General features: G+C 43.0%; 4 protein-coding genes across 19 annotated transcripts in view; 2 read left to right on the top strand and 2 right to left on the bottom strand.

The window, feature by feature from the left end:
- Positions 1-4037: 4037 nt before the first annotated feature.
- MINDY1 (MINDY lysine 48 deubiquitinase 1) lies at positions 4038-41621 on the bottom strand. Of its 7 annotated transcripts, XM_056545018.1 has the most exons (11): positions 35411-35719; positions 32762-32872; positions 31689-32359; positions 26862-26919; positions 21634-21698; positions 13802-13960; positions 12423-12525; positions 8722-8864; positions 7229-7414; positions 6644-6784; positions 4038-4623 (listed from the first exon to the last, which is right to left on the bottom strand). In XM_056545018.1, exons 3-11 carry the CDS (start codon positions 32334-32336, stop codon positions 4546-4548), a joined length of 1581 nt encoding a protein of 526 aa, XP_056400993.1. In that variant the 5' UTR covers positions 32337-32359; positions 32762-32872; positions 35411-35719; the 3' UTR covers positions 4038-4545. The 7 variants fall into 7 exon arrangements, with proteins under 7 accessions (XP_056400993.1, XP_056400996.1, XP_056400997.1 ...); XM_056545021.1 differs by lacking the exons at positions 32762-32872; positions 35411-35719 and adding an exon at positions 41539-41621; XM_056545022.1 differs by lacking the exons at positions 32762-32872; positions 35411-35719 and adding an exon at positions 41551-41608.
- PRUNE1 (prune exopolyphosphatase 1) lies at positions 41573-82667 on the top strand. 4 transcript variants are annotated; one of them, XM_056545026.1, is made up of 9 exons: positions 41573-41757; positions 58933-58998; positions 60168-60269; positions 62487-62692; positions 63913-64097; positions 64594-64752; positions 68102-68196; positions 68426-68584; positions 80886-82667. In XM_056545026.1, the coding sequence occupies exons 1-9, from the start codon at positions 41719-41721 to the stop codon at positions 81426-81428; spliced, it is 1554 nt and encodes a 517-aa protein (XP_056401001.1). In that variant the 5' UTR covers positions 41573-41718; the 3' UTR covers positions 81429-82667. The 4 variants fall into 4 exon arrangements, with proteins under 4 accessions (XP_056401001.1, XP_056401002.1, XP_056401003.1 ...); XM_056545028.1 differs by lacking the exon at positions 41573-41757 and adding an exon at positions 52388-52840 and having other exon boundaries at positions 80886-82666; XM_056545025.1 differs by lacking the exon at positions 41573-41757 and adding an exon at positions 58769-58801.
- A 16281-nt stretch (positions 82668-98948) lies between these two features.
- Positions 98949-119264, top strand: BNIPL (BCL2 interacting protein like). 4 transcript variants are annotated; one of them, XM_056545029.1, is made up of 10 exons: positions 98949-99603; positions 104804-104902; positions 105009-105070; positions 108599-108820; positions 109493-109660; positions 111518-111620; positions 112825-112956; positions 114397-114483; positions 115671-115769; positions 117070-119264. In XM_056545029.1, exons 2-10 carry the CDS (start codon positions 104862-104864, stop codon positions 117092-117094), a joined length of 939 nt encoding a protein of 312 aa, XP_056401004.1. In that variant the 5' UTR covers positions 98949-99603; positions 104804-104861; the 3' UTR covers positions 117095-119264. The 4 variants fall into 4 exon arrangements, with proteins under 4 accessions (XP_056401004.1, XP_056401005.1, XP_056401007.1 ...); XM_056545030.1 differs by having other exon boundaries at positions 104807-104902; XM_056545032.1 differs by lacking the exon at positions 115671-115769.
- Positions 119265-126412: 7148 nt separating this feature from the next.
- The window catches only part of CDC42SE1 (CDC42 small effector 1), a 99010-nt gene continuing 81243 nt past the window's right edge, over positions 126413-144179 (bottom strand). For 2 of the 4 annotated variants that reach the window (XM_056546884.1, XM_056546883.1), the window contains one exon: positions 138285-138535. In XM_056546884.1, coding sequence (XP_056402859.1) covers positions 138490-138535 — 46 coding nt within the window. In that variant the 3' untranslated portion in view covers positions 138285-138489. Of the gene's footprint in view, positions 127438-129816; positions 129916-130227; positions 130339-138284; positions 138536-144179 lie in introns of those variants that run through there. The other 2 variants (XM_056546890.1, XM_056546889.1) reach the window with 2 other exon arrangements.

Genomic DNA, 144179 nt, shown 5'->3' on the forward strand with positions numbered 1-144179 from the left:
GTACTGGAAGGATTAACATTTTTAAATAGCAGTAATTTACAAATCTGTTTACATTTCTGGCACCCGTTGATTTTTATAAAAAATAGTTTTCCACTGAAGTACTCCTTTAACTTAGTGCAAAAAAAAGAAACCAGCAGATTAGTAAAGGCAATTGTGAATGGTATTTCAAAATAAGTAAAGCTGGGCCTGCACTATACAGACAGTGAACCAGCAGGGGGAGCCACTAGGAGCAAACCAATAACGTTCTATCACTCTGGAGATAATCCAGTCGCATCTGGAGCTAAACTCATAATTCTGCTGTTGGTAGAACATTGCAAGGGCAGAGTACAGTCCCACTTCAGAGCAGTGTTTCCCAACAAGTGTGCCTCCAGCTGTTGCAAAACTAAAACTCCCAGCATGCCCGGACAGCCAAAGGCTGTCCGGGCATGCTGGGAGTTGTAGTTTAGCAGCAGCTGCGGGCTTAGCAGTTGGGAAACACTGCACCAGAGCATGCTTCATGTCGACAATGAACCACCAGGAGGCAGCAGTGAGACGAATGATCTCTCATTCTGGGGCTAGCCGAATTGTGAATGCAGCTCTGGAGATAGTTAGAGTAAAAGAAGACAATTGAACTTGTGAAATGACGTCCTATAGTGAAGCTGCACTTTAAGATTGTTACCGGGTCTCCAGAATCATGGTCTGTTCACAAGGACACTTGGGGTTAGAGGTTTATATAGCAATCAAGAATACAAAACATTGGTCCATAGCAGCAGCGGCGGCAGGATGGGGATGAATGCAGCGGTGGGGTTAGAAAGTGTAGTCAATGAGAGAGATGGCGAGCCTGACACCATAAAGAGGAAAGCCCTCATATTTACATCTGTGGAACATTAGCCATAATACATATAAAAGCAGCCCCGCCCACGAGGAGCTGAACCGCTGAGACAGCCGTAGTGTTTGGTCTTCGGATAAGCCCAATAAAGACTCCCACCTTCACAGCGACCAGAGGAAAGAGTCCAATATCCTACAACCTGGTAAATCTCTGCTCATCTGGCAGTACTGCTATTTTAGATGACATATCGGGGAGGCCAAGAAAAAAAAATTATAAAAATGGATACCGGATTAATGGGATTTTACTACGGGAACACTGACCCCGAGTCCTAAATATCTACACGGGAAATGGAGAGCTGCAAGGAACCTGACCTGAAAGTATATAAGGCAATCGAAGAGTTAAAGGGATGTGAAAAGGTAGAGCTTTGCCTAAATACAAGAGGAACCCCCGACGCTGCCAGTCATGTGCTGTTTAGGAGCCAATCACACAACTTCACGTACCATGTGATTAGCATAAGAGTGTGTGTAAATAATATATAAATATATATATATATATATATATATATATATATATATATATATATATATATTTACACATACATACATATACACACACATATATATATATATATATATATATATATACATACACACACACACATACATATATATACACACACATACATACATACACACACACATATATAAATAAATATGTGTATATATATATATATATATATAAAATATGTGTAATATATATATAAATATATATGTGTATTATATATATGTGTGTGATATATTACACACATACATACATATTTATACACACACATTTATATATTATACACATATTTTATATGTACATACACATATTTATATACATATGTGTGTATGTATATATACATACACACACGTATATAAATATGTGTATGTACATATATATATAAAACATGTGTATAACGTGTATGTGTATATATATATATATATATATATATATATATATATATTATACACACACACACATACATATACACACACACATATATACACACACACATACACACACACTTTTGACTGGCAGCAGAAAATATCTCGCTTAGGCCATATTCACACGGCGGAATTTCCAAGCGGAAATATTCCGGAAATTTTAGTGCACATTAAGTTCAATGGTGATTCCGCTGTTCCATTAACACATTCCGCAAAATTATAAGCCATCTTTTAAAATTGCGGAATTCTGTTTGGCGCCCCACTGAAGTTAACGGGACTCTTAAAGCACAGATTCCGCTAGCATTCAAAGCAAAAAAAAATAAAAATAAATAAATAAATTCTGCTTGAATTTTCCAAAAGTGTGAAAAATCTGCAGTCTGCTTTTCTGGGCGGAATAGAAGAAACTCCGCCACATAAGCATCGTCCTAAAGTGGGAATATAAAAAAAAAAAAAGGAGGCCGTCCAGTGTTGCCATGGTTACGCTATAGGAAGTAAGCGCTCCCCTTCAAGGCTATGTTCATTTTGCTAAATGTTTCCGGCGCGGACATTCGGCCGTATTCACGGTGAGGCAGAATCCCTTGGAAAACAATAGGACTCTGCTGTAACAGACCGATACCTACCAGATACCGCCGTGTGAACAAGGCCTAACATTCACATTCTGCCCCATTATCATCTATAAATGATACAGCTCCCACATCTCACTTTATTGTGTTCAAACTGGTGTTTGAGCTTTTTTTGTTTTTTTTCTACATTTTGAAGGTCAGGAAAAAAAAACCAAAAAAAAACCCGTCTATCTGCTGCGTTTTCCCCGTGAAAAACATCACTTTTAAAGCCGCAGCAATTTGCTGTAAAAATGCATACATTTCACCTTCAAAACATGAACACAATAAAAAAGAAAAAAACTGCACCGTGTGAACCCAGCCTTAACTACAGCCTCTGTGTATGTCTGTATGGAACTAATAAAATAATGGTCGAATGATCTCCCTCTGTTGGGAGAGGCATATACTGACACCAGCCCCTACAATTTAGACTTTGTAGTTGGGGGTAAATGGGTTAATGGACCCGTTTATGGAGGCGCAGCGCCACCTATAAACAATTAATGAAGGTCTATGAAATACATTGTAAAGACTTTGCTTTACTGGTCTTAGATAGATCGGGATTAGAGATGAGCGAACTTACAGTAAATTCGATTCGTCACAAACTTCTCGGCTCGGCAGTTGATGACTTTTCCTGCATAAATTAGTTCAGCTTTCCGGTGCTCCGGTGGGCTGGAAAAGGTGGATACATTCCTAGGAAAGAGTCTCCTAGGACTGTATCCACCTTTTCCAGCCCACGGGAGCACCGGAAAGCTGAACTAATTTATGCAGGAAAAGTCATCAACTGCCGAGCCGAGCAGTTCGTGACGAATCGAATTTACTGTAAGTTCGCTCATCTCTAATCGGGATACTAAACAATTTATTGTGTAACTAAAAAAGAAATATTTATAAACACACACACATATTATATGTGTGTGTGTTATAAATATTTTTTTTTAATTACACAAAATATATAATTTCTTTTTTTTACACACACATACACTATATATATATATATATATATATATATATGTGTGTGTATGTGTGTGTAAAAAAAAGAAATTATATATTTTGTGTAATTAAAAAAAGAAATATTTATAATATATATTATAAATATTTCTTTAATTACACAAAATATATATAATTTCTTTTTTTTACACACATACATATACACATATATATATATATATATATATATATATATATATGTATATGTATGTGTGTAAAAAAAAGAAATTATATATATTTTGTGTAATTAAAAAAGATTTATAATATATATATATATATATATATATATATATATTATGTGTGTGTTAAAAAAAGAATATATATTTATTCTTTTTTTTTTATTACACACAAAAAAAAAAACAACATTTATTTATTTTTAATTTAAATTCTATTTTTTTTGTACATGGTCACATCCAAAACTGCATTTAAATATCTCCTATAATACATTGCACAGTGCCAAATATAGACACTACATCCTCCGCGAGGATATACTCTATCCAGACAATGAGCCGGCAGGGGATACAGGGAGATGCAGTTTTGGAAGTGACTGGTGTAGAAGAGTGTTTTGCATCCAGAGTGCCTCCTGCTGTTGCAAAACTACAACTCCCAGCATGCCCGGACAGCCGAAGGCTGTCCGGGCATGCTGGGAGTTGTAGCTTTGCAACAGCTGGAGGCACCCTGGTTGGGAAACACTGGTGTAGAAGACCTGATGTAACTGGAAAACAGTGTAAGATGCAAGTGCCATCCAAAAGGTGAAACAGATTTTTTTTTAACCCCTTTTTCGGCTGCTACAGAAAGAGAAAATGGAAGATTTACCTTGTCGAGGACCCCCCCAAAAAAGGCCTCATTGGAGTACTGACAGTCATAATACAAAAACCAGGACTGAAGAGGAGATTGAGAAAGGCAGGAGATAGGTGGGGGGGATTGAGAATCGAGTTGGTGCGGGAAATCTCTCCTCGCTATTGGGTTTTATATTACAAGGAAAGAAATAAGTCAGTCACACGCCCTAAGTGCTTAGATAAGAAAAAAGGGGCCCGGAAAATGTATACAAACTCAGCAGAGAACTGAGCAGGGACTCCAAGCATCTGCTGTACAGTGAGGGAGGCCCGTGCAGCGCCCCCTGGTGGTTGAACCCTGGATTCCTTTTGCTTGTTACATAGCGGCGGGGCTATAGCAGGACACAGTCCGAATCCTTCTGTCTCTGCCGGCGCTCCGAGGGCTGACGTCCGGAAGTCTGAGGCCTTGGCTAGAAAAAAATAAAATATAATAAAAATAATAAGCAAAATTTAATAATAAATGACCTGTAATGGATTTTGCAGGGACGTGATCGTCGTACTCTTGGCCATGATTGGCGAGAAGCTGGATTATACACAGCAGGACGCTGACTCACCGCTCTCTCCATCTCTCCTGTGATTAGAGGAGATTTTGAGCATATTTCCAGGCACCTATGTAATGCCCTACATAACAGGACAGATTACTCTGTACTAAATAGCAGAGATGACGCTTCACCCACTCGTCCTTCCTACACAGTGAAGACCAAATCAATGATTGACAGCTTGTTATGGAGATGGAAGGCTGAGCCGTCCTCAGATTGTAGTAGTATGTCGCCACCAAGTGGACAAGATAAGGAACAGCGAGTTGGTTTGGATTAAAGAGGTATTATGGACAAAAACGTATCCCCTAGGGCAGTGGTCTTCAACCTGCGGACCTCCAGATGTTGCAAAACTACAACTCCCAGCATGCCCGGACAGCCGTTGGCTGTCTGGGCATGCTGGGAGTTGTAGTTTTGCAACATCTGGAGGTCCGCAGGTTGAAGACCACTGCCCTAGGGGGATACGTTTTGGATCACGGGGGTCCGAGCATTGGGGCCCCCCGCGATCTCCTGAATGGAGCCACGGCTCTCCTCCACAGTGGCGCGTCAAGACCCCCGCCCGAAGCGGAGGCTGCCACGCTCCCTCTACTTAGCTCTATGGGAGAGACGAGATTGCCCAACGGGTTTCCCATTGAGCTGTATGGAGGGGGCATGGCGGCCCCTGCTTCATGTGGGGGTCGTAATGGCACTGCTGTGGAAAAAGAGCCGGAGCTCCATACAGGATATTGCGAGGGGCCCCATCGCTCGGACCCCCCACGATCTAAAACTTGCGGATAGGAGATACGTTTTTTGTCCACGATACTTTTCCTTTAAAAGGGTATTCCGGTGGAAATGCATAATTCCGTAATTTTTAATTTTTTTAATCAACTGGTGCTAGAAAGTTAAACAGATTTGTAAATGACTTCTATTAAAACATCTTAATCATTCCAGTACTTATTAGCTGCTGAATACTACAGGGGACATTCTTTTCTTTTTGGAACACAGAGCTCTCTGCTGACATCACGAGCACAGTGCTCTCTGCTGACATCTCTGTCCATTTTAGGAACTGTCCAGAGTAAAAGGAAATCCCCATAGCAAACATATGCTGCTCTGGACAGTTCCAAAAATGGACAGAGATGTCAGCAGAGAGCACTGTGTTCCAAAAAGAAATTAATAATTTCCTCAGTAGTATTCAGCAGCTAATTGCTGTACTCTAAGTACTGGAAGGATTAAGATTTTTTTTTAAAGTCAGTTACAAATCTGTTTCACTTTCTGGCACCAGTTGATAAAAAAAAAAAAAAAAATATATAATAATAATAATAATAATAATAATAATAGTAATAATAATAAATAAATAAAAAAGAAGTACCCCCTTTAAGGCTGTGCTTACATGAAGGAATAGGGTTCCATTTAAAAAAGGAGAAAGGTCTCATGCCTGAAATTACAGAAAAACGTATCCCCTATCTGCAGGATAAGGGATACATTTCAGATAGCGAGGGTCCGACCACTGGGCCCCCCCCCCCCGGCTCTCCCCCAGAGCGGTGCGTCATGGTCCCTGCCTGAAGCACGGGCCGCCACCCCCCCTACATATATCTCTATGGGAGAGCCAAAAAATTAGGGGAGAACTGTACAGGAGATTGCGGGGTCCCTCATAGGTCAGACCCCCCCGGGATCTAAAACTTGTGGATAGGGGATACGTTTTTCTGTAATTTCAGGCAGGAGACTTTTCCTTTAAACATCTACATCGGTGTTTCCCAACCAAAGCGTCTCCAGCCGTAGGCTGTCCGGGCATGCTGGGAGTTGTAGTTTTTCAACAGCTGGAGGCACCCTGGTTGAGAAACACTTGCATTGCCTAAAGTGAAGACATCACAGTGGCTTAAGGAGGTGACATGATGCCAGTGTAGAGGTCACTTACCTGCTGGGGAGATTGTGGGGGCGCCTGGGGTGGAAGCTGCTGCTGATACTCCTCTTTCTGCAGCTGCTGGGCCAGCTCTAGGTCACTCATGGGCAGAGAACCTTGCTGCTGCTGCTGTAAAGACAATGCGATCATGTAATCCTGCAAGAGAATAGAGAAAAGGATCATCCTTTGGTCTACTGCAGTGTTTCCCAAACGGGGTGCCTCCAGCTGTTGCAAAACTACAACTTCCAGCATGCCCGGAGTTGTAGTTGTGCAACAGCTGGGGGCACCCTGGTTGGCAGACACTGGTATAAGCAATCCAGAGATTGCTTATTAAAGTCCCCTATGGCAGACTGTACTAGGAGAGCGTAGATCTGACTGATCAGTATATGCCAGTGTTTCCCCAACCAGGGTGCCTCCAGCTGTTGCAAAACTACAACTCCCAGCATGCCCGGACAGCCGTTGGCTGTCCGGGCATGCTGGGAGTTGTAGTTTTGCAACAGCTGGAGGCACACTGGTTGGAAAACAAAAGGTGTTATGGGTGCCTCTACACCCACAGACAAAGCAGCAGGTGTCAGACCCCTGTAAGACTCTGCGCACTACCTGGTCCACCTGCTGTTGCTGCAGTTGTTGCGGGGAGCTGAACGATGGGTCCTTCTCAATGTGCTGAGTGAGGTGGAAGTCGGAGTCGCAGAAGCAGCTGTCTCCTTCCACGTTGTGCAGGCTCTCCCAGATCACCTTCTCTTCCTGCAAGAAGCCCTGGTCTGTGACCAGCAGGTACAGGTGACCCTGGAAGGGGAGACACACATTACATGTCAATAAGTAGTAAATAAAAGGCCTCCTGATGACACTGCCATCTAGTTATGTAGTAGTGCTGTTCAGGGCTCTGGAAAAGCTTGGTGATTACCTTTGGTTCTGCTTCCCGCCAAGCCTTTTACAGCTATTACACATCGTAACGTGCGCTCCCTAATGGGTAGTATGACCAGTCAAAGCTCAGAAATGGAATAAGTTATCTATAAGTTATAGATTGCTGGGACCCCCTGCGATCCCCTGAACAGGGACTTGACAGTCTGCCAGAAGTGGCGGCTTGGACCTCCGCAGGAAGCCGCAACCGACATACTCCCTCCATGTATCTCTATGGGATACATGATGAGGGGAGGGGGTGTCGGCCGTCGCTCTGCGTGGGGGTCGGCGCGCCCCCTTCCAGCAGACAGCTGGGGCCCCGTTCAGGGGTCCCAGCGATCTATAACTTATCTATCCTTGAGATAAAGGTTAAGTAATTTTTTTTACCTTAGAACATACCATTCGCCAGTCCACGGATACCGCCATTCCAGGCCTTCTTCCGCCTTTTGGTGCCAGACACCTCGCACTGCGGCTCAGCCAATTAGCTGAACCGCAGTACGAGGTGTCGGTTACGGTTGAAGAGTGCGGGGAGCGGGATAGCAATATCAGCAGCAACGAATGGAGTGGCGGAAGTTAAATGTTTATTATTTTATTACGGCAGCCCGGGCATAATGGATATAAATATCAAAAATAATAAAAATTTTACAAATTATAAATAAATAAAATATCAATAAAATAAATAAAGTTTAATTAAACACACATTTAAATACATAAAAATTCAAAACAGAATTAAAAAATAAAATAAAATATAAAATAAAACTAAATAAACCCATTTAAATAAATAAAAACATAGAACTAAAAATAAAATAAACAAAATACATACAATTAAAAATAACAGAATAAAAAATAAAAATACATAAATAAAAATAAATAAATCCCTTTAGATAAAAATTAAATACAAATAAAATATAAATAAATAAATCCATTTAAATAAATTAAAATAAAAACATAGAATAATTTTTTTTTATAATAATATAAAATATATATATAAAAAAAAAAAAAATGCCTGACATATCTAGGACCTTTAGAAATCAATTGACTGGATAGACTAAACCGATTGGGGAGGGGGGGGGGGGTCCAGGTTTCCCATATGTTGAAGCAATCACTTCTGTTTTGTTTCCATTGAACCCTTTACAGTAATGCTGGGGGTGTAGTACTGTGTTGGGGAAGGATACGGAGTGACAGGACTGTACCTTGTGCTTTATTAGTGTGCTGAAATGATTGTTCCGGAAGAAGACGCTCAGCTCCCCCTCCTTCACCGCTGCCATCAGCTCACACAGCCCGTGGTAAGTCAGCTGCGTCGCCGAGGACTCCAGGAACTGTTCTGCGAGGAGTCCTGAGGAAACACATGACATACAGAATAAGAAGTCCTGTCCACATAACACAAGCCTGACCTGAAATCCGCACTGACGTGAGCTCATCTGGTCTCTCATGGAGCCGGCGTACTCGGCCATGTAAATATTATCCCCAGATGTCGGTAAATTTTAACTGTTCAGTACAACTATCTCCTGTGATCGTGGAAAAAAAAAAATATATATATATTGCTCAGGTTTTACAGCATTTTTTCCCCCTTGCCTGGCATTAAAATCAACAAATCCACAAAAGGTACAAGAAGTGTCCTGTACTGTCACGCCCCCTCCCATAGACTTGCATTGAGGGGGCGGGGCTAAGAAGTCACAAGCTCCCAGCGCCAGCTCTAACGTTCGGAACAGTTTGTACCAAACGCTGAGCAGCAGAGTACCCCTTTAAGTAGTGTACGCAGGTTTTTTTTTTTTTGCACTTTCGTTTTTTCCTCGCCTTACAACTTTATAACCATAAGGCTTTTAATTTCCACCTACAGACCCACATGAGGGGAAAAGAAAAAAAAAACATTGAAATGTTTGGGGGCTTTCGTTTCTATGCAGTGCACTTTTTAGTTAAAATAATAAAATAAAAAATTTAATAAATAAGTACCGTATTTTTCGCCGTATAAGACGCACTTTTTCTTCCCCAAAACTGGGGGGAGATACGGCGAATACACCCCTATCGCGGCGGTCCCTGCGGCCATCAACGGCCGGGACCCGCGGCTAATACAGGACATCACCGATCGCGGTGATGCCCTGTATTAACCCTTCAGACGCGGCGATCAAAGCTGACCGCCGCGTCTGAAGGGAAAGTGACACTTACCCGGCTGTTCAGTCGGGCTGTTGGGGACCGCCACGATTTCACCGCGGCGGTCCCGAACAGCCCGACTGAATAGCCGGGTTAGTGCTTACAGGACACCGGGAGGGACCTTACCTGCCTCCTCGGTGTCTTCTCCGTTCAGGGATCCCCTGAAGAGCGAGGATACCCGGCCGGCAGCAGAGACGTTCCGGAGCGACGGGGACACGGAGACAGCGATGGAGCGACATCCAGGGCAGCGGTGACTGGTCCGGAGCGGCGGGGACATGTGAGCATTACCTCCTATGCAGTGGTCTTCAATCTGCGGACCTCCAGATGTTGCAAAACTACAACTCCCAGCATGCCCGGACAGCCAACGGCTGTCCGGGCATGCTGGGAGTTGTAGTTTTGCAACATCTGGAGGTCCGCAGATTGAAGACCACTATTGGGTTCAAAATCTTAAATTTTTTAGATTTTGCACCTAAAAATAGGGTGCGTCTTATACGCCGGTGCGTCCTATAGGGCGAAAAATACGGTAATCTTTATTCTGTAGGTCGATACCCAATTTATATAGGTTTTATTTTAAATTATAACTTTTTGTAGGAAGATTGGTAGATTTTCAATAGTTCTCTTCTGACCTCTATAACACTTATTTTTCACGCCGTAATTTGATGTTTTTTATTGATACCATTTTTGTCTTGATGGGAATTTTTGATTACTTTTTTTTTTTTTTCTGGTATATGAAGTGACCCCAAAAATCAGCAATTGTGGACTTTGGCATTATTGTATTTTTACATTTACGCTATTGACCTGGGGTTTAATTGATGTTATATTCTAATAGTTCGGAAATTTACGCACACGGCGATACTGCAACAGTATTGTGTATTCAATACACAATACTGTTCCATAGCGCTGATCAGTGTTATTGGCGCTCCGTTACTACAGGCTGCCCGCCATGAAGGAGCGATGAACTGACAGGACGGAGGACGGTAAGAGAACTCCGCTCGTCCTATCAGCTGATCAGGATCTTGGCTCTCTGAGCTAACAGGCAATAGATTATCAGCTTTGATTGTGGTGTCTAAAGGGTTAATACCTATCCATTGTCAATTCAATCAGCCGTGGGTCCTGTCTGCTGATAGCAACCGGGACTTGATGGGTATTAAAGTGGTACTCTGCCCCTAGATATCTTATCCCCTATCCAAATATCCAAAAGGAAAGGGGATAAGAGGTCTGATCGCAGGGGTCCCACCACTGGCGACCCCCGCGATCTCCCTGCTGCACCCAGTGTTTTGTTTTTTTAGAGCATCGGGTGCAGCCCTGGAGGCTTGTGGCGTCACGGCCACACCCCCTCCCATAGACTTACATTGAGGGGGCATGGCCGTGACATCACAAGTGGGGCGGGGCATCATGACCCTCCGTCCCTGCATCGCCAGTCATTGGGTACGGAGCGAAGTTCGTTCTGTGCACCGGATGTCTGGGGTGCTGCAGCAGAGATCGCGGGGGTTCCAAGCAGCAGGACCCCCGCGATCAGACATTTTATAAGGATTGAGGATAAGATGTCTAGGGGCGGAGTTCCCCTTTAAGCACATTCAGCTCCTGAGCACGCTTCATAAAACGGTAGTGGACGCAGGGCAAACATGTACAGTAAAAGTTAAACTTTTTGTAAGAAAAAAAAAATATATACTTAAATTTTCCATATTCTGACCCCTACAACTTTCAAATTTTTCCATATATGGGCTGTATGAGGAATAATTTTTGCACTGTGATCTGCAGTTTTTATCGGTACCCCTTCTGCTTATATGTGACTGTTTAAAGGGGTCCTCTGATGGAAAAAAAATTTTTTAATAACTGGTGCCAGAAAGTTAAACAGATTTGTAAATTCCTTCTATTAAAAATTCTTAATCCTTCCAGTACTTATTAGTGGCTGTATGCTCCAGAGGAAATTCTTTTATTTTTGGGATTTCCTTTCTGTCTGACCACAGTGCTCTCTGCTGACACCTCTGTCCAGAGCAGGAGAGCTTTGCTATGGGGATTTTTCCACTGGGATTTTTCTGCTTATTCTTTGGATGTGACAAAAAAAAAAAAAAATGTTTTTGGTATTGTATTTTTCTATTAATATATCTATATAATACACAGGGATACGCTTTTAACTGCTATTACTGTTCAGTGCTATGCATTGGCATTGCACAGATCAGTAATATCAGTGATCTACTTGTATAGTCCTGCCAGACCATACAAGAAGAAGTGGCAGATGAGCAGGTGAGGAGAGCTCCAGCCGCCATCTTGACTGTTTAGGCCCCAGCAATCGCACTAAGAAGTGTCACAAGGACAGCAACTGCTTTAGGTGCTGTGATCAGTATTTATCATGGCATCTTAAAAGGGGTACATTTTGTTCCGAATACTGGGTGCAGGCTGCGGGGGTCGTAAAGTCACGTGACGCCATGCCATACCCCCTCAATGCAAGTTTATGGGAGGGGGCGTGGCGACTGCCACGCCCCCTCCCATAGACTTGCATTGAGGGAGTGTGATGACACATGGGGGCGTGGCTGTGACGTCACAACTCCGCAGCCTGCACTCAACATTCGGAACCAAATGTTCCGAACGCTGGCGCGGTGGAGTACCCCTTTAGGGTTGTTAGCAGAAATCAGAGAGATTGTTGATGTCCGCCATTAGCGCCGAGGTTCCGGCTGCCGGACCAGCTGAGCAGGACGTGAGCGCATGGGTAATGTGAACCGTACAGAATAAAAGCCTTCACCTTCGGTCACCAGGTTGGGGTCAGTCGAATGTTTGCAGGTGATGATTTTCTCGACCAGTTGGTTATAACTCAGTTTGCCCACAGCCTCGACGGATTCAGAGCTCTGCGAAAACAAGAAAAGAAAACACGTTAACATGTATTACACCAATATACTCCTCATTAAGATGCTTCTCCCACATGGTTATTTCCAGCTCCTCCCGTTTGCAGCAGCCGGAGGTGGTTGGCAATGAAGAAAACAGCAGAAGCAGGAAAGATTTGCGATTTACCTAGATTTTATTGACTTCAATGCGCAGTTGTGGCTACTAGAGATGAGCGAACTTACAGTAAATTCGATTCGTCACGAACTTCTCGGCTCGGCAGTTGATGCCTTTTCCTGCAAAAATTAGTTCAGCTTTCAGGTGCTCCGGTGGGCTGGAAAAGGTGGAAACAGTCCTAGGAGACTCTTTCCTAGGACTGTATCCACCTTTTCCAGGCCACCGGAGCACCTGAAGGCTGAACTAATTTACGCAGGAAAAGTCATCAACTGCCGAGCCGAGAAGTTTGTGATGAATCGAATTTACTGTAAGTTCGCTCATCTCTAGTGGCTACCTTGTTTGTGCAACCCCAAATAAAGTCAATGGGAATTACGAAAATTCATAACTTCCCTGATCCGGATATTCTTGGCTTTTCCGATCACCTCCAGCAAAACAGGCTGGAGGAGCCAGAAAAGCTGCAAGTAACCTAGAAGGACCAACCCTTTAAAAAGGAGTATTCCAGCCTTTATCAATATTATTATTATTATTATTATTATTAATTTAAAAAAAATACAATAATAAAATAGTAATGATGCAGCAGCTGGGGCAGAAATATATATACACTTACCTAGTCCTGATCCCCCACAGCTACCTTTCCCCTCCATTCGGTCATTGCTCTACAGAACTTGCCTTGCTTGGCCGAACTCGTCTCAGAAGCAGGAAGAAGAGAGAAGATCAAGGGAACGGATGGAGTTGAGTAGGAGCTGCAGGGGACTGGGGATAGGCGAGGTATTTTTTTTTTTTTATTATTATTTTTTTTTTTTTTTTTTTTTTTTTTATCTATCCCCTTCCCAGCAGCATATTGTTTAAAGAGGATACTTTAAGGGGGTTATCCAGAATTTGAAAAACAGAGCTGATTTCTTCCAGAAACAGTGCCACATCTGTCCACAGGTTGTGTGTGGTATTGCAGCTCAGTTCCATTGAGGTGAACGGAGCAAAGTGTTAATACCAAATACAACACCTGGGGACAGACGTGATGCTGTTTCTGGAAGAAATTAGCTCTGGTTTTCTATTCCTGGTTAACCCCTTTAAGCTTAGTTTTTTTAAATCTCCTAGACAATCCCAAAGTAAGAAGTAAGTAGGTACCTGAGGATCCACCAACCATCCATGGTACAATGGAATATTGAGAAGGTCAAACACAATGCACTCCGGGGTGTACTCAAAATCCGACACGCCTGTGAATCGTACGTTGACGTCCAGCCCTGTGGAAAGCTTCGGCAGCACGGTCATAGCATCGTTCACATTCTGCAACAAGAGAGAGAGTGCTCAGTCATCCTACATCACTACATATACGGGGGGAGTGTTTAAAGGAGTACTCCGTCCCTAGACATAGACATCTTATCCCCTATCCTTTGGATAAGATGTCTGATTGCGTGGGAATACCACGATCTCGGCTGCGGCACCCCAGACATCCGGCGCACAGAGCTAACTTCGCTACGTGTCGGATGACTGGCGATGCAGGGCGGAGGCTTACGATGTCACGGCCACACACCCTCAATGCAAGTCTATGGGAGGGGGCGTGACAGCCGTCACGCCCCCCTCCCATAGACTTGCATTTAGGGGTCGAGGTCGTGACGTCATGAGTCTCCGACGCTGAACCCGACGGTCTAAACGAACACCAGGTGTAGCAAGGAGATCGCGGGGGGCATCCTTTGGATAAGGAATAAGATGTCTAAGGGCAGAGTACCCCTTTAAGGCTATGGACACTTTTGCATTGATTCCATTTTTGATTGTTAGATTTGTTTCCCAAATAAAAAATAAAGCATCTTTCTATACTGTCTTCATTAGAAAATTCCCCCCATTGCGCTGCTACTTAGATACCAGAAAGTCTGTCAGGATTTCTTATTGTTCTCTAACAGCATTGATGGAAAGAGGGTTTAATTGACAGCTCAGTCTATGAACAGGGGTGAGAGGATCCTTGGGGGACGGCTCAGGCAGATAGGAGGCGGTCTGCAGGGGAGAATCATAAAGGATGTATAGAAAGAAAACAAAGCTCACACAGCAGGATACAGAGGCTTTAGGACTCACATTACCGTCTGTACCCATATTCTCATGTCTGTTATTAAATCCGATCTTGACATGTTCACACGGCTGTAAATGAATCCCATTGATGTCAGTGGGATTTTTTTTTGTTTTTTTTGTTTACAGTCCTTTGAAAGCCATTATTTTTGATGGCAAAAAGACTAAGCATGCAGTATTTTTTTTTTTATAGAAATGGATATTATAAATTTAAACATTGAAGTCTATAGGTAACGGATTGAAAACGGATTTAATGTCTCCGTTTGCTCCCGTTTTTTTTCCAATCAGTTTGTGATCCGTTATTACTTCTGAGCATGCTCAGAAGAGAAGTGGGGAACAAGAAAGTAGCTAGACAAAAATAAAAACATAAAATAAACTGATGCAACAGGATGCCACTTAATAGCATGCTTTTGCATCAGTTTGCATCCATTGGTTAGTATGGTACGTTTAGCAGCAATGACGGGAGAATAGCGGGACAGGAGACAACGGCCGTGTGAACCCAGCCTTAGGCTGGGTTCACACCACATTTTTGCTATACAGTTCCCGTATCAGGTTTTTGATGAAAAACGGATTCCCCAAAACCGGACTAAACTGTATCAAAACGTTTACAAATTTTAACCCGTATACGGTTAGAAAGAATTGTGTCCGGTTGAATCAGTTTTTAAGAAAAAAAAAACGTATGTTTTAAACTTTTCACTCCATTATGAATAAAGTTTCCCTTCCCTTGAAAGTCCAAGAAAAAAAAAAAAAACGCATTGTTGCAAATAGGATGGAACCGTACGCATATATGGTTCTATACGGTTCCCATTGACTCCCATGTTAAAAAATACATACATATTTCCATATGGTTTTTCACCCGGACCAAAACCATGGTAGGCTACGGGAAAAAAAAGACAGAAAAACGTACAAGATGCAAAACGGACACAACCTGATGCATCTTTTGGCATACGGTTTTCAATACGGTTCTGTATGGTTTTCAAATTGAAAACGTATACTGGAACTGTATTGCAAAAACGAAAAACGTGGTGTGAACCCAGCCTTAGAAGTATTCAACCTAGGGTGAAATTTCTTTTTTATAAAGAAAAAAAAAAGAAAAAAGAAAAACACCTGCTTTGTGTACCATGAGCCAGCCATACAGTCACAGAATACACCCTAAGCATAGGGGCACAAATAGCGCATCAGCAGCATATTTCACACTGGGGATGCGCTGACAGCGATTAGTAGAGTGAGCTCCCTGCACTGCGCATCTTCTACGAGCAGGCAATGTGTCCACGGTGGGAAATCCACCGCTACGAGCAGACACACAGAGCTACCCTGTCACAGCAAGGAGCTCCCCTTGACTGCAGTCAGTGTTAAATAGGCTGCAGAGGCGCAATGTGTGACCGTACGCTTAGGGTGTATTCACACGTACATTATCCTGCACATATTTGAAATCAGTGACTTCAAATCCTCAGCATCAATGTAAACTAAATTATTCAACACAACATCAAATCTGCAGCTTCAAATCCTGCGCATATTTGATACTGTACATGTGAATACACCCTTATCGAGTAGTTAAGAGAAAACATAGATATCAAGCTCTATCAAGTAATAAAAATAGCTTTATTCAGGAAGGCATCCAAAAAAGTGCACATTTAAAAGTCAGACGCGTTTTGGACGAGTGTCCTTGCTCACGGCTGTGAACAGTGATGCAGTGAACAAGGACACTAGTCCAAAACACTCATGTGATTTTTTTTATGTGCACTTAGCACTTTCCTCTATGCCTCGCCATAATGAATTATAAATAAAGCAATTTTATTATTTGGAGAGTGCGGGATTGCAATCTGTATCCTCAGGAGTTTCCTATTGGTCTGCTCAGCTGAATCTAGGACCCAACGTAAACAAGTGAGGAAAAAAGTGTGGGGGGGCAGTCACTGGTAATGTCACGTTTCTTTGTTTATAGAGTATTCTAGCTTTGATATACACTCTAGCCATCAATCTCCTACCTACCTCATCTCATATCCATCCATCTCATATCTATCCATCATCCATCCATCTCATATCCAGCCATACCATATGCATCCATCCATCCCATATCCATCGATCCATCCATCCCATGTCCATCGATCCATCCATCCCATATCCATCCCTCCCATATCATATCCATCCCTCCCATATCATGTCCATCCCTCCCATATCATGTCCATCCCTCCCATATCATGTCCATCCCTCCCATATCATGTCCATCCCTCCCATATCATGTCCATCCATCCCATATCATGTCCATCCATCCATGTGGCTGGTTATACCCTTAATATGATACTGGCTATAAGGCCAGGGCTTTATGTGCAAGACGGTCTGATCCTTTATTAATACCCTACAAGTAAATATTTGAGTTAAAAACGTACTCTGAAAAATAAAAATAAAAGTTTTTAAATGAACTGGTGCCAGAAAGTTAAACAGATTAGTAAATTCCTTATATATAAAAATCTTAATCCTTCCAGTACTTAGCTGCTGTATAGTACAGAGGAAGTTGTGTAGTTCTTTCTGGTCTGACCACAGTGCTTTCTGCTGAAACCTCTGTCCGTGTCAGGAACGGAGTAGATGCAAATCACCATAGAAAACCTCTTCTGCTCTGGAAAGGTTCTGACACGGACAGGAGGTGTCAGCAGAGAGCACTGTGGCCAGACTGGTAAGGACTACACAACTTCCTCTGGAGCAAACTGCAGCTGATAAGTACTGGAAGGGTTAATATTTTTAAATAGAAGTCATTTACAAATCTGTTTAGCTTTCTGGCACCAGTTCAATTAAAAAAAAAAAAAACGTAAAAAAATGTTTTCCACCGGAGTACCCCTTTAACCCCTTAAGGAACAGGCACATACTCATACGTCCGTTGGAATTTCGGTCCCCGCCGCGCAAATGTCCAGGGGGGTCATCAGACCCCCCCCCCCCCATGTCGGCGATCGCGGCAAATCGCAAGTGAATTCACACTTGTGATTTGTGCGATTCCGGGTCATTACAGGTCTATGGTGACCCGGAATATAAGGGGGATCACGGGTGTCTAAGACACCCACAATCCCCCTGAAGAGATAGGAGTGAGGGGGCAGGGGTGCCACCCCTCCTTATGCCTGCTATAGGTGGTCTAGACGCGACCATCAATAGCAGATCGGGGGCAGGGGGGGGGGGGGGGTTATCTTTCGTTTTCCCCATCCTGCCCTCCCACAATAGGCGGGGCAGAACGGGGAAACGACAGAGGACCGGTGCCGGAGTCCACTTACCGATCTGCGGAGGATGCGGGCAACGATCGGTGTCTGAGATCGGCGGGCGGCGATGTCCTGCAGCAGGCTCCCTGGATCCAACGGAAGCCGGTAAGTTGCCTAGCAACATCTGGAGGGCTGCAGTCCGAGACCACTATATAGTGGTCTCTATACTCTAGCACTCCAGATGTTTCAAAACTACAACTCCCAGCATGCCCAGACAGCTGTTTGGGCATGCTGGGAGTTGTAGTTTTGCAACAGCTGGAGGGCTACAGTTTGAGACCACTATATGGTAGTCTTTGAACTATAGCCCTCCAGATCTTGCAAAACTACAACTCCTAGCATGCCCACACAACTGTTTGCTGTCAGGGCATGCTGGGATTTGTAGTTTTGCAGCATCTGGAGGGCCACAGTTTGCAGTGGTCTCTATACTGTAGCTCTCCAGATGTTGCAAAACTGCAAATCCCAGCATGCATAGACAGCAAACAGATGTCTCAGCATGATGGGAGTTGTAGTTGCGATCCCTCCAGCTGTTGCATAACTACATCTCCCAGCATGCCATTCGGTGATCAGTACATGCTGGGAGTTGTAGTTTTGCAACAGCTGGAGGCGCACTGGTTGGAAAATATTGAGTTAGATAACAGAACCTAACTGAAGGTTTTCCAACCAGTGTGCCTCCAGCTGTTGCAAAAGTACAACTCCCAGCCTGCATGGTCTGTCAGTACATGCTGGGAGTTGTAGTTTTGAAACAGCTGGAGGTTTGCCCCCCCCCCCCCCCCCCCCATGTGAACGTACAGGGTACATTCACACGGGCAGGCTTACAGTAAGTTTTCTGCTTCAAGTATGAGCTGCGGCAAATTTTTCGCCGCAGCACAAACTCCTAGCAGGGAACTCACTGTAAACCTCCGCCAGTGTAAATGTACCCTAAAAACACTACACTACACTACCACAAAATAAAGGCTAAAACACTACATATACACCCCCTTACACTGTCCCCCCAATAAAAATTGAAAACGTATTGTACGGCAGTGTTTCCAAAATGGAGCCTCCAGCTGTTGCAAAACAACAACTCCCAGCATTTCTGGACAGCCACTGACTGTCCAGGCATGCTGGGAGTTTAGCAACAGCTGGAGGCACCCTGTTTGGGAATCGCTGGCGTAGACTACCCCTATGTCCACCCCTATGCAATCCCTAATTTAGTCCTCAAATGCGCATGGCGCTCTCTCACTTCGGAGCCCTGTCGTATTTCAAGGAAACAGTTTACCCACATATGGGGTATCTCCGTACTCGGGAGAAATTACACTACAAATTTTGGGGGGCTTTTTCTCCTTTTACCCCTTATGAAAAGGAAAAGTTGGGGGTCTACCCCAGCCTGTTAGTGTAAAAAAAAAAATTTTTTTTACACTAACATGCTGGTGTTGACCCATACTTTTTATTTTCACAAGAGGTAAAAGGAAAAAAAGACCCCCAAAATTTGTAACGCAATTTCTCCTGAGTACGGAAATACCCTAGATGTGGGCGCAAAATGCTCTGCGGGGGCACAACAAGGCTCAGGAGTGAGTGCGCACTATGTACATTTGAAGCCTAAATTGGTGATTTGCACAGGGGTGGCTAATTTTACAGCGGTTCTAACATAAACGCAAAAAAATAAATACCGACATGTGACCCCATTTTGGAAACTACACCCCTCACGGAATGTAACAAGGGGTATAGTGAGCCTTAACACCCCACAGGTGTTTGACAAATTTTCGTTAAAGTTGGATGGGAAAATGAAAAAAAAAAATTTTTCTCACTAAAATGCTCGTGTTACCCCAAATTTTTCATTTTCACAAGGGAAAATAGGAAAAAAAGCCTCCCAAAATTTGTAACCTCATTTCTTCTGAGTAAGAAAATACCCCAAATGTGGATGTAAAGTACTCGGCGGGTGAACTACAATGCTCAGAAGAGAGGGAGTGCCATTGGGATTTTGAAGAGAAAATGTGTCCAGAATTGAAGGCCACGTGTGTTTACAAAGCCCCCATAGTACCAGAACAATGGACCCCCAACATGTGACCCCATTTTGGAAACTACACCCCTCACATAATGTAATAAGGGGTACAGTGAGCATTTACACCCCACAGGTGTCTGACAGATTTTTGGAACAGTGGTCCGTGAAAATGAAAAATTTAATTTTTCATTTGCTCAGCCCACTGTTCCAAAGATCTGTCAAATGCCAGTGGGGTGTAAATACTCATTGCTCCCCTTATTAAATTCTGTGAGGGGTGTAGTTTCCAAAATGGTATGCCATGTGGTTTTTTTTTTGCTGTTCTGGCACCATAGGGGCTTCCTAAATGCGACATGCCCCCCGACCAAAATTTGCTCTCAAAAAGCCAAATATGACTCCTTCTCTTCTGAGCATTGTAGTTCGCCCGTAGTGTACTTCAGGTCAACTTATGGGGTACCTCCATACTCAGAAGAGATGGGGTTACAAATTTTGGGGGTATTTTCTGCTATTAACCCTTGCAAAAATGGGAAATTTGGGGGGAAACACATTTTATTATTTTAGTTTTTTTTTTACATATGCAAAAGTAGTGAAACACCTGTGGGGTATTAAGGCTCACTTACGTTCCTCAAGGGGTCTAGTTTCCAAAATGGTATGCCATGTGTTTTTTTTTGCTGTTCTGGCACCATAGGGGCTTCCTAAATGCAACATGCCCCCCCAAAAACCATTTCAGAAAAACACATACTCTCCAAAATCCCCTTGTCGCTCCTTCGCTTCTGAGCCCTCTACTGCGCCCGCCGAACACTTTACATAGACATATGAGGTATGTGCTTATTTCGAGAGAAATTGGGCTACAAATACAAGTATAAATTTTCTCCTTTTACCCCTTGTAAAAATTCAAAAATTGAGTCTACAAGAACATGCAAGTGTAAAAAATGAAGCTTGTGAATTTTCTCCTTCACTTTGCTGTTATTCCTGTGAAACACCTAAAGTGTTAAAACGCTGACTGAATGTCATTTTGAATATTTTGGGGGGTGCAGTTTTTATAATGGGGTCATTTATGGGGTATTTCTAATATGAAGACCCTTCAAATCCACTTCAAACCTGAACTGGTCCCTGAAAAATAGTGAGTTTGAAAATTTTGTGAAAAATTTGAAAATTGCTGCTGAACTTTGAAGCCCTCTGGTGTCTTCCAAAAGTAAAAACTCATCGATTTTATGATGCAAACATAAAGTAGACATATTTTATATGTGATCCAAAAAAAAAAAATGTAATTTTGAATATCCATTTTCCTTACAAGCAGAGAGCTTCAAAGTTAGAAAAATGCAAAATTTTCATTTTTTTCATCAAATTTTGGGATTTTTCACCAAGAAAGGATGCAAGTTACCATAACATTTTACCACTATGTTAAAGTAGAATATGTCACGAAAAAAACAATCTCGGAATCAGAATGATAACTAAAAGCATTCCAGAGTTATTAATGTTTAAAGTGACAGTGGTCAGATGTGCAAAAAACGCTCTGGTCCTAAGGTGTAAAATGGCCTGGTCCTTAAGGGGTTAACCAAGCTCCAGACCAACAAAAGGGACAAAAATCCTATCAGTGATGCATTGCGATCTCACAATGCGGCGTCAGTGCCCCATGGTCAATTTCATGTATTAGCACAGTACAGACGGAGACTGACCTGCTGGAAGTTTAGCTGTAGTGCTTCAGAATTTTCCTGCGGTTGTATCGACAGAATGCAGTCACCTATATAAAGAGAGAAAACACATGTGAGTAATTGTAATATGACCAGATTATAAAAGGAATAAAGATGGTATCCAGCACTCACCAATCTTGCAAAAGTGGAGATTTATTAAGCCATAATAGGGTACAAGGACGTGTTTCAGCATAGAAGCCTTCCTCAGCTGTCTGTATTAGCAGCTGTATGCTACAGAGGAAATTTTTTCTTTTTGAATTTCTTTTTTTTCTTGTCCACAGTGCTCTCTGCTGACACCTCTGTCCGTGTCAGGAACTGTCCAGAACAGCATAGGTTTGCTATGAGGATTTTCTCCTGCTCTGGACAGTTCCTGAGGTTCCTGAGGTGTCAGCAAAGAGCACTGTGGACAAGACAAAAGAAATTCAAAAAGAAAATAATTTCTTCTGTAGCATACAGCTGCTAAAAAGTACTGGAAGGGTAAAGATTTAATAGAAGTAATTTACAAGTCTGTTTAACTTTCTGGCACCAGTTGAACAAATTTTTGCTAATGTACTTTGTTTTAATGAAAATAATAATACATTTAAAAAAATAAAGTTTTCAAATGTGTTATTAGGGTTTAAAAAAAAAAAAAAAAAAAAAAAAAAGCTGCCACTAGGAGTCTCCCCATTTCTTACATAGACTTTGGACTCCTGCTGGCCTGACAGAAGTCCAAAATTAGGAAATGCAGTCTGGAGTGCTGAGGGGTGTGTGTGTGTAGCCTTAGCCAATCATAGCTCATCTCACACTGAACTGCTCTGGGCTGTGTGTAGCAGAGTGAGGGAGGAAGTTCTCCCCTGTATGGCTTCATATGATGTCACGCCTGCTGGGGAACGCCCCTTCCCAGTCTGTGAATCTGACTGAGGAGAAAATACAGAGCAATATATAGGTAGAAACCTAAAAAAATTATAAAAATATAGGCAGGGGGTGGTTTATCATGATGAGGGCAGTGACCTGGGAGGATTATAAAATTTTACAAGATCATGAGAGGTACTCTTTAATAAATCTTCACTTTTGTTAGATTGGTGAGTGCTGGGAACCATCTTTATTACTATTTACCTGAGTCTACCTCGTGCACCACCGCAGACTCCACATAAGTGCCGACATACGTCCTACACTAGATTATAAAGGAGACCAGAGTAATAGATGTGACTGACTATACCTGAACAGCACTAGGACCCCGCAGTAGAATATTTAGGTCATGAGGGGATATTTATAAAATCAATCACCACATGATCAGAGACAGTAAAGACCCCATGACCGTCGTGACTACACACAATAAGGGTCTCACAAGTCACCAAGAACACACAGGCTTCTGTGAGACAGAGGCTGTCGGGAGCACTGCAGAAGTGAAGGGGTTAACAGCTCATATAAAGAAGATGGATGATCTGGCAAACAACCCGATGGGCGCCGAGCACTGAGCACACAGCAGCCCTGGCACTCTTTTCTAGGATTTGTTCGGGGTGTTTGACTAAGAGCTGGTTTGGCAGTGAGCGGAGATCATGGTGTTTATTCCCACATGGTCCGAACATTCATCTCTTATCAGGATCTCAGGAAGCCGGACATCGCTGGAAGGTTTACATTGACCATGACGGCAAGAGCTGAAAACAATGGGGTCCGGGTGCCGCAGGAAAGCCAAAGATACTGGGGAGGGGGTCTTCTCTAAATAGTACAACCCCCACAATGGACAAAATGAGGGACCCTGAGCCCTGAAAAGAATGGTGGTCACTGACCATAGAAGTCAATAGGAAATCTGATATAATCATTTACAGTTCTGCAACCTGTGCTCAAATTCTTTACCTTAAAGGGGTACTCCGCCCCTAGGCATCTTATGCCCTATCCAAAGGATAGGGGATAAGATGTTAGATCGCCGAGGTCCCGCTGCTGGGGACCCCGGGGATCGCTGCTGCGGCACCCCGCCATCATTACTGCGCAGAGCGAGTTCGCTCTGTGCGTAATGACGGGTGATACAGGGGCCGGAGCAGCGTGACGTCATGGCTCCGCCCCTCATGACATCACGGCCCGTCCCCTCAATGCAAGTCTATGGCAGGGGGCGTGACAACCGCCACTCCCCCTGCCATAGACTTGAATTGACGGGGGCGGACCGTGACGTCACGAGGGGCGGAGCCATGATGTAACGATGCTCCGGCCCCTGTATTGCCCGTCATTACGTGCAGAGCGAACTCGCTCTGTGCAGTAATGATAGCGGGGTGCTGCAGCAGCGATCCCCGGGGTCCCCAGCAGTGGGACCCCGGCGATCTGACATCTTATCCTCTATCCTTCGGATAGGGGATAAGATGTCTAGGGGCAGAGTACCCCTTTAAAAAGGGGTACTCCGGTGGAAATCTTTATTTATTTTTTTCTTTTTTTAAATCAATTGGTGCCAGAAAGTTAAACAGATTTGTAAATTACTTTGATAAAAAAAATCTTTACCCTTCCAGTAATTTTTAGCAGCTGTATGCTACAGAGGAAATTGTTCTCTTTTTGAATTTCTTTCTTGTCTTGTCCACAGTGCTCTCTGCTGACACCTCTGTCCATGTCAGGAACTGTCCAGAGCAGGAGAGGTTTTCTATGGGGATTTGCTCTTACTCTGGACAATTACTGACATGGACAGAGGTGTCAGCAGAGAGCACTGTGGTCAGGCAGAAAGGAAATTCAAAAAAGAAAAAAAGAACTTCCTGTGGAGCATACAGCAGCTGATAAGTACTGGAAGGATTAAGATTTTTAAATAGAAGTGATTTAGAACTCTGTTTAACTTTCTGGCACCAGTTCATTTAAAAAAAATAAAATAAAAAATAAAAAAAAGTTTTCCACTGGAGTACCCCTTTAATCTGTGTAATCATAAATTATTTTCTGAAGTGACGTAATCTTGGTTGAACTCCTTGACCACAAGCATTGCCATGAGAAAACTAAGACAAAACTCCAGCAGAGAATTGCACAACTTCTCATTACACCAGTGTTTCCCCAACCAGGGTGCCTCCAGCTGTTGCAAAACTACAACTCCCAGCATGCCCGGACAGCCTTTGGCTGTCCGGGCATGCTAGGAGTTGTGGTTTTGCAACAGCTGGAGGCACCCTGGTTGGGAAACACTGCATTACACAATGATAATGTATGGTTACTTTATAGGAAACCAGTCATCATTGAGTGCGAGCCCCATCCCCCGCTACCGTACAGTAGCACGTGAAGTAAACATGATTCTATAGCTGCTCATACATAATGGGAATAATGATCGAGACCTCAGGAAAAAAAAAAACTACTGTGACAGCGTCACGCGCCGGGTGAAAATTGCCTGAGAAGAGTCATCTGGAGTATAGTTTTTCTCAGGTATAGATCATCTATAGAAACATGTACATTGTGTATTACAGTATGGTGGGGGGTGGATGGAGCTCAGCCCTAATGACAGGTTCCCTTTAAAAAAAAAGGGGTACTCCAGTGGAATTTTTTTTATTTTAATTTTTTTTATAAATCAACTGGTGCCAGAAAGTTATACAGATTTGTAAATTACTACGGTACTATTAAAAAAAATAAATAAATAAATAAATAAAAGCTTCATCCTTCCAGTACTTGTCAGCAGCTGTATGATCCTGAGGAAGTTGTGCAGTTCTTTCCAGTCTGACCACAGTGCTCTCTGTTAACACCTCTGGACATGTTAGGAACTGTCCAGAGCAGGAGAAAATCCCATAGCAAAACTATGCTGCTCTGGACAGTTCCTGACATGGACAGAGGTGTCAGCAGAGAGCACTGTGGTCAGACAAAAAGAAAATCCAAAAAGAAAAGAATTTCCTCTGTAGTATACAGCCGCTAATAAGTACTAAGGATTAAGATTTTTTTTTTAATAGAAGTAATTTACAAATCTGTTAAAAGGGGTACTCGGTGGAAAACTTTTTCTTTATATTTTAATTTTTTTTTTTTTTTTAAACAACTGGTGCCAGAAAGTTAAAACATATTTGTAAACTACTTCTATTAAAAAATCTTAATCCTTCCAGTACATATTAGCTGCTGAATACTACAGAGGAAATTTTCTTTTTGGAACACAGAGCTCTCTGCTGACATCACAAGCACAGTGCTCTCTGCTGACATCTCTGTCCATTTTAAGAACTGTCCAGAGTTGGAGAAAATCCCCATAGAAAACATATGCTGCTCTGGACAGCTCCTAGAATGGACAGAGATGTTAGCAGAGAGCACTGTGGTCATGATGTAATCAGAGAGCTCTGTGAATCCAAAAAGAAAATAATTTCCTCTGTCGTATACAGCTGCTAATAAGTACGGGAAGGATTAAGATTTTTTTTTAATAGAAGTAACTTACAAATCTGTTAACTTTCTGGCATCAGTTGATTAAAAACACAAATAAAAAAAGTTTCCACCGGAGCACCCCTTTAAAGTTGCAGTAAAGAGTATGATCGAACATGTTACCTGTAGGAAGGGATTTCCGCTCCCCTCCTGTAAGAGCCAGCATACGGACCCCTGGTCAGGTACAGGACATGGCATAAGAAGCAAAAGATACAGCGCTCAGTAAACCAAATCCATTTTATTTTACAGCTTTAAAACGATAGAACATACATTGGCGACCTCTAGACGCATTTTGAGAGACGAATGCTCTCGAAACACGTCCAGGGGCCGTGACTGTATGAGGCACCGATGTGTTGCACCATTTTAAAGGAGATCTGCAGTGTTAGACACTTATCCCCTATATCCCTTATAAGATATTAGATAGTGTCTGATCACGAGGGGTCCGACCGCTGGGACCCCCGGGATCTTCCGTACAGGGACCCGGCATAACCGTGGCTAATGCGCGTCTCGTTGACCTCACTTAGGTTGACGACACGACCCCTTAATACAGCTCTATGGAAGAGGGGGGGGGGGGAGCACGAACACTGAATCCCTGCCTCTTCCATAGAGATACACGGAGGGGGCTTGTCGGTCGTGGAGTCGTGCTGCGGCTGAGGAGGGCTGCGGCAGAGTCGGGGCACCAAACAGGAGAATGTGTGGAGGGAACATTCGGAGCCCCCCCCCCCCTTGCGATCAGACACTTACCCCCCCGATAGGGGATAAGGGTCTAGGGCTGCAGATCTCCTTTAAAGCTTGAAAATAAAGTTGGATTCGTTTTGGATCTTCTGCTTCTTCTCTTATTCCTATCTTCTATGGAAAAAAATAAATAGAAAATAAACTATTCTTACCAAGATGGGCCATGAGCTCCTCCGACGTGATCAGCTCCTTCTGGGGCGGAAGCTTCACCTGCAATAAGACAACATTGCTGATTAGAAGACATCACTATTGGACCTAATTCTGAATGGCAGCTAAGCAGTTAAAGGGGTTGTCCCAAAACAGGCTTGACTGTAGGATATGACTGATACATAGGTGGGTAGGGGTCACATGACACATGACATTTTTTGCAGTACAGTTCCCGTATACGTTTCAATTTGAAAACCTTACGGAACCGTACTGAAAACCGTATGCCAAAAGATGGATCAGTTTGTGTGCATTTTGCATCCTGTACGGTTTTGTCAGTTTTTTTTCCTCGTACCCAAAACGGTAGCCTACCACTGTTTTTGGTCGGAGTGAAACCGTATTGAAACGTATACTTTTTGTTTTGTTTTGTTTTTTTTAACATGGGAGTCAATGGGATGTACGTACGTACGTACGGTACCATCCGGGTTTCACCATATGATTTTTTTTTTTTTTTTTTTTTTACTTTGCACAGTTTTTTCTTCTTGGAATTTCAATCAAACAAGTGAAACTTTATTCATAAGGAATGAAAAGTTAAAAACTTATACTTAAGGAAAAAAAAAAAAAAAAAGGATGCAACCGGACATCATTTTTCAAACCGTATACGGATTAAAAATTGTACACACATTTTGATACAGTTTAGTCCGGTTTTGAGGATTTTTTTATTTAATCAAAAACCTGAAACGGGAACTGTATTGCAAAAACGTGGTGTGAATGCAGCCTTATGTGTTTCACTCCAGTTACAGCTAAAGCTGCATTCAGAGTCCTGCTGGCTATTGTTTAGCTGACACTCCCGGTAGCCTCTGTGCTGGTTTAATAGTTTCTAGATATGGAAAAATACCGGCAGGTTTACTTTTGGACGTGCGACACTGAATACAATGTAACTTCATCTCTGTATATTGTGGACACAACAACATGAACGTCTTATATTATGGACACAGTATGACGTAATCTCCGTACAGGGTGTACACTCTGCATACCATGACCTTGCCTGCGGAAGAAGTCTGTTGACACATAATACAAGATAATGGTCTTTTAAGTATCGCAGGCTGCGTTTTACCAGTGGGGTCCGGTCAGGACAACACATGACCCACTGCCCCACCTAAATAATGCAGAGGTAGACGGTATTGCATAACAAAGCAGACTAGTCAGTCAGGACTGATCATAATGCGGCTTCTTCAATGCCTGTTACTCAGATTTCCTATAAATTTACTGCATAATAAAAAGGTTACTGGTACAGATGCTGATGGACATAGAGAGTCTATGGCAGTGCTTTCCAACCAGGGCGTCTCCAGCTGTTGCAAAACTACAACTCCCAGCATGCCCGGCCAGCCAAAGGCTGTCCGGGCATGCTGGGAGTTGTAGTTTTGCAACAGCTGGAGGCGCCCTGGTTGGAAAGTACTGTCTATGGGGATAAATATGCCCAGTTTAAAGGGGTATTCCAGGAAAAAACTTTTTTATATATATATATATATCAACTGGCTCCAGAAAGTTAAACAGATTTGTAAATTACTTCTATTAAAAAATCTTAATCCTTTCAGTACTTACGAGCTTCTGAAGTTAAGGTTGTTCTTTTTTGTCTAAATCCTCTCTGATGACACCTGTCTCGGGAAACACCCAGTTTAGAAGAGGTTTGCTATGGGGATTTGCTTCTAAACTGGGCGTTTCCCGAGACACGTGTCATCAGAGAGCACTTAGACAGAAAAGAACAACCTTAACTTCAGAAGCTCATAAGTACTGAAAGGATTAAGATTTTTTAATAGAAGTAATTTACAAATCTGTTTAACTTTCTGGAGCCAGTTGATATATATATAAAAAAAATTCCTGGATAACCCCTTTAAGGTTGGGTTCACGCCACGTTTTCTCAATATACAGTATCAAAACCCATATCAGGTTTTGAAAAGAATAAATAAATAAATAAACGGATTCCTCAAAACCTGACTAAATTGTATCAAAACGTGTCTACAAATTTTAATCCGTATACGGTTTGAAAAATGATGTCCGATTGCATCCGTTTTTTAAGAAAGAAAAAAAAAAACATACGTTTTTGACTTTTCACTCCATTATGAATAAAGTTTCACTTGTTTGATTGAAATTCCAAGAAAAAAAAAAAAACCTGCAAAGTCAAACGGATGGAACCGTACGCATATAGGGTTCTGTACAGTTCCCATTGACTCCCACGTTCAATACAGCTCTGTACGTTTTTCAAATTGAAAACGTATACGGGAACTGGATTGCAAAAACGTGGTGTGAGCCCGGCCTTAATCATAAAACGTGCAGCAAAATTTTATTTGTTTACTGAAACGGTTCTGGAATATTGGATGCCGAATTAAAGGAATCAAAATGTTATATCTGGATATAAACTCTGATTTATATCTAGAGATGATACACAGGAAAACCATTCACATACGTTACTCATCTGACTTTACTTGAAATCCTGGGTTACAGTTAAGTAATGTAATGTATGTACACTGTGACCCCACCAGCAGAATAGTGAGTACAGCTCTGGAGTATAATACAGGATATAACTCAGGATCAGTACAGGATAAGTAATGTAATGTATGTACACAGTGACCTCACCAGCAGAATAGTGAGTACAGCTCTGGAGTATAATACAGGATATAACTCAGGATCAGTACAGGATAAGTAATGTAATGTATGTACACAGTGACCCCACCAGCAGAATAGTGAGTACAGCTCTGGAGTATAATACAGGATATAACTCAGGATCAGTACAGGATAAGTAATGTAATGTATGTACACAGTGACCCCACCAGCAGAATAGTGAGTACAGCTCTGGAGTATAATACAGAATATAACTCAGGATCAGTACAGGATAAGTAATGTAATGTATGTACACAGTGACCTCACCAGCAGAATAGTGAGTGCAGCTCTGGAGTATAATACAGAATATAACTCAGGATCAGTACAGGATAAGTAATGTAATGTATGTACACAGTGACCTCACCAGCAGAATAGTGAGTACAGCTCTGGAGTATAATACAGGATATAACTCAGGATCAGTACAGGATAAGTAATGTAATGTATGTTCACAGTGACCCCACCAGCAGAATAGTGAGTACAGCTCTGGAGTATAATACAGGATATAACTCAGGATCAGTACAGGATAAGTAATGTAATGTATGTACACAGTGACCCCACCAGCAGAATAGTGAGTACAGCTCTGGAGTATAATACAGGATATAACTCAGGATCAGTACAGGATAAGTAATGTAATGTATGTACACAGTGACCCCACCAGCAGAATAGTGAGTACAGCTCTGGAGTATAATACAGAATATAACTCAGGATCAGTACAGGATAAGTAATGTAATGTATGTACACAGTGACCTCACCAGCAGAATAGTGAGTACAGCTCTGGAGTATAATACAGAATATAACTCAGGATCAGTACAGGATAAGTAATGTAATGTATGTACACAGTGACCTCACCAGCAGAATAGTGAGTACAGCTCTGGAGTATAATACAGGATATAACTCAGGATCAGTACAGGATAAGTAATGTAATGTATGTACACAGTGACCTCACCAGCAGAATAGTGAGTACAGCTCTGGAGTATAATACAGGATATAACTCAGGATCAGTACAGGATAAGTAATGTAATGTATGTACACAGTGACCCCACCAGCAGAATAGTGAGTACAGCTCTGGAGTATAATACAGGATATAACTCAGGATCAGTACAGGATAAGTAATGTAATGTATGTACACAGTGACCCCACCAGCAGAATAGTGAGTACAGCTCTGGAGTATAATACAGAATATAACTCAGGATCAGTACAGGATAAGTAATGTAATGTATGTACACAGTGACCTCACCAGCAGAATAGTGAGTACAGCTCTGGAGTATAATACAGAATATAACTCAGGATCAGTACAGGATAAGTAATATAATGTATGTACACTGTGACCCCACCAGCAGAATAGTGAGTACAGCTCTGGAGTATAATACAGGATATAACTCAGGATCAGTACAGGATAAGTAATGTAATGTATGTACACAGTGACCTCACCAGCAGAATAGTGAGTACAGCTCTGGAGTATAATACAGGATATAACTCAGGATCAGTACAGGATAAGTAATGTAATGTATGTTCACAGTGACCCCACCAGCAGAATAGTGAGTACAGCTCTGGAGTATAATACAGGATATAACTCAGGATCAGTACAGGATAAGTAATGTAATGTATGTACACAGTGACCTCACCAGCAGAATAGTGAGTACAGCTCTGGAGTATAATACAGGATATAACTCAGGATCAGTACAGGATAAGTAATGTAATGTATGTACACAGTGATCTCACCAGCAGAATAGTGAGTACAGCTCTGGAGTATAATACAAGATATAACTCAGGATCAGTACAGGATATGTAATGTATATACACAGTGACCTCACCAGCAGAATACTGAGTACAGCTCTGGAGTATAATACAGGATATAACTCAGGATCAGTACAGGATAAGTAATGTATATACACAGTGACTCCATTTTCATGTAGCCGTATCTTATAACCACATATAAGATGCAAACTGGAGATGATAAGTGGCCATCCTCTTGTAGCCCACACTGATCATACAGTAAAGATGATGTAACAGACTGTAGGACAATAAGCAGAGTCTACAGTAATGAATAACTCATAGTGGTTAATATACAATTCCCTTCATACAGCACCAACGGGATCGGTTATTTGATGGATTTTAAGACTTTCTGACCTACTGGATGCCATATAAATCCCTTCCCCTTCATCCTCACGTACCTTCCAACGCAAAAACAAAATATTCATGATGGCGATCAAGGGGCAGGGTCCATTTTCGCTCTGGGTGAGCACCGGTGTCCGCTCTCCCTTCCAGTTTATCCACTTGACAAAGTAATAGTCCGTCCCTGTGGCCCCTTCGGTCCCTGCCGGCTTAGCTGCCCCGGACTCCGTGGCCTCCTCGCAGGGGCTGACACTTGCACTGGAGCACAGCAGATTCTGCAGCGACGGGTTCTCCATCTTCTCGGGATCATCGGACGTTTGGCAACTCGCCAGCTGCTCGGATTCTACTGAAGTGGATCCCCGGCTGGGTTTACCCGATTCTGGAATGGACTGAGAGTTCCCGTCCTCTACCCCTCCATCGGACTGGGTGTCACTGGGCCGGGTGTTGGTGCTGTAGCTGCTGCTATCACTGGACCCAGAGGCCTCACCCTCCTCCGATGTCTCCTGACTCTTCCCCGTCGCTGCCTCCGTAATCACAACGTACGTCTTCTCCCCAGTATCGGAATCCATTACCGCTGCTCGCAGTTCTGCTCCCTGTGATTTCTCATCGACAAGAGCCTCACAATTCTCCATCTGCTGAGGCGCGATGGGCGTGGCTTTTATTTCCTCTGCCTGATCCATGTTGAATTCCTTCCCTGACTGTTCCATAAGACGACTTTCTACCAAAATCACTAAATAGAAAAAAAATATATATATACAAAAATACAAAAATTTATGCCCCCCAAAAAATGCCCTGGGACTTATAAATTATTATTTAGGGATTCTTCAAAAATGCCCCATTGTCTATATTGCCTCGCTGTTTTGCACAATGGGAAGAAAAAGAAAAAAGTTGCGTCCTTAGTAATATTCGCACATTGCACACACTAAAATACTAAAAAAAAAAAAAATTAAAAAAAAAATTTTCTTATGGGAATTGCAAAAAAAAAAAAAAAAATTAAAGAAAAAAGGCGACAAGATGCTTTAAAAATAAATTAGATTCAGCCAATAGGAAATCATGGTAAGAGTCCAGAAAATACAAGAAAAAAATAAAAATAAAAAAGATACGATAAAAATAAAAAGTTGTTTAGAATAACCCGGGCGCTGTAGCTTCTTGACTGTAAGTGGCGCTGTGGAACATTCAGGCAGGTAGTCGGCTTCTGGGTCGGGACAAGAAGAGACGCTCGGGGCTGCGTGGAGCGGATTTGCTGAAAGAAGGGAAAAAAAAAAGAAAAAAAAAAAATATATATATATATATATTATTAATTGTTATTAATATAATTATTATAATTCAGTGAAGTCATCTACGTTCACCCTGCAGAATTTCCGCAATTCTGTATGCAAAAATTGCGGAGGAATTTCAGAGTTCTTAGGACACAGAATTTTGACGAAATCCAAGCCCCATTGACTTCAATGGGATTCCGCCACAGAATTCTGCAAAATTTAATAAAGATCTTATATTTTTGAGTTATGCGGAATTTCTGTGGCGATTAGAGATGAGCGAACTTACAGTAAATTCGATTCGTAACAAACTTCTCGGCTCGGCAGTTGATGACTTATCCTGTATAAATGAGTTCAGCCTTCAGGTGCTCCGGTGGGCTGGAAAAGGTGGATACAGTCCTAGGAAAGAGTCTCCTAGGACTGTATCCACCTTTTCCAGCCCACCGAAGCACCGGAAAGCTGAACTAATTTAGGCAGGATAAGACATCAACCGCCGAGCCGAGAAGTTCGTGACGAATCGAATTTACTGTAAGTTCGCTCATCTCTAGTGGCGATATGCTCGCTGCGGAAATTCTGCTGTGTGAAAATGGGACAGCGGAATCCGATTGAAATTAAGTACAGTAAATTTCAGCAGAATCCTTCTGCACGTCAATTCCGCTGTGTGAACATAGCCTGAAGGTCTATTCACACATACAGTATTTGAAGCTGCAGATTTGAAGCGGTGTTCAGTCATTTAGTTTACAGTGAAATCTGCAGCTTTAAAACCTGCGCATCAAATATGCACAGGATACTGAACTTGCGAATAGACCTCAAGACAGTGTTTCTCAACCAGGGTGCCGCTAGCTGCTGCAAAACTACAACTCCCAGCATGCCCGGACAGCCGTTGGCTGTCCGGGCATGCTGGGAGTTGTAGTTTTGCAACAGCTGGAGGAGCCTAGCCAGGAAATGCTGCCCTAAGGCCTATGTTCCCTTTGAGGAAATTGCTGCAAAAATAGGCGCTGCAATTCCAAGTTCTGCAAAACTATGGGAAATAGAGATGAGCGAACTTACAGTAAAATTAAATTCGTCACGAACTTCTCGGCTCGGCAGTTGATGTCTTTTCCTGCATAAATTAGTTCAGCTTTCCGGTGCTCCGGTGGGCTGGAAAAGGTGGATACAGTCCTAGGAAACTCTTTCGTAGGACTGTATCCATCTTTTCCAGCCCACCGGAGCACCGGAAAGCTGAACTAATTTATGCAGGAAAAGTCAGCAACTGCCGAGCCGAGAAGTTCGTGACGAATCGAATTTACTGTAAGTTCGCTCATCTCTAATGGGAAACAACTAGAATTTCAAGCGTTTTGTTGCTCGGATGTATCAAGCTACGAAATAAGAAAAAAATTATAATAATGAAACAATAAGATAATACAATGGAATAATGGACAAAAACCAAGAGCAGAATAATACGGACAGAAAATCAATTAGTTCTAATAATAATAATAATGCATTATTACTAGTAATATAATTTAAAAAATAAATAAAAATAAAAACAGAGGAAATAAAAACAGAGGAATAAAAAAAACAAAAAAATAATATACAATATAAAAAAATTTCAATAATGATGATGATAGATGATAATAATTAGAGATGAGCGAACTTACAGTAAATTCGATTCGTCACGAACTTCTCGGCTCGGCAGTTGATGACTTTTCCTGCATAAATTAGTTCAGCTTTCCGGTGCTCCGATGGGCTGGAAAAGGTGGATACAGTCCTAGGAGACTCTTTCCTAGGAATGTATCCACCTTTTCCAGCCCACCGGAGCACCGGAAAGCTGAACTAATTTTACGCAGGAAAAGACATCAACTGACGAGCCGAGAAGTTCGTGACGAATCGAATTTACTGTAAGTTCGCTCATCTCTAATAATAATGATAATGGTGATGATGATAATAGTGATAATAATGATGATGATGATGATAATAATGGTGATGATGATAATAATAATAATAATAATAATAATGGTGATAGATGATGATAATATCATTTTAGTAATTTTTTTAGATACTTTTTTTTTTTTAGTTATTTTCTTATTTCAGTTTTTTTTATTATATTACTACTCACAATGCTTTATTATTGTAGTAATAATAAGTAATAATAATGTATTATTACTAGTATTATAATAAAAAAAAACTAGAGGAATAAAATAAAATAAAAATGTATAAATTGAATATATTAAAAAAATATATAATAATAGCAATAATAATGTTAATAAAGTAACAATAAAATTTAAAGCAACAACAAATGATAGACTGTAAAAACAATGAACTGTACTAATTAATAATTATGTTAATAAAATAGAATAAAACAGCAGATAGATGATGCTGAGAATAAACACATATTGTTAGTAATAGAATGAGGAGGAGTTGGAGCCCTATCCTGGGCAGGTAGCGGTCAGGTATAGAGGGCCCCTCCTCCTATAGGCAGGTATACACTATATACAGATTATATACAGGCGATAAGGCCTCGTTCACACGGGCAGGGCCGGCGGTACCTGCTCTAGGCCCCGGGCTGGGCGGCTCCTGGTCTCTCGGGGCCCCGCGGTCTCCTCCGGCCTCTTGTTTATATTCCGGGACGGCTCCTCACACAGACGGACTAAAGACTCTAGCGTCGTAGAGAAGAGCAACAGCGCGCAACAGTGTCTACAGCGGCCCCTAGAGGACGGGAGGAGGTAGCGCAGCCGAGCAGTTCCAGTATACAGGACCAGTATCCAACAAAAAAGGCTTAGATACTCCAGCTTGGAGTATACATTAACAGACATTACACATGATAGCACAGCAGACTGTATCACACATGACAGGAATAGATACAGCAGCTGAGGAGCCTGTACCTAACATGATAGGCTTAGATACAGCATCCGAGCAGACTTCACCTAACATGAAAGGTTTAGATACAGGATCCGTGCAGACTGCACCTAACATGAAAGGTTTAGATACAGCAGCTGAGCAGACTGCACCTAACATGAAAGGTTTAGATACAGCAGCTGAGCAGACTGTAACTAACATGAAAGGTTTAGATACAGCATCAGAGCAGACTGCACCTAACATGGAAGGTTTAGATACAGCAGCTGAGGAGACTGCACCTAACATGAAAGGTTTAGATACAGCATCAGAGCAGACTGCACCTAACATGAAAGGTTTAGATACAGCAGCTGAGCAGACTGCACCTAACATGAAAGGTTTAGATACAGCAGCTGAGCAGACTGCACCTAACATGAAAGGTTTAGATACAGCAGCTGAGCAGACTGCACCTAACATGAAAGGTTTAGATACAACAGCTGAGCAGACTGCACCTAACATGAAAGGTTTAGATACAGCAGCTGAGCAGACTGCACCTAACATGAAAGGTTTAGATACAGCAGCTGAGGAGACTGTACCAAACATGAAAGGTTTAGATACAGCATCCGTGCAGACTGCACCTAACATGAAAGGTTTAGATACAGCAGCTGAGCAGACTGTAACTAACATGAAAGGTTTAGATACAGCAGCTGAACAGACTGCACCTAACATGAAAGGTTTAGATACAGCATCAGAGCAGACTGCACCTAACATGAAAGGTTTAGATACAGCAGCTGAACAGACTGCACCTAACATGTTTAGATACAGCATCCGAGCAGGCAAAATCACACACTGTAACATGAAATATGCTGTGTGCTGAATGGTGTATCTAATCCTACAGTGCATTAAACTGTGTTGTGACCTATGTATCTAAGCTTTACCATGGTCTGTGTATCTAATCCCACCATGTGTGATACTGTGTTCAGAGCTATGTATCTAATCCTAATGTGTGCTGAGCTGTGTATCTAATCCTACCATGTATGATACCATGTGCTTTTCTTATCCTACTGTGTGTGTGTGTGTGTGTGTGTGTGTGTGTGGTACTGGTGGCTGTGTATCTAGTCCTTCTGTGCTAAACTGTGTATCTAATCCTACTGAATCTAATACTGTGTATCTAATCCTAGCATGTGTGATACTGTCTGCCTAGCTGCTGTATCTAATCCTGTCAGGATTGATACTGTACTGCCGAGCTGCTTGGTGGGTGACAGAACAGCTCAGCAGTACAGTATCACTCCTGATAGGATTAGATACAGCAGCTAGGCAGACAGTATCACACATGCTAGGATTAGGTACATAGCGCTGCACACAGTATCACACACATTAGGACTACATACACTATCAATTCTGCAGAAAGTATCAGGTATGGTAAAATTAGATACATCAGCTCTTCAGACAGTATCGTACATGGTATGATTAGATACATGGCTCTGCACACAGTATCACACATTGTAGGATTAGATACATAGCGCTGCACACAGTATCACATATGGTAGGATTAGATACATAGCGCTGCACACAGTATCACACACAGTATATTAGATACATAGCTCAGAAGACAGTATCACACACAGTAGATTAGATACATAGCTCAGAAGACAGTATCACACACAGTAGATTAGATACATAGCTCTGCACAGTGTCACATGGTAGAATTAGAAACATATCACTGCATACAGTATCACACATAGGGTTAGATACATAGTGCTGCACACAGTATCACACATAGTAGGGTTAGATGCATAGCTCAGCACACAGAATCACACACAGTAAATTAGATACATAGCTCTGCACACAGTGTAACACATTGTAGGATTAGATACATAGTGCTGCACACAGTATCACATATGGTAGGATTAGATACATAGCGCTGCACACAGTATCACATATGGTAGGATTAGATACATAGCTCTGCACACAGTATCACACACAGTAGATTAGATACATAGCTCTGCAAACAGTATCACACACAGTAGATTAGATACATAGCTCTGCACAGTGTCACACATGGTAGAATTAGAAACATATCACTGCATACAGTATCACACATAGGATTAGATACATAGCGCTGCACACAGTATCACACATAGTAGGGTTAGATAAATAGCTCAGCACACAGAATCACACACAGTAAATTAGATACATAGCTCTGCACACAGTGTAACACATGGTAGGATTAGATACATAGCTCTCCACAGTATCACACATAGTAGGATTAGATCCATAGCTCTGCACACAGTATCAAACATTGTAGGATTAGATACATAGCTCTGCAAACAGTATCACACATGGTAGGATTAGATACATAGCGCTGCACACAGTATCACACATGGTATGATAAGATCCATAGCTCTGCACACAGTATCACACATGGTAGGATTAGATCCATAGCTCTGCACACAGTATCACACATGGTAGGATTAGATACATAGCTCTGCACACAGTATCACACATGGTAGGATTAGATACATAGCTCTGCACACAGTATCACACATGGTAGGATTAGATACATAGCTCTGCACACAGTGTAACACATGGTAGGATTAGATCCATAGCTCTGCACACAGTATCAAACATGGTAGGATTAGATACATAGCTCTGCACACAGTATGACACATGGTAGGATTAGATACATAGCTCTGCACACAGTATCACACATGGTAGGATTAGATACATAGCTCTGCACACAGTATCACACATGGTAGGATTAGATACATAGCTCTGCACACCGTATCACATATAGTAGGATTAGATACATAGCTCGGCACACAGTATGACACATGGTAGGATTAGATACATAGCTCTGCACACGGTATCACACATGGTAGGATTAGATACATAGCTTTGCAAACAGTATCACACATAGGAGGACTAGATACACAGCTCAACACACAGTATCACACATGGTAGGATTAGATACATAGCGCTGCACACAGTATCACACACAGTAGGATTACATACACTGCTCAGAAGACAGTATCACACACATTGGGATTAGATACACTGCTCTGCAGTCGGTATTACATACGTTAGAGCACACAGTATCACACACAGTAGGATTAGATACGTTAGAGCACACAGTATCACACACAGTAGGCTTAGATACACTGCTCTGCAGTCGGTATTACATACGTTAGAGCACACAGTATCACACACAGTAGGATTAGATACGTTAGAGCACACAGTATCACACACAGTAGGATTAGATACACTGCTCTGCAGTCGGTATTACATACGTTAGAGCACACAGTATCACACACAGTAGGATTAGATACACTGCTCTGCAGCCGGTATTACATACATTAGAGCACACAGTATCACACACAGTAGGCTTAGATACACTGCTCTGGAGTCGGTATTACATACATTAGAGCACACAGTATCACACACAGTAGGATTAGATACACTGCTCTGCAGTCGGTATTACATACATTAGAGCACACAGTATCACACACATTGGGATTAGATACATTGCTCTGCAGTCGGTATTACATACGTTAGAGCACACAGTATCACACACAGTAGGCTTAGATACACTGCTCTGCAGTCGGTATTACATACATTAGAGCACACAGTATCACACACATTGGGATTAGATACACTGCTCTGCAGTCGGTATTACATACGTAAGAGCTCACAGTATCACACACATTGGGATTAGATACATTGCTCTGCAGTCGGTATTACATACATTAGAGCACACAGTATCACACACAGTAGGATTAGATACACTGCTCTGCAGCCGGTATTACATACATTAGAGCACACAGTATCACACACATTGGGATTAGATACACTGCTCTGCAGTCGGTATTACATACGTAAGAGCACACAGTATCACACACATTGGGATTAGATACATTGCTCTGCAGTCGGTATTACATACATTAGCGCACACAGTACCACACACAGTAGGATTAGATACACTGCTCTGCAGTCGGTATTACATACATTAGAGCACACAGTAGGATTAGATACACTGCTCTGCAGTCGGTATTACATACATTAGAGCACACAGTATCACACACATTGGGATTAGATACACTGCTCTGCAGTCGGTATTACATACATTAGAGCACACAGTATCACACACAGTAGGATTAGATACACTGCTCTGCAGTCGGTATTACATACATTAGAGCACACAGTATCACACACAGTAGGCTTAGATACACTGCTCTGCAGTCGGTATTACATACATTAGAGCACACAGTATCACACACAGTAGGATTAGATACACTGCTCTGCAGTCGGTATTACATACATTAGAGCACACAGTATCACACACAGTAGGATTAGATACACTGCTCTGCAGTCGGTATTACATACATTAGAGCACACAGTATCACACACAGTAGGATTAGATACACTGCTCTGCAGTCGGTATTACACACAGTATCACACACATTGGGATTAGATACACTGCTCTGCAGTCGGTATTACATACATTAGAGCACACAGTATCACACACAGTAGGATTAGATACACTGCTCTGCAGTCGGTATTACATACATTAGAGCACACAGTATCACACACATTGGGATTAGATACATTGCTCTGCAGTCGGTATTACATACGTTAGAGCACACAGTATCACACACAGTAGGCTTAGATACACTGCTCTGCAGTCGGTATTACATACATTAGAGCACACAGTATCACACACATTGGGATTAGATACACTGCTCTGCAGTCGGTATTACATACGTAAGAGCTCACAGTATCACACACATTGGGATTAGATACATTGCTCTGCAGTCGGTATTACATACATTAGAGCACACAGTATCACACACAGTAGGATTAGATACACTGCTCTGCAGCCGGTATTACATACATTAGAGCACACAGTATCACACACATTGGGATTAGATACACTGCTCTGCAGTCGGTATTACATACGTAAGAGCACACAGTATCACACACATTGGGATTAGATACATTGCTCTGCAGTCGGTATTACATACATTAGCGCACACAGTACCACACACAGTAGGATTAGATACACTGCTCTGCAGTCGGTATTACATACATTAGAGCACACAGTAGGATTAGATACACTGCTCTGCAGTCGGTATTACATACATTAGAGCACACAGTATCACACACATTGGGATTAGATACACTGCTCTGCAGTCGGTATTACATACATTAGAGCACACAGTATCACACACAGTAGGATTAGATACACTGCTCTGCAGTCGGTATTACATACATTAGAGCACACAGTATCACACACAGTAGGCTTAGATACACTGCTCTGCAGTCGGTATTACATACATTAGAGCACACAGTATCACACACATTGGGATTAGATACACTGCTCTGCAGTCGGTATTACATACATTAGAGCACACAGTATCACACACAGTAGGATTAGATACACTGCTCTGCAGTCGGTATTACATACATTAGAGCACACAGTATCACACACAGTAGGATTAGATACACTGCTCTGCAGTCGGTATTACATACATTAGAGCACACAGTATCACACACAGTAGGATTAGATACACTGCTCTGCAGTCGGTATTACACACAGTATCACACACATTGGGATTAGATACACTGCTCTGCAGTCGGTATTACATACATTAGAGCACACAGTATCACACACAGTAGGATTAGATACACTGCTCTGCAGTCGGTATTACATACATTAGAGCACACAGTACCACACACATTGGGATTAGATACACTGCTCTGCAGTCGGTATTACATTCAATATCACACACAGTATCACACACATTGGGATTAGATACACTGCTCTGCAGTCGGTATTCCATACAGTATCACACACATTGGGATTAGACACAGGTAGGTCCCCCTCCCGCTGATCACGTGGTGAGCGGTTGAGGCTCCGCCCCCGGCCCGCACACTGGAGGGGGGAGTGACACTACATCTCCCGGCATGCAGTGCGGTCGGGCTGGCAGCAGGGTGAGCGGTGGTCCGGGCACACAGGAGCACCATGGAGATCTTCTTGCAGGGCTGTAAGGCCGCTGTACAGGTAAGGAATCCCGCGCATGCGCCCTGCCCGCTGACCTGCAGAGCTCGCACTCTAATGTCTGTGTGCACTGTCACTTCTCTCCTGTTCAGTTCCTCTTGTCCATTCATTTCTTAGTGTAACCTCATCCTGGGAAAGCTGGGTGACCACCACCATGTCCTGTATTACAGCTCACACCAGTGTTTCCCATCTAGAGTGCCTCCAGCTGTTGCAGAACTACAACTCACACCATGCCCGGACAACACTTGCTCACACAAAGGCTGTCACCCAGCTCTCCCAGGCTTCTGTATTATCATAAAAGCAGAGGTGCCATGCAGGAGTCTGGGAGAGCTGGGTGATCACATTTTGCGCAGTCTCGGTTGGGGTATTTATCGCACTGGTTGTGGTGTTATCAGCCGTGGGGCCCCCGGGGGCCCCTCGTCTGCCTCTCATGGGTGTTATCTGGGACACTGGCCCTTTATGTGTCAGATAGGACTCCATGGAGAAGCGAAACGATGTGACGGTCACATGACCCAGGTCAAATTAACTTTGCTGCGCTGTGAAGGGGGAGTACTTGGAATACGGCAGTCCATAGTCTTTGACTACAACTCCCATCATTGCCGGACAAACCCTGTAGAGGTGGCGGAAAGATGACACAATGGCCGCCATTGTTTACACAAATGCTTATACAGGGTTTCCCAACAGGGTGCCTCCAGCTGTTGCAAAACTACAACTCCCAGCATGCAGAGCATGCTGGGAGTTGTAGTTTTGCAACAGCTTGAGGCACCCTGGTTGGGGAAAACTCATCTGGACCATAGACAGTATTGTCTGTATCTTGTAAGCAATTATTGCAATACCACAACTCCCAGCATGCTCTGACAACCCTATAACATGTGGCAGAACTACAACTCCCAGCATGCTCTGACAACCCTATAACATGTGGCAGAACTACAGCTCCCAGCAGGCTCTTACCACCCTATAACATGTGACAGAACTACAACTCTCAGCAGGCTCTGACAACTCTATAACATGGCAGAGCTACAACTCTCAGCATGCTCTGATAATCCTATAACATGTGGTAGAACTACAACTCCCAGCATGCTCTGACAACCCTATAACATGTGGCAGAACTACAACTCCCAGCATGCTCTGACAACCCTATAACATGTAGCAGAATTACAACTCCCAGCATGCTCTGACTACCCTATAATGTGGAAGAACTACAACTCCCAGCATGCTCTGACTACCCTATAACGTGGCAGAACTACAACTCCCAGCATGCTCTGACTACCCTATAACATGTGGCAGAACTACAACTCTCATCATTCTATGACAGCGCTATAGTGGTGCCAGAAGCATGTCTCCCACAATGACCTATGGCTCTCCAGTGCTGCACTACAACTCCCAGCATTCCTTCACCACCCAGCAGTGGCAGACAAACAATCTGGCAGAACTGCTCCCCCTGCATTCCCTGCATACTCTGACGGGGTTAACGTCCACACTCTGCTGAACTATAATCCCAAGCATGAACTAACACACCTCTAACCTAGTGAGACTACAACTCTCAGCATCAACTGTCAACTGTACAGCGTTGGCAGAACTATTACTGTTAGCATAGTCAGCCATGTCCTGCTGTTGTAGAACTATAACTCTCATCATACTTTGACAACCCTATAGCAAGAACTGCAACTTCCACATTTGTGGCTTTCCAATGGTTGGGGGGAACTACCACTCCCAATATGCCCTGACAGCCCAATGGTGGCAACAGGACTACTACTGTGAAAATGCCGGAACAGTCATGTAAGCTGTGGTTTTTCACCTGTTGCAGGACTACAACTCTCAGCATGCTCCTCCGATGGGGACTACAACTACCATCCCATGACAGCCCTGTAGTGGTGCAAGAACCATAACTCCCATAATCATCAGTGGCTGAGAAACTACAATTCCCAGCATTCCCTTACAGCACAACTGTGGCAGAACTACTACTCTCAGTATGTTCAGCCATATCCAACTGTTATAAGATTATAACTCAGCATACTCTAACAACCTATAGGGCAGTGTTTCCCAATGTGTATGCCTCCGACTGTGGCAAAACTACAACTCCCAGCAGGCCCGGACAGCCTTTGGCTGTCCGGGCATGCTGGGAGTTGTAGTTTTGCAACAGCTGGAGGCACCCTGGTTGAGAAACATGGCAACTTCTAGATTTTAGGGAAACTACAACTCCCAGCAAGCACTAAAAGCCTAGTGGTGACAAGAACTACTACTAATGCCAAACAGTCCTGTAACTGCTGTGGTAGGACTACAAATCCCAGCATGCTTGTAGTTGCATTTTTTTGTAGTTTTGCAACAGCTGGAGGCACCCTGGTTGAGAAACAAGGCAACTTCCAGATTTAAGAAAAACTACTCCCATTAAGCCCTAAAAGCCTAGTGTTGACAAGAACTTATATTAAAGGGTTTATCCAGGAAAAAACTTATATATCAACTGGCTCCAGAAAGTTAAACAGATTTGTAAATTACTTCTATTAAAAAAAAAATATATTAATCCTTTCAGTACTTATGAGCTGCTGAAGTTGAGTTGTTCTTTTCTGTCTAAGTGCTCTCTGATGACACCGGTCTCGGGAACTGTCCAGAGTAGAAGCAAATCCCCATAGCAAACCTCTTCTACTCTGTGCAGTTCCCGAAACAAGCAGAGATGTCAGCAGAGAGCACTGTTGCCAGACAGAAAAGAACAACTCAACTTCAGCAGCTGATAATTATTGGAAGGATTAAGATTTTTTTTAATAGAAGTAATTTACAAATCTGTTTAACTTTCTGGAGCCAGTTGATATATAAAAAAATTTAATTTCCCCTGGAATACCCCTTTAATGCCGAACAGTCCTGTAACTGCTGTGGTAGAACTACAAGTCCCAGCAAGCTTTGTAGTTGCATTTTTGCAGTACTCCCTAGAACAGTGGTTTTCAAACAGTAAACCTCGAGATGTTGCAAAACTCCAACTCCCAGCAACACAACTCCCATTACCATTGGCTGTCCTGGCATGCTGGGAGTTGTAGTATCGCAACATCTGTAGGTTCACAGACTGCTGAGCTTGCATTAAATTTAGCTGGAGGGACTACAACCACCAGAATTTTAAAGGGGGGGGGGGGGGATTTAACATTAGCGCAGATTTTATTTACTTTGCGCACGTCACTTCGTAAATTTGCGCAAATGACAGGGAGCCCCTGGTTAACGCAAAAAATAAAATAAAAAAAAGTGAAAAGCTAACACACTTAATGTAATTTGCGCAAAAGTAATTTTTTTACGTACGTGATACATTCGGCGCGTCTGCAAACCACACCCCTGGAAGTGCGCCAAAGATAGAAATTACGAAGCCGGCACAGATAGCATAAAACTAGCACAAAATGGGATGATAAATTTGGCGCTGCAAACACGAGGATGGGGAAACCCCCAGTGATCGCCCCAGTAACTGCGGTACGGTCGGACCTGACAAGATGGGCACAATAGACCCCTTGTGCCGTAATATAAACACAGCTATAACTTTATTCACCGGACGGAAAGAGATGACATAATGGCCGCCATTGTTTTCACAACCGCTATTACAGTTTTCCCCAACCAGTGTGCCTCCAGTTGTTGCAAAACTACAGAGCATGCTGGGAGTTGTAATTTTGCAACAGCTGGAGGCACCCTGGTTGGGGAAAACTGATCTGGACCATGCAGTATTGTCTGTATCTTGTGAGTGGTTATTGAAGACCTACAGCTCCCAGCATGCTCTAACAACCCTATAACATGGCAGAACTACAAGTCTCAGCAGGCTCACAACCCTATAACGCGGCAGAACTACAACTCTCAGCAGGCTCTGACAACCCTATAACGTGGCAGAACTACAACTCTCAGCAGGCTCTGACAACCCTATAACGTGGCAGAACTACAACTCTCAGCAGGCTCTGACAACCCTATAACATGTGGCAGAACTACAACTCTCAGCAAGCTCTGACAACCCTATAACATGTGGCAGAACTACAACTCTCAGCAGGCTCTGACAACCCTATAACATGTGGCAGAACTACAACTCTCAGCAGGCTCACAACCCTATAACATGTCGCAGAACTACAACTCTCAGCAGGCTCTGACAACCCTGTAACATGTGGCAGAACTACAACTCTCAGCAGGCTCTGACAACCCTATAACGTGGCAGAACTACAACTCTCAGCAGGATCTGACAACCCTATAACGTGGCAGAACTACAACTCTCAGCAGGCTCTGACATCCCTATAATGTGGCAGAACTACAACTCTTAGCAGGCTCTGACAACCCTATAACATGTGAGAGAACCACAACTCTGATCATTCCATGACAGCCCTATAGCGGTGCAAGAACCATATCTCCCACAGTGACCTGTTGCTCTTTAGTGCTAAACTACAACTCCCAGCATGCCTTCACTGCCCAGCAGTGGTGGACTTCAATAACAAACTGGCAGAACTACTACTCTTGCATTTTAAGCTGTGTTCAGCTGAAGAACTGTAAATCCCAGCATACCCTGATTGGGGGGGGACTAAAATTCCAAGCATTAACTAACACACCTCTAACCTAGTGAGACTACAACTCTCAGCATCACCTGACAACTGTACAGCATTGGCAGAACTATTACTGTTGGCATAGTCAGCCATGTCCTGCTGTTGTAGAACTATAACTCCCAGCATGCTTTGACAACCCTGAAGCAAGAACTGCAACTTCCAGACTTGTGGCTTTCCAATGGTTGGGGGAACTACCACTCCCAATATGCCCTGAAAGCCCATGGTGGCAGTAGGACTACTACTGTGGACAATCATGCTTATCACCTGTTGCAGAACTACAAATCTCAGCAAGCTCTGACAATCCTGCGATGTGTTGGAATTACAACTCCCATCATTCTTTGACAGCCCTGTAGTGGGGCTGCCAAAGGGCGACCATATACTCCTGTGGTAAAGAAGCTATGACATGGCATGTACCTGACGGGTCATGGGACCTGGCACCTCTATACAACTAGGGAGAATGGGTCACCCAGCTTTCCCAGACTTCTGAACGACATATCTCCACAACATATTTCCTCCTATTACATATCTCCTTAACTTTACAAGCCAATTTAGCCAATCGGGGATGCTGGAGAATGTGTCCCTGGGTGGCGGCCATATTGGTTATCACTCAGCTTTTCCACATGTACATAATAGAATCCATAACAACACGACACAAGTGAGAAATTGCTACCGCAACGCTACGAACTGACTGGAAAAAATAAAAAATAAAACACAAAAACCTGACCCCCCCCCTCTCTCATTGTTCTCCTCATGATGATTTTTTTTTTGATTTTTTTTGACGCTTTATTCCCTTGCGTTTTTTCTAATTAAAAAATTAAGTGATTCTTTTATCATGTGACCCAGGGATTTCTATTGAAGAAATGGGGATTGAGGGAAACGCCAGAAAAGCATCAATATCCATATACACATGACGTTGTTTCGTTTTCATTTTTCCCACCAATAGAAGTTTATGAGGGGAAAAAACGCTACAATTTATGTGAGAAAAAAGAAATTGTAGAGAAAAAACCCTCTTCCATAGCGCCATTTTGAAAAACTGCCACTGAGCCTAAAAAAATGCCACTAAAGGGTGAGAAAAACAAAAGAAAAAGACACCATGGAGGTCTGGCATTTTATATTCCCATATTGACTCCAAGTTAAAGGGGTACTCCGCCCCTAGACATCTTATCCCCTATCCAAAGGATAGGGAATAAGATGTCTGATCGCCGCGGTCCCCCGCGATCTCCCTGCTGCTGCGCTGGAGGCTTGTGACATCACGGCCACGCCCCCTTAATGTAAATCTGTGGGAGAGGGCGTGACGTCCGTCACGTCCCCCTCATAGACTTACATTGAGGGGGCGTGGCTGTGATGTCACGAGCGGACCGTGACGTTGCACGCCTCCGCATCGCCAGTCATCCGGCATTGTGCAAAGGCGCTCCGTGCACCAGATGTCTGGAATGCCGCAGCCGATATCGCGGGGGTCCCCAGCCGTGGGACCCCTGCCATCAGACATCTTATAAGATGTCTAGGGGTGGAGTACCCCTTTAATATCTGACCGCAGCGTTTTTTGGCTCGCCCAATAAAAAACACCACATGTGGATAGGATGGCCTTTTTTATTTTATTTTTATTTTTCTACCAAAACACTATCAGTTTTTAGCCTTATGGTCTCACCCAGCTTTACCAACCTTCTGACCAGCGAACCACCTACTAACGCAGCAATTCACCCCTCGCATTGTGACATCATGAGGTAAGTTGGCCATTGTAGGATGTGTAATGGCGGCCATATTGTGGTTGTCAGTCAGCTTCCCCAAATAAAGATATTATTGAAATTAACGTGACAAAGGAGCTCAGCCAGCTTTCCCATGCCTCTGCATGGCATATCTGTCTAGTTATATCAAGTTATGGGAGAAACTAACGTCTCTCTGAAGGCTGAAGAAAGCGTAACACTGGCAGCCATGTTGGCTGTTACCCAGCATTCCTGCATACAGGTCTGTTTCCTGAATGGAAATGGCATCCATTGCAGGTGTCAGATGCTCAAGATGGCGGCTGCTCTGCTATCCCCTGCACTAATAGGGCGCATAAGCAGCTTGAAGGTCGTGTCCCGCGTCACGAAGGATTTCCCATTTTGTAACCTGATCGCCCGGTTGTAGAATATCTCTCTCCGGAGACTTGCAGTCGGCCTCTGTTGTCGCTATTTTTAAACCGGCTCTTCCATCGATTGGGTTTCATGGCGCCGTCCGCTGTTTTTTTTTCAATCCCAGATCTGTTGTGGGGCCGAGGCCCGAGGTCCTCCTCAATAAGGTCATCATTTATGTCTGATTTGGGGAAAGATGAGTGATGTAGTGGTCACCCAGCTTTCCAGGCTCTTGAAAGGTAAAGATATTATTACAAGTCTACTACTTAGGTTGGTGTTTCCCAACCAGGGTGCCTCCAGCTGTTGCAAAACTACAACTCCCAGCATGCCCGGACAGCCGAAGGCTGTCCGGGCATGCTGGGATTTGTAGTTTTGCAACAGCTGGAGGCACCCTGGTTGGGAAACACTGACTAAGGCTGCATTCACATCTCGTTTTGCAATGCGGTTCCCGTATCCGGTTTCATTGAGAAAAACCGTACGGAACCGTATTGCAAACCGTATGTATAGACATTTCATAGAAAACCGTATGCCAAGCGTAGCATCCGGTTGTGTACGTTTTTCATCATTTACGGTTTTATCCGTTTTTTTTTTTTTTTACCTGTACACAAAACTGTAGTCTACTACGGTTTTATGTCCGGGTGAAAAACCGGATAAAACCCGTATACGGTTTTCTTAAAATGGTGGTCTATGGGAACCGTACTGAACCAAATTTGCGTACGGTTCCATCCGGTTTGCACAATACGGTTTTGCAGTTTGCACATGCGCTGTGCACGCCGAAAATTCTTCCCACAAATAGAACAAGAAGAACTTTATTTAATTAAGGACAAACATAAAACTGTATTGTTTTTTTTTTTTTTCTTAAAAAAAACGTATTTAACTGTATGCACCCGAACATCCGGTTTCAAACCGTATACGGTTTAAAACCGTACAGAGGTATATACGGTTGTATACGGTTCGGTGTCCGATTTTGAGACATACATTTTTGTTACAAAAAAAACTGATACAGGAACCGTATTGCAAAAACGAGATGTGAATGCAGCCTTAGGTAGAAAGCTGAGGGATAAAAACCCCCTAATGGCAGTCATAATAGTAATCACTCAGCTTTCCAGACTCCTGAGAGACACACCTGCCTAGTAAGGTCCTGATGTATTGACAGTCTACTTTTTGCTTTATAAACAAGCAGATTTGTTGCTGGGAGACAAAGGCGGCCATATTGGTTTTCACCTCATATGACGGGATATAATATACAATAACAAGGGTCCGTTACGTTTTTTTTTCTCAGAAAGCCGAGATATACAAAATGGTTGCCATTCCTGACCCCACAGGTGTGACTTGTCTTTTTCAGGCTCCTGAAAGTTAACTAGTGGGGACTAGTCAGCGGTCACCACTTTATGATAAACTAGATAACAGGGATCTGATTTGGGTTACGAACTTTTGTTGTTTCCTATTTTTGTTTGTTTTTTGTATTTTTATTTTTTTTTAGCCTAAAAAAACTGCCCCCTCTCATCTTTCTCCTCACATAATGTAGTTTTTGTGGCATTTTTTACTTTAAAAAAAATAAAAATAGTGTGTATCATTATAGGTGTTTATTTTCTTTGTCGTTTTATCCATTTTATCCACTGTGTTTTTCTCATTACAAGTCATGTTTTTTCTGGTGTTTTTTTGTTGTTTTTTTTGTATTTTTTTTGCCCACCTATAAAAGTCAATGTGGGGAAAATGGCACAAGTTAGGGTGCAGTGTTTTTTTGGCCCCCAAGGAAACACTATGCAGAGATATAGGCAGTTTTTTTTTTTAATTGCCATGAGGGAGATTTATCAAAACCTGTGCAGAGGAAAAGTTGCCCATAGCAACCAATCAGCTCGCTGCTTTCATTTTGCAGAGGCCTTTTCAAAAGTGAAAGAAGCGATCTGATTGGTTGCTATGGGCAACTCAGCAACTTTTCCTCTGGAACCGTGCACACGGCCACTCAGAAATGCGCAGTCATTCTAGATGGCAATCCATTTCCAACCGGATTCCGCTCAAAGAATTGATAAGTCAGTTTTTTTTCCGTGGAGGCCAGTGTCGGAATTTCGGCGGCAGATTTTTCCGCCAGGGAAATTCTGCCGTGTGCACAGTGCAGCAGAATCCCATTAAAAAACATTGGATCGGCAAAGAAATTTCCAAGCAAAATCTTTCTGTCGTGCGAACAAGGCCTAAGTGTAGGTTCACTGTTGACGCTGGGACTGTTCGGAAATGCGCAGTCTCTATAGATGGAAATACATTTCCGAGTCATTTGTCAATTCTTTCTGTTGAGTCCAGAAGCGTAATTTCCACAGCGGAAACCTTTCCGCATTGGTGCAGCAGAATCCCACTTTTTTTCTGCCGGATTCCACGCGGAAATTCTACTGCGTGAGCGAGGACATAATTTGAGGCAGGAAAATTTTGTGCCAGATTTTTATTTTATATGTGCATGTAATCGGTTAAAGGGGTACTCCGGTGGAAATCTATTTTTTTTTTTTTTTTTTTTTTAAATGAACTGGTGCCAGAAAGTTAAACAGATATGTAAATTACTTCTATTTACCCTTCCAGTACTTTTAAGCAGCTGTATGCTACAGAGGAATTTATTTTCTTTTCAAATAATTTTTTTTTTGTCTTGTCCACAGTGCTCTCTGCTGACACCTGATGCCCGTATCGGGAACTGTCCAGAGCAGCATACGTTTGCTATGGGGATTTTCTCCTGCTCTGGACAGTTCCCGATACGGGCATCAGGTGTCAGCAGAGAGCACTGTGGACAAGACAAAAAAAATAAAAATAATAATTTCCTCTGTAGCATACAGCTGCTAAAATGTACTGGAAGGGTAAAGATTTTTTTAATAGAAGTAATTTACAAATCTGTTTCTTTCTGGCACCAGTTGAGTTAAAAAAATAAATAAATAAAGTTTTCCACCCAAGTACCCCTTTAAGAGAAAAAAAAATCTGCCAAAAGGTAAATCTACCAAAAACTTGCATATTAACAGATTATGGCTGAAAAAGTGTGAATAAAATAAACTACAACATTTTTACTAAGTGTAAAGTCGGCCTTAAAGGGGTACTCTGCTGACCCAGCGGAGTTTGGAATATTTCGTTCCGAATGCTTGGAGCGGGGGCCGGGAAATCATGGCCACGCCCACTCAATGCATGTCTATGAAAGGGGGCGTGATGGCTGCCATACCCCCTCCCATAGACTTGCACTGAGGGGGGCATGGTGTGACGTCTCAAGGGGCGTAGCTGTGACGTCACGACCCACCGCCCGCACCCAGTGTTCTAAACGAACGCCGGGTGCTGCAGAGAGGTTTCAAGGGATAGGATAGGGGATAAGATGTCTAGGGGCGGACTAACCCCTTTAAAGTTTTTTTATATGCTACTAGATGTCCCACCAGATCACACCATATTAGGTGCACAATGTAGCCAGTCAGGTTTAGTAAAAGATTTTCCAACGTGTTTCTCTATAGGCCATAGGTTCATCAGGGAAAAAAAAAAAAAGTCCAATACAACTTGCCCCTGATTGGTGGGTGCAAATACGGATTATTTCAGGTGCACGTGCTGAAGAAGGTCCTCCTCAATAGTAGCATGCAATTGCTGAGGAAATTGGACCCTTATGCTCGTACCCCAGTAGTCAATGTTCCCAAACAGTGTGTCTCCAGCTGTTGCAAAATTACAACTCCAAGCATGCCCGGACAGCCAAAGGCTGTTGTAGTTTTACAACAGCTGAGGGCACTCTTGTTGGGGAAACACTGCCTTACCCCCCAACAGATTAGCCCAATAACAAGTTAGGGGTGCGGCACATGTCCAGCACAGGATCGCCCTTATTCGGTGGGTGTGAATAGGGGCAATACATAGCGAATCTCTCAAATACTTATGCCCCATTTAGAATTATTTTTTTTTTGGGTTACAATATACACTGCAGAGTGCGACAATACTGTAGCGAGCTCCGAAAGTAAAGTCGGCCATCTTGATTTCTGCCGAACTGAATTGACATTTGGCTGTCGGGGAGGCGGGGCGTGTTAAATTTCTTGGGTAAACACAGCGCAGTTTCCATTTCAGCTCCATTAATTATATTATTTATTTTAATTTTTTTCCATTTGGCTTTTTAGCAGTGAACTCCAAATATTGTTTTTTCCTGAATAAATGGGGCGTGCGGAGGGCGAGTGGTGGCATATGGCGCGGTGTGTGTGCTCTTTTCCTTACGGACATTAGGACTTCGGGTCGCGCTCTATAAATCAATTATCCAGCCGGCGATGTGTTGTTGACGCAGCAACCTCTCAGCCTCAGCAGCTGCGGCTCCGTGGTCTTCGCCGTAGCCAAGAAACGGCGATCTCCGGATCCCTGTCACCTGTCGAGATATTTCATTCTTCATGCAAGTGAGACGCTGGTGTGCCCATTACGGAGTCTGTTCTCCATAAATAGGTACAGTACTGTTCCTTTAAAATTAAAGGGACAGTGCTGAAAAAAACAAACCTTTTTTTTGTCTTCTCTTCCGGCAGCGCTTAGAACATGTGATCAATAGATTCAGCAAAGGGGCGGGACTTAGGCTTAGCTCATGTCTGTTACCTTCTTGCTTCCTTTACTGCAGTGGAGAGTGGAGACCAAGCAAATTTAAGGCCCACCCCCTTTAGGCCACACCCCTTCCAGAGTGCATTAAAGGGGTACACCGGTATCACATCAACTGGTGCCAGAAAGTTAAACAGATTTGTAAATTACTTCTATTAAAAAATCTTAATCCTTCCAGTACTTATTAGCTGCTGAATACTACAGAGGAAATTCTTTTCAGTGCTCTCTGCTGACATCACGACCACAGTGCTCTCTGCTGACATCTCTGTCCACTTTAGGAACTGTCCAGAGCAGCATATGTTTGCTATGGGGATTTTCTCCTACTCTGGACAGTTCTTAAAATGAACAGAGGTGTCAGCAGAGAGCACTGTGGTCATGATGTCAGCAGAGAGCTCTGTGTTCCAAAAAGAAAATAATTTCCTCTGTAGTATTCAGCAGCTAATAAGTAGTGGAAGGATTAAGATTTTTTTAATAGAAGTAATTTACAAATCTGTTTTAACTTTCTGGTAGCAGTTGATTTAAAAAAAAATTTTTTTTTAAAATTACAAAAAGTTCTCCACCGGAGTACCCTTTTAAACAATGAGGGGCCTACTTGGCTTCACATGAAAAATGAAACATCTTTTTTTTTTTTTTTTCTCTTCCCCCTATAAACAACCAATATGGCCGCCACAGCCGCTCCCACTTAGGTAGTTACCTAATTTTTTTTACACTCCTGAAGGGTGTCAGTACATAATAATACAGTATACAAAATGGCCGCCTACAGGTCACACAGTTCATAGGCCTAATGACACTTGACCTGCTAGTGCCAGGGCTGATGTCATGCTGGTTGTGGGCATTGTAATCTGCCGCTGCTGTTTTTATTACAGTAATGTATAGCTAAGTGCTTTATGTGTTTACTCTACTGCCTTTAGGAGAGATTATATGAGGCGGTATACTGCGACTATACTGATAATAGCGATAATCACCAATATACAGATTACTATATAACCCTAATTTTATATGTTGCACCCTTAAAGGCCCGGTGGGAAAGAAAATTTAAAAATAAGTATAAAAATGTAAATATTTATTTTTTCTTTTCTACTTTTTTTTTTCCGAACAACTGTTCAATCAAAAAATATATACAGTGATCCCTCAACTTACAATGGCCTCAACATACAATAGTTTAAACATACAATGGTCCAGAAAAGACAATTGTAAGTTGAAACCAGACTCAACATACAATGTACAGACGGTCCAGATCTGTGAAACGTGTCAATGGCTGGAAGATCCAACCAATCAGAATGGACATTCATTGGTAAAACCCCTGTATTACTGAAGTGTATGCACTGACTAGTGTCTGGTAGCGCCCCCTACAGTACAGGGAGGAATTACATGTTCTGTACTCTTTACCTGTATTAGTGAAGTGTATGCACTGACTGGTGTCTGGTAGCGCCCCCCTACAGTACAGGGGGGGGGGGTATTACATGTTCTGTACACTTTACCTGTATTACTGAAGTGTATGCACTGACTGTTGTCTGGTAGCGCCCCCTACAGTACAGGGAGGTATTACATATTCTGTACTCGTTACCTGTATTACTGAAGTGTATGCACTGACTGTTGTCTGGTAGTGCCCCCTACAGTACAGGGAGGTATTACATGTTCTGTACACTTTACCTGTATTACTGAAGTGTATGCACTGACTGGTGTCTGGTAGCGCCCCCTACAGTACAGGGAGGTATTACATATTCTGTACTCTTTACCTGTATTACTGAAGTGTATGCACTGACTGTTGTCTGGTAGTGCCCCCTACAGTACAGGGAGGTATTACATGTTCTGTACTCTTTACCTGTATTACTGAAGTGTATGCACTGACTGGTGTCTGGTAGCGCCTCCTACAGTACAGGGAGGTATTACATGTTCTGTACTCTTTACCTCTATTACTGAAGTGTATGCACTCACTGGTGTCTGGTAGCGCCCCCTACAGTACAGGGAGGTATTACATGTTCTGTACACTTTACCTGTATTACTGAAGCGTATGCACTGACTGGTGTCTGGTAGCGCCCCCTACAGTACAGGGAGGTATTACATGTTCTGTACACTTTACCTGTACCAGGGTTACCTGCTCCTTTGGACACCAGGTAAGGGCGGCTCCATGTTACTTTTTTAGGACACTGTGTACTGTACAGGACCCCGAAGAAGCTCCTGTCCTCTACATAGACCAGTGTTCCCCAGCTGTTGCAAAACTACAACTCCCAGCATGCCCGGACAGCCGAAGGCTGTCCGGGCATGCTGGGAGTTGTAGTTTTGCAACAGCTGGAGGCTCCCTGCTTGGGAAACACTGACATAGACAGTGATTACAGCTCCCAGCAGATCTTTCTTACTTTTATATGTAAGGATTTGCTTTATCTATATTAGTTATCTACTTATTTTTGTTTAATCCTCACTTTTTCCTATTTTTGGATGACATTTTAGAACCAATTACCAGGTTTCCATAGAGTTCTGGTCTCAACATACAATGGTCGTCCCGGAACCAATTAATGTTGTAACTTGGGGACCACTGTATATATAAATCTATCTATGTATAAATATTAGTACCATGTCCTCTTTTTTTTTTTTTCCCCACTAAATAAATACGGTAGCAATGAGTCAATATTACAATGATCAATCACTATTTTATAGGCAAAGTATTGAGACAATGAAACAAATTCTTTTTAGTTGTTTGTTTAGATTTGTTTTATTACGGTAGTTTTTTTTTGGGGAGGTTTTTTTCAGGAACCTTTCATGACCTCTTTTTTAGATCATTTTATTATCCACTGAATTTCCCCTATATTAGAGCCCCCATATCATTCGGCTTGGACGTTCTTTGGCCTTCAGAAGTTCTTTCTGCTGTAGATTCCTCTCGGGGATGAAATTGTTCTGCAGGAATATTGGCCCATGTGGACAGGATCTCTTCTCACAGTTGTCGCACATTAGGTGGGGGTCCTGACATTGCTCTGAACATCAAGTTCTACTCCATCCCAGAGATATCTATAGGATTAAAGGGGTTATCCAGGAAAAAACTTTTTTTTATGTATATCAACTGGCTCCAGAAAGTTAAACAGATTGGTAAATTACTTCTATTAAAAAATCTTAATCCTTTCAGTACTTATGAGCTTCTGAAGTTTAGGTTGTTCTTTTCTGTCTAAGTAATCTCTGATGACAGGTGTCTCGGGAACTGCCCAGTTTAGAAGAGGTTTGCTATGGGAATTTGCTTCTAAACTGGGCGTTTACCGAGACACGTGTCATCAGAGAGGACTTAGACAGAAAAGAACAACCTTAACTTCAGAAGCTCATAAGTACTGAAAGGATTAAGATTTTTTAATAGAAGTAATTTACCAATCTGTTTAACTTTCTGGAGCCAGTTGATATATAGATATAGATATATATATAGAGATATATATATATAAAAACGTTTTTTCCTGGAATACCCCTTTAAGATTTGAGGACTGTGAAGACTGGGGAAGCAAGGAAAACTCACTGCAATGTTCCTTGAACCAATCCATGACTGTATGACCCTTGTAGATGGTGCATAGTCCTGCTGACAGTCTCCTTCTGGCCTAGGGAAAACAGCAGCACAATGCCCAGATAAACCCTACTGTCCAAATGACCATCCACAGGTATCAGGAGCCAGGGAGTGACAAGAATACACCCTACCCCACCATGGGGTAGTCTGACTACCCCCCCCCCTTCAGCATGGCCTAAATCCATCTGACCAGGCCATGTTTCTCCACACAAATCTGGATCCATCTGGCCAGGCCATGTTTCTCTATAGAGACCTGGATCCATCTGACCAGGCCATGTTTCTCTATAGAGATCTGGATCCATCTGACCAGGCCATGTTTCTCTATAGAGATCTGGATCCATCTGACCAGGCCATGTTTCTATATAGGGATCTGGATCCACCTGACCAGGCCATGTTTCTCTATAGAGATCTGGATCCATCTGACCAGGCCATGCTTCTCCACAGAGATCTGGATCCATCTGACCAGGCCATGTTTCTCTATAGAGATCTGGATCCATCTGACAGGCCATGTTTCTCTATAGAGATCTGGATCCATCTGACAGGCCATGTTTCTCTATAGAGATCTGGATCCATCTGACAGGCCATGTTTCTCTATAGAGATCTGGATCCATCTGACCAGGACATGTTTCTCTGCAGAGATCTGGATCCATCTGACCAGGCCATGTTTCTCTATAGAGATCTGGATCCATCTGACCAGGACATGTTTCTCTATAGAGATCTGGATCCATCTGACCAGGCCATGTTTCTCTATAGAGATCTGGATCCATCTGACCAGGCCATGTTTCTCTATAGAGATCTGGATCCATCTGACCAGGCCATGTTTCTCTATAGAGATCTGGATCCATCTGACCAGGCCATGTTTCTCTATAGAGATCTGGATACATCTGAACAGGCCATGTTTCTCTATAGTGATCTGGATCCATCTGATCAGGCCATGTTTCTCTATAGAGATCTGGATCCATCTGACCAGGCCATGTTTCTCTATAGAGATCTGGATCCATCTGACCAGGCCATGTTTCTCTATAGAGATCTGGATCCATCTGACCAGGCCATGTTTCTCTATAGAGATCTGGATACATCTGAACAGGCCATGTTTCTCTATAGTGATCTGGATCCATCTGATCAGGCCATGCTTCTCTATAGAGATCTGGATCCATCTGACCAGGCCATGTTTCTCTATAGAGATCTGGATCCATCTGACCAGGACATGTTTCTCTGCAGAGATCTGGATCCATCGGATGATGTCAGTGGAGGGAAGGGCCACGCACTCTAATGTTCTGGGGGAGATCCGCTGACACCAGAGCAGACCGTGCCAAGCATTCATGTTGGGAGAGACAAACTAACGTCACATAAATTTTATGGCCACGTTTCGACAGCAATGGCCCTGGAGCTGTTATATCCATCTGTGCTGAGGAGCAATAAGTTGTGGCTTCAGACACATTATTTGGACACCAGGTTTTACAGTGTTTAAAAAAAAATAAAAATAAAATGGTGCTGATAGGGGAAAAATAGAAAAAATAATTATACTTTACTAGCCCCAGTTCCCCAATCTTCTTTATTCTTCCTGCTTCCAAGACGAGCGCTTGTTGCAGAACCGGACAGCTCCGCCAATCACTGGCCAAGATGAAACCTTTCTTTTTTTTATTTTTAAGAATACCATTGTTACCATTGTTTTATATTACCCCTGTGATACTATACTATGCTGTTTTTCACCTGTAGCTTCTTTTTGCTTATTTTTTTTATTGTATAATTATTTTTCATTTTTTTTTTAAGCCTGCCTGTCATATCACCGAAAACAAAACAGCTTTAGGTAACTCACTAGGCCATGCAGATGATTTACTTCTTTTTTAGGTTCTGTATTTGGCTCACAAATCCATCTGTTCTGCTGCTCACTCATTCTCACATCCACTGCTCAGGAAGGGGCATGTCCCAGGCAAGCACTGAGCCCGCCCTCACTCACCATGCATTCACTTCCTCCCTGAGTCTGCTGTGCTGTGCTGGGTCTCTTCATCCAATGACTGCAGGCTGCTCTGTAACCCCCTCCTCTCTGTTTTCATGCTGCAGTCTGATAGGACAGGAGTGAGCACAGAGGAGTGCTAGTCCCGCCCTCACTTCCTTCCTTTATCGCTGCTTGTGCTATAGCTGGGACAAAGATGATGCTGCAGCCGGACAGAATTATGTTCTGGATGGTATGAGGACCCCTAGTGGTCGTTTTTTGTTTTTTGATGATTTCTATAAAAAGGAGAGAACATTTTCTTATGCAGTATGTTAGAAAGGTTAATATTTTGCCAAGATGGACAACATATATAAAGTTTTTTATTCTGACAGTGCCTGTTTAAGGCATTTTTTATTATTAAAATTTAATTTAAATTAAATTTATTTAAAATTTTCCTATTTAATCATGCAGATTTTCAAAGGTTTCGCTTCCGGTCCAGCAAAAAGTAGACTTTCTAAGGCAACACAGACCTGCTTAGTAAGTACTGTATTCAGGCATCACAGCTCTAGAACAGACTGGACTTCATATGCCGTAGTCACTTCCTAGTGCGCAGTCATTTGGGAGGGACAATGTCTAAAAAAAAAAAAAAGTTTAAAGAGTACATCTCATGATCTTGTTACATTTTATAATCCTCCCAGGTCACTGCCCCCATCATGATAAACCACCCCCGGCCTTTATTTTTTATTATTTGTTAGTTTTCAACCTCGATGCTGCTCTGTATTTTCTGCTCAGTCAGATTCACAGACTGGGAAGGGGCGTTCCCCAGCAGGCATGACATCATCTGAAGCCATACAGGGGAGAACTTCCTCCCTCACTCTGCTACACACAGCCCAGAGCAGTTCAGTGTGAGATGAGCTATGATTGGATAAGGCTGAACAAACACCCTCAGCTCTCCAGACTGGATTTCCTGATTTTGGATTTCCGCCGGGCCAGCAGGAGTCCAAAGTCTGTGCAAGAGATGGGGGGGGGGAATGTGATCTGGACAAGTAGTGAGACACCTAGTGGCAGCTTTTTTTAAACACAAAACATAGAAAACTTTTTTTTTTAAACAAAGTACATTAGAAATATTTTTTTATTTACAATTAGGAGTACAATAGCAAAAATATGCTTTAATGATGGTGCCCATTTAAAACAAAATGGAAACCGCCAGCGCCTTGTGTCATCTGAGTTCTCTAAGGCATAATAGACAGTCCTGATTTTGGGGGGACTGTAAAGGGGTTCAGGCTGCAAAAGTGGTGGGGTTAATGCAAACCCAGCCCAAAAGTGTCAGTTTCAGGGGTGTTCCTAGGAGTGCGCCTAAAATGTCCAGATTTTTGTTTTAGTCAGTTAATTAATTAATTTTATTTTATTTAATGAAATTGTTAAATAATTAAATGTTTGTTTGTTTGTTAATTTGTTTAATTATTTAATTTTAATATTTTATTTAAATGGTGTTCTGTTATATCTGTTTTTGGGAAAGTTGGGTGAAAAACAATCTGGCATCCATTACTGCCCCTACAGGGGTTGTCCTCTAGATAGTGCAGGGATACGGCAGACTGGTTTGTGTTGCACTATAACTAAATATATGAAGTTTAGGATTATAGGAAAGTTGGGTGGTGACAACCTTCTTACTATCGAGATTTACATTATTATTTTTTTCCTTGCAGAATAAATATGAAGGAATTGACTTCCATGTGGTTCTTGGAAATGAAGCATGTGACTTGGATTCTATGGTGTCTGCCATAAGTCTGGCGTATTGCTTGGCCAAGGTGAGTGTTTATCTGATATTACTTGAATTACTGTAGATACTGTATTTTATCTAGAACTATTAAAGGGGTACTCCAGGGAATTGAACTAACACTTATCCCCTATCCACACGAACTCCTGCATGGGGCCCCGGCTACTTTCCCGTCTTTGGCACGAAGCCCTGCCGCATCTGGTGATTGGCTAAGTGGGCCATTTGCCTGTCAAGGGGCATGGCTAAGTCACAGTGGTGACCAAACTGTGGCCCTCCAGCTGTTGCTAAACTATGGCTGTCTGGGCATGCTGGGAGGTGTAGTTTTGCAACAGCTGGAGGGCCACAGTTTGGACACCACTGTCTTAGTGGAGAAGAAGGGGTCATCATGCTTCAAAAATTTTGCAGAAAGTAAGCCGATAAATAAAAACTTTAACTAGACAGTCTACACAGGCGCCAAATGTTTCAAACAGCGATAGACACTGCGATAGAGGGGGCGCATTTTTAGATTGTGTAGACAGTCTGATTAATATGCAGTGATGGGGCTCGTTCTGTCCGGTTTAGGGCCTGAACAGAAGAGCCAAACTGACCCTTTGCACGACGGACACCACCGGGTCCTGACCGATGCCATTGTCTTTAAAGGGATATTCCAGAATTTTTATATATATATATATATATATATATATATATATATATATATATATAATCAACTGGCTCCAGAAAGTTATACAGATTTGTAGTTTACTTCTATTAAAATATCTTAATCCTACCAGTACTTATCAGCTGCTGAAGTTGACTTGTTCTTTTCTGTCTGACCACAGTGCTCTCTGCTGACACCTCTGTCTGTCTCAGGAACTGTCCAGAGTAGAAGAGGTTTGCTACGGGGATTTGCTTCTACTCTGGACAGTTCCTGAGACAGGTGTCATCAGAGAGCACTTAGACAGAAATGAACAACTCAACTTCAGCAGCTCATAAGTACTGAAAGGATTAAGACTTTTTAAATCTGTTTAACTTTCTGGAACCAGAAAGTTTTTTTCCTGGATAACCCCCTTTAATGGAGTCCGTCAAGTGTCCAGTATTATAGAGTGGAGCGGAGAAAAAAATAGGAAATTTACTATATAAATTTTTTTCTTTGCTCAGCTGACGTCTTTTCGACAGATTTAGCGATGGAGCTCAGTGTCAGTGGGAATCTAGTCTTAGAGAATATACCCCTTTGTCTCTGATCATTTACGTACGGTTGGCCCCTCTTGGGATCTTTAGTTAGAATCTTAAAGGACCCGTCCATCCATCTCCAAACAAACAGCACTCCTGTATAAACCTAACATTAGGGGCGTTCAAAAACAAACCAGGATGCATTGTAGAAGGACATTAAAGGGGTACTCCCGTGGAAAATATTTTTAAGAACTACGCAACTTCCTGTGGAGCATACAGCAGCCGATGGAAGGATTAAGATTTTTATATAGAAGTAATTTACAAATCTGTATAACTTGCTAGCACCAGTTGTTTCCCCGGAGTATCCCTTTAAATTCAAAATTCAATCTAGACAAAGTGACAGCTGTTGCAAAACTACAACACCCAGTATGCCCGGACAGCTGGGTGTTGTAGTTTTGCAACAATTGGAGGAACGCTGGTTGGGAAACACCCTCCTAGTGGCAGGGCTGGTAAAAGGATTATTGCCACTCTAGGCAAAAGCTAATTTTGCCGCCCCGTGACTCTACCCATTCGCACGCCACACCTCACTACGGGGGTGACACACGGTAACAAATCCCCTCCTCATGTAATCTCCTTACTACTGGGGTGACACACGGTAACAAATCCCCTCCTCATGTAATCTCCTTACTACTGGGGTGACACACTGTAACAAACCTCCTCCTCATGTAATCTCCTTACTACTGGGGGGACACACTGTAACAAACCTCCTCATGTAACCTCCTTACTACTGGGGTGACACACTGTAACAAACCTCCTCCTCATGTAATCTCCTTACTACTGGGGTGTCACACATTGTAACAAACCTCCTCCACTCTCTTGAGGCAGGCAGAGTGGCGCCCCCATCAAGAGGGCGCTCCAGACGGCTGCCTATTTTGCCTATAGGCAGAGCCGGCCCCTGCCTAGTGGTTTAAATGTAATTTTTCATTCAAAAATGTCTGCCATAAGGGTGATTGTAATCCTGGTGTATTACAGTGAATGTCTCATGACGGACATGTCTGGATAACAACTACTGACAATGTCTCCTCCTAAATTCCTTTAGACGTCTTCCAGCAAGAACCTCGCATATGTCCCAGTACTGAACATCCCCCGCGAGGACTTTCCTCTCCGGACAGAGAGCACATTTTTCCTTAAGGAAAACCAGATACCTGAGGATCTGCTGGTCTTCCGCGATGAAATAGACCTTGGCGGACTGTATGAGGCGGGACGCCTGGGGTTGTCACTAGTGGATCACAATGTGCTGTCCAGGTAAGGTTATTGTCATATGTCATGTTGGAGTCTTCCAAAGTTTTTGTTACCAGTTCATTGTCATCTTTTTCCCCTTGCTGTACTGTCCGATCGTCGTTCCTGTACTGTAGCCAGCCATGGCAGGCAGTAGTAAAGGAGCGCCGATAACAATGATCAATGCCATGCTATGGCATTGCATTGTTCAGTGTGTAATATTCCCCTATAGGGACTAAAACATAGTGAAAAAAATGTATAAATAAATAATAATAAAAAAAGTTAATTAACCCCTTTAAATAACCCCCTTTTCAAAAAGTTTAAATTAATTTAAAAAAAATTGTATGATATAATATAAAAAAAATTAATAAAAATAAAAGCTTTAAAAAACCCTGTGATGTGACATTGAAAAAAAGCATCTGTGATTGGTATCCGCTGGGGCCAGAAAGTTAAACAGATTTGTAAATTACTTCTATTAAAAAATCTTAAACCTTTCAGTACTTTTTAGCAGCTGTATGCTACGGAGAAAATTCTGGGGGCTTTTTTTATTTCTTTGTTGTCTTGTCCACAGTGCTCTCTGCTGACACCTCAGTCCGTGTCAGGAACTGTCCAGAGCAGCATAGGTTTACTATGGGGATTTTCTCCTGCTCTGGGGTATCGGGTGTCAGCAGAGAGCACTGTGGACAAGACGAAATTTCCTCTGTAGCATACCGCTGCTAAAAAGTACTGGAAGGGTAAAGATTTTTTTAATAGAAGTAAATTACAAATCTGTTTAACTTTATGGCACCAGTTCATAAAAAAAAAAAAAATAATAATGTTTTTCACCGGAGTACCCCTTTAAAAATGTCTGCAAGCGGCTGCAACGCCCAACTGCACCTGGCTGGTTTGGACCACAAATTGGATCTTATGGAGGAGTGATCGAAATAAACAACTTTTCCTCTTCTATATTAATAATCCACTGCAAATTTAGTCATGTATGTAATGTAATTTGTATAATGTAATTTGCTTGTGATTAGAAAATACTAAAGAAATGAATGTTAAAAAAAATATAATAATTTTTATATATAATTTATTATTATTATTATTATTATTAATATATATATATATATATATATATATATAATATATAATATATAATATAATTATATATATATATATAATAAATTATATATTTATTTATTACAATATAGTGGGATGGGACCAAGTTTAGTTCTAGAATTTGTATGGGTATTTTCTTGTTTTTTTAGGACAGACTCTTTCATGGAAGACGTGGTAACAGAGGTCATAGACCACCGCATCCTGGAGAGGAGACTGACCCGTAATTGCCGGGTTACTGCAGAACTGGTGGGGTCCTGCGCTACACTGGTCACGGAGAAGATAATCCGGGAAGCCCCTCACATTCTGGATTCTCAGCTGGCATCTATGCTGCGCGGTAATTTCTCTATCAGTTGATTAAAAGGATTATCCGACCAAAGACATCTTATGCCCTATGCAAAGGATCGGGGATAAGACGTCTGATCATGGGGGTCCCGCTGCTGGGACCCCCCGCAATCTCCGTGCTGCACCTACATTCTATGCTCTAGTTTTGGAAAGCTCTTTGTTTCCAGGACTGGAAACGTGATGTCACGCCACACCCCCTCCATTCATGTCTATGGGAGGGGGCGTGACGCCTGTCACGCCCCCTCCCATAGACCTGAATGGAGGGGGCATGGCTTGACATCACGAGGAGGCGTGGCATCACATCTCCAGTCCCCTAAACAAAGAGCTTTCCGAGACTGGAGACGCAGCCCCGCGAAGCATGCGGGTGTTGGCCGGATAACCCCTTTTAAACAGTACCTAGTCATCACCCAGCTTTCCAAGAAACAGATACGACGTAGCATACAAAGCTTTTCTCTGTATGTATTATACTTTTCCTGTTTCTTCCACAGGTACCATTGTTCTGGATTGTGTGAATATGGCACCTGCGGCTGGGAAAGTCACCCCTAAAGACACGGAATACGTGACATTCATAGAGTCGAAGTTTCCAGACCTGCCACCAAGGGGCGCTGTGTTTAATTCTCTTCAGGATGCCAAATTTGATGTGTCAGGTCTGTACCTTTTTTTTATTATTATTATTATTTTTTTTTATGTATTTATTTAATTTTAATTAATTTAATTATTTTACTTAATATACTTGTTCTTTTTGGTTGTGTTAAAAAAAAAACTAACAAAAAAAAACTAACAAAAAAAAACTAAACAGGGTTGAAAACAACAATTAACAAAAATAACGCATTGAATTTAGATAATGGTTAAACAACTTGATAGGGGGACTGAGTGTGTTATGGGGGTGATTGGTACGGTCTGACCGCTTTGGATCCCCACAGATCATGACAACCGTGGTCTTGGTGACCAGGGCTGTATTTGCATTTGCCTAGGACAGCCCCCCTACAACACTACTGCCATAGGCAGGCCCACGGGGCCCTAAAAGCAAATACAGCCCTGGTCACCAAGACCACCGTTCTCATGATCTGGGGGGAAAAAAGCTGTTGAACGAGGCAGCGATCAGACCTACACGATGCCATACCATTCAAATCTATGGACTTGGCGAAGCGGGACGATTTTTGGGCAGATGAGTGTTCTTAGGAATGCTTTCCTGATAATCTGCCCGTGTAATAGGACCAGCGATCAGCTGATCATCAAGCAAATGATTGTTTATGGGCTCATTAGATCTTTTGTGCACCCATAGATGTTATCGGCCACTTATTGGCCTGTGGAAATAGGTGACTTGCGGCTGATGATGTCATAATGAATTGCCGTTTAAATGATCCATTGATCAGGCTGCACGAGGATCAGCAAACAAGCACTGATCAATGAGATCTTTGGGGGGGGATTTATCAAAACCTGTCCAGAGGAAAAATTGCTGAGTTGCCCATAGCAACCAATCAGATCGCTGCTTTCATTTTTGAAAAGGCCTCTCAGAAATAAAAGAAGCGATCTGATTGGTTGCTATGGGCAACTCAGCAACTTCTCCTCTGGACAGGTTTTTATAAATCTCCCCCTTTGTTCTTTGTCTGCCTCCCGTCGGCATGTCTAAAAGCGGCCCTTAGTCACATGATGTTGTACTCCAATCACATCCAATGCTCCATTCACAGTTCTGCAGTTTTCCAGTTAGCTCTTAGTATTTCTGGTTTAATTTTTTTTTTTTTTTTTTTTTATTAAGGTAGAATTTAATTAAAATATACATCAAACCAAATGACACATAAGATATATCACATATGTACTTGACAAAGGTGCTAAGCCATGTTATTTAATGTTATAATACATATCATTGACCCCTTGCCCCCCACTCTTTCATACCGTCCTGTGGTGTATTATTGGAGGTTTACCGTACAATACGGGTAAGGCCGGGTTCTCATCACGTTTTTGCAATACAGTTCCCGTATCAGGTTTTTGATTTAAAAAAAAAAACAACAAAAAAACGGATTCCTCAAAACATGACTAAACTGTATCAAAACGTGTGTACAAATTTTTACGCGCATATGGTTTGAAAAATATCCGGTTGCATCCGTTTTTTAAGAAAAAAGTGTACGTTTTTAACTTTTATTAACATTTGACCGCTAAGCGGTCACTAAGACCCTAAATTTCCCACCCAATATAAAACTTAACATTTAATGAGCCAAGATTAAAATAACCTCACACATATTGATCCATAGTGCATTGATTGGCATGACACTGCATGCTATAGAAGTGAATTGAAAAAATAGACTGTGGCTGCAGTCCACAGTCTATAGTGTGAGACAATTAAAAATCTAACACATTGCCCGCCCGCCCGACGTTTCGCCACAGGCTGTGGCTTTATCAAGGGCTAAGAGGCAAACGGCCATTTGCCTCTTAGCCCTTGATAAAGCCACAGCCTGTGGCGAAACGTCGGGCGGGCGGGCAATGTGTTAGATTTTTAATTGTCTCACACTATAGACTGTGGACTGCAGCCACAGTCTATTTTTTCAATTCACTTCTATAGCATGCAGTGTCATGCCAATCAATGCACTATGGATCAATATGTGTGAGGTTATTTTAATCTTGGCTCATTAAATGTTAAGTTTTATATTGGGTGGGAAATTTAGGGTCTTAGTGACCGCTTAGCGGTCAAATGTTAATAATATTGGATTTACCCTCCACTCATAGGTCCCTCTTGTCGCGTTTTTAACTTTTCACTCCATTATGAATAAAGTTTCACTTGTTTGATTGAAATTCCAAGAAAAAAAAACTGTGCTTAGTTAAAACCGTATAGTGAAAACCGGATGGAACCGTACGCACATACAGTTCTATACGGTTCCCATTGACTCCCATATTTAAAAAAAACTTATATGGTTTAATACAGTTTTTCACCCAGACCAAAAACCGTGGAAGGCTACAGTTTACTGTCTGAAAAAAAACAAAAAACCGTATGGTTTGAAAAACGGAGACAACCGTATACATTATGGTGCATACAGTTTTGAATGGGAAGTCTATGGGCACGGTTTTCTTTATGGTTGCATACGTTTTTTGTTTTTTTTTGTTTGTTTGTTTTTTATGAAACCATATAGCAAAATCGTGGTGTGAACCCACCCTCAGGTTGGTTGATGCCCCAGAAACATGTAGGCCGATTAGAAGGACCCCTTATTATTCTATCATGCTGTCTTTAACCATGGAGTAAGAAAGTACATTTATAGCTTCATTTGCGCACTGAATAGTTTGAATTGGGGATGTTTTTTTTTTTTCTTGTTTTTTTTTTAAAGGAGTAGTCTTGTGAAATATAAATTCTCCCCTAACCAAAGGATAGGGGATAAGTTATAGGTCGTGCTGGGACCCCCCGCAATCTCCTGCAAGGGATTCCGGCAATTTGCCGGAAGCGGCCATTCGACCACCGCAGGAAGCCGTGGCCGGCACACCTCCTCCATGTATCTTTATGGGGTACATGGAGGGAGCGTGTCGGCCAGCGCTCCCTTTCCAGCATTCTGCCGTGGCCCTGTTCAGTAGATCGCAGGGGTCTCGGCGCTCGGACCCCCTGCGATCTATAACTTATCCCCTATCCTTTTGGATAGGGGATAAGTTACATTTCACCAGACTACTCCTTTAAAGGAGTACGGTACTCCGCTGCTCAGCGTTCGCAACTAAATGTTCCAAACGCTTAAAGCCAGCGCAGGGGGCTTGTGACATCATGACCCCGTCCCCTTGTGATGTCAGCCATCACGCCCCGTCCCATAGACATCACGGGGCGGGGCCGTGGCGTCACGAGCCCCCCATTGCCACCTCTGAGCGTTTTGGAGTACTCCTTTAATGTTAACACAAAACACTGCGATGCTAAGTGGAATGCTGATGGACTCGGCTGAAGTGTGAACGCAGCTTTAGATGTGACTGAAGAGAGGAACAATGAGCCAAGAAAGCACTCTTTGTTTTTAACCCTTTCTTTTGCAGGTCTAACCACAGATCAGATGCTCCGTAAGGACCTTAAGGCCCTGGCCAGTCGGGACATTAGGTTGGCCATTAGTGCCATATACATGAACATAGAGGTGAGATCCATGGAGGGGATTATGGTTCAGATCCCTTCCATTATTTTTCATGTAACAATCCATGATCTGCCATCATCTTATAGATCCGAAGCTCTTGGGTTGTAATGTCAGTGATGGCGGCATGGGGAGAGATGGAGAAAAGATGGTGCCCATCTGAGGCCTGCCCATGGTTGTAATGGTGGTTTTCTGCCGGTTTACATCCTCTCACTTCTCTCTGCTTCACTTAAAGGAATTCCTGCAAAGAAAAGACCTGGAGACGGAGCTGCAGGATTTCTGTCAGAGACACCGATACAACGTCCTTATCGCCATGGCGATTGCCTTCACCAGTGCTAATGAACCAATGAGGCAAATAGCGGTGTACAGCCATGAGGGGGCGCTGAGAGCAATGGTAAGTCACCCAGAGATATGGGGATATGCAATAGCAGCAAGTGAATGGAGTATACATTGTATCACAGCTAGGGTACTGTGGAAGGAAGGAGAAGCCATTTTTAAGTCTCTCCAGAGATGCTCCATTAAAGGAGTACTCCGGTGGAAAAACAACTTGTGCCAGAAAGTTATACCGATTTGCCTGGAATTAAAGGAGAAGTACCACGTACAAAAAGTGATACATTTTAAATCGCAGGGGGGGGGGTCTGGCCGCTGGGGTCCGTTCCCCCGCAATCTCCTGTACGGGGCCCCGGCTCTCCCTGGGAACAGAGCATGTTGACCCCCACATGAATCGGCGGCCAACACGCACCCTCCATATATCTCTATGGGTAGAGCCGAAAATGGCTCTTCCGTAGAGAAATATCTCAAAATGAATCTCAAAGAATAAATGTCCTGTAATATTGTGGGTGCATAACATGGTCCATGAAGAATCTTAAAGGGGTCATCCAGGAATCAAGAACCAGAGCTAATTATTTAAAAAACTGCTCCCTGTCTGTCCCCAGGTTGGGTGTGGTTTTACAACTTTGTTCCATTCACTTCAATGGAACTGAGCTGCAGAACCGCACCCAACCTGGAGACAGACGGGGAGCAGTTTGTGAAAGAAAAAAACCCAGTTTTTCAATTCATGGAGAAGTCTCAATCATAGACTCTTTTCCTGCTGCCCCTTTTATTAGATTTACATCTATAGATTTATCTTTACAGTGTAGGCGAGATGTGCTTAGGGGGATACATGTCTGAATGTGGGGGGTCCGACCTCTGGAACCCATCGTAATCTCCAGTACATGGCCCCGAATATCCCCATGGAGATCTGGGTCAGCACACCCTCCATGCGTTCTCTATGTGAACGACGGAAATACAAGAGCGCTGTACATAGAGAATGCATAGAGCACATTTGGGGCCACGTACTGGAGATCACGAAGGGGGTTTGACCTCTGTGGCACTTATCCATTATCATGTGGATAGGGGATACATTTTAAACGCTGGAGTACCCCTTTATTGTAAACTGCCATACATTTACGGTGCCACATTAAGAAGTCACTGTGTCTAGTATACAAAATAGTGATCAACAACACTCGATCATTAACTCTTATCAACTAGTGCCATAAAGTTACAGATTTGTAAATTACTTCTATTTAAAAATCTTAATCCGTCCAGTACTTATCAGCTGCTGAATTCTACAGAGGAAATTCTTTTCTTTTTGAATTTCCTTTCTGTCCATGTCAGGAACTGTCCAGAGCAGGAGGGGTTTGCTATGGGGATTTGTTCCCACTCCGGACAGTTCCTGACATGGACAGAAGTGTCAGCAGAGAGCACTGTGGTCAGACTGGAAAGAACTACACAACTTCCTCTGGAGCATACAGCAACTAATAAGTACTGGAAGAATTAAGATTAAGTAGAAGTAATTTTCAAATCTGTTTAACTTTCTGGCACCAGTTGATAAAAAAAAAAAATTTAAAAAATGTCCTCCCTTTAAGGACAAGGGAGGTGACCAATTGTGGTGCACTACCCTGGTGATCTGCCGACTGACTGATCACACCCTTTGTATGAGGTAATGGCCAACTCCATACTCGTCGTACTGCCAGGACTACCACTGAAGGGATTGAAGTGCCCACTCTAAACTGGCCCAATAATGACCATTTATAGAACATTGGGCCCCTCTTAGAACACTCCAGTGGCATATAAAGATACACCCTAAAATCTACAAGGGGCTCCTTCATTTTTGGAGCCGTTTTGTGAATCATTTTGCACTCTACTGTCACCTATGGGATATTTCTGAAATCTGCAGAATTGGGGGAATAAATTTGGAGTTCCATTTCCTGTTTAGTTACACAAAAATTGTGTAAAAGGATTGAAATTAAATATCTGCAAAAAAAGAAATGTAAAAATATATATATTAAAACACCTAAAAAGTTAACAAGCTTCATGAAGGCTGTTTTAAATACTTTGAAGGGTGCAGGTTTTTTGTTTTTTATTATTTTTTTTTTATAAATAAGTTTTTTTTATTGGGGATTCAAATTAGGGAGGGGGCATAACAGCCGCAACGCACCCTCCCATAGACATGAATGGAGGGGGCGTGGCGTCACGTCCCTGTCTCAGAAGCCCAGAGGTTTCCGAAAATTCAGACGCAGCTACGTATAGAATGCGGGCTGCTGCAGGGAGTCCCAGCAGACGGCCCCCGGCGATCAGACATCTTATCCTTTCGATAGGGGATAAGATGTTTTTGCCCGGAATACCCCTTTAATGACCACGAAGGTATACATTTACTCCTGTAGCCGGCTCCCGTTATGTGAAGCGCACTCAGGAGCTGAGTGCACTTTATACCTGATGGGTCCCTGTTGCTATCAGGACCAGGATCGGGCTGAGGTCCGGTATTAACCCTTTAGATGCCACAATCAAAGTTGATCACGGCGTCTAAAATGGGAGAAAACACTTGCCGGTTTGCTCAGCAGGCTGTTCGGGACCGCTGCGGTGAAATTGTGGCATCCCCAACAGCTGAGAGGACGGCGGGAGGCTCCTTACCTTTCCCCTCGCCGTCTGATTGGCGTTCTATTGCTCAGAGCCTGCCATGCAGGCTGGAGCAGCAGAGTACCGATTACACTGATCAATGCTATGCTGTGGCGTAGCATTGATCAGTGTATGCAATCTAAGAATTGCATGTAATAGTCCCCTATGGGGACTAAAAAAAAGTGTAAAAAAACAAATAAACAAAAAAATAAATTGCACGCGTCAATGTCCAAACTATAAAAATGTTACTTTAATTATACCGCAGGGTCAATGGTGTACACATTAAAAATTTCCAAAGTCCCAAATTGTATATTTTTTGGTCATTTTGTATACTATAAAAAAAAGCGATCAAAAAGTCCCATCAAAACAAAAATGGTACCAATTAAAAACTACAGACCACAGCGCAAAAAATGAGCCCTCATATTGCCCCGTATGTGGAAAAATAAAAGTTATAGGGGTCGGAAGATGACAATTTTATACTTACTAATTTTGGTACATGTAGTTATAATTTTTTTGTAAGTAGTAAAATAAATAAAACCTGTATAAATTAGATATCTTTGTAACCGTATGGACCTACAGAATAAAGATAAGGTTTCATTTTTACCAAAAAGTGTACTGCGTAGAATCGGAAGCCCCCAAAAGTTACAAAATGGCGTTTATTTTTCAATTTTGCCCCACAAATATATATATTTTTTTCTGGTTTCGCCATGAATTTTGTGGTGAAATGATTGATGTCACAAAGTACAATTGGTGGCGCAAAAAAAAAAAAGCCCTCATATGGGACTGTAGGTGCAAAATTGAAAGTGTTGATTTTTAGAAGGGGAGGAGGAAAAATCGAAAGTGCAAAAATGAAACAACCTGTGGTCCTTAAGGGGTTAAAAAACTAAAATAAATAAAAATAAAGGAATACTGCCATAAGGAAGATATATGGTAACTTACTAATTTACTGAATTGTGAGACATCTTTAATAGCAGAGGATTTACATTTTAGAAAATTTCTATTCTCTTCTGAATTTTGTGATAGTATTGGATGGATATATATATATATATATATATATATATATCCATCCAATACTATCACAAAATTCAGAAGAGAATAGAAATTTATATATAAATTTATTGTTGAAGAGAATACACTTGCACTCACCGGTCCTGTGATTCGTGGTGTTCCGGATTATCCATTCATGCCGGGAGACGTTGCGATGAGGGCGCTCAGAGGCTAACAGCCGTTTTCGCCCACAGCCGTGTGCTTCTTCCGGCCTCGAGAGGCCGGAAGAAGCACACGGCTGTGCGCGAAAATGGCTGTTAGCCTCTGAGCTGATTTCTTTAAATAACTGCGCCACTCCTGTGCTCAGGTCGAGTGTGGTATTGCAGCTCAGTTGCATTAAAGTAAATGGAGTCAAGTTGTTATAACACACAACCTTAGAACAGGAGTGGCACTGTTTTTCTATTCCTGGATAACCAATTTTTTAATCTGAGTGTGGGGGAGCAGGGAGGTAAGTATGTGTTTTTTTTTTTTTAATTGTTTAATGCATAAAGATTGGCTGCCACTCAGCTTTGCTAGACTGCCTTTTTTTTTCCCCTGCAATTTGTTAAAGAGCAATAGATGCTTAAAGGGGTACTGCGCCCCTGGCATCTTATCCCCTATCCAAAGGATAGGGGATAAGATGTTAGATCGCCGCGGTCCCGCTGCTGGGGACCCCGGGGATCGCTGCTGCGGCACCCCGCCATCATTACTGCACAGAGAGAGTTCGCTCTGTTCGTAATGACGGGCGATACAGGGGCCAGAGCAGCGTGACGTCATGGCTCCGCCCCTCATGACATCACAGCCCGTCCCCTTAATGCAAGTCTATGGCAGGGGGCGTGTCGACCGCCACGCCCCCTCCCATAGATTTGTATTGACGGGGGCGGGCCGTGACATCACGAGGGTCGGAGCCATGATGTAACGATGCTCCGGCCCCTGTATTGCCCGTCATTACGTGCAGAGCGATCTCGCTCTGTGCAGTAATGATAGCGGGGTGCTGCAGCAGCGATCCATGGGGTCCCCAGCAGCAGGACCCCGGCGATCTGACATCTTATCCCCTATCCTTTCGATAGGGGATAAGATGTCTAAGGGCGGAGTACCCCTTTAACGTTGCAGATATGCCATTCAGGACCATGTAAGCATTGCATTGATAGTAACCCTGCTACACCAGAGGCCGATACAACTAAAGTACAAAAACAGAGTTGACTGTCAGATATCAGCGCCATTGTATATTCTAGAGCTGATGTGCTAGTAGCCCCCACCTTTTTTTTCTTTTGTCCTACTGACCCCCTCATTCGTATCTCTAAACCAATGACACGAAGTTGAAGTAAAAAGAATAAAGTGACAAAATGTGCAGATAAGCTGTGTATGTTTTATGAGGCTGCGAGGCGTGAGGCACAAGCAGGGCTGGTAGTGGTGTCAAGGGTCATATAGGTAGATATGTAAGGGACAGGGAGGGCACGGTGTACCTCTTTCTCTGAGGCAGTGTTTCCCAACCAGTGTGCCTCCAGCTGTTGCAAAACTACAATCCCCAGTGGGAGTTAGTTTTGCAACTACTGAAGGCAAACTTGTCACACAGGCTTAAAAGGACTGCATAGAATACAGTGATCGGTTTCAGCGTGAATTCACATGTCTGTAGAGAAAAATTACTTGGTCATATGGATCTAGATTTCTGTGGGGAAACATGGCCCAGTCAGATGGCTCCAGATCTCTATAGAGAAACATGGCCTGGTCAGATGGATACAGATCTCTATAGAGAAACATGTCCTGGTCAGATGGATCCAGATCTCTATAGAGAAACATGACCTGGTCAGACGGATCCAGATCTCTATAGAGAAACATGGCCTGGTCAGATGGATCCAGATCTCTATAGAGAAACATGGCCTGGTCAGATGGATCCAGATCTCTATAGAGAAACATGGCCTGGTCAGATGGATCCAGATCTCTATAGAGAAACATGGCCTGGTCAGATGGATCCAGATCTCTATAGAGAAACATGGCCTGGTCAGATGGATCCAGATCTATGTGAAGAAACATGGCCTGGTCAGATGGATCCAGATCTATGTGGAGAAACATGTCCTGGTCAGATGGATCCAGATCTCTATAGAGAAACATGGCCTGGTCAGATGGATCCAGATCTCTATAGAGAAACATGGCCTGGTCAGATGGATCCAGATCTCTATAGAGAAACATGGCCTGGTCAGATGGATCCAGATCTATGTGAAGAAACATGGCCTGGTCAGATGGATCCAGATCTATGTGGAGAAACATGTCCTGAACAGGTGGATCCAGATCTATGTGAAGAAACATGGCCTGGTCAGATGGATCCAGATCTATGTGGAGAAACATGGCCTGGTCAGATGGATCCAGATCTCTATAGAGAAACATGACCTGGTCAGATGGATCCAGATCTCTATAGAGAAACATGTCCTGGTCAGATGGATCCAGATCTCTATAGAGAAACATGGCCTGATCAGATGGATCCAGATCTCTATAGAGAAACATGGCCTGGTCAGATGGATCCAGATCTCTATAGAGAAACATGTCCTGGTCAGACGGATCCAGAACTCTATATAGAGAGACATGGCCTGGTCAGATGGATCCAGATCTCTATAGAGAAACATGTCCTGGTCAGATGGATCCAGATCTCTATAGAGAAACATGGCCTGATCAGATGGATCCAGATCTCTGTGGCCCCATACTGTTGGAAGGGTCAGAATTTGGAACAAGCCGGATGAATCCTTCCTTCAGGATGGTGGAGATGATGTCATGGAGGGGGAATGTTTTCCTGGCACACCCTGGATCCTCTATCGGTGGATCGACATTTGGTATGTAGGATTTATTTAAGAATTGTGGCCGACCAAGTTCATCCCTTCATGGCAGCTGGCAGAAGGAGACTGCCCCATGCCACAAGGGTCGTATAGTCATGGATTATATTTATTTATTTTTTCACCCCTTGCTTCCCTGGCCTTCACAATCCCTAGATCTTCTTCTTATAGACATCTCTAAAGTGAGAAAGAAAGGAAACAAAGTGGAGGACAGCGCCTTGTGTAATTCTGAGTGGAACAGAGACCCCAAATCTCCCTGTGGTGGTATTGTGCTCACCTTACGTGAACCCTGGGTTCATGCATATAACCCCTCCGTGTTGGGGTACAGACGTATGACCACAAGCTGCAGCCTGCAAATACAAGGCCGGTCTCCCCAGAGGGGGTCGGCGATTCATGAAGTATACAGAAGCAGAAAAAATAATGGGACAAAAAGGAACAGACTTACATCATGTCCAGTACCATCATCTAATGAAGCAATTGTGAGAAGCCATCCTGTCCTTATAGGCCTAAATTCCTGCAGAACGGAGTGGTATCTATGCCATGATGAATTACTGCGGTTATGGAAGCCCAACGCCCTACTTGATGGGTGGCCCCTCCTAATACAGAGGCCTTTCACTGTGTAGGAGTCTCCTTAATATTATGCTGATGATGTAACATTTCCAACAGCATTTTGAAAACTACATATGCCTGCAATGTTTCCCCATGACCATTAGAGGGAGCCCAAACACCCACCTGTAATTGAGGAAGTTCATGACCGATTTACAATGTTTTTTGTTAATAATTAAAGACCCTTTCCCTCAAACGCCTCACTTTGTGCAGTATTGTTAAGCATTATTCCCCCCCTCCCGACATGTGTAATATACATGGATTATGCAGTGTAAATCAGTTTAGGCTGCGTTCACACGGACATCTAGACCCGTCCCATTCTTCTCCCGTCAAAAATAACGACGGACTTTAAAAAAAACAAATCGGACAATAATGGATGGATCCGTTATTGTTCATTTAATAAACCAAAAAAAAAAAAGATAATAATAAATTATATATATAATTTTTTATTTTTTTTTTTTGTTCTGAGCATGCGCAGAAGTAAAAACGGCTAAAAAAACGGATTGAAATAACTGATGCAAACGGATGACCTTTAAAGGGGTTCTCTACTGCCCCAGTGTGTGAAACATTTTGTTCTGAACACTGGGTGCAGGCTACTGGGGTCGTGACGTCATGCAAAATGTTTCACACACTGGGGCAATGGAGTACCCCTTTAAAAGCTCATCCGTTTTCCATAGACTTCAATGTTAACTTTACTGTATCCGTTTTTTCTTCCGCTTTTTTGACGGGAGAAAAAATGCTGCATGCACCGTCTTTTCTCCCGTAAAAAAACAAACAAAAAAAATGGAATTATTTTACAACCGTTTAGGTTCCGTTGTTGCTGCTTGTAAACTGATTACAAATGGGGGGGGGGGAGAAACGGGGACAGACGGCTGTGTGAATGCACCCTTAGATTGTTATCGTAAAAAAAAAATATATATATAAATTTTTTTATATATATATTTATATATTTTTATATATATATATATATATATATATATATATATATATATATATATATATATATATATATATATAATATATATTTTTTTATATATATATATTTTTTATATAATATTATTATTATTTTTTTTTTTTTACCCCTCCATTTTCGCTCTCTCCATTCCTCCCTGTAACCAGATCTCTCCTGGTTGCTCTCAGATGGTCATTCATTAACTTGACCAAAGTTTAAACTTTCGGTATTGAAATGTGAGTCCGGGACATAAGTTTCTTGTTTTCACACCGGCCGTCCCAACTAGGAGCAGTCGCCGCGGTCGGCTATAGGTGAGCACCGTATATAAGGGGTGTAAGTCTTAAGTCTTTTTAGGTCTCTGCATTCTGTTGTATGGATTCCCGTATTCTTTTCTGCACCTTCTCGTGTATCACGCCATGCACGTACGATAGGTACACAGGTAGGTGTACATTAACCACATCCGTGGCGGCTCCGCAGCTGTCACCTGATACACTGTGAAGTTTGTTTTTTTGGATTTTGTTCTTATATACTTGTGAGTATTAAATGGGGAACTCTGCATGGTACAATGTAATATGACAGATGCATTCATCAGGGTTGTCTAGCGTATAAAAAGTATAAAAGTTTCATACACCAAATTTTTAGTTATTAGATCAGTGTTTCCCAACCAGGGTGCCTCCAGCTGTTGCAAAACTACAACTCCCAGCATGCCCGGACAGCTGTTGTACCGCATATAAGTAATATATCTTGGGGTGATTGTGTGTTTATTTTTTTTATTTATGTATTTTTTTTAAATAAAACTTTCTGATACCGGAATACCCCCTTAAAGGGGTATTCCAGGCAAAAACTTTTTTTTATATATCAACTGACTCCGGAAAGTTGAACAGATTTGTAAATTACTTCTATTAAAAAATCTTAATCCTTCCAATAGTTATTAGCTTCTGAAGTTGAGTTGTTGTTTTCTGTCTAACTGCTTTCTGATGACTCACGTCCCGGGAGCTGTGCAGTTCCTATGGGGGATATTCTCCCATCATGCACAGCTCCCGGGACGTGACATGAACTTCAGAAGCTAATAACTATTGGAAGAATTAAGATTTTTTAATAGAAGTAATTTACAAATCTGTTTAACTTTCCGGAGCCAGTTAATATATATAAAAGTTTTTGCCTGGAATACCCCTTTAAAGGTCTATTCACACATACAGTATCCTGTGCAGGATTTGAAGCTGTCAGTCATTCAGTTTACATTGGAATCTGCAGCAGAAAATCCTGCGCATGAAATCTGCGCCGAATACTGTACGTGGGAATAGACCATTAAGTTATAATGGGAGTTGTAGTTTTGCAACAGCTGGGTGCACCTTGGTTGAGAAACCTATATGATTTACAGTAGTGCTTTTCAATCGGTGTGCCTCCAGCTGTTGCAAAACTACAACTCCCAGCATGCCCGGACAGCTGTTGTATATATGTATCTTGGGCTGATTTATTATTATTTTTTAAATAAAACTTTCTGATACCGGAATACCCCTTTAGGGTCTATTCACACATACAGTATTCATGCGCAAATTTGATGCGCAGGATTTCCACCTGTGTTCACTCATTCAGTTTACACTAAAATCTGCAGCAGAAAATCCTGCGCATCAAATCTGCGCAGAATTCTGTACGTGTGAATAGAATAGGAAAGACATGTATCGCTCATGGTGGGACTGGTGCAACAAAGGATGAGGAAATCATCCAATGGGCCCCAGTTTGGACCTGGAAAAAAGGGGCCCACCCTCACAATTTTAGGCTGGGATTGCACGCCCGGACAGCCTTTGGGTGTTATGAAAAATTCCCCATATGCAAGTAGATTTTAAAGAAGAAAAAAAAAAGTCTTTACTTTTCAGCACTTTTTTTTATTTTTTTAAATAAGACTGAGACAACACCACACACTGACAATGAGAGGACTACACAACTTCCTGTATATTAAAAAAGGGATAAATCACACAAAAGCACGCTGAAGCCAGTGCAGTTGGTGATAACACTACATTAGTAAGAAATATATCTTGGGTGATTTTTATTTATTTATTTTTAAATAAAACTTTCTGATACCGGAATACCCTTTTAAGACCTATTCTGCCAGAAACTTCCCATAATGGTGGCCTTGATCAGTTTTGGATGGGCTCCTTTTGCATAGCCTAGATGTAAAAAATGTGCTTGATATTTGTTGATTACCATTTAGACGGCACTCGCGCAACATTCTTGCTGATGCAAAACTACAACTCCCAGCATGCCCGGTGGCCGAAGGCTGTCCGGGCATGCTGGGAGTTGTAGTTTCGCAACAGCTGGGTGCACCCTTGTTGAGAAACTATCATTTAGAGTAGTTTTCCAATCGGTGTGCCTCCAGCTGTTGCAAACCTACAACTCCCAGCATGCTGGAAGTTGTAGTTTTGCAACAGCTGGAGGCACACCTATTGGAAAACACTGTAGTAGAAGGGCTCTCTGTTCAAGGTCTTCATCTCTTAAGGTAGTGTGGTTGCAAAGAGTGTTTTTATTTATTTATTTTTTCTTTAGAGGTCCTGTCCTGTATTAACCAATTTTTTTAAATGGACGCTGTAATGCTTTATTTTCCCTGTGGGGGCACTGCAGGGAAATTAAACACTTACCACCAATTTTTTGCACAGATTACAGCTAAATGTCTCATTAGAGGGACACTTTGTGACCAGCTTATTTCCAATGGACACTTCTAACAAGTAGGGAGATCCGATAAGCTCCCTGAGCTAAGAGGCCTATTTAGTTTTAATACTTTAAACGCTGTGATCGCCATTGATCAGTGTTGTGAGGGTTAATGAGGGGCAGTGGCGGGATTGCTGCCGCCCCCTCATTAGGGATGAGTGTCCGGCTACTGATAGTAGCCAACACTTCATATGAAGAGAGCACAGCTCCTGTGCTTTCTTCATAGTCATTTAGGGGTTAATGGTACATACTCTGGGTTACTGTTACTAGTGGGGTACCACAGGGGTCAGTTTTGGGTCCTATTCTTTTTAATATATTAATGACCTTGTAGAAGGATTGAATAGTAAAGTACAGTGAGGACAGTACAGTGTGTAGTAGATAACAAAATAGAGGATAGTGCACTGTATATAGTAGATAACACAATAGAGGACAGTGCACTGTATATAGTAGATAACTCAACAGAGGACCCTGCACTGTGTATAGTAGATGACACAACAGAGGACGGTGCACTGTGTATAGCAGATAACACAATATAGGACCCTGCATTGTGTATAGTAGATAACAAATTAGATGACAGAACACTGTGTATAGTAGATAACACAATAGAGGACAGTGCACTGTATATAGAAAATAAAATCATAGAGAACCGTGCGGTGAGACTATTATTCTGTAGAGGAATAACCTGGTTATGTAATGTTGATCCAGGAATTTATTCTGATGCCATATTGGAGTCAGGAAGGAATATTGCCCCCCCCCCCCCAGGTATGGGGCAATTGACATCCTCCTCATAGGGTTTTTGCCTTCCTCTGGATCAACACAGTAGGGACACGATAGGGATATAGGTTGGGCTGGATGAACTCTGGTCTTTTTCAACCTTATTACTATGTAACTATGTGCTGCTGGTGCATTTACTTGATCGGATTTTCAAGAATGGACGTAATTTTATTATTTATAAAAACCTATTTTATGGCATTTTCGTTTATTATTTAAAAAAATGTAACCTAAATTAGTTATCAATTTAATCAGAAAATTTAAGATATGAAATAAATCATTCCAATGTTGAAGAATTCTGTACAAAAGTTGTATGATTTAGTAGTTTCCCAAAAATGTTATATTTTAATTTATCATTGCGTAAAAAAAATAAAAGAATAACTAAAATTATAAATTTTGTTCAATTTTTAAAGAGGTACTCTGCTTCTAGACATCTTATCCCTCCGTGCCGGATGACTGGCGATGTGAGGTCGGAGGCCCCCTCGTGACATCACGACCACGCCCCCTCGTAACATCACAGCCACACACCCTCATGACATCACGGCCACACCCCCTCAATGTAAGTCTATGGGAGGGGGCGTGACTCCCGTCACGCCCCCTCCCATAGACTTGCATTGAGGGGTCGTAGACGTGACGTCACGAGCCTCCGGCACTGCACCCAACGCTCTAAATGAACACCAGGTGCAGCAGGGAGATCGCGGGACCCCCGCGATCAGACATCTATGTCTATGGGCGGAGTACCCCTTTAATAAAAAAATTATATATATATATATATATATATATATATATATATATATAATTTTTTTTTTATTATTTTATTTTTTTTTTATTATGATTATTATTTATTATATTATTATGTTCCTAATGATTAGGTGAGTAAAGTTCTGGAGCAGGCCACAACACCATCGCTGGACCTGTCCCCAATAACCCGCCATCATTGTCACCACGTCACAGCCTACAGTCAGGGCAACGTCGTTGCGTCCCGTAAGAAAGTCCTGCCCATCCTGAAGGATTTCCTAAAGAAAAGGGACAGCGGGGAGAGTGGCAGTCAACTCATGCAGTCGTTCCGGGAGGCCGAAGACTATAATGGACGTTCTGAATTTGCAGAATGTAATGTAGAGGATAATTCGGAGGGCAGCGAGCAGCTTGGAGAATTCGGGGAGCAACCGGATAACCCAGACGTTTGTGGCGGAGACAGAACGAAGGGCAAAGCATACGGAATGGGATTCAGGAGGCAGATGGAGGACGGGTTGGACGAGGAGAACTCCTTCCCCCCCACCCCTATGAACAGTCTCGTGGAAGGTTGTCCCCTCGATCGGGGGCTCCCAAAACTGACTGCGGAAGCCATTTTAGAGAGGATCAACCGTATCACTGTGGTAGATTCTGAGGTAAATTCCTCGACTGAAAAACAGTGACCAGCACCAAAAAAGGAAGAAAAAAAAATCAAAAATAATATCTAAAGAAATCGAGGTACTTGCCAAACAGTGTGCAATTCCTATTTTTGATACTTTGTCAAATTCATTAATTTTTAATTTCACAGATGTGGTTTTTATTGTGTCAATTACCTCAGGGCGGGGGAGAGAAGAGGGTCTTTTTTTTTGTAAAATATTTCCTAACAGTATCTGTTTGCACGTGTGACAAGAGTGCATGCTGGGAAATCCTATGTTAACCAGTGCAACGTTTTTTGTTTTTTTTCAACCCCCTGACTAGAATATTTATTATCCTCTTAATATTTGTGACACTTAAAGGGGTTCTCCACCATAGGATGATTTTAGTACGTACCTGGCAGACAGTAATGGACATGCTTAGGAAGGATCTGCGCTTGTCTTGGGGCTAAATGGCTATGTTGTGAGATTACCATAACACTGTGGCTAGCTGTTTGTGAACTGGTATTTCCTGTTTTACTTTTCTTCTTAACCTACAAATCCCATAATTCCATTTTCCTCCCACACATCAGCCACTGCACCCATTGAAACATAAATGAGCTGCATCCATTCAAAAGACCTGTGGTTTTCAATCAGGGTGCCTACAGCTGTTGCATTAGTTGCAGATTGATCTCTCTCCCACCAAGCGATCCCTCCACCCATTGAAACAGACAGGCTCCCTGTCATCAGCTGACTAGTGATGTCAGGTCTCGGCCGCATTGCAAAATGGGAAAAATCTGAGACAGCAGTCATTTTGTATGCTGTTAAAAATAAATATTGGGGTGAAAATCACAGAAGAATTGTGAGAAAACCGACACACACAGGTACAGACACTATATATTATGAACTACACTAACTTTACAGCCCCTGTAGCATAGTCAAATAAAAAAAAAATCCTGGAATACCCCTTTAAAGGAGTACAGTACACTGAAGGAATAAAAAATGTGTTTAAATCAGCTGGTGCCAGAAAGTTATACAGATTTGTAAATTACTTCTATATAAAAATCTTAACTTTTCCAGTACTTATCAGCAGCTGTATGCTCCACAGGAAGTTGTGTAGTTCCTTCCAGTCTGACCACAGTGCTCTCTGCTGACACCTCTGTCTGTGCCTGAAATTGTCCAGAGCCAGGAGCAAATCCCCATAGTGAACCTTTCCTGCTCTGGACAGTTGCTTACACAGACAGAGGTGGCAGCAGAGAGCACTGTGGTCAGACGAAAAAGAACCATACAACTTCCTCTGGAGCATACAGCAGCTGATAAGTACTAGTAGGGTTAAAGGGGTACTCCGCTGCCCTGCTTCCGGAAGTTTATTGTTTCGAACGCTGTGTGCGGGCTTCCGTGTTCAGGGCCGCCCCCTCAGGACGTCACGCCCGTCCCCTCGTGAAGTGACGCCTGCCCCCCTCAACGAAAGTCTATGGGAAGGACGGCCATCGCGCCCTCTTCCCATAGACTTTCGTTGAGGGGTCGGGTGTGACGTCACGAGGGGGGCGCCCCTAAACACGGAAGCCCGCACACAGCGTTCGGAACAATAAACTTCTGGACGCTGGGGAGCGGAGCTCCGGAAGCAGGGCAGCAGAGTACCCCTTTAAGATTTTTAAAGAGAAATAAGTTAAAGATGTGTATAACTTTCTGGCACTAGTTGATTTGAAAAAAATAATAAAAAATCCGGAGGACCCCTTTTAAGCTTTTTGTCACAAGCTCTTACATGTGGAGGAAACTGTTTTGGAGGATGAACCTGATTCATGTTAATAGACAACATGAATAGTCATTATGTTTTTTGCTAAGATGGTACATGACCTAGTCAAAATGGCCGTCTACACGGGGGAGATTTAACAAAACCCGACCAGAGGAAAAGTTGCTGAGTTGCCCATAGCAACCAATCAGATCGCTTCTTTCATTTTCCAGAGGCCTTTTCAAAAATGAAAGAAGTGATCTGATTGGTTGCTATGGGCAACTCAGCATCTTTTCTTCTGGACAGGTTGATAAATCTCCCCCAGTGCGTGTGTGTGTGGGGGGGGGGGGGGAGGGGATGGGGAGAATGTAACCTTTTTTACATATATCCTAAAAGATGAAGGCTACAAATGAGCGCATGTTTTATTTATAAAGGTGAAAAATTATTAATATTTTAAATGATATTAACTATAACTTTTAAAGGGGTACACCGCCCCTGGTATCTTATCCCCTATCCAAAGGATAGGGGATAAGATGTCAGATCGCCGGGGTCCCGCTGCTGCAGCACCCCACCATCATTACTGCACAGATTGAGTTCACTCTGCACGTAATGACGGGTGATACAGGGGCCAGAGCAGCGTGATGTCATGGCTCCGCCCCTCATGACATCAAGGCCGTCCCCTTAATGCAAGTCTATGGCAGGGGGCGTGACTACCACCACGCCCCCTCCCATAGACTTGTATTGACGGGGGCGGGCTGTGACGTCAGGAGGGGCGGAGCCGTGATGTAACGATGCTCCGGCCCCTGTATTGCGCGTCATTACGTGCAGAGCGATCTCTCTCTGCGCAGTAATGATAGCAGGGTGCTGCAGCAGCGATCCCCGGGGTCCCCAGCAGCGGGACCCCGGCGATCTGACATCTTATCCCCTATCCTTTGGATAGGGGATAAGATGTCTAGGGGCGGAGTACCCCTTTAAATAATCTTGAGACATCAGTGTTATAGATCAGAACTAAATGTGAAATGAGGGGCTCTATGTAGTGCAAGTGACATGATAAAATTGTAGGACAGTGTTTACCATCCAGGGTGCCTCCAGCTGTTGCAAAACTACAACTTCCAGCATGCCTGGACAGCCGTTGACCTAACCATTTTGACTAGGTCATGTACCATCTTAGCAAAAAACATAATGACTATTCATGTCCGGGCATGCTGGGAGTTATAGTTTGGATACAGCTGGAGGCGCCCTGGTTGGCGATCACTAGTATAAACCCAAATCAGCCACACAGAAAAAAAAAAAAATAATAATGTGTGCGTGTGTGTGTGTATATATATGTATATATATGTATATGTGTATATATATGTATATATATATAATGTATATGTGTATATGTATATATATATATATATATATATATATATATATATATATATATATATACAAATATTTTTTGCTGCATGATATGAATTTTAACACATACTGCAAACCAGCGCTGCGCTGTCCCCACATCGGGGAACTAATTATATGTCACCCACGAGCGCTGTTCTGCCCCCCCCCCCCCCAATTAATTATCATCCCAGCGCTGTCCCCATCGGGGTAAATACTCACATATCACCCGCATGCACTGCCCTCCTCGTCCTCCTGTTTGTTGCTGCCGCTGGTGCTGACACTCTATACTGTGCGGTATCCCTATGCCCGGGCTGCAAAAAAATAAACAAAATAAACTCCCCTCCCGTTGGTCCGTTACCGGCCTCATCTGCTTCTTGGGGACAGGAACGTCTGACAGCCGTCAGCCTATCACCGGCCGCAGCGATGTTCCGCCTCTGCTCGTGATAGGCTGAGCGCATTGTCATGTAAGAAGCCGGCTTGTCCTAAAGACGTCCAGCGCTGGGCTGATAATTAATTTGGGGGGGGGGGGGGGGGGGAGGAGGAAATACTGTTACATACCGTGAAACCGCCAAAAGTTACAAAAATACCAGGATACACACATTTGGTCATACCGCCGTGCCCTAATATATATAGTAGATTTGAGTAGCCGTATTAGTCCAGTGATGCAGATGCAAATCAAAAAATGTTGCAGTATCTTGTGATACCTTTTTTATTGGATTTGCTTTGGACTTGATAAAGGGAGGAATCCCGAAATCTTGTCTCTACAAAATGCTGTTAGTCCAATAAAAAAGGTATTACAGGATACTGCAACATTTTATTTATATATACTAATTAAATAAAAAAATATATGTATATAATTCTTTTATTTTATTATATAATTTTATTCTATAATTTTTTTTTTTTTTTTTTTCATGGGTGCTACCAATTTGCAGATCCATGAATTCACATGTCCGTATGGAGAATCCTTATATTCTTATGTCTGGGGCTCCGGATTGATGTTTATTGTGATTAAAATCTCTCATTCTATTGTGGGCTGTGTCATTTTTACCTAAGCTACAATATACCACATGACCCGTCCCATCTTTAGGTCAACTGGGGTGAAGCATGCGCCATATTAAAGGGGAGGAAAAAGCAAAATAATAAATTATAAGAGAAAATGGAGGTTTTTGTACATCCTACGCAAGGGTGTATGTACCATCTTGGTGCTAGTGTTCCACAGTTGGGGGGGAGGGGGACCCTCCTGGTTGGTCCCATTCTGTTTTCTATTGGTAAGAAGCTCCAGGGAACAGCATTGTCAGCAAACTAATGGAGGGCGCTATTGACCAATGGGTCATGGAAAGCAAAGGGAAATAAAGACAAGGCATTGCTGTCCTGTGGGGCAAAATCAGATACATCAAAATCGGATAAATCCGGGCCATAGTGCATAGACGAGCATGTGACTATGCTTTCCTATCCCCCCGGCTCTTCTAGTCACTGGACGGAGTCTGAACACTCACTTAGACCCGACTGATAATACTTTTGACATGTCCCTAGGAAATGTCGGAAAAAAAAAATTCTATTTATTGACAGGTTAAAGGGGTATTCTAGGCAAAAACTTTTTTTTATATATATCAACTGGCTCCGGAAAGTTAAACGGATTTGTAAATTACTTCTATTAAAAAATCTTAATCCTTCCAATAGTTATTAGCTTCTGAAGTTTTCTGTCTAAGTGCTCATTGATGATGTCACGTCCCGGGAGCTGTGCATGATGGGAAAATATCCCCATAGGAACTGCACAGCTCCCGGGACGTGAGTCATCAGAGAGCAGTTAGACAGAAAACAACTCGGCTTCAGAAGCTAATAACTATTGGAAGGATTAAGATTTTTTAATCGAAGTAATTTACAAATCTGTTTAACTTTCCGGAGCCAGTTGATATATATAAAAAAAATTGGGCCTGGAATTCCCCTTTAACTTTAAAGTTAGGGTCACACGTAGTGTATATGCAGCGTAGAAATATGCAGCCGGGAAATACTGTATGCTGCATATTATTCAATGAACAGACACACAGGGGGATGGGGCTACCAATGGGAGATTAAAGGGGTACTCCGCTGCTCAGCGTTTGGAACAAACTGTTCCGAATGCTGTAGCCGGGAGCTCGTGACATCATAGCCCCGCCCCCACATGACGTCATTTTACACCCCTTCAATGCAAGTCTATGGGAGGGGGCGTGACGACTGTCACGCCCCCTCCCATAGACTTGCATTGAGGGGGCGTGACATCCAGCATTCAGAACAGTTTGTTCCAAACGCTGAGCAGCGGAGTACCCCTTTAACGGTCCGTTCACACTATGGAAATCCCGCTGAAGCAGCTTCTGTGGAAATTCTAATTCGGTACCACGTCAAAGGAATGAATTAGCATTAGCGTCATGGGAGACGGCGCATGTCTTATCCCCAAGTGATTCCGGCCGGGCCTGCGGCACACGGGATGTCTACCCAGAAGTTCTCCGTAGTGTGAATGGGCCCTAAAAAAAATAATAAAAAAAAACTCAGCCGATTTGACAGGGACAAAAAAAAAAAAAAAACTTGCAGCAGCTTTGAGAGGTGGAAGAACCGGTTTGTGAGAGGTGTGTATCCAATGCATAATAAGGCTGGGCCATGAGAAAACCTCACAACTATTACAAATCCTCCAAAAAACAAAAAAAGAGATGGACACCGGGGAGAAGGACGGGGAGCCAGGAGCTCTGCGCCAAAGGTAAGTGGTCTGGAGGATGAATACATGTAATATGGCTGCCGTCTATGGTGGGAACGAGAATGACCCATGTTAATTGCTATCCTGACATCCTCCATCATCCTGTCACATATATATATATATATATATATATATATATATATATATATATATATATATATATATATATATATATATATATATATATATAGGACGGGGAACCTCTCTACAAGGCCGCCCCCTTATCCGGACCAGGTTTCGTGTGACAGATCTTCACTCCACTATACCCTATGCCTAGTGAGGGACCGTTTTCTTTGAGAAGACCACGACACAGAAAACCACTTTTTGGATGGTCTCTCAAAAGAGGTTTCACTGTATATGATAATAAAATGACACCTTCCTTTTATCTGTGCCCGGGGTGGAAGTTTAAAACCCCATGGAGTTGTCTTATTGAGACTGACAGCCAATCAGCTTTTAAGGCTTCTTTCACACTGCTGTTGTGCTGTTGCGCCCCGCCGAAAACGTAGGTCAAACTTTTTTTTCGTTTGACGGCCGTCATTTTGACGGGGCGCAACGGGCAACAGCGGTTTCTGATGGACCCCATTATAGTCAATTGGGTCCGTCGGGTGCTGCTGTTTGTCAGCGGGAGAAAAAAAAAAACGGCGCAAGCAGTATTTTTTTTCTCCCGCTATTCTCCCTGGTAGTGTGAATGGGGCCTAAAGGAGTATGTGTATATAAATAAATAATGTGTATATGTGTGTGTGTGTGTGTGTATATATATATATATATATATATATGTGTGTGTGTGTGTGTGTATGTATGTGTATATAGATATATACACAGTTTTCACTGTATATATTGTGCAATCTTGTTTGCATAATTTTTGATGGAACTTTACAAGTGGAATTCTAAATCACAGTGTACGGTAGAGCTGATTATGTGGTGGACATTGATTTATCAACTCCATCTTTTCTTTTTTTCACGCACAAATGTTGCGCAAGTCATGATTTTACTGTGCAAATATACATCATCAAGGAGGACACTTTAAAGTGATATAAGAATAAGTCCAGCAATATGTAATACATATTTAGATTAGACTCTGATCTGTACAGACTGGAGATCTGTAAAAATAAAATTCCTGCTGTTCTTGATGAGATTGCCCCTGTGTAATGGAACCATGGTGACCGTCCAGCTAAGAATATACGTATGTATATATGAATATACGTATGTGTATATAATGTATGTGCAGGGAGCTGTTAGGTCTATGTATATGTGTGATCATGTGTATGCAGCAGAGCTGAGTGTGTGATTGTGTGTATTTGCAGCAGAGCTGAGTGTGTGATTGTGTGTATGCAGCAGAGCTGAGTGTGTGATTCTGTGTATTTGCAGCAGAGCTGAGTGTGTGCGTGGTCATGCATACACAATCACACATTTAGCTCTGCTTCATACACATGCCTCACACTAATTTCTGCTACATGTACATGATCACACACTCAGCTCTGGTACATGTACACAGTGTTTACCAATAGGGTGCCTCCAGCTGTTGCAAAACTGCAACTCCCAGCATGCCAAGTTTTGCAACACTTGGAGGCATTCTGGTTTGTAAAACTGATATAGGGGTAAGGGGACAGATTGTTTAGCAAAATTACATATTTTTTAAACCCAGATATTCTGTGTACTTTATAAAGACTTATGATTTTACTCTTTTGAGTTTTGTTCGGCGCACACTGCTGCTTCGGCACTTCTAGCTATGTGAGCAGTGTACTGCGGGAAAACGCCACAGCTCCGTGAAGCGTGAGGTAGAGAAGGAGTGCACGGTAGAGCGAGGGGGGGGGGGCGTTTCTATATTTGCACAAAATTTATCAAAGGACGTGCGCAACTTTTGTAAATTTTGAGCAAGAGTGTGAATTAGACAGGTAGTGTAAAGGGGTAGATCTGTGTCTACAATAGGCACCTAATGATACATGTCCCCCAATGTGTGTGTGTGTGTATGTATATATATATAGATATATATATGTGTGTGTGTATGTGACTGACTATATATATAATATATATATATTTATTTTTTCTCATTATTTTATATATCCTTTTATATGCGAAGTCTAACCTGGCAGATGCCTGAGGATAATCTCTTACAAGATACAGACAGTACTATCTATGGTCTAGATCAATTTTAACTAACCATTATGCCTCCAGCTGCTGCAAAACTACAACTCCCAGCATCCCTGCGCCACCTTTTGCTGGGAGTTTTGCAACAGCTGGAGGCATCCTGGTTGCGAAAATCTCATCAGGACCTAGGATAGTATTGTCTGTATCAAGATGTAAGCCATTTATGCAAAACTACAACTCCCAGCATGCCCGGACAGCCTTTGGCTGTCCGGGCATGCTGGGAGTTGTAGTTTTGCAACTGCTGGAGGCACCCCTGGTTAAGAATCACTGGTTTAGGTACTTTGGGAGAGATTTGTCAAAACGTGTGCCGAGGAACCAATCAGATCGCTTCTTTCATTTTTGAAAAGGTGTTTTGATTGATAGATCTCTCCGTATACCTGAATGAAAAGATGTATTAACCAAGCCCAGCGGGGCGTAGAGAAGACCCCAGAGACCATCACAGTGACTTGTGGTTCAGGCACCATGAAAGTGATGACTGGTTTCTTTACAGGGGTTTGCTGGCCTTTTCAGCTTGATAGTCATTAATGACTCCGAGGCACGGCCACTGTGACCCATACTAAGGCCTAAAGCTGGATCTGCCTCCTCCATGTGACCCATGCTAGGACAAAAGCTGGTTCTCTCACCCCCATGTGACCCATACTAAGACCAAAGCTGGATCTGCCACTTCCATGTGCCCCATACTAGGGACCAAAGCTGGTTCTGCCACCTCCATATGAGCTATACTAGGGACCAAAGCTGGTTCTGCCATCTCCATGTGACCCATACTAGGACCAAAGCCGGATCTGCCACCTTCATGTGACCCATACTTGGACTAAAGCTGGATCTGCCACCTCCATGTGACCCATACTAGGACCAGAGCTGGATCTGCCGCCTCCATGTGACCCAAACTAGGACCAAAACTGGTTCTGCCTCCTCCATGTAACCCATACTAGGACCAAAGCTGGTTCTGCCACCCCCATGTGACCCATACTAGGACCAAAGCTGGAGCTGCCGCCTCCATGTGACCCAAACTAGGACCAAAACTGGTTCTGCCTCCTCCATGTAACCCATACTAGGACAAAAGCTGGTTCTGCCACCCCCATGTGACCCATACTAAGACCAAAGCTGGTTCTGCCTCCTCCATGTGACCCATATAAGAGACCAAAGCTGGATCTTTCACCTCCATGTGACCCATACTATGACCAAAGCTGGATATGCCACTTTCATATGACCCATACTAGGGACCAAAGCTGGATCTGCCACCTCCATGTGACCCATACTAGGGACCAAAGCTGGATCTGCCACCTCCATGTGACCCATACTTGGACCAAAGCTGGATCTGCCGCCCCCATGTGACCAATACTAGGGACCAAAGCTGGTTCTGCCACCTCCATATGAGCTATACTAGGGACCAAAGCTGGTTCTGCCGTCTCCATGTGACCCATACTAGAGACCAAAGCTGGTTCTGCCACCTCCATGTGACCCATATATGAGACCAAAGCTGGATCTGCCACCTCCATGTGACCCATACTAGGGACCAAAGCTGGTTCTGCCACCTCCATATGAGCTATACTAGGGACCAAAGCTGGTTCTGCCGTCTCCATGTGACCCATACTAGAGACCAAAGCTGGTTCTACCACCTCCATGTGACACATACTAGAGACCAAAGCTGGTTCTGCCACCTCCATATGACCCATACTAGGGACCAAAGCTGGATCTGCCGCCTCCATATGACCCATACTAGAGACCAAAGCTGGTTCTGCCACCTACATGTGACCCATAATAGGACAAAAGCTGAATCTGCCGCCTCCATATGACCCATAATAAGGACCAAAGCTGGATCTGCCTTCTTCATGAAACCCATACTAGGAACCAAAGCTAGATCTTCCACCTTCATATGACCTATACTAGGACTATAGCTAGATCTGCCATCTCCATGTGACCCATATTAGGGACCAAAGCTGGATCTGCCACCTCCACATGATTCACACTAGGGACCAAAGCTGTAACTGCTCCCCCCATTGTAGGAATAGCATGTTTATGAACTGTCCAAATTTTTGTTGAATTTGACTATAAATGATTAATTGATAATGTCTGGAGATTATTAAGAGTCAGTCAGACTATAAAACAGGATCTTCACAAGGCCCTAAAATTGTTGCCTCAAAGCCATTTCTGGTTCCTATGAGCGAGACATCTCCTACTCACCGGCCCATTAACTACAGTACGTATAGTTCATTCCATTACTCAGTACTGAGTCCCTTGAAGGTGTGTTTGGCCCAAGGCAGCAGCCATTTTGGTACTAAAAGGATATGCCTAATTTTAAAGGGAATTTTTCACGTGCACTGCACCATTTCTCAATGTCGCTACGCATTCTAATCCAATAGAATCTTTGTCGTATCTTCAGGGAACCAGAATCTGTTGCAGTCACCAGAAACCGGATCCAAAGAATTTCGGCACACCAGCCCTTTGTGCACAAACAGTCGCTTCCTCTGTCGCCACAGAAGTTTCAGCTCATAATCACTCTGGGCCCGTCGTAGATGGGTTGGTACCTTTTTCGCCAGAAGGTAGTCAAACAGATTCCCCAGGACTCGACTTTTATCTTGAAGAGTCTTCCAGGTGTACAGGTCTTTAACCTTTTCGGACCTGGTTCACCATCCATCATGGCGGTCACAACATCCTGGTTCACGAACCGTTGATAAAATGGGGGCATCTCCACGTCCTCCCACACATCATCGACAGGTGGTTCTTTGCCGGGGGTCATCTGAGACAGTACATCAGCATCAACTTGGCAGTGTTCAGGTGGGTCAATGGGTTATTATCAGTGTAGGCAGTAAATCACGTGGCAGCCAAGTAGTCTTTGAACTTTTCGGTCACGGCCCACAACAGGGCGGGAAGTTCTAACTTGAATGAGCTACAGTTTGCATCTTCACTGCTCCTCGCAGGTTATGACTGACATAGGCAACTACTCGCTCTTGCCCTTCCTGGACTTGGGGCAGGACCTTCGAAACTGGCATTGGTATATAACCGAAACGACTGACTGTAGTCTGGGTACGCCAGGATGGGTGGTTCTGTCAGCAGACGATTAAGAGCTCGGAACGCTGTCTCTTGCAGTTTTAACAGGTAGTTTCCCATTGTAGTTCTCCTTCGCTTTACCCCGTAAGAGAGCTGTGAGGGCTTCTGCAATCTTGGCGAAGTGGGGAATGAAGCGGCGGTAGTAGCTGGCAAATCCCAGGAAGCCCCTGACATCTTTCACCGTGCGTGGGGTAGGCCAGTTCTTGACAACTTCCACCTTTTCAGGATTGGGCTGGACTATCTCGGCGCTGACAACATGACCCAGGTAGTGTACCTGAGGTTTGAGCAAGTGACACTTTGACGGCTTGATCTTCAGCCAATGCTTGATCAGGACTTGGAAGACGTTTGACAGATGACTAAGGTGTTCCTGGTAGGACTTGGAATACACAATGACATTGTCCAGGTAAAATAGGACTCTTTGAAAATTTAGATGGCCCAGGCACCTTTCCATTAAAACGCTGAAATGTAGCAGGGGCATTACATAGCCCAAACGGCATACTTTTAAACTCAAACAGTCCCATTGGTGTCAGGAAGGCAGTCTTCTCCCTGTCTTCCATGGCCATGGGCACTTGCCAATATCCGCTGGTTAAGTCCAGGGTAGAGAACTAAGCATCCAATCCGAGGGCTGTGAGTGACTCCTCGATCCTTGGCAGAGAATCACCTTATGTGTGACATTGTTCAGTTTCCTGTAGTCGACACAGAAGCAGATGGTTCCGTCTTTTTTCTTGACCAGGATAAGTGGCGCCGCCCAGGGACTCTGACTTTCTTGGATGACGTTTGCCTCTTTCATGTGGGCCAGCATCTTCTTGACAGTCTGATAAATGCCTGGCCCGACCAGACGGTGTCTTTTCTTGATAGGTGGGCTGTCGCCTGGGAGGATTTGGTGTTGGATCATGGACGTATGCCCGAAATCTGTGGGGTGTTAACTAAAAACTTCATGGTACCTTTTGGCGACATTGATGACTCCCTTGACTTGGTCCCTTGGGGTAGTGTTGTCGCCAACTTGGAGTTGTGGCCATCAGGGCTCGAGAGGTCACGTACTGGATCCTTCAGCCACTTGGGCTGCACGTTGTCGGGCCACCATACTTTCTGTTCAGATGTCCTATGACTCTATGAGATACAACTGGGCTACTGGGGTGTATTTGGGTAACACAGTAGCAGCATCAGACAGGTTGACTAACCGGACTGGAACTCTCCCGATGGTAACAGTGACAAGGCTTCTCGCAGCTCGGACAAGAGGGTTGGTCTTCTAGTTGCAGAGGCTCCAGCAGAGCTTCATAGTCCCTATTCTTGACTCCGGGACGTGCACGACACCAGATGATGGTCTCTGTGTTGGGTTGCAAGGTCACCGACCGGATGTCTTGTACTCGAACCCTGCAGATTTCACCTTGCTTTTTGGCAAACTTTCATTCTGCTTGTAGAACTTTCAAGTGGTGCTGCGCAGCCCGCTGGCCTGAAAGGGACAGATGTGGAAGAGAGGCATGCAAGGCATCTAACACTTCAGCAAAACAATTCTTCATAATGTTCATCCCCATTATAAACTGGGCAGACCCCTTATCTGTCACATTAGTTACAATCACTACCTGAACGCTAAGTACATGCTCCCCAACTAAATGGTTGGCTTCCAGTGTCCATGTCTGGGGACCGGTTGCCCATTACCCGCATCTACTCTGAAGTTAACATCCTCAGGCTCACACAATAAACTAGCATCCCAATGCTGATAGAAAACACTTTTAGGTATTGTAGACACTTGTGACCCTTTATCTATCAACGCCTCCAACGGTACACCTTCTACAATAACTTTTACATAGGGGCAGGAGGCGACATAAAGTGAGAGTCCTGACTGAAGTTGTTCGGGGGTTAGACCTGATGACTGTTTTCCTGAGGGCCGGTCCTCGACCTCGGGGGAAATCCGTTTAAATCCCAACACTGCATTTTCCAATGTCCTGGTTTATTACAATAGGTACCAAAGGGTCTTTAAGTCCCTGAGGGTCTATTAGGCGGAGGGTTGCGGAGGTTGAAATTGCATGGAGCAGAAGGAGGGGCAGGTTTTCTGGGTAGGGGCAGTTCACGGTCAGGTGGGGCGGACCGGGTGGCAAGCTCCTTCACAGCCTTAGTCAGTTGTTCAATGTCCTGCCTAACACTCTATAAATCTGAGGCTGCGGTGACTGGCAAAGCAGGTGACACTGTGGTGGGGGCTGGTGACGGAGGTGGAATAGGTCTGGCTACCGCCCCTAATGGCTCTTGGACAGGTGGACAAGCTTCCTCTAACTCAGTTCCGGACTCAATCACTTGGATAGCCCGTCTCTTGAAAGCGGGGAATGACAAGTTGGGGTTTTGGACCGCTAACATTCGCAGCTGGGTATTGTCCCACTTATTATGAGCCCCATCATAATCTGTCCATTAACACCTTGTTGCCCTGCTCAGGAGTTATACCATCTAATTTGTGAACAGTCTCTAAGGCATTCTGTAGGGCTACAGCATACGCTCTCAAGGTCTCACCTGGCTTTTGTCCCCTTTCATACAGCCGGAGACGTAGCCCTGATGGAGAATGGGACTCAAACACCTGGTACAGTCCTTCAAATATCTGCTCTACAGTCACCTTCTCAGAGGCTGGCCAGGTGCGTACGTCCTCTAACACTGGTCCCTGGAGTTGTCCTGTAAGCAATTGCACCTGTTCATTAGGAGGGAAAGAGTAAAAGACAAACAAACTCTGGATCCTTCCTTTGAAATACCTCAAGGTGTTCAGAGGGGTCTCCATTTTAGGTAGGGAGGACAGGGTTCCCAATGAATACTGGTGCAGACGCTGGAACACCAGGGTTGTTGATGTGGACTGTAGGCAGGACTGGCAACATTCTGTCCGCTGGGGCAAGTGATGGTCCCACTGCTGGAGATGGAGGGGCACTGTCGCCCGGTTGATCTGGAGAGCCGGGTTCTGAGATCTTGTTGAATTTTGAGTGCGCTGTCGCTTTAAGAAGAATAAGGTGCTTTCCCCTTTAAGATAATTGCTGAAGTGCTGCAGTGGCTCAGACTCGGCTAGTGGGAGTACTACAATGAATGCTCCCCCTCTATTTTGCAGGTACCCAGTAGTAATTTGTCTTGCGACCAGACTTGCAGACACTAGTGGGTTAATGCTGATAGTTCCCGGCATCGGAGACTTGATACTGGCTGGTGTTGGCGTTTGCAGAGTCTGCGCTGCAGCGGGTGCTTGATAGAAGACAGCGGAGCCGGACGCAGGGGCCGAAACCTCCAATATGGCTGCGCCCAGGGAACTTCCTGTTTTGGTCCGGTTGGCAAAGTCTTCCCCTGTGCAACACAGGGTGGCTCTTTTTGGTTCTTCCTCACTGTGCTGGAGAGGCATCAACACTGGGGACTGATGGGGACCCAATTAACCCTTTCCGGTACCGACTCTCTACAATCCACAGTAGCAAATAACTGTCTTTTCTTCACCTCCCCCTCTGTTTCACAAGCGCCACGAGTAAAACACTTTTCACTTGCAAAGTCTCGTACACTTTTTGGCGCAGACTTAAATCGCATCGGCATGCGGTTTTTACAGACAATATTGGACACAGTTCAGACTAGGGGGAGGACTTGGGGCATAAGGCGCACACCCGTATCCTGTCCGTGACGTTAACATTTGTGGTATGGTGGGGTATGTGGTGTGGGGCAGATGTTACCCTAGGGGCAGATGGCATTAACCCCTTGTATTTGCGACGCCAGGGCAGGATTTAACCTATAACCACCTGAAGGTGTACCGCTGTATCCTGGGCTGGGCACGGGGGCAATAATGACTCCAACGCCAAGTTACGGACAACGGTAGCTTTACTGAGGGTAGACAGATGGTAAAGTCTATACAGTTCAGCCAGGGCCAAGGAGGTGACCAGTGACGCAGAGACCTCAAGGGCTTGCTGGGACTTGTAGTAGGACTGGACAATTGAATGCAGACCACGCTGACTTGACAGATGACAGGGACTGACTTGACTCATAAAGCTGTGATTTTATCTTACTTGACTTGATGGTGGCTGCAGGACTGGACTTTGAGGTCTCCAATAGAGATGAGCGAACTTACAGTAAATTCGATTTGTCACGAACTTCTCGGCTCGGCAGTTGATGACTTTTCCTGCGTAAATTAGTTCAACCTTCAGGTGCTCCGGTGGACTGGAAAAGGTGGATACATTCCTAGGAAAGAGTCTCCTAGGACTGTATCCACCTTTTCCAGCCCACCGGAGCACCGGAAAGCTGAACTAATTTATGCAGGAAAAGTCATCAACTGCCGAGCCGAGAAGTTCGTGACGAATCGAATTTACTGTAAGTTCGCTCATCTCTAGTCTCCAACACTCTGGACACTCACATTAGGCGAGTGCACTGGACCTCAGCAGAAAAGAGAGAAGCTCCACCCAGGGCTTACATGGGGGAGACTAGCAGGGAGCCCATAGGGCACTCTTGGGGTCACCTGATCACTGGTGCCTCCTGGGTAACAATCACATGACATATCACATGGTATAACAATATTACATTTTATAACACTTTACATGGTAAAACATATTTACAATGGGGAAACAAGTGCAGGGGGCCCCGGGGGACACTGAAGGAGGCTGCCTGACAGGACAGCAGGAGCATGGGGCAACACCTCCCGTACTGGGCCACCACACTCCCGTCTGTATTCTTGGGGTACTGACACCCCTTCCCCCTAATGTGAAAAATCCTAATTATCCTTCTGCAACTTTTAAAGGGGATCTTTACACTGCGTTTTTTTTTTTTGTTTTTTTTTGGGGGGGGGGGGAAATGTTCGGCTGAAAATTTTCTGTCAGACAACAGGCGCAGGCCAAATATGCCAGCTCTAGGACCGCACTGGCTGCAGAGATGTCCCACCTCAGCCGCTGATTGGCTCTGCTCATCTCTAAACGTGGGGGCTGTGGTGTGCCGAGTACGGGCCCCGATAGTAGATAAGTTCAGTTCCCCTTTGAGGCCATCTTCACACGTCGAAATTTGGCTGCAGCAGAGTCCCATTGAATTCAACAGGATTCTGCTGTGCTGTGCACACTCCAGCTGTTGCAGAACTACAATTCCCAGCATACCCTAACAACTTTTTTTTTTTTTCGACAGCTGGAGACTTCCGTATGTATACAGAAGTTTTTCCAAACAGTGGGCCTCCAGCTGTTGCAAAACTACAACTCCCTGCATGCTCGGACAGCCGTTGGCTGTCCGAGCATGCAGGGAGTTGTAGTTTTGCAACAGCTGGAGGCCCACTGTTCGGGAAACACTGCCCTTTCCTGTGGTTATTGGTATACACTGGACTACACTTTGAACCGCCATATGACATATATAGTACTTATGCTCATAAATCTAGTATTTTTGGTGTTTTTTGTCCTTTAATTCCCTCTTTTGTAGCGTTTTTAGGCTCAGGGGAATTCTTCCAAAATTTCAGCATATTGAGACTATGATGTTTGTTTCAAAAAACCTTTTTTTTCCAGTTAAATCATCCCATCCTAACTCTATGTCCACCAAGTTTACCAAGCAGAAATTCCAAAGATTTCATGTTTCCGCCGCCGAAATTCCGCCATGTGCGCGATGCGGCTGAATCTCATTGAAAACAATGAGACTCTGATGCAACGGAATGTTTCCGCCGGATTCCGGTCAGAAATTCCGCCGTGTGAACATAGCCTGATTGTCTGTTGATTTTGGGGGAGATTTATCAAAACCAGTGCAAAGAAACGTTGCCCATAGCAACCAATCAGATCGCTCCTTTCATTTTGCAGAGGCCTTGTTAAAAATGAAAGAAGCGATCTGATTGGTTGCTATGGGCAACTGGGCAAATTTTCCTCCGGACAGGATTTTATAAATCTCCCCCTTTATGTTTGTGCCCCCATTAGTCGTATCCTATTTAGAGGAGCAGCAGACCCCCATTGATTTCTATGGCCAAACAGAATCACCTAGTGACTAGAGATGAGCGAACTTACAGTAAATTCGATTCGTCACGAACTTCTCGGCTCGGCAGTCGATGACTTATCCTGCGTAAATTAGTTCAGCTTTCAGGTGCTCCGATGGGCTGGAAAAGGTGGATACATTCCTAGGAAAGAGTCTCCTAGGACTGTATCCACCTTTTCCAGCCCACCGGAAAGCTGAACTAATTTATGCAGGAAAAGTCATCAAATGCCGAGCCGAGAAGTTCGTGACGAATCGAATTTACTGTAAGTTCGCTCATCTCTACTAGTGACCTATCCGCTATTTTAATCCGGGCTGCTGCACTTATGATTCCATTCGGCCATAGAAAACAATGGGGTCGCTACTCCCGTTAACACTATAACAACTGTTGAAAACGGGACGCCAACGGACTAATGGGGCCACAAACGTAGTGTGAACCGACGCTAAACTGGAAGTACGACCATAGGGGGAGATTTATCAAAACCTGTCCAGAGGAAAAGTTGCCCAGTTGCCCATAGCAACCAATCAGATCGCTGCTTTCATTTTCAGAGGCCTTGTTAAAACTGAAAGAAGCGATCTGATTGGTTGCTATGGGCAACTTTTCCTTTGCACAGGTTTTGATAAATTTCCCCCGATATCATGTGAATACAGGCCAAGGCTGTACGTCAGGTGTAGATAGCGGCAAAGTCTCATGAAAACCTGCATCCTTAATTACATTTACCACACACACCCTCTGTAGTCAGAGCTGCCCCTTTAATTAGACCCCTCCCTCTTTACCGGCTACACTTCAGATTTAAACACAAGCAGCGGGTTATGGGAAGCAGGAACAAGGGGGGTTTAAATTGTGGATTGAGGGGGTGTGGGTTTGTGTCGGCGATACGTGAGTACGTAGAAAATACGTGACGTAAGACAACCATATACTTTTGACTGCGCTAAATAATTGCGTCAAAATTAGACCAAAAAAAAATAAAATAATAATTTCCCGCCCTAATGAGTCTCTTGTAATAGACAGACAGCAAGTTAGTTTATTATAAGAATGCCTAAACTCTGTACACGTGTATCCCTGTATACATGAGGTGGCGGTGCCGCACCGGGCCGTGTGTACACAGTAATGTCCGCAGCAGGCTGATCGTCCTGTTACCAGGTAACATAAGCGTTTTTTGGGAGTTGCCCATTATCCTGTACCCTCCCTACCCCCCAGCTACATGATGTCAGCCGCCTACTCCGGGGTCACCTACCTGGCTCCCTGCACTCAGCCTGTGAGTATCTGTTCAGCATTATATGGCGCTTTTAACTACTCTATTGCACATATTTAGTAGAAACTGGCAATAAGGAACAATTCACAGTAAAAGCAAAAAAGGCAGTGCTAAATATACAGTGATCCCTCAACTTACAATGGCCTCAACATACAATAGTTTCAACATACGATGGTCTTTTCTGGTCCATTGTAAGTTGAAACCAGACTCAACATACAATGCTACGGACAGTCCAGATCTGTGAAACGTGTCAATGGCTGGAAAAACCGACCAATCAGAATGGGCATTCACTGGTAAAACCCCTGTATTACTGAAGTGTATGCACTGACTGGTGTCTGGTAGCGCCCCCTACAGTACAGGGAGGTATTACATGCTCTGTACTCTTTACCTGTATTACTGTAGTGTATACACTGACTGGTGTCTGGTAGGGCCCCCTACAGTACAGGGAGGTATTACATGTTCTGTACTCTTTACCTGTATTACTGAAGTGCATGCACTGACTGGTGTCTGGTAGTGCCCCCTACAGTACAGGGAGGTATTACATGTTCTGTACACTTTACCTGTATTACTGAAGTGTATGCACTGACTGGTGTCTGGTAGTGCCCCCTACAGTACAGGGAGGTATTACATGTTCTGTATACTCTTTACCTGTATTACTGAAGTGCATGCAGAGACTGGTGTCTGGTAGCGCCCCCTACAGTACAGGGAGGTATTACATGTTCTGTACTCTTTACCTGTATTACTGAAGTGTATGCACTGACTGGTGTCTGGTAGTGCCCCCTACAGTACAGGGAGGTATTACATGTTCTGTATACTCTTTACCTGTATTACTGAAGTGTATACACTGACTGGTGTCTGGTAGGGCCCCCTACAATACAGGGAGGTATTACATGTTCTGTACTCTCTACCTGTATTACTGAAGTGTATGCACTGACTGGTGTCTGGTAGTGCCCCCTACAGTACAGGGAGGTATTACATGTTCTGTACACTTTACCTGTATTACTGAAGTGTATGCACTGACTGGTGTCTGGTAGTGCCCCCTACAGTACAGGGAGGTATTACATGTTCTGTACACTTTACCTGTATTACTGAAGTGTATGCACTGACTGGTGTCTGGTAGTGCCCCCTACAGTACAGGGAGGTATTACATGTTCTGTACTCTTTACCTGTATTACTGAAGTGTATGCACTGACTGGTGTCTGATAGCGCCCCCTACAGTACAGGGAGGTATTACATGTTCTGTACTCTTTACCTGTACCAGGGTATCTGCTCCTTTGGACACCAGGTGAGGGCGACTCCATGTTACTTTTTTAGGACACTGTGTACTGTATAGGACCCTGAAGAAGCTCCTGTCCTCTACATAGACCAGTGTTTCCCAAGCAGTGTGGCCCCAGCTGTTGCAAAACTACAACTCCCAGCATGCTCGGACAGCCTTTGGCTGTCCGGGCATGCTGGGAGTTGTAGTTTTGCAACAGCTGGAGGCTCCCTGCTTGGGAAACACTGACATAGACAGTGATTTACAGCTCCCAGCAGATCTTTCTTACTTTTATATGTAAGGATTTGCTTTATCTATATTAGTTATCTACTTATTTTTCTTTAATCCTCACTTTTCCCTATTTTTGGATGACATTTTGGGGCTTCAGAACCAATTACCAGGTTTCCATAGACTTCTGGTCTCAACATACAATGATTGTCCTGGAACCGATTTAATATTGTAACTTGGGGGACCACTGTATGTGTGTGTGTGTATATATATATATATATATATATATATATATATATATATATATATATATAATCTCTTCTGTTTGCAAATAGAGATGAGCGAACTTACAGTAAATTCAATTTGTCACGAACTTCTCGGCTCGGCAGTTGATGTTTTCCCTGCATAAATTAGTTCAGCTTTCAGGTGCTCCGGTGGGCTGGAAAAGGTGGATACAGTCCTAGGAGACTCTTTCCTAGGACTGTATCCATTTTTTCCAGCCATTCGGAGCACCTGAAAGCTGAACTAATTTATGCAGGAAAAGTCATCAACTGCCGAGCCGAGAAGTTCGTGACAAATTGAATTTACTGTAAGTTCGCTCATCTCTATTTGCAAATCTGGAGGCTTACTACGCACAAAGGAGTGGTAAATTGGGTACCCTATATGCACGGGTAAGGAAGGGTTATTCCTACGCATATTCAATAAGGGGGTACTCTGCTCACATTTTAATGCACAGATGAGGATCATTTACATAACCCTTCTCTGTGCTGGGGTTTGCTCCACCACTTGCCGCAGCAGCAGCCGCCGCCGCACCCATAACAACATAATAAGGGTAATCACTTGTAAGGACCTGCAGCTCAGGCTCCCATCATCTGACTAATCCAGTGGGTGTTAACTACTCATGTGCCGGAAAGGTTTTCCTGACTAATGGAAGTCGCCCAGTTTATGGCGGCAGCTCCAGTCACGTAAAAAAAAAAAGCCGACTGTCTGGTCTCGCGTCTAGAACGGAGACATTGCCCATAAGCAACCAATTATAACTTGGTGGCAAAAAAAATTTTCGGAAGAAAAAAAAAGTGTGTGATTGGTTCCTTGTAGATTGGTGGCCTTCCAACTGCGGACCTTCTGTTGTAGCAAAACTACAACTCTCAGCATGCCCGGGCAGCCAACAACTTTTGCAACAACTTGAGGCTCACAGTTTGGAGGCCAGGCTAAGTTTCCATTTTTATTTTTTTAATGAATTTTTTATTTTTTTTAAATGCCCCAAAAAAGTCACAAATGTCGCTCTGTGTTTTTTTCGGTGAATAAAAACCCACAAGCGCTACGGCCAGATGTCAGTTGCAAGTCAGTAGGGATTTGTGAATCGCCATGCCCAATTGGCATTATATATACAGTGATCCCTCAACTTACAATGGTCTCAACATACAATAGTTTCAACATACGATAGTCTTTTCTAGACCAGTGTAACTTGAAACCAGACTCAATATACAATGCTATGGAATCTGTGAAACGTGTCAATGGCTGGAAGAACCGACCAATCAGAATGGACATTCACTGGTAAAACCTGTGTATTCCTAAAGTGCATGCACTGACTGGTGTCTGGTAGCGCCCCCTACAGTACAGGGAGGTATTACATGTTCTGTACTACTCTTTACCTGTATTACTGAAGTGTATGCACTGACTGGTGTCTGGTAGCGCCCCTACAGTACAGGGAGGTATTACATGTTCTGTACTCTTTACCTCTATTACTGAAGCGTATGCAGTGACTGGTGTCTGGTAGTCCCCCCTACAGTACAGGGAGGTATTACATGTTCTGTACTCTTTACCTGTATTACTGAAGTGTATGCACTGACTGGTGTCTGGTAGCGCCCCCTACAGTACAGGGAGGTATTACATGTTCTGTACTATTTACCTGTATTACTGAAGTGTATTCAGTGACTGATGTCTGGTAGCGCCCCCTACAGTACAGGGAGGTATTACGTGTTCTGTACTCTTTACCTGTATTACTGAAGTGTATACACTGACTGGTGTCTGGTAGCGCCCCCTACAGTACAGGGAGGTATTACATGTTCTGTACTCTTTACCTGTACCAGGGTTAGCTGCTCCTTTGGACACCAGGTGAGGGCGGCTCCATGTTACTTTTTTAGGACATTGCGAGTTCTGTACAGGACCCTGAAGAAGCTTCTGTCCTCTACATAGACCAGTGTTTCCCAAAGAGGGTGCCTCCAGCGGTTGTAAAACTACAACTCCCAGCATGCCTGGACAGCCGAAGGATGTCCAGGCATGCTGGGAGTTGTAGTTTTGCAACAGCTGGAGGTACCCTGGTTGGGAAACACTGACATAGACAGTGATTTACAGTTCCCAGCAGATCTTTCTTACTTTTATATGTAAGGATTTGCTTTATCTATATTAGTTATCTACTTATTTTTCTTTAATCCTCACTTTTTCCTATTTTTGGATGACATTTTGGGGCTTCAGAACCAATTACCAGGTTTCCATAGAGTTATGGTCTCAACATACAATGGTCGTCCTGGAACCGATTAATATTGTAACTTGAGGGATCACTGTGTATATATATATATTTTATTTTTTATTTTTCTCCTCACTGGCGTTTTTGGGCTCAAAATTGCAGCATGTTAAGGCTATGGCGTTTTTTTTTTTTTTTTTTTCTCTTCTTCTTCCATGGAGGTCTATGGGAATGCAAAAAATGCCATAAAATGCCATTCTTGAGTCACATGATGAATGAATAACATGACTACAGGGGGTAAAAGACTAAATCCTACTATTTTTGAAAAAAAATAAAAAAAAACACAAAAACTACATCTTGGGAGCGCAAAATGGGAGGAAAGTTATTTTCTTTAGGGGGGGGGGGGGGGGGAACACAAGAAAAAGGCCAAGTGGAAACCAAGCCTCATAGATGATAATATATGGTGGATGTCTCCAGCATCCTATCAGGCGCCATTTTCTGTGGTGATTTTCCCGCTGTGGTGACTATTTTATTGACATGAAAAGTTTTTATCGGAAGGTTAAAGAGGTCGGGCATGGTGACAAATGGCAGCTAGGATGTGCTGTAAAGTGGTGTCGGCCATGTTGGATGTTGAGTCAGCGGACAAGCAGATCCACAGAAGCCTCACATAACAAAACATAGTTAGGAAGGGTGGGTTCACACCACGATTTTGCTATACGGTTTCATAAAAAAAACAAAAAAAAAACCATATGCAACCGTACAGAAAACCGTGCCCATAGACTTCCCATTCGGCTGTCCGGGCATGCTGGGAGTTGTAGTTTTGAAACCTCTGGAGGTCCGCAGGTTGAAGACCACTGATGAAAGGATTGACAGGCAGTGCTGATAAAGGGGGGGGGGATGATGACGGGGGTCTGGATGATAACAGGGGGGGAGGGGATGATGACAGGGGGGGATGATGTATTTCCTACCCTAGGCTTATAGTCGAGTCAATAACTTTTCCTGGGTTTTTGGGGTGAAATTAGGGGCCTCGGCTTATACTCGAGTATATACGGGATTTATTTATGTTTTAAACTTCACAATGGTCTGGAACAGTGGTCTCCAAACTGTAAACCTCCAGCTGTTGCAAAACGACAACTCCCGGCATGCCCGGACAGCCTTCTGCTGAATGGTTTTCTACCGACGGGTTCTGTACATGTGAAGGAAGGACAGGGATGGAAGTATACGTCTATATAACTCATTGTCCCATTCTCTCCCAGCAGCTCTAGTGGTGTCGCACAACGTTCCGCAGCCTCCTCCAGCACAAGTATTGATGACATGGAGCTGAAAGAGGAATGGCAGGACGAAGAGTTCCCAAGGTTGGTCAACTAGATCATAATAAATAACATACTGTCCCCCCCCCCCATCTCCGGACCCCCACTGGGCTTAAATACATATGGTTTAGTATGACATCTCTGTTTCTAGGCCCCTGCCAGAGGAGACTGTGGCAGAAGAGGACATAGATTCCAAAGAAGAGGATCCCTCAGGTAAGACATAGTCGTGCTGGGCTGGTGGGGTATGATCTGTGAGATGAGGGTCTCCCGGCAGCACAGAGTATTTCAGGAGACAGATGTGGTAAGCTTGTGGGGGTATAGGATATATGGGGTGTAGCTGTGCAGTGATGAAAGGGTGCTGGTTTAACCTGGCGTGACGCCAGGGTGAGGGCTCCTCTGTATATGCTTGTCCTATCGCCCCCCGTCCCAAGAGCGATAGGGAGGTATAATAAATGATTGTCCACAACCGGAGGTTTCAGAAAACTGTCGGAACTTTTACTGCAGGTTTTATGCAGAAACAAACAGGAACAGTCTTTGTACATTCAGAGTCTATGGAGATCCTGACAGTTGGTTGGGACCTTGTGAGTTTTAAGCTCAGGAGATTTCTATGCGCTGTTCCGCTGGATTTAGGGGATTGAGATTAGGTCGAGCAGTCACGCGGACTTTAGCGGGGAGTTTTATTATAACTCACGGTTTAGTATTATCAGGCTTCGGCCTGGTCTTGTCTTTGTAAGCTGCACGGATCTCTCCTCTCTGATAGTCCGGAACCCAAGAGGATTGGCTGCAGCTCCCTTATATGGGCAGAATCTGTAGAGAAAAGAAAAGAAAGGACCGACGGACGGCGCCTCGTGTATTTACCCTCAATAGATCGGGTGGTGGGTGGGGGGGGAACCCCACGGGGCTTATAGATGGCCGCTCACCTTGAGATCTATGCAAAAAAGCATATCACCCACGATATAATCTGGGTACTGTAGTACGAGTCGCTGCTATGCCGATGGGTTGCAGGAGGAAACAAGTCGTCCTGGGAGTCAATATTAGAAGTAGAGCAGGAAAAAACCCTCAGGTATGGCGCTGCAGACTCTTGTAGACAGATGAGGCGGATGCCAAAGGTAATAGGAAAGTCCTCAGCAGGACATTTTATTAAAAAAACAATAAAATGGACAAGATTACGCGTTTCGGGAGGATCCCTCCCTTCCTCAGATCAGGACCTTATATGGGCAGGGGCTGGCCTTGAGCTCATTGGTCCATACCATCTGTCAGTCACTTTACACAAGGAATTATGGTCTAGACATGTGACCACACACGTGACCTAGGAAGGTCCTTTAACATACCTTAATAGAATTAACATTAGTCATGTGACCTAAGGTCCTGCGACACTATATACAGAATTAAATATATACAACTAAACATCATAAAATTAAAGAAGGAAGAGGTGACTAGGGGCTATCCCACCAGGAGGACCCTACCGGAACAAAGTAACTCTGACTTTGAGTACCACCATACAAGGTACGGTATACTATACGGTACCGGGACACCACACAGACGAACCGGGTTGGTGGGGTATGATCTGTGAGATGAGGGTCTCCCGGCAGCACAGAGTATTTCAGGAGACAGATGTACCGGGTTGGTGGGGTATGATCTGTGAGATGAGGGTCTCCCGGCAGCACAGAGTATTTCAGGAGACAGATGTACCGGGTTGGTGGGGTATGATCTGTGAGATGAGGGTCTCCCGGCAGCACAGAGTATTTCAGGAGACAGATGTGACGGGTTGGGGGGGGGTAGTGACCTGTGAGATGAGGGTCTCCCAGCAGCACAGAGTATTTCAGGAGACATGTACCGGGTTGGTGGGGTATGATCTGTGAGATGAGGGTCTCCCAGCAGTACAGAGTATTTCAGGAGACAGATGTACCGGGCTGGTGGGGTATGATCTGTGCGATGAGGGTCTCCCGGCAGCACAGAGTATTTCAGGAGACAGATGTACTGGGTTGGTGGGGTATGATCTGTGAGATGAGGGTCTCCCAGCAGCACAGAGTATTTCAGGAGACAGATGTACCGGGCTGGTGGGGTATGATCTGTGAGATGAGGGTCTCCCAGCAGCACAGAGTATTTCAGGAGACAGATGTACTGGGTTGGTGGGGTAGTGATCTGTGAGATGAGGGTCTCCCAGCAGCACAGAGTATTTCAGGAGACATGTACCGGGTTGGTGGGGTATGATCTGTGAGATGAGGGTCTCCCAGCAGCACAGAGTATTTCAGGAGACATGTACCGGGTTGGTGGGGTATGATCTGTGAGATGAGGGTCTCCCGGCAGCACAGAGTATTTCAGGAGACAGATGTGACGGGTTGGGGGGGGGTAGTGACCTGTGAGATGAGGGTCTCCCGGCAGCACAGAGTATTTCAGGAGACAGATGTACTGGGTTGGTGGGGTATGATCTGTGAGATGAGGGTCTCCCAGCAGCACAGAGTATTTCAGGAGACAGATGTACCGGGTTGGTGGGGTATGATGTGTGAGATGAGGGTCTCCCGGCAGCACAGAGTATTTCAGGAGACCGATGTCCTGGGTTGGTGGGGTATGATCTGTGAGATGAGGGTCTCCCGGCAGCACAGAGTATTTCAGGAGACCGATGTCCTGGGTTGGTGGGGTATGATCTGTGAGATGAGGGTCTCCCAGCAGCACAGAGTATTTCAGGGGACAGATGTACCGGGCTGGTGGGGTATGATCTGTGAGATGAGGGTCTCCCGGCAGCACAGAGTATTTCAGGAGACCGATGTCCTGGGTTGGTGGGGTATGATCTGTGAGATGAGGGTCTCCCAGCAGCACAGAGTATTTCAGGGGACAGATGTACCGGGCTGGTGGGGTATGATCTGTGAGATGAGGGTCTCCCGGCAGCACAGAGTATTTCAGGAGACAGATGTACCGGGTTGGTGGGGTATGATCTGTGAGATGAGGGTCTCCCAGCAGCACAGAGTATTTCAGGAGACAGATGTACCGGGTTGGTGGGGTATGATCTGTGAGATGAGGGTCTCCCAGCAGCACAGAGTATTTCAGGGGACAGATGTACCGGGTTGGTGGGGTATGATCTGTGAGATGAGGGTCTCCCGGCAGTACAGAGTATTTCAGGAGACAGATGTACCGGGTTGGTGGGGTATGATCTGTGAGATGAGGGTCTCCCGGCAGTACAGAGTATTTCAGGAGACAGATGTACCGGGTTGGTGGGGTATGATCTGTGAGATGAGGGTCTCCCGGCAGTACAGGGTATTTCAGGAGACAGATGTACCGGGTTGGTGGGGTATGATCTGTGAGATGAGGGTCTCCCGGCAGCACAGAGTATTTCAGGAGACATGTACCGGGTTGGTGGGGTATGATCTGTGAGATGAGGGTCTCCCGGCAGTACAGAGTATTTCAGGAGACAGATGTACCGGGTTGGTGGGGTATGATCTGTGAGATGAGGGTCTCCCGGCAGTACAGGGTATTTCAGGAGACAGATGTACCGGGTTGGTGGGGTATGATCTGTGAGATGAGGGTCTCCCGGCAGCACAGAGTATTTCAGGAGACAGATGTACCGGGTTGGTGGGGTAGTGATCTGTGAGATGAGGGTCTCCCGGCAGCACAGAGTATTTCAGGAGACATGTACCGGGTTGGTGGGGTATGATCTGTGAGATGAGGGTCTCCCGGCAGCACAGAGTATTTCAGGGGACCCACATGCGAGATTCTGTTTGACGCTTGATCTGTGATCGGCAGCTTGTCCTCCCAGTACGCTGGATCTGTGCGGTAACCGCCATATGAAGAAACGACTGTCCGCCCCAGATATCACCTTTAACCTGGACAACAGCCAGGAGTCCGCCGTCTCCAGCGACACCCGCGACACCACCACCGAGGAAGACTTCGATTTTGACATCGATGACCTGGAGACCCCAAACAGCAGCGAATTACTAGATGTGAGCCACGAATTTGAGTGGGAAGGTAGGTTTGCAAATTCTTCTATATAGGCCTGGTCATGTGATCACGCATTACGGCAGTGTTTCCAAACCAGGTCATGTGATCACGCATTACGACAGTGTTTCCAAACCAGGTCATGTGATCACGCATTACGACAGTGTTTCCAAACCAGGTCATGTGATCACGCATTACGGCAGTGTTTCCAAACCAGGTCATGTGATCACGCATTACGACAGTGTTTCCAAACCAGGTCATGTGATCACGCATTACGGCAGTGTTTCCAAACCAGGTCATGTGATCACGCATTACGGCAGTGTTTCCAAACCAGGTCATGTGATCACGCATTACGGCAGTGTTTCCAAACCAGGGTGCCTCCAGACGGCCTTCATTATAGGCCCGCGCCTCTGGGTCACGTGATCACGCATTACGTCAGTGCGTCCCAACCAGTGAGCCTCTAGCTGTTGCACAACTACAAATCCCAGCATGCCCGGACAGCCTTTGGCTGTCCGGGCATGCTGGGAGTTGTAGTTGTGCAACAGCTGGAGGCACGCCGGTTGGAAAACGCTGCATTACGGTAAGGCTGTACATATACTTTTTACTACCTGTGCTGTGTATCTAATCCCACAATGCAGTGTATCTAATCCCACAATGTGTATCTGATCCTACAACGTTGTGCCCCGATCTCCTTCTCTGCAGATGATCTCCCGAAGGTGAAGGGAGGTGAAGAAGATGTTTCCTTTGTTGAAAACCGAGTGACGGACATGGAAGATCAAAATGGCCGCAAATGGAGGATATTTCTGATGGGGGAGCACAAGGTGGATATGACGGCCATCGAACCGTATAAGAAAGTCGTATCCCCTGGAGGTAACTAAGGGGGAATAGTGTATAAATCTAATCCTGTCGTGTAATGTATCTAATCCTATCAGGTGATACTGTCTGCTGGACCTCTGTATCTAATGTTATTATAGTTGATTCTGTATGCTGAGCACGTGTATCTAATTATATCCTGTGTGATGCTGTCTGCTGAACCAATGTATCTAATCGTATCAGGTGATAATGTCCGCTGAACTGCTGTATCTACACCTATCATGTGTGATACTGTCTGCTGAGCATGTGTATCTAATCCCATCAGGTGATACTGTCTGCTGAGCATGTGTATCTAATCCCATCAGGTGATACTGTCTGCTGAGCATGTGTATCTAATCCCATCAGGTAATACTGTCTGCTGAGCATGTGTATCTAATCCCATCTGGTGATACTGTCTGCTGAGCATGTGTATCTAATCCCATCAGGTGATACTGTCTGCTGAGCATGTGTATCTAATCCCATCAGGCGATACTGTCCGCTGAGCATGTGTATCTAATCCCATCAGGTGATACTGTCTGCTGAGCATGTGTATCTAATCCCATCAGGTGATACTGTCCGCTGGGCATGTGTATCTAATCCCATCAGGTGATACTGTCTGCTGAGCATGTGTATCTAATCCCATCAGGTGATACTGTCCGCTGAGCATGTGTATCTAATCCCATCAGGTGATACTGTCCGCTGAGCATGTGTATCTAATCCCATCAGGTGATACTGTCCGCTGAGCATGTGTATCTAATCCCATCAGGTGATACTGTCTGCTGAGCATGTGTATCTAATCCCATCAGGTGATACTGTCTGCTGAGCATGTGTATCTAATCCCATCAGGTGATACTGTCTGCTGAGCATGTGTATCTAATCCCATCAGGTGATACTGTCTGCTGAGCATGTGTATCTAATCCCATCAGGTGATAATGTCTGCTGAGCCGCTGTATCTACATCTATCGTGTGATACTGTCTGCTTAGCATGGGTATCTAATTCTATCGTGTGATACGGTCTGCTAAACATGTGTATCTAATTTTATCGTGTGATACGGTCTGCTAAACATGTGTATCTAATTCTATCGTGTGATACGGTCTGCTAAACATGTGTATCTAATACCATCATAGTTGATTCTGTCTTCTGAGCCTGTGTATGCATTTATGTCCTGCTGAGCCAGTGTATCTAAGCCAATCACGTGTGATACTACCCTTCTAGCACCTTGTCCTGATGAAGGGCCCATTTTGGGCCAGAAACGCGTTGACGTGCTTTCCATAAACGCTACTCCTTATTATAACCATAAGAGTTTGGTCTCTTCCAATTCCATTGGTCCAGCGCTGCAAGAAAAATATCCGTTTTTTTTTAATCTACCTCATCACCCAGACATGTGTGACACTTCCCTGCTGAGCTGCTGTATCTAAGCCTGTCATGTGGAACAGCACAGCCAATTCTGTGTATATCTGAACCTGTCATGTGACACTGCCTGCTGAGCTGCCGTATCTAAGCTTTTCATGTGTGATACAGTCTTCTCAGCTATCATGTGCGATACCGTCTGCGCTTAGCTGAAGCATCTATCATGTGGGATACTCTCTGCTCGGATACTTTGTTCATCTAGGCCTATGAGTTGTGATACGGTTTGGGGAGCACATGTATCTAATCCTACATAAGATTTTTCTTTTTTTGCTTTCTGACTACATGTATCTAAGCTTATCTCGTGTAATACTGTTTACTTCCAATGTATCTATATAAATGGAGCCTCCAACACAGATGTGGACCTAGACTAAGCCTGTCGTGTGAATCCGAGCTGCTCATGTGATACTTGTGATACACCTCTGGCGGTACATTTATACACCCAATTCCTGCGTCTCTTTTTCCAGGTTACTATGGCGACGGGTTGAACGCCATCATTACGTTTTCCTCCTGTTACCTCCCCGAGAGCAATATCCCAGATTATCAGTACATCATGGACAATCTCTTCAGGTACGTGCAGCATACAGCCCGGCCACTAGGGGCAGCATCTTCGCACTGAGGCTGCATTTGCGAGTTTACACATGTCTATGCTTGAAAATTGTAACCGGGTAACTCCAGCTGTTGCAAAACTACAACTCCCAGCATGCTGGGAGTTGTAGTTTTGCAACAGCTGGAGACACCATGGTTGGGGAAAACTTAAAGGGGTTATCCAGGAAAAAACTTTATATATATATATATATATATATATATATATATAAATCTCAACTGGCTCCAGAAAGTTAAACAGATTTGTAAATTACTTCTATTAAAAAATCTTAATCCTTTCAGTACTTATGAGCTGCTGAAGTTGAGTTGTTCTTTTTTGTCTAAGTGCTCTCTGATGACACCTGTCCCGGGAACCGCCCAGTTTAGAAGCAAATCCCCATTGCAAACCTCTTCTACTCTGTGCAGTTCCCGAGACAAGCAGAGGTGTCAGCAGAGAGCACTGTTGCCAGACAGAAAACAACAACTCAACTTCAGCAGCTGATAATTATTGAAAGGATTAAGATTTTTTAATAGAAGTCATTTCCAAATCTGTTTAACTTTCTGGAGCCAGTTGATATGAAAAAAAAAAAAAAGTTTTCTTGGAATATCCCTTTAAGCTGATATATGTTACTCACTAGGCCATACATATTCTTTGTCTTTTTTTTTTATATATCTAGTTTCAGTATTTGGCTCACAAATCCCCTGCTCTGCTGCTCACTCATTCTGACATCCACTGCTCAGGAAGGGGTGTGTCCCAGACAAGCACTGAGCCCGCCCTCACTCACCTTTCATTCTACTTCCTCCCTGAGTTTGCTGTGCTGTGTCTCTTCATCCAATCACTGCAGGCTGCTCTGTAACCCCCTCCTCTCTGTTTTCATGCTGCAGTCTGATAGGACAGGAGTGAGCACAGAGGAGTGCTAGTCCCGCCCTCTCTTCCTGGACTTTGTCCCTGCCTGGGCTTCACCTGGACAAAGATGATTCTGCAGCTGGACAGGATTATGTTCTGGATGCTATGGGGACCCCTAGTGGTCTTTTTTATATTTTTTATTTTTTTTAATATGCCATGATTCCTATAAAAAAGGAAATATTTTTTTATATATAAGTTATATTAGAAAGGTTAATGTTTTGCCATGATGTACAACATATAAAAGGTTAATACATTTCTATATGTGTTGTGCTATACATTTAGGTACATCATTGGAACCCTGGATCTTCTGGTTGCAGAGGACTACATGATAATCTATCTGAACGGATGTACCCCCCGCACCAAAATCCCCCCCATCAGCTGGATCAAGCGCTGTTACCGGGCCACAGGGAGACGGTAAGGACTGTGGTACCCAATACACTTGCACATGGATCTCCTATATACAGGGCCGGCTCTGCCTATAGGCAAAATAGGCAGCCGCCTAGAGCGCCTTCTTGATGGGGGCGCCGCTCTGCATACTGCAAGAAAGATAGACAACCAGCATCCAAACCACTCGCTCAGCCTGCAGCATAAGGAGGAGGTTTGTTACAGTGTGTCACCCCAGTAGTAAGGAGATTACATGAGGAGGAGGTTTGTTACAGTGTGTCACCCCAGTAGTAAGGAGATTACATGAGGAGGAGGTTTGTTACAGTGTGTCACCCCAGTAGTAAGTAGATTACATGAGGAGGAGGTTTGTTACAGTGTGTCACCCCAGTAATAAGGAGATTACATGAGGAGGAGGTTTGTTACAGTGTGTCACCCCAGTAGTAAGTAGATTACATGAGGAGGAGGTTTGTTACAGTGTGTCACCCCAGTAGTAAGGAGATTACATGAGGAGGGGGTTTGTTACAGTGTGTCACCCCAGTAGTAAGGAGATTACATGAGGAGGAGGTTTGTTACAGTGTGTCACCCCAGTAGTAAGGAGATTACATGAGGAGGAGGTTTGTTACAATGTGTCACCCCTGTAGTAAGGAGATTACATGAGGAGGGGGTTTGTTACAGTGTGTCACCCCAGTAGTAAGGAAATTACATGAGGAGGAGGTTTGTTACAGTGTGTCACCCCAGTAATAAGGAGATTACATGAGGAGGAGGTTTGTTACAGTGTGTCACCCCTGTAGTAAGGTGGGGCTTGTAAAAGGGTGTGCCAATGGGTGGCATCAAGGGGCAGCAAAATTAACTTTTGCCTAGGGTGACAAAAATCCTTTCACCAGCCCTGTCTAGGTACAATCATTATAGCAACTGAATAGGGACAGTGTGGATGTTAAAGGGGTACTCCCCTGGAAATGTTTTTTAAATCAACTGGAGCCAGTAAGTTAAACAGATTTGTAAATTATTTCTATTAAAAAATCTTCATCCTTCCTGTACTTATCAGTTGCTGTATGCTTCACAGGAAGTTCTTTTCTTTTTGAATTTCCTTACTGTCTGACCACAGTTCTCTCTGCTGACACCTCTGTCCGTGTCAGGAACTTTCCAGAGTAGGAGAGGTTTTCTGTGGGGATTTGCTCCTGCTCTGGACAGTTCCTGACATGGACAGAGGTGTCAGCAGAGAGCACTGTGGTCAGACAAAAAGGAAATTCAAAAAGAAAAGAACTTCCTGTGGAGCATACAACAGCTGATAAGTACTGGAAGGATTACGATTTTTTATTAGAAGTAATTTACAAATCTCTTTAACTTTCTTGCACCAGTTGATTAAAAAAAAAAATGTTTTTCATGGGAGTGCTAGGGGCAAATTCCCATAGACTGCGGACGCCCTGGGTAACCAAAGAGTTTGCAGACCTTATTTATTTTGTTTTTAAGGTTAAAGAAAAATCTGAAGTCGGTCCTCGTCGTGCACCCTACGTGGTACGTGAAAGCCCTACTGGTCATCACAAGGCCTTTTATCAGGTTAGTGTTTAAAGGGGAACTCCAGATAAAAGAGAATCAGTCACATGTTTGTGTTGGCTAGCCTTAACACAATACAGTGTTTGCCAAACCGTGCGTCTGCGGCTGTCGCAAAACTACAACTCCCAGCATGCCCGGACAGCCGAGTTGTAGTTTTGCAACAGCCGCAGACACACTGTTTGGAAAACACTGACACAATAGGAAGTGGGGGATAGGATGGAGTGACATAGTGTTTGTCCCCTGACAATAAGCAATGATCAGCCGTAATCTATGGGGGACATTTGATATTAAAGGGGTATTCCGGCATTTAAAAAAAAAAATCATATTTTGCTGGGGCTAAAAAATAAATAAATTAAAACTATACTTCCCTACCTCCGAGCCCCCTACAGCTCCGGCTGGTCCCCCTCTTTTTCCTGCTTCCGAGGTGAGCGAGGGCAGGACCTGCCCACTCAGCCAATCACTGGCCGAGACATGACAAGGCAGCAGCCATCAATTGGCTAAGCGAGCAGGTCCTGCATTCAAGCACTCGTCTCAGAAGTGGGAAAAAGACAGGAGATCGGGGGAGCAGACAGAGCTGCGAGGGATCAGAGGTAGGTCAGTATAGTTTTGTTTTTTTTCTACTTTAAATATAGATATAGAGATATAGATATATATATGTTCAACAAAAAGGACCGCACTCCCGGGGTGTCCGCGGGTGCAAGCTGGTCGGGCCCAGGTCAAGAGCCCCCACAAACAGGTAGCAAAGCAAAACAGCAGCACTCCGACTTAGATGAAAGCGTGTCAGGCTTTATTCATCAGATGCCACGACGTTTCAACCGTCTCTCACGGTCTTTTTCAAGGCTTGACAAAGACCGTGAGAGACGGTTGAAACGTCGTGGCATCTGATGAATAAAGCCTGACACGCTTTCATCTAAGTCGGAGTGCTGCTGTTTTGCTTTGCTATATATATATATATATATATTTTAAATTTTTTTTTTTAATTATGCCAAAATACCTTTTTAAAGCTATGATTACATGGCGGAATCCGACAAACAGCGGGCATCGGCAAATCATGCCGGCGTTAGGATTGCTTAGAAATGCGGTGTCAGGCAAAATCATTGGGTCGAGGACAACAGTTTGATGTATTTTTTAACGCGTTATTTATTTATGATTTTATTTAAAACTTTTTTTATTATTTTTTTCTTTTAAAGCTCCAAATTTGGAAAAAAAGTGAAATTTGTCAACAGTCTAGCGGATCTGTCGCAGCTCGTTTCGTTAGATAGGGTTCACTTACCGGACTGTATTCAAGAGTGAGTCCTTGTTTTTCATTTTATATATCCCAATTGAGGGCTCAGGCTGCTCATCTGTTGTTCTCTTACTTTACACAGCTCTATTAGAACCATGATAAATAACACCTACCTTAAAGGGGTATTCCAGGAAAAAAACTTTTTTTTTACATATCAACTGGCTCCAGAAAGTTAAACAGATTTGTGAATTGCTTCTATTAAAAATCTTAATCCTTTCAGTACTTATGAGCTGCTGAAGTTGAGTTGTTCTTTTCTGTCTAAGTGCTCTCTGATGACTTCTGTCTCGGGAAACGCCCAGTTTAGAAGCAAATCCCCATAGCAAACCTCTTCTACTCTGTGCAGTTCCCGAGACAAGCAGAGATGTCAGCAGAGAGCACTGTTGCCAGACAGAAAACAACAACTCAACTTCAGCAGCTGATAATTATTGAAAGGATTAAGATTTTTTAATAGAAGTAATTTACAAATCTGTTTAACTTTCTGGAGCCAGTTGATATAAAAAAAAACTTATTTTTTCCTGGAATACCCCTTTAAAAGGAATGTGTCATTAAAAAAGAACCTATTGCCCATTTTAAATCAAGTTTTTATATAAAAAAAAATTTTTGGGTGGTGGTTTTTCTCCTTTTCCATTTTTTACTATTTCTATTTTAAAACTATCCTGATATCTTGCAGTTCCCTTTCTGGCCACTAGGCCTAAAACTAACCCGAGACTTCCTGTCCTGTACAGATAATTTCCCAGCAGTCTCCTCCTTATCTTAGAGTACAGTATAAGGTGACACCGATGTATAGATAACAGAGGGACACGCAATAGCTGTTGCTCACAGATCAGCCTCCCCCTCCCTCTAGAATGACCTCTGCAAAGGGCACAGAGAACACCCAGACAACTCTCCCATTCTTATCAGTGGGACAGCTTCAGTCTATTGTTGCCTATGTCCACGGGGCTTGCTGTAAAGGATATCATCAAATGCTGTGACAAATAGCTCAGGCAAGATGGCCGCCCCCATTAGATCGTACAAAAAAATATATAATAATAAAAATAAAAAATAGAAAAAGATCAGTAAAACCTTTAACTCTATCTACTGGAGAAGTGTTTCCCAACAAGTGCGCTTCCAGCTGTTGCAAAACTACAACTCCCAGCATGCCCGGACAGCCAACGGCTGTCCGGGCATGCTGGGAGTTGTAGTTTTGCAACAGCTGGAGGCGCACTTGTTGGGAAACACTGTACTGAAGTCTAAAATCCACATTCTATTTAATCATCATTACTACTTGCATTTTTCATTTTTTTTTTCTGCTTCTCCTTTTGCAGGTTGGACCATGAATTAAACCGATAGCTCCCTGGATAAAAGTTGTGAATGTAGAAAAATTTTTTACACCATAAATTGCACAAGATCTGGACAATAGGACGTAACACGGAGACACGGAGCGACTGCGCTCATCGCACTGGAAATAGCACAGATGAGTGGCTGTAAATACCGACAACACTGTAGACACCAGTGGCAACAGAACAGCGCCACCTGGTGGCCAAACTCTTGGGAATGTTTATACAATGTCATACAGTGAAGCTGAAGCAGTGACGGGATCCGTAGACGTTACGTTCTCATTGGGACTGTGTCCTGTAAAGGTTTATTCGGACTCCCTCTTCCTCTTTTTGTATGCGGTGAAGTCTATGACGTGGAATTTGTAGAATGTCCTATTACGAAATGTTTACATACCTATATTTATGCGTTCTTATGTCACGGTAATCTCTTTCCTCTCCGTGTCTCTTTATATATTGCACTTTGGGTAGTAATAATCTTGGAAGGAGGACCACCAAAAATTCTGTATAGTTTAAAAGAAAGAAAAAAAAAATCCCCATGACAACACTTCCTGCCCCTGTGGTCTGACACATCAGTGTTGTCATAGGGACATTGGGGGAGATTTATCAAAAGTTGTGCAGAGGAAATGTTGACCAGTTGCCCATAGCAACCAATCAGATCGACCCTTTAATGTTTAAAAAGTCCTCTGAAAAATGAAAGAAGCGATGTGATTGGTTGCAGCAAATCAACTTTTCTTCTGCACCGGTTTTGATAAATCTCCCCCACTGAGCTTCACCTCAACCAATTAACTCTTAAATCCCCATGACAACCCTTCTTGCTCCTGTGCTCTGACAGATCAGTGTTATCATAGGGACTTCACCTCAACCAATCATCTCTTAAATCCCCATGACAACCCTTCCTGCTTCTATGCTCTGACAGATCAGTGTTATCATAGGGACTTCACCTCAACCAATCAACTCTTAAATCCCCATTACAACCCTTCCTGCCTCTGTGCTATGACAGATCAGTGTTATCATAGGGACTTCACCCCTCAACCAATCATCTCTTAAATCCCCATGACAACCCTTCCTGCTCCTGTGCTCTTACAGATCAATGTTATCATAGGGACTTCACCCCTCAACCAATCATCTCTTAAATCCCCATGACAACCCTTCCTGCTCCTGTGCTCTGACAGATCAGTGTTATCATAGGGACTTCACCTCAACCAATCAACTCTTAAATCCCCATGACAACCCTTCCTGGTCCTGTGCTCTGACAGATCAGTGTTATCATAGGGACTTCACCTCAACCAATCATCTCTTAAATCCCCATGACAACCCTTCCTGCTCCTGTGCTCTGACAGATCAGTGTTATCATAGGGACTTCACCCCTCAACCAATCATCTCTTAAATCCCCATGACAACCCTTCCTGCTCCTGTGCTCTGACAGATCAGTGTTATCATAGGGACTTCACCTCACCTTCATCTCTTTCATTTTCTTACGGTTAGTAAAATGACAATATAGGTTGTGAACGTCTGTGACGTCCAGTGGTCCCTGGGATCACACAAAGGTATTGGGGCAGGAAGTGTTGTAATAGGGACACAGGCCTCTGCTAAGAGATCACAGTTTAACATGACTTATTAAAACGTTTGGGTATGTGTTCTTGTCAATAAACTTTATTGACCTAGTCCCATAATACAGTGGTCCCCAATCGAGTCCTCAAGGTCACAATTGCATTCAGGGTTTTTTCAGTAACTCCACTGGAATAGAACAGGGAAAAATGAAAACCCTGTACAGCCTTCGGCTGTCCGGGCATGCTGGGAGTTGTAGTTTTGCAACAGCTGGAGGCACCCTGATTGGGAAACACTGCCATAAGGACTGGGCTGGGGACCTCTGCTGTAGTGGACACTTGGTATCTTACATACCCCTACGCCATTTGCTGCAGCTAAGGGCTGTCAGGAATTCTGGGAGTTGAAGTTTTGCAACATCTGGAGGGTCACCAGTTTGAGACCCCTGCCCTACATGTATAAAGGTGCCATCTTGTTACATATAAGAATAGTCTATATTTTGTTAGGGTCCTTCCCCTTGGGCCTGGGTGCTACAGTGCCATGATATTTTCAGTTTAAGCAAGTGACACTTTTTTTTTATAGGGTGGAACTCCCTATTTTTTTTTATTTTTTTTAAATTTATTTTTTTAAATCAACTGGTGCCAGAAAGTTATACAGATTTGTAAATTACTATCTAAAAATCTTAAAGGGGTATTCCAGGAAAAAACTTTTTTTATATATCAACTGGCTCCAGAAAGTTAAACAGATTTGTAAATTAATTCTATTAAAAAATCTTAATCCTTTCAATAATTATCAGCTGCTGAAGTTGAGTTGTTCTTTTCTGTCTGGCAACAGTGCTCTCTGCTGACATCTCTGCTTTTCTCAGGAACTGCACAGGGTAGAAGAGGTTTGCTATGGGGATTTGCTTCTCCTCTGGACAGTTCCCGAGACACATGTCATCAGAGAGCACTTAGATAGAAAAGAACAACGCAACTTCAGCAGCTCATAAGTACTGAGAGGATTAAGATTTTTTTAATAGAAGTAATTTACAAATCTGTTTAACTTTCTGGAGTCAGTTTTTTCCTGGATAACCCCTTTAATCCTTCCAGTACTTCAGCTGCTGTATACTACAGAGGAAGTTGTGTAGTTCTTTCCAGTCTGACCACAGTGCTCTCTGCTGACACCTCTGTCCGTGTCAGGAACTGTCCAGAGCAGGAGAGGTTTGCTATACTCTGTTTTATCCATACTCTGGACAGAGGTTTGCTATACTCTGTTTTGTCCATACTCTGGACAGTTCCTGACACGGACAGAGGTGTCAGCAGAGAGCACTTGTGGACAGACAGAAAAGAAATTCAAAAAGAAAAGAACTTCCTCTGTATTATACAGCAGCTGATAAGATTTTTATATAGTAGTAGTTTACAAATCTGTATAACATTCTGTCACCAGTTTATTTGAAAACTTAAAAAGTAAAAATTATTTTTTTATTTTCTTTATCTGGAGTACCCCTTTAATCTCTCATTGAATCCCACCACACCACTTTGATAGCCAGACTTGACAACCATTTTTCCATCTAGAACACCAGGCTTAGTAGCAGTTGGGTTCAAGGTTACAATAAAAAGGAACATTGGGAAAAAAAAAAAATAAAAAAAAATAAATAAATAAAAAAAGATTAAATAATAATGCAAAAGGCAAAATTTTTTATAATCAATGTGAATGATGGTAGGTTGGGGAGATTTACTAATGATAGTTATTTTTGTACTGGATGCTCCCTGTGCATTGTACTTTGTTTCTTCCTGTCATCTTCTTTCTTGCTTTATTGTTGCATTTTATTACATAATTACGAACAGCAGTGTCCATAAATTATTGACTTAGAGATTGGCAAATGACGATGTTTGAATAAAAAATAAAAATAAAAAAAAAGAGTGAAAAAAATAAATAAAATTAAATTATATATATATATATATATATATATATATATATATATATAAATAAAATTAAAAAAAATAAATAAAATTAAATATATAATGTGTGTGTGTGTGTGTGTGTATATATATATATAATACATAATTTTTATATATATATATATATATATATATATATATATATATTAGGAAATATTTTGTTTCGTCATTTGCACATCTCTATTTGAAAGTCCTCGCGGCGTCCTCTCACTGCCTCGCTCAGCGTAACTTTTTTAATTGGGTGTGTACATTCTATATACGTGTATATACCAGGTTTCTATTAGATGCTTTACGTTGCATTTGACTATTTGTATGTTTCACGTTTTCTATTTCAATTTGGCTGAAGTTTAATAAAGTTCCTTTTAATATGGCGATCTATTTTATTTGTGCAAATTTTACGGCACGGGGGCATGAATTAAACATTTCTGGCTCTAGACGGTGCACAGTGACGTTTGTACATCGCCACCTGGTGGCAGAAACAGGCCACAGTCAGAGACCGCCTTTTTTTTTTTTGTGAACCTGTCAAAAAAATTCATGCTGCCTGAACAATAGGTAACATGAAAATAGCACAGGAGACATGATGTCTCTCTACCACAGCTTCCTATCTACCCGAGAGGTCTCTCCCTATAGTGACAGAAGTATTAGAGCAGTGTTTCCTGACCAGCGTGCCTCCAGCTGTTGCAAAACTACAATTCCCAGCATGCCCGGACAGCCTTTGGCTGTCCGGGCATGCTGGGAGTTGTAGTTTTGCAACAGCTAATGGCACCCTGTTTGTAAAACACTGTATTAAAGTCTAATGTGGAGGCATTGGTGTATAACTGTTATTTATTATTTTCCCATAATACCTCTGGCTTTCCAGAAAAAGAAGTGTTAAGTCACATCTCAGCATTTAGTACAGCTCTGAGTTCTAAGAGCAGCAAGTGATAGATCAGTGACATGGAACTTCTGTCCCTGAACTCACCCTACAGAGTCCTATGAGATGCAGCTTCAGCCTGTTTCCTCGTCATAGGTTTCTCCCTTCCAGCTCCTACAAGAATGAGGCAGGAAAGGGTGGAGTCACATCTCAGCACTTAGTACAGTTGTGAGTCCTAAGTACAGCAAATGATAAATCAGACACATAGAACTTCGGTCCCTGAACTCAACCTGCAGAGACTCAGTGTATTCCTATGAGATGCAGCTTCAGCCTGACTCCTCGTGTGAATTATAGCCTCAGGAAACTGACAATTACTACAATTACAACTATAATTCACACAGGCCACCAAAATTTGACAATGGAAGACTGGAAGAACGTTGTATGGTCTGATGAGTCTCGATGCAAACTGTGACATTCAGATGGCAGGGTCAGAATTGGGTGTAAACAACATGAAAACATAGATCCATCCTGCCTTGTATCAGTAGTTCAGGCTGGTGAAATGGAGTGTGTGTGGGGGGGGGGGGGGGGCATTTTCTGGGCACACTTTGGGCCCCTTAGTACCAATTGAGCCTGGTATAAACACCACAGCCTACCTGAGTATTGTTACTGACCATATCCATCCCTTTATGACCACAGTGGAGCCATCTTCTGATAATACAATGAGGTCACTGGACTCCAATGGCCTCCACACTCACCAGATCTCATCCAATAGATCACCGCTGGAATATGGTGGAACCGGAGATTCTCATCATGGATCCGACAAATCTTCAGCAACTGTGTGATGTCATCATGTCCATATGGAAGGACTGTGTGATGTCATCATGTCCATATAGAGGGACTGTGTGATGTCATCATGTCCATATGGAGGAACTGTGTGATGTCATCATGTCCATATGGAGGAACTGTGTGATGTCATCATGTCCATATGGAGGAACTGTGTGATGTCATCATGTCCATATGGAGAAACTGTGTGATGTCCATGTCCATATGGAGGAACTGTGTGATGTCATCATGTCTATATGGAGGAACTGTGTAATGTCATCATGTCCATATGGAGGAACTGTGTGATGTCATCATGTCCATATGGAGGAAGTGTGTGATGTCATCATGTCCATATGGAGGAACTGTGTGATGTCATCATGTCCATATAGAGGAACTGTGTGATGTCATGTCCATATGGAAGAACTGTGTGATGTCATCATGTCCATATGGAGAAACTGTATGATGTCATCATGTCTATATGGAAGAACTGTGTGATGTCATCATGTCCATATGGAGGAACTGTGTGATATCATGTCTATATGGAGGAAGTGTGTGATGTCATCATGTCCATATGGAGAAACTGTATGATGTCATGTCTATATGGAAGAACTGTGTGATGTCATCATGTCCATATGGAGGAAGTGTGTGATGTCATCATGTCCATATGGAGAAACTGTATGATGTCATGTCTATATGTAGGAACTGTGTGATGTCATCATGTCCATATGGAGGAACTGTGTGATGTCATCATGTCTATATGGAGGAAGTGTGTGATGTCATCATGTCCATATGGAGGAACTGTGTGATGTCATGTCCATATGGAGGAAGTGTGTGAAGTCATCATGTCCATATGGAGGAAGCGTGTGATGTCATCATGTCCATATGGAGGAACTGTGTGATGTCATCATGTCCATATGGAGGAACTGTGTGATGTCATCATGTCCATATGGAGAAACTGTGTGATGTCATCATGTCCATATGGAGGAAGCGTGTGATGTCATCATGTCCATATGGAGGAAGTGTGTGATGTCATCATGTCCATATGGAGGAACTGTGTGATGTCATCATGTCCATATGGAGGAACTGTGTGATGTCATCATGTCCATATGGGGGAACTGTGTGATGTCATCATGTCCATATGGAGAAACTGTGTGATGTCATCATGTCCATATGGGGAAACTGTGTGATGTCATCATGTCCATATGGAGGGAACTGTGTGATGTCATCATGTCCGTATAGAGTGAAATCTCTGAGGAACATATCCAGCACCTTGTAGAAAGTATAAAGGGGTTCCGACCCAGTACTAACAAGGTGTACCTAATAAAGTGGCCATTGAGTGTAAATTAGTCTTCCTGAGACTACACGTATTATTTCTATAAGAGTAAATCAAATGTGATGGATACCGACAGTAAATAGTTGTGGCATACGGCGGTCACCGGGGCCGCAAAGTCCGCTATTTTTGTCAACCACGCTGAAACTTTTTGGGAAGAGAGTTGCATTTATTGTGCATAGACAGAACTCATTTCCAGCAGTACTAGGAACAACAGCGCTCTACACAATGACAAATGGATAATATCGGACGTGTTTACAGATCTGATTAAATAGAGCGAATCACGATTCATCCGAGCTCCCAGAACAGTCCCGCTATTCCGGTATAATCACATTATAACAGACCAGCTGCACATTATCAGTCTATGATGTATAAAAGCCAAGAACATGTGACGGCCAACAAGATACGTTAGAAGAAGTGGCGTCTTTTCGTCTCTCGTTGCTATTTTTGAATACCGTATGGCTGCGCCAATTGTCTAAATGTCATTGTAGAAATACTGAGGCGGATATATGGAGTGGCAGGCTCGTAACGGTGCGATTACATATGAGGCCGAAAAGCAAAACCCAAAGCGAAGCCGATAGGGATTGAAAACTTTAAATATATGAAAAAAAAAAATGTAAAAGCTATAAAATTGGATTTTATTTATATAGATATTTTTTTTTTAGCTGGGAATAACTCCTTCAGGACGACAGGTTGTAAGGAGAAAGTTTGGATAAATCGTCAAATACAAAAAAAAAAAAAAAAAAAACTCTTAAAGGGGTACTCCGGTGCTCCAGCGTTTTGTTCAGAACGCTTGAAGACGGAGGCTGTGATCGTGCCATCATGCCACGCCCCCTTGTGCCGTCATGCCACACCCCCTCCATTCATGTCTATGGGAGGGGGTGTGTTGGCACGGGTTGTGACGCCCCCTCCTAAAGTCATGCCACACCCCCTCAAAGCAAGTCTATGGGAGGGGGCGTGGCAGTCGCCACGCCCCCTCCCATAGACTTGCTTTGAGGGGGTGTGGCGTGACATCACAAGGGGCATGGTTGTAACATCACAACCCCCTTGACTTGAGATTTAGTCATTTACATTTAGGCAACAGCTTTTTAAAGGGGTACTTCTGTGGAAAACTTCCTGACACGGACAGTTCCTGACACGGATAGAGGTGTCAGCAGAGAGCACTGTGGACTAGACAAAAAAAAGAAATTCAAAAAGCAAGGAATTTTCTCTGTAGCATACAGCTGCTAATAAGTACTGGAAGGATAAAGATTTTTTTAAATAGAAAGAAATAATTTACAAATCTGTTTACATTTCTGGCACAAGTTCATTAAAAAAAAAAAAAAAGGTTTTCCACCGGAGTACCCCTTTAATGAGAGTGCCCATTTAAAGGGGTACTCCAGTGGGAAACTTTTTTTTTTTTTAAATCAACTGGTGCCAGAAAGTTAAACAGACTTGTAAATGACTTCTATAAAAAAAAAATCTTAATCCTTCCAGTATTTATTAGCTGCTGAATACTACAGAGGAAATTCTTTTCTTTTTGGGACACAGTGTTCTCTGCTGACATCACTAGCACAGTGCTCTCTGCTGATATCTCTGCCCATTTTAGGAACTGTCCAGAGCAGCACGTTTTCTATGGAGATTTTCTCCTACTCTGGACAGTTCCTAAAATGGACAGAGATGTCAGCAGAGAGCACTGTGGTCATGATGTCAGCAGAGAGCTCTGTGTTCCAAAAAGAAAATAATTTCCTCTGTAGTATTCAGCAGCTAAAAAGAACAGGAAGGATTAAGATTTTTTAATAGAAGTAATTTACAAATCTGTTTAACCAGTTGATAAAAAAAAAAAAAGTTTTCCACCGGAGTACCCCTTTAAGTCCTCAGACAAAGGGGTGAATTTTCTAGGCCTGGAGTAAAAAAAAAAAAAAAGGATACTTATCCACCCAAGTCCACGCCCATTGTGGCTTCTTGCAGTCCCCTGCTGCTTCTTGGCTGCCAATCACTAGGTACAGTGATGTCCTCTCTTAGCCAGTGATTGGCCGAGTGGACAAGTCCTGTTCCGACATCTAGTATTGGAAGCAGGGAGAAAAGACGTGCAGTGGGGGACAGGAAGGAGCTGAAGGGGATTGGGGGTGGGTAAGTATTTTTTTTTTTTTATCTTTTTACCCCAGGCCCAGAAAAATATGTAAGAAAAATTTATACTAGGATAAATGTGTAACACATTTAGCATTTTCATCCTAGTCCCGCCCCTTTACATCTGACCTTTACTATATACTGATTTCACACTAAAGCAAAAAACATAAAATAAAATTTAAAAAAATTCAAACTTTCTTCTTACAAATGTTGGGCCTTCATTAGAGTCTTTCTTTAAGCGCTACTTTAATGCAGTTTAAACTATTTTTTTTTTCTAATTCTCCATTAATACTAAAAAGCTTTAACATTAAAAGTATTTTTTTTTAAACTGGAAAAACAATGGAGTTAGTTCATGTATTTATTATATAGACTTAAAGGGGTACTCCGGTGGAAAAACTTTTTTTTTTTTTAAATCAACTGGCGCCAGAAAGTTAAACAGATTTGTAAATGACTTCTATTTAAACATATGAATCCTTCCAGTACTTATCAGCTGCTGTATACGACAGAGGAAGTTGTATTTCTTTCTGGAGTTCTTTTCTGTCTGACCACAGTGCTCTCTGCTGACACCTCTGTCCATATCAGGAACTGTCCAGAGCAAGAGAGGTTTGCTATAGGGATTTGCTTGTACTCTGGACAGTTCCTGACATGGACAGAGGTGTCAGCAGAGAGCACTGTGGTCAGACTGAAAAGAATTCTACAAAGAAATACAATTTCCTGTGGAGCATAATGCAGCTGATAAGTACTGGAAGTATTAAGATTTTTAAATAGAAATAAACTACAAATCTGTTTAGCTTTTTGACACCTGTTGATTTTAAAAAATGTGTTTCCCACTAGATAACCCCTTTAATCTTGTGTGGATGGGAAACAAGGGTCTAGAGTGAGGGAAGAGACTCCAGTGACTAGAGTAGTGCACACTAGTCCGTCAGTAGAGCGTCAGCTTCTCGCACCGCGGTCTGAATGTAGAGGTAGTAGATTGGCCTGGATCTGAGATTATGGCGGCTGAATTTTTACATATCGGATTGTATATTTTTTTCATTTCGGTTCTAGTGGATAAACATTTTAGATTTTTTTAGGCAGTGTGGGCAAATCCTCTACCGACACATATCAGTGAAGTATTGTCATGTCTGATATGCTGCAAAATACATAGCCATTTCTAAAAAAAATTATCACTTGTGCATTGCAATATATATATATATATAAATTTTTTTTTCCGTATTTTACCTTTTTTTCCAGATAATCACCATAATAAAATAGAAACACATCCTTAGCACCTAAAATGCTGATTTATATAAAATACTATGTAAGCAGGATCCTATACGACTGCAATTCAAGTCGTAACAAAATGAGAATAGCTGGAATTCTTTACAGATTTGTTTTTCGGTGTGAAATATGTTGGAATGTTGCGTTACGTAGAAACAAACGTTTGCTTGTACAATACACCAGTCTAGGAAGTGCTTTCAATTTCACAATCTGGCATCATTTCAATCATTCCGGACGATAATCCATGGCATAACTCATACAGGAGGTATCTCCTTTCAGAAAAAAAAAAGCTATTGTATATTTATAATATTCTACAAAAAAATATTGCACATTCTTCAGATGTTTCTTTATCAGTTCTCCAAAAAATGTTTCCAGAAACCAAAAAAAAAATAATAAAAAAAATATTTTTGTTTGGAAGATTGAATAATTTATCCAGTGATCGCAGCCTTGTGCTTTGTTCCTGCTTCTCATGAAGGATTTTTAAATCTGCTCGATCCCTGAAATTAGAAATAAATAAATAAAAAATAAATAAAATTAGAAAGATTTTAAAAATACGTACAATTATTATTATTATTTTAGTTCATTTTATATACACATTGCTATAAATAATTTGGTTTACAAAGATGAATTTTCATGATCACAAGTTATCCCTGATCAAACCGCTGGGACCCCCACTGATCCCATAAATTGAGTGGAAGCATACGTGTGGCGTAAATGCACTATTTATTTTCTATGTGGCTTCCAAATATTGCCAAGCTCATTCGGGGACACTTCACTTCCATTCTCAGAATTAGTGAGTGTCTCTGTGGTTGGACCCCCAACCAATCAGCTTGACCAGTGCACTAATTATTCTCTATGAGGTTTCTGAGTATTGCCAAGCTCATTCAGGGGACACTCTATTCTCAGAATAGGTGGGGGTCTCTGTGGTTGGCCCCCCCAACCCAATCAGCTACACCAGTGCACTATTCATTCTTTATGGGGCTTCCGATTCTTATTGCCAAGCTCATTCGGGGGACACTTGACCTCCATTCTTAGAATGGGTGGGGGGTCTCTGTGGTTGGACCCCCAATCAATCAGCTATACCAGTGCACTATTCATTCTTTATGGGGCTTCCGAATATTGCCAAGCTCATTAGGGCGACACTTGACCTCCATTCTAAAAAGGGTGGGGGTCTCTCTGGTTGGACCCCCCCAACCAATCAGCTAATTTGCTCCTTTCCTGTGAATAGGGGACAACTTTTGATGATGATCCTATTTTGACAATTTGTGAAAAATAGTTAAATTTATTTGAGCCAATTAATTAAATTATGTTATAAGACAATGAATATATTAAGCAGTTTATTGTTATGAGATGCCCTCTGATAAAATGAGAGCATTTGTAAATGTGAAATCTGTCTCAATTTCACATGATGAGGTGACATTTTATCCGAATTTAGATGTCACCAAAAGTTCCAGATGAAGGCGCTGCAGCACAAGAAATTATGACTCTGAGCCTGTGGTGAACGCCTACATGTTCTTTGGGGCTGGAATGTTAATCCATTTAGAAGTATTAAGGGTTTGCTAATTGTGAGGTATTTAATCTAAGTCAATTACAGATACAAACCCAATCAGATTAGTAATAATGTGCAATCTGAGCAGAAACAATTTATTAATATTCAAAAAGAACAAACAGCTAATATATAAAGGAACAGTGCTAAATGTTCTCTAATAAGATGGAAGGAGTGTTATGTGCTCAGTGCTGCCTCCTGCTGCGTAATGTACTTTGTGTGACCTGCTAATTACTACACATCGCCCCCTATGGACAAGACTATAACATATTATTACATATTCTTGTACAGGGGGCAGTATTATAGTACAGTACAGTATTACTGCCTTCTAAGTTCAAGAATATAACTACTATAACACTGCTCCTATATACAAGAATATAACTACTATAATACTGCTCCTATATACAAGAATATAACTACTATAATACTGCTCCTATATACAAGAATATAACTACTATAATACTGCTCCTATATACAAGAATATAACTACTATAATACTGCTCCTATGTACAAGAATATAACTACTATAATACTGCCCCCTATATACAAGAATATAACTACTATAATACTGCTCCTATATACAAGAATATAACTACTATAATACTGCTCCTATATACAAGAATATAACTACTATAATACTGCCTCCTATATACAAGAATATAACTACTATAATACTGCTCCCTATATACAAGAATATAACTACTATAATACTGCTCCTATGTACAAGAATATAACTACTATAATACTGCTCCTATGTACAAGAATATAACTACTATAATACTGCTCCTATGTACAAGAATATAACTACTATAATGCTGCTCCTATATACAAGAATATAATTACTATAATACTGCTCCTATATACAAGAATATAACTACCATAATACTGCCCCCTATATACAAGAATATAACTACTATAATACTGCCTTCTAAGTTCAAGAATATTACTACTATAATACTGCTCCTATATACAAGAATATAACTACTATAATACTGCTCCTATATACAATAATATAACTACTATAATACTGCTCCTATATACAAGAATATAACTACTATAATACTGCCTCCTATATACAAGAATATAACTACTATAATACTGCTCCTATATACAAGAATATAACTACTATAATACTCCTCCTATATACAAGAATATAACTACTATAATACTGCCTCCTATATACAAGAATATAACTACTATAATACTGCTCCTATATACAAGAATATAACTACTATAATACAGTTCCTATATACAAGAAAATAACTACTATAATACTGCCTCCTATATACAAGAAGTACTAAAATACTGCCTGTTAACTGAAATTACATACAATGTGGTCTTACAGTGTATACAGCTACAATATCCTGGAGTTTTTCCATTGTCTATCGCGGCTACCTTTTGATCTCATTTGTTCTTGCATAGGACCCGCCTGTAAAACAAGACGTCCACAAATTATACAATGTGGTGGTCACGTTTTATATATCTATCTATCTATATATATATATATATATATATATATATATATATATATATATATATTTATTTATTTTTTTTTTTTTTTTTTTTTAAATATATATAAGACTATTTGTTCACTTTGGATTTTTTAAATTTTTTATTCTGTAATGTTTTTTTTTTTAGCAATAGTTATAACTTATATAACTTATAACATAACCAGTCCAGTATTTCAGAAGTGGATATGGTGCCCCCCCCCCCCCCTTAACCAGCTCAGGGCAGGACATACCATGGGGAGCCCATCACCGGCCGCCATGTCTCCGGACCCGATATGTGTCAGATGTACGAAGTTCATTGGTTCCCCTATCATGGAGCGATCGATTCTCCTCCTCTTCTTTTTCTGCGGGAAAACAAAGCACACGATTAGATGAGAGTTATATTTACTGCACATCTCATGTATCTAAGCCTATCATGTGCGATACCATGCTAAAGAACTACTACGGTATATATGTGATACTGTATTACTGAGCTGGTGTATCTAGGTCAGTGTTTACCAACCAGGGGGCCTCCAGCTGTTGCAAAACTACAACTCCCAGCATGCCCAGACAGCCTGGAGAGTCATGTTTTCTGGAGATCTCATGTATCTAAGCTCATGTGTGATCCCATGCTAAAGTACCACTATATATGTGATACTGTATTACTGAGCTGGTGTATCTAGGTCAGTGTTTCCCAACCAGTGTACCTCCAGCTGTTGCAAAACTACAACTCCCAGCATGCCTTCCCTGGTTGGGTAAAACTCATCTGGACCATAGATAGTATTGTCTGTATCAAGTTGTAAGCCATTATTGCAAAACTACAACTCCCAGCATGCCCAGACAGCCAAAGGCTGTCTGGGCATGCTGGGAGTTGTAGTTTTGCAACTGCTGGAGGCACCCTGGTTAAGAATCACTGGTCCAGATACTTAAGGGGGTTATCCAGGAAAAAAAACTTTTTTTTTTATATCAACTGGCTCCAGGAAGTTATACAGATTCGTAAATTACTTCTATTAAAAAAAAAATCTTAATCCTTCCAATAATTATCAGCTGCTGAAGTTGAGCTGTACTTTTTTTGTCTTGCAACAGTGCTCTCTGCTGACACCTCTGCTTGTCGCGGGAACTGCACAGGGTAGAAGAGGTTTGCTATGGGGATTTGCTTCTACTCTGGGCGGTTCCAGAGACAAGTGTCATCAGAGAGCACTTGGACAGAAAAGAACAACTCAACTTCAGCAGCTCATAAGTACTGAAAGATTAAATAGAATAGAATTTAATAGAAGTAATTTACAAATCTGTTTAACTTTCTGGAGCCAGTAGATATATATATATATATATATATATATATATATATAAAAAAAGTTTTTTTTCCTGGATAACCCCTTTAAGGTACTTTGGGGGTGATTCATCCAGCATGCCCGGCCAGCATGTATCTAAGCCTACAATGTGTGATTCTATCTGCTAAGCTTGTGTATCTAAACCTATCATATGTGATACTCCCTCAGGCAACCATTTATAGTCTGTTTGGAGTTTCGGGGGGAGTGGGATGTTGGTAGTAGTAGTAGGAGCCCTGTGTATTGCTGAGTACGTGCTATCTCTCACCCCAGGCCTGTGTCATCCCATTGGTGGACACGTGGCGCTCTGCAGTGCCCCCGCACATGTGTTTCCAGCTGATAGTATACAGGACATGTGTTAGTATGTAATGCAGGGGCTGCAGCTGGCCGACACTGATATCTACCAAATACTGAACCATGGCGGCCACATACATGTGACTGTGCTGCACAGTGATAATGTGTAGTGAAATCTGAAATCCTCTGCGCGCTGTGGGGCTGTGCTCTAGTGTTGGTGGATGGCGGTGGAGTGTGTATCGCCTCTCTGGGCTGGGTCTTCCTGTTTTCACCACATTCTAGTTTCCTGTAGACACTGAAGTAATGTGTTTCTCAAGAACCTATCTTCAAGAACATCCTTGAAGGTACGGTGTGTATATCTTTAAGACTTCCTGTACAATACATCACGAATCACCCGGCTTTCCTACGCCTCTGAACAGTAAGAGCTCCGTATTGTGCAAGAATGAATAAGAAGTTGTCACAGCTCCGCCCCCTTTTCATAACATCTCTGAAAAGGAACCTGTCATTGCTTTCATGCTGTCTGAACCATGAGCCGTGGTCCGTAATGGATTCTCCTCATCCCACCGGCCTTGACTGATAGATCTTTTCCTATATCCAAACAGGAAGAAATCTATCAGGATTGGTTGGGGAGGGGGAGAACCCCGATGATAAGGGGTTCGGGCTGTGTGAAAGTCATTGCAGTTTTCCTTAAAGGAAAACTGTCAGCTTACTCCCCCCCACACTAACCAGTGGTACTGGCTGGTAGTGCGGGGGACGCTGATCAGTTTGATCCTTACCGTGCCCGTATCCGCCACGCCGTTCTGCCGTAATCTTCTATTTTCGGTATATGCTAATGAGTTGCTAACTGGCACTGGCCTGACTAACTGGCACTCTGACGTCAGTGCCACCTGCCACAGCGCCGCCCAGCTCATCAATATTCCTCATCTCTCTCTCTTCATTACAGAGCGGGGAGAAGAGGGAGAGGCGGAGGGAGGGGAGGAATATTGATGAGCTGGGCGGTGCTGCGGCAGGCAGCAGTGAGTGCCAGTTAGCCCAGCCGGTGCCATTTAGCACCTCATTAGCATATACTGAAATATAGAAGATTACGGCCAAACGGCGCGGCGGATCCGGGCACAGTAAGCATCAGACTGATCAGCGTCCCCCGCACTACCACCCAGTACCGCTGGTTAATGCGGGGGAGAAAGCTGACAGTTTTTCCTTTAAAGGGGTACTCCCTAAGGATACTGGATAAGACGTCTAATCACGAGGGTCCCACCTCTGGTACCACCGCGATCTCCGCGTAGCATCCGCCATTCTAAACAGTATGTTTAGAAAGCTGAGTTTCCGCAGCCAGAGACGTGACATCACGCCACGCCCCCTCCATTCATGTCTATAGGAGGGGCCACGATTTGACATCTTATCCCCTATCTAAATGATATCTGTGGGCAGAGTACCACTTTAAGCTCCTCCCCTATCAACATACGGTATTTATACTCACTGGCCCCATTTTAGCTGCACCTGTTAAATTGCTTGTTAACACAAACTCAAATAGACGCAGTAAAGGCAACTTGCATCAGAATGGGGAAGAAAGAAGATATAAATGACTCTGAAGGTGGCATGGTTGTTGGCGCCAGAGGGGCTGGTCTGAATATTTTAGATACAGTTGATCTACTGGGATTTTCACACACAACCATTTCTGGGATTTACAGAGAACGGTTAAAAAAGAAAAAATATCCAGTGAGTTGCAGTTATGTGGAGGAAAATGCCATGTGGATGTCAGAGGAGAATGGGCAGACTGGTTTGAGATGACAGAAATGCAACAGTAACTCAAATAACCACTGGTTACAGCCATCTCTAAATGCACAACGCGTCCAACATTGAAGCAGATGGGCTACAGCAGCAGAAGACCACATCCGCGGGCACTCCTGTCAGCTAAGAACAGGACAATAGCTCACCAAAATTGGACAATAAAAGACTGGAAGAGCGTTGCCTGGTCTCGATTCCAGCTGGCACATTCAGAGGGCAGGGTTAGTAATCCTGTACCCATGATCTACCTTCAGTGACAACTACATGGCGGTATAGGGGACGGCAATCATAGTTGAGGCACTAAATCCAACCAATGACAATCATACTGTACAATCTTCTTCCCCAACCCATGTGATGCCGGTTTACAGTACATAGACGCGCCGGCCCTTTAAATCATCCATAACAAGTTAGGGGGTTGCCAAATTTGTTACCTGTGGCTTATTTTTTGTTAAACACAAAACATTCCGTTCCGCTACCCTTCAGTGCCTGTGACATGACCCCAATCACAGGCGATGCCCCCTGGCAGTGAGCTGGTGAGATTTATGGGCACAGAGGGAAGGGCTGATGTTTTCACAGTGGGAGAGGGGGTGGGGGGAGGAGGAATACGAGGAGGTCTGCTGGGAATGTGGACGACTCAAGAAATTCCTTAAAAATGAGCCAAACGGTGCGTCAATTATTAATCTGTTCCCATCGGATAGTGAGACAGGGATTTCACGTTCTGGGGAGAACATACAAGAAGTGATGATGTGTAGGGGAGGCCAAGACACCCCCTACAGGGATATACATTTAGGGGGCACCATAGGCCGCACCTCCTTCTAGTGATAGTTCACAGTAACAAAAGTGGTGCTTGAAAGTTTGTGAACCCTGTAGAATTTTCTGTAGCTGAAAGGACCTGTTCCCTGTAATAAACAGCTTTAACTCTATGTTGGTGGATTTCTTCCCATAAACTGATAGTTTTTTGGTCCTTTTCTAATGGATTAAGATCAGGACTTTGACTCCACAACTTTGTTTTAAAGGGGTACGCCACACCTAGACTGATCGCGGGGGTCCCAATCCTGAGACCCCCGTGATCTCCGTGCAGCAGTGTTTAGAATGCTGGGTTCGGGGCCGTGGTCGTGATGTCATGCCACAACCCCTCATGACGTCACATCCCCTTCCATTCATGTGTAGACATGAGCGGAGGGGGACGTGGTGTGACGTCACGAGGGGGTGTGGCGTGACCTCCCGACCCCGGCCCCGAACCCAGCGTTCAGAACAAATGTTTAGAATGCCGGGTAGCACGCAGGAGATTATGCGGGTTCCCAGCAACAGGACCCCCTGCAATCAGACATCTATACTTAGGGCATAAGATGTCTAGGGGATAAGATGTCTACACCCCCCCCCCCCACCCCCCCACGATCATTTGTACACAATCTCTCTGACTGTAAGGATCTGTCTAGCCAATCCAAAAAGCTCTATTTTGGTCTTATCCATTCACAATACACTGTTGGACTAGCCTTTTGGCTTGTCCAGGTAATCGTTAGCAGAGTGCAGACGGGCAGCAATGTTCTTTTTGTAGAGAAGTGTCTTTCTCCTTGCAATCCTGCCTTGCACACTGTCATATGAGAAAGACATTTAGTGGCTTAGAGGTCACCTTGGGTTCCTTTGTGAAGAAACTCTTCATAGATGGTTTTGTAACCTTTTCCACCGTGATGAGCACTTCCTCAAGTCCTTCAAAATCTACTTTGTTGATGTCATGATACATTTCCACAAATGTGTGTTGTTAAGATCAGACTTTCATAGATCCCTGTTCTATAAAGCAGGTCGCCCCCTCACCTGATGGATACAAAACTACAACTCCCAGCATGCCCGGGCAGCCTTTGGTTATGGTTCACATACTTTTGTCACTCACAGATATGGGACAGTGAATCATTATATGAGCTCTGTATGACAGCATTATATGAGCTCTGTATGACAGCATTATATGAGCTCTGTATGACAGCATTATATGAGCTCTGTATAGTAGTATTATATGAGCTCTGTATGGGAGTATTATATGAGCTCTGTATGGTAGTATTATATGAGCTCTGTATGGCAGTATTATATAAGCTCTGTATGGTAGTATTATATGAGCTCTGTATGGTAGTATTATATGAGCTCTGTATGACAGTATTATATGAGCTCTGTATAGTAGTATTATATGAGCTCTGTATGGGAGTATTATATGAGCTCTGTATGGTAGTATTATATGAGCTCTGTATAGTAGTATTATATGAGCTCTGTATAGTAGTATTATATGAGCTCTGTATGGTAGTATTATATGAGCTCTGTATGGCAGTATTATATAAGCTCTGTATGGTAGTATTATATGAGCTCTGTATTGCAGTATTACATTATCTCTTTATGACGGTATTATATGAGCTTTGTATGGCATTATCTTGTAATTTTGTGATCCCATACTATGAAAAAATCTAAATAAATAAAAAAAGTCAAATCATAATAATAGTAAATATAAAATATATTTCTATTTGATTGCTACTGTCCTAACCTGCACTACCCTTGTAGATAAACACAGCCATCTATATAATGGGGGACGGGGGAGGCTGGATGGCTGGAGGGGGGGGGGGGCCTTGGGTCTTTTTAAAGATTAAAATTACCTGTAATTATTCAGAGATAAATATTTCTCTGAAGTTTAGATTTTATTAAGTAGCTTTTAGATTCCGCAGCCCGTGTAATCTTCCATAATCCACGTTCCATCAATCACATATTTTGTTGTGTCGCCCGAAGTATTCAGCAGCAAGTCTGATCATAATGTCTCCCTGCAGGCGGCAGATGGGGGGGGGGGAGGGGGGAGAGGGTCACTTCGTGCCTCCTGTCCCAGCCCCAAATGAAAACATCTGCTGTGAATTCTTATTTTATTTTTATGTTATTAAAGGCCATGTGATGCCTCTTTAAAGTGTTTATGTCCCTTTAAAAAAAAAAAAAAACTTTTGACACGTCACACAGAAGAAGTTTTTTAAGACAACCACTGATCATTAGAGAAGTGTGTGGTTCAGTTCTTCACTCCCTGGCTTGCTGCTCTTTCTAACTCCATTTAAAATTGAACCCGTCTCCCTCAATGGATCTGGGCTGGGGAGTGAAACGCACAGCTGCGTGCTTCGACCGGCTCTACCTAACGTTTGGTGGGGCACTGAAAACCCAGACCCCGACTGATCAAAACTTTTGACACATCGGTGTGACATTTTAAAAGTTTTTCTAAGTGAAAATTATACTTTAAAGGGGTACTCTGCCCCTAGACATCTTATCTCCTATCCAAAGGATAGGGGATAACATGTCTGATTGCGGGTATCCCGCCACTGGGGACAGCCCCCTCCTATATACATGAATGGAAGGAGCGGGGCGTGATGCCATGAGGGGAGTGGCCATGACGCCGCAACCACTGCCACAGGAACCTGGCGTTTGTTTAGAATGCCGGATGCTGTGGGAGATCGCGGGTGACCCCAGCAGCAGGACCCCCGCGCTCAGACATCTTATCCCCTATCCTTTGGATAGGGGATAAGATGTCTAGCAGCGGAGTACCCCTTAAAGTGGGCCAAACATAGTCAACTAGTGACAAAGTTTAAATAGAAAAAAAGTAGTCCAGCCTTCTCGAGTTGGATAAAACTTTTTGCTTTTATTTAATCCATTAAAAAGCCAAGGATACACATGCAGTCTTAAGCAGGAAAACATAGCAACTTGATGTGTTTTGTGGTTACCCACTTAATAATCAGCCTGAGTTTTAATCAGTCTCATGATTAAGTGTGCAACCAAGAAACACGTCAAGCTGCTATGTTTTCCTGCTCAAGACTGTGTGTATTCTTGACTCTTGAATGGATTAAATAATAGCAAATGACCCAAACATAGTCCCTGGTTGACTACATTAGGGCCATTAAACTCAAGGAGAAAGTAGGCGCCAGCGCTTTCGTTGTTGTTGGTGCACGCGGATAGGTCACAGCATAATAGAAGAAAATATTCTCAGCATTCACCAACGTTTCCAAGCAAAGGTGGGTTTATTGCATACCCTTAGATGAAACAGGACATGTTTCAGCTTAAGGGCCGAAAAGCGTCCTGTTTCACATAAGGATATGCAATAAACCCACTTTTGCTTGGAAACTCTGGTGAGTGCTGGGAATATTTTCTTACATTAAAGGGGTACTCTGCCCCTAGACATCTTATCCCCTATCCAAAGGATAGGGGATAAGATGTCTGATCACAGGTCCCCCCACTGGGACCCTCGCGATCTCCCTGCAGCACTGGGCCTTCATTGAGAACGTCAGGTGCGGCACTGGAGGCTCGTGACATCATGGCCACGCCCCCCTCATGACATCATGTCACGCCCCCCCAATGAAAGTCTATGGGAGGGGGAGTGATGGCTGCCACGCCACATCCCATAGACTTGCATTGAGGGGGCATGGCGTGACAGCACAAGTGGCGTCACCGTGGCATCATGAGCCTCTGACCCTGAACCGCTATGGCTGCTGCACCACTACGACCCCTGTGATCAGAAATCTTATCCCTTATACTTTGCAAAGGGGATAAGATGTCTAGGGGTGGAGTACCCCTTTAAACTCAATGGGGCCTGTGTCTGTCTTTTGCACTTATATGTCAACATCCCGTTTTAATAGATTGAGGTGTGACTATTGAAAAACCAACCCTGTCACAAACATGGCGGACCTGATGAGTGTGAGTACAGGTGACTATCTGCACAGGTAAGGCAAGGATAAACCTAAAGAAATCAATACCGGATCTTTATGTTTTGGGTGGCAATACATTTTTTCACAGTTACCCAGAAGTGTTGACATAGTATAAATGAGTATTCTATAAGAACAATAAATAGCACCTGTCTGAGGAAACTATTGATTCCTGATACGTGATCGCTGACTTACCGGTTGTGGCTTTTCTACAACGCAGCAGCCTAGTTTATGCCAAAAGTCACTCATTTTTGAGACTTCCAGTTTGGTAGGAATTCCGTGCGGCCAACGGCAAGAAGATCCGCAAGGTCAGATCTAAAGAAGTCCTCCGCATGCGAGGGGAGCTTTGACCGGTTCACTTCATCAGACAACGTTCTGCAGGGGACAGCTCTTAAAAATGTTATTGCGGCTTGTGTGTTCTTGCCCCAGGATAGGTCTTTATTTTTCTGCAATTTAAAAATAACAATAAATAAATATGTTTAAATAATTTAAAAAATAATGTTTTAGGTTTGAAGACATTTTTTTAAAATAGTGAAAAATGAAATAAAAACATTAAAATAAAAATTAGAACAATTATAAAAGATGAATAAAAGATAAGGATTTAATAATTTTTTTGGGGGGAAATTTGGAACAACACACACACACATATATATATATATATATATATATTTTTTTTTTTTATTTATTTTTTTTAAATATGCTCCAGACCATTTGTGGTTGTGGAGGCAAATGTGCTTTATATTTAAGATCAGACCGTAGCATGAGAATGGGTTAACACCTCCCACAGGTAAACACCTCCCCACCCACGAATAATATTCATGTTCTTCAGCCTATGTTCGAATGTAATTCTACAGTGTCAAAATAAACATAAACAACATTACATAAAATATTAGTAAAAGCAACATAGAAACATTTTTGGATTTTTTTTTTTAGAAAAGGAGGACAGTCTTATAAAACTTAACTAAAAAACAAAACAAAACATATATTTCTAGTGCTCTGTTTCCCAGTTGCTCCACCGTCACAGCAAGCAACAACCAGGTCTGGAGCTGTTATCCATTGGGGGTCGGGCCGCACCCTATTGTGTTTCGCTTCATCAAACACCCCAAGTAACCCTGGTGCAGGAAGTTACCGAGCATTATAAAAGAATGAGCACAGGAAGAGCAGAGCCATACAAAGCCTTCACTTCATCCAATTGTTTTGTTGTTCTTAGATGTGATGGAAATAGAAAAATGGCCATTGCAAAACTGTCCCTATTGTGGTCATATTCAAAACCTCAAAAGGTCGACAATCAGGTTCAACCTTTACAAGGGCGAGACTTCATGAATAGGCGTCACGGTTGGATAAAAAATTGTAATGGGATAGTTATGGTTCCTTATACAAGCAGTTAGTATTCTTATCGAGAGGGGCAGTATCACTGTAGTTATATTCTTCTACATAGGGGGCAGTATAACAGAAGTTATATTCTTGTACATAGGAGCAGTATTATAGTAGTTATATTCTTGTATATAGGAGCAGTATTATAGTAGTTATATTCTTGTATATAGGAGCAGTATTATAGTAGATATATTTTTGTATATAGGAGGCAGTATTATAGTAGTTATATTCTTCTTGTATATAGGAGCAGTATTATAGTAGTTATATTCTTCTTGTATATAGGAGGCAGTATTATATTAGTTATATTCTTGTATATAGGAGCAGTATTATAGTAGTTATATTCTTGTATATAGGAGGCAGTATTATAGTAGTTATATTCTTGTATATAGGAGCAGTATTATAGTAGTTATATTCTTGTACATAAAAGCAGTATTATAGTAGTTATATTATTTTATATAGGAAGCAGTATTATAATAGTTATATTCTTGTATATAGGGGCAGTATTATAATAGTTATATTCTTGTATATAGGAGCAGTATTATAGTAGTTATATTCTTGTATATAGGAGCAGTATTATAGTAGTTATATTCTTGTATATAGGAGCAGTATTATAATAGTTATATTCTTGTATATAGGAGCAGTATTATAGTAGTTATATTCTTGTATATAGGAGGCAGTATTATAGTAGTTATATTCTTGTAAATAGGAGCAGTATTATAGTAGTTATATTCTTGTATATAGGGGCAGCATTATAGTAGGTATATTATTGTATATAGGAGCAGTATTTTAGTAGTTATATTCCTGTACATAGGAGCAATATTATAATAGTTATATTCTTGTATATAGTATATAGGAGCAGTATTATAGTAGTTATATTCTTGTATATAGGAGGCAGTATTATAGTAGTTATATCCTTGTACATAGGGGCAGTATTATAATAGTTATATTCTTGTATATAGGAGACAGTATTATAGTAGTTATATTCTTGTATATAGGAGCAGTATTATAGTAGTTATATTCTTGTATATAGGAGCAGTATTATAGTAGTTATATTTTTGAAAATAGAAGCAGTATTACAGTTGCGTTTTTTGTTTTTTTTCAGTATTATGTTTGTGATCTTTGTTGGGAGAGTATTCTGGAATTTGTAGTAGAACTTGGATATGTTAGACAAACAGACTTAGCGTGCTGTATATTGCACTTTATTGACAGTAACCTTTGGATCTGCACGGCCCAGTGTTAATCTGACATTTCTGAAGGTTTAATGATAACAGACAGGAGTGAACACTCACAACTTTACACACTCGCATGTTGCATAAGCAGAAAATTTTAGTGTCGCTAGTCTTGGAAAAACTAAGCCACATTTCCTGTGAATTAATTTTTTTAAGTCGTAAGATGTATTTTGCCTTCGAAGGGTAAAATAAATACCCAACGTAGATTAACAATGGGGAATAGACTGCGCTGTGCGCTCAGATTGCGCTTGGAGCAGGGCAGCAGCGGGGACATGTCGGGAACCAACGGCGGCGGTGATTGAATGAAACAGCGCACAGGGGGGACAGTTCCCTCCATTCCTGGCAGCTTATTTTTGTCAGGTACGGAGATGTGCAGAGGGGAATGGACTGACATGTCCCTGTTGTGCGTTCTGATAGCGCTATGATAGCAGGATAATCATTTATCTCATCTATACATGGTGGGAATAAAATTATTATCCAAAAGTCGGGGAGAATATGATGATATGGTGATTAGGCACCCTATAAGTTTAAAAAATAAAAAACGGAGCCCTGAATGGCTCCTCGGTGCCGGCCATTCAGGGCTCCCGGCGGGGAATTTAAAAATGAAAGTAAAAACTCACTATATACATCGCAGGCGCATACCGCCCGCTCCCCTGTATAATAACTCCTGATCGCATCGGGTCTCAGAAGTGAAACCCAGTGCGATCAATCCCTCAGCCCTTAGACTACTACCCCCCAACATGAAACAGACTCTGTTCCATGATGGGAGTAGTAGTACAAATACTAATGAAGCCTCCCCAGCCGCCGACAGACTCCCGCAGCCGGGAAACTACTACTCCCATCATGGAAACAAGTCTGTTCCATGATGGGAGTAGTAGTAGTCCCGGCTGCGGGAGTCTGTAGGCAGCTGACTTTTCATACTAACGGATGAAAAACTGATGCAAATGGATGCCACAAATGGCATCCTTTTGCATCAGTTTGCATCCGTTAGTAGTATGGTCCCTTTAGGAGGCAGTGACTGAAGAAAAGCGGGACGGAAGACAACGGGCGTGAGAACGTAGCCTAAATTTGTTGCCCATGGAAAGGAAATCACCAGTGATAATGTTAGCTCCCCCATTGGACAGATATGTACAGGGAAGAACAGCGAAAGCAGCTCTGCAAAGTGAGGGTACTGCTAAACATCTCTCCACATCTAAGCTTTATGGACCCTTTGTGAATGTGAGATAGAGGGTTATGCTTATCAGAGTTTTGTTTGAGTGTTCAGATTCAGTGGTCTCCAAATGGTGGACCTCCAGCTGTCGCAAAACTACAACTCCCTGAATGCCCAGACAGCCAACGGCTGTCTGGGCATTCAGGGAGTTGTAGTTTTGCAACAGCTGGAGGCTCACCATTTGGAGATCTAGGCTCTTAGTGATCCTCCTGACAGGTCTTAATCTTGCAATTGGTTTTCATAAGACACCTCATTGAGGACAATGAATAAACGTTGCTTTGACCACAAACATGACCCGGTTTTTTAGCTAGGGAAGCATCCTGCCCGCTTCCTAAGAAGCAGGGGCAGAGCGGGAACTGACTGGCGTACACAATTGTGTCTTTTGTGCATTCATGTTTGTTGAACAGCAGCCACCATTCCCCCCCCAACCGCTCAACAAGAAGCGACAATAGACTCATTTCACTGCAAGGCCAAAAGGAACCTCTTCAAAGTGACATGGAGGGGGGGCAGGAAATGTCCCACACTTATCTCTATGTGCAGTCAGATGATAGTAAGGGCCATACCCTGCAAATATTACGTCCTAGTAAGGAAAGTTTATCTTCCAGGGACCTCCATCAAAAGACCTCACATCCCTCATCAAAAGGCAGCCATGTTAATTTCATGGGCTGATGCTTGACAAGTCAATACAGGGAAGATTAGGAAGTCAGAGCGCTGGCACTGCCCTAGTATTCTGAGGCATATATTCTGGTATATAAGCATATCATTTTGCTTATGTAAAGATGGGTCCTGAGTTGAGACTTGTGGCATCACCGTGCCCATCATAGGACAGTCCTGGGACCAGACAATTGACATCACTTTTACTTACTGTCTATACGGACAGTCCTTGGATGAGACTAATGACATCATTGTGCTCATCATGAGACAGTCCTGGTATGAGACTAGTGACATCCCTGTGCTCATCATGAGACAGTCATGGTATGAGACTAGTGACATCACTGCGCTTATCATCAGGTAGTCCTTGTTTGAGACTAGTGACATCACTGCGCTTATCATCAGGTAGTCCAGGTATGAGACTAGTGACATCACTGCGCTTATCATCAGGTAGTCCTGGTATGAGACTAGTGACATCACTGCGCTTATCATCAGGTAGTCCTAATATGAGACTAGTGACATCACTGCGCTTATCATCAGGTAGTCCTGGTATGAGGCTAGTGACATCACTGTGCTTAGTTTAGGACAGTCCTGGTATGAGGCTAGTGACATCACTGTGCTTATCATCAGGTAGTCCTGGTATGAGGCTAGTGACATCACTGTGCTTAGTTTAGGACAGTCCTGGTATGAGGCTAGTGACATCACTGTGCTTATCATCAGGTAGTCCTGGTATGAGACTAGTGACATCACTGCGCTTATCATCAGGTAGTCCTAATATGAGACTAGTGACATCACTGCGCTTATCATCAGGTAGTCCTGGTATGAGGCTAGTGACATCACTGTGCTTAGTTTAGGACAGTCCTGGTATGAAACTAGTGACATAACTGTGCTTAGCTTAGGACAGTCCTGGTATGAAACTAGTGACATCACTGTGCCCATCATAGGACAGTATGGGGATTAGACAAGGGACATTACTTATCAGGAGAGTCCTTGGTTGAGACTTATGACATCACTGTGCTATCATAGGACAGTCCTGGCATGTGACTAGTGACATCACTGTGCTCACCATAGGGCAGTCATGGGTTCAGACTAGTGACATCCCTGTATTCATCATAAGACAGGCCTGGTATGAGAAGAGTGACATCACTGTGTTCATCATAAGACAGACCTGGTATGAGACTAGTGACATCACTGTGTTCATCATAAAACAGTCCTGGTATGAGAAGAGTGACATCACTGTGTTCATCATAAGACAGTCCTGGTATGAGACTAGTGACATCCCTGTGTTCATCATAAGACAGTTCTGGTATGAGACTAGTGACATCACTGTGTTCATCATAAGACAGTTCTGGTATGAGACTAGTGACATCCCTGTGTTCATCATAAGACAGTTCTGGTATGAGACTAGTGACATCACTGTGTTCATCATAAGACAGTTCTGGTATGAGACTAGTGACATCACTGTGTTCATCATAAGACAGTCCTGGTATGAGTCGAGTGACATCCCTGTGTTCAACATAAGACAGTCCTGGTATGAGACTAGTGACATCACTGTACTCATCATAGGACAGTCCTGGTATGAGACCAGCGACATCACTGTACTCATCATAGGACAGTCCTGGTATG

The sequence above is a fragment of the Hyla sarda genome, chromosome 11, assembly GCF_029499605.1.
Source record: "Hyla sarda isolate aHylSar1 chromosome 11, aHylSar1.hap1, whole genome shotgun sequence".
Classification (NCBI taxonomy): domain Eukaryota; kingdom Metazoa; phylum Chordata; class Amphibia; order Anura; family Hylidae; genus Hyla; species Hyla sarda.

Coding starts and splice junctions, on each gene's coding strand:
- PRUNE1 (XM_056545026.1), top strand. CDS start 41,719: ATGGAGATCTTCTTGCAGGGCTGTAAGGCCGCTGTACAG. Junction 64,098..64,593: donor GCTGGCATCTATGCTGCGCG/GTAATTTCTCTA, acceptor TTTCTTCCACAG/GTACCATTGTTCTGGATTGT. Junction 68,585..80,885: donor AGGGGGCGCTGAGAGCAATG/GTAAGTCACCCA, acceptor CCTAATGATTAG/GTGAGTAAAGTTCTGGAGCA.
- BNIPL (XM_056545029.1), top strand. CDS start 104,862: ATGGAGCTGAAAGAGGAATGGCAGGACGAAGAGTTCCCAAG. Junction 108,821..109,492: donor CCACGAATTTGAGTGGGAAG/GTAGGTTTGCAA, acceptor CCTTCTCTGCAG/ATGATCTCCCGAAGGTGAAG. Junction 109,661..111,517: donor GAAAGTCGTATCCCCTGGAG/GTAACTAAGGGG, acceptor CTCTTTTTCCAG/GTTACTATGGCGACGGGTTG.
- MINDY1 (XM_056545017.1), bottom strand. Junction 26,920..31,688: donor TTTTGTTTTTGCGTTGGAAG/GTACGTGAGGAT, acceptor GTCTTATTGCAG/GTGAAGCTTCCGCCCCAGAA. Junction 12,526..13,801: donor GATGGTTGGTGGATCCTCAG/GTACCTACTTAC, acceptor TTGTTTTCGCAG/AGCTCTGAATCCGTCGAGGC.